The 144179-nt window shown below is 32.5% G+C and overlaps 1 protein-coding gene and 1 pseudogene across 1 annotated transcript; both read right to left on the bottom strand.

The window, feature by feature from the left end:
• Positions 1–79837: 79837 nt before the first annotated feature.
• LOC139844793 (DNA-3-methyladenine glycosylase-like) lies at positions 79838–84481 on the bottom strand. Its single transcript, XM_071835019.1, has 6 exons — positions 84092–84481; positions 81919–81990; positions 81452–81575; positions 81020–81090; positions 80217–80274; positions 79838–80132 (listed from the first exon to the last, which is right to left on the bottom strand). The coding sequence occupies exons 1-6, from the start codon at positions 84413–84415 to the stop codon at positions 79957–79959; spliced, it is 825 nt and encodes a 274-aa protein (XP_071691120.1). The 5' UTR covers positions 84416–84481; the 3' UTR covers positions 79838–79956.
• A 4723-nt stretch (positions 84482–89204) lies between these two features.
• On the bottom strand, positions 89205–133225 carry LOC139841009 (EH domain-containing protein 1-like; annotated as a pseudogene).
• Between the last annotated feature and the right edge of the window lie 10954 nt (positions 133226–144179).

Genomic DNA, 144179 nt, shown 5'->3' with positions numbered 1-144179 from the left:
ACTAAACAATACCTCGTTAATTTAATATATAGACTTATAATTTGACGTATTTATATATAACCACATACTCTTGACTGGGTAAGGTGGGCGGGATATCTATAAATACCAATAATTATTCATTTGACCGGACACGGGGATGGATTAATAATCAATAGACTTGTTGAAACAGGTGTGAATTACATACAAGGGTAATTGGTGTAATTGTTAACAAAGTAATAAAACCTTGGATTACACGCAGTTGATAACCTGGTGTATTCATTAAACAAAGTATTAAGACCTTGTTACAATTCGAATCCCCAATTAGTTGGAATACTTAACTTCGGGTATAAGGATAATTTGACGAAGACTCTCGCACTTTATATTTATGACTGATGGACTATTATGGACAAAACCGTATGGACATATCAAACATTCCAGGACAAAGAACAATTAACCCATGGTACTAAACTAAAAACAACACGTCAAACATCATGATTATGGAAGTTTAAATAAGCATAATTCCTTTATTTCATATTTCATCGCATTTTTATTTACTGTCATTATATTTAATTGCACTTTTAATTATCGTACTTTTTAATTGTCGCAATTTTATTTATTGTCATTTTATTTATCGCACTTTTATTTATCGCACTTTAATTATTGTCATTTACTTTACGCTTTAAATTAAGTTATATTTATTTTTAATATTTTACATTAGGTTTTAACTGCGACTAAAGTTTTAAAATCGACAAACCGGTCATTAAACGGTAAAATCCCCCTTTTATAATAATAATACTACTTATATATATATTTATATATTTACAAATATAGTTTTTTAAAAAAAAATATAGCGTTAAATTTGGCTAGCTCCCTGTGGAACGAACCGAACTTACTAAAAACTACACTACTGTACGATTATGTACACTACCTATAAGTGTTGTAGCAAGGTTTAGGTATATCCACTCTATAAATAAATAAATAACTTGTGTAAAATTGTATCGTATTTAATAGTATTTCGTAGTAAAATATAAGCTATTTCGTATACACCTCTATGCACATCAAGTATTTTTGGCGCCGCTGCCGGGGAACTGCTTAAACGCCGGAAGCGAAATGCTATATAAAAAAAGATTTTTATTAAGTTTAATTTCTTTTTGTAAAAATACGTTTTAAATATTAAAAATATAAAAAGAAAAACAAAAAATATATATTTTTAAGAGTTTGTTAAATATATATATAAAATTATAAAGTTTCTTTATTTTTATTTTTAGTTTGTAAAAATATAACTTTTTATTTAATAAATATTTTATAAAAATATTAAAACAGAAAAAAAAAATTAAATAAGTAATCGGGCTACACTGTAGCAGCCCAATTTGTGAGCTAAATATTTGGGCCATGCGATCGCATGAACCCGAAGGCTAAAACTTATATGACCGCATGAGAGGTTCTGACACGCTGCTCTGAACCTGGTACAGCAATAATTACGGAGTATTAATTATTATTATTATTAAAACCCTAATTAGGGTTAGTTATTAAATTAATTAATTTTAGTTTTAATTAATTTGTAATATTTAGTTTAAATTAGTTTTATTAATTATATAAACTAATACTTTTATAAAATAAATAATATAATAATAATATTTTTATAAAAATTATATTTTTTATAAATTTAAGTTTCTTTTTATATTTATTTCTTTTTAATCGTTAATTCGTAATATTTATATTTTTTCGCTCGTAACTAGTTTTAAGATATAGTTTTTGCCATAGTTATTTTTATTTATATATTTTTAGGCTTTGCCGTAAAATCACTTAAGTACTTTTTCTTTAGACTAAGATTTAGGTGATTTAGAATTTTGCGACGCTGTTTTAAGATTTAAGTACTTTTTAAGTTATTGCCGTTTTGGATATATAATTCCTTTAAGCTTTAATACTTTTAGACGTAACTTTTAATTTTTAGTTTTTAGACTTTTAAGTTTCGACGCGCTACGTTCTTTTTATTATTTTTCGACCTTTTATTTTTTGACGTTTTTCGACGCGCTCTTTTTCTTTCTTATTTCTCGACGCTCTAGTTTTTAGGACATAGAATTTTCTAATTCTTCTCAAAAATTTCTTTAAATTTCGACGAAAAATTATTTTAAGTGGTTAAATTAATAGACATCCAAAATTTTCTGGTTCGTAGTAATAGTTGGATTTGTTAGTAGCGAGTTGTGGGCTTCCGATTTAAAGGGTCCTGGCTACCTGCTGCATCTATTGGCTATTCGAAACGTGGGCAAAATCAGAAAAGTCTATTAATTTAATAGCTTATATAATTTTTATCTTTTATAACTAATAGGATATTCAGTGAATGCACCGAGCAAAACGTTCACCACCTTTTATACGTTCACCACCTGTAACTCGATCAAGACATCTAGCCAATATTGTTGCCGTTGATTTTTCTTTAGAATCGTCATCCAGTCGACCAAGTACTGCAATTCAAATTTCCGATAATCTATTTTTTGAACCCAACCTCACAATTGAGAATCCGGAGGATATTCAGGGACAATTCAGAGATCCTGAACCACTAATCATTTCTCCTGAACCACAAATCACTCATCCAGAGATTGTCGAGGAAGAAACCATTAAATCAGAATCCCTTAGTCATTCAGATTAAACAAATTCAATCATGGAAAATCTGGAACCTCTAAGTATGGAAGACCGAATGAGAGCTAAACGAACTGGCCAAGGTCATGCAATTACTCAACCAGACATTAATGAGCCAGATTATGAAATCAAAGGACAAATCCTACACATGGTAACTAATCAATGCCAATTTAGTGGTGCGCCGAAGGAAGATCCAAATGAACATCTTCGTACATTTAATAGAATATGTACTCTATTTAAAATCCGAGAAGTTGAGGATGAACAGATATATCTCATGTTATTTCCCTGGACTTTAAAGGGAGAAGCCAAAGATTGGTTAGAATCGTTACCTGAAGGGGCGATTGATACATGGGACGTTTTAGTTGAAAAATTTCTTAAACAATTCTTTCCGGCATCTAAAGCCGTAAGACTTCAAGGAGAAATTGTTACGTTCACACAAAAGCCAAATGAAACTCTATATGAGGTGTGGACAAGATTTGGAAAATTGTTAAGAGGATGTCCGCAACATGGTTTAGACACTTATCAAATAGTACAAATATTCTACCAAGGATGCGACATCACTACAAGAAAAGACATCGATATAGCAGCTGGTGGTTCCATTATGAAGAAAACTTCAACTGAAGTTTACAAAATTATTGATAACACTGCTTCCCACTCACATGAGTGGCATCAAGAAAAAGATATCGTTAGATCATCTAAAGCGGCTAGAGCCGATTCTAGCCATGACTTTGATTCCATTTCCGCAAAGATAGATGATGTCGAGAGACGAATAAAAAAGATGAATAAGGATATTCATTCAATATGAATTGGTTGTGAGCAGTGTGGAGGACCACATTTGACAAAAGATTGTCTCGGTATTGAACAAACAATGGAACAAAGAGAGAATGTTTCATACATGAACCAAAGGCCTGGATATAATTATCAGAATAATTATCAACCGCCAAGACCAATCTACAATCAAAACCAGAATTATAACCGAAATGTTCCATACAACAACCAACAAGGTCCTAGCAATCAACAAGTATCCAACAATCCTTACAATCATCAAAGACCTATTTTTCAAAATAAACCACCACAAACCGATGATAAAAAGCCAAATTTAGAAGATATGATGTCAAAGCTAGTTGAATCTCAAACTCAATTTTTCACATCTCAGTAACAAACCAATGAACAAAATACTCAAGCATTTAGAAATCAACAAGCTTCTATTCAAAATTTGGAACAAGAAGTAAGTAACCTAGCAAGGTTGTTAGGTGAAAGAAAACTGGGAAGTTTACCTAGTGATACAAATGCTAACCCCCGGAATGAAACAGCTAAAGCCATTACCACAAGAAGTGGTATTACACTTAAACCACCTGAAATACCTGTAATTTCTGAGGACTCTATTCCTACTTCACAAGAACCATAATCTGAGCAAGATAAGGAAACAGAACCGGTAGTTGAAAAGGTTAATGAAGATAACACAGTTAAGGCTAAACCTTATGTTAAACCATACCATCCACCACTTCCTTACCCTAGTAAAATGAGAAAAGAAAGACTTGAAGCCGAGCAATCCAAATTCTTGGATATGTTTAAATAAATAAATGTAAATCTTCCTTTCATTGATGTGATTTCAGGAATGCCTAGATATGCTAAATTCTTGAAAGATCTAATCACAAATAGAAAGAAAATGGAAGAACTCTCGGCTGTTACTATGAATGCTAATTGTTCTGCAGTGCTGTTGAATAAGATACTAGAAAAATTATCAGATCCAGGAAGTTTCACAATTCCATGTTTTCTAGGTAGTCTTAGTTCAATAGAAGCATTGGCAGACTTAGGTGCTAGTATAAATCTAATGCCATATTCACTATACGCTAAACTAGACCTTGGAGAATTGAAACCAACACGAATAAGTATACAACTAGCAGATCGATCAGTAAAATATCCTAGAGGGATAATGGAGAACATGCTAGTTAAAGTTGGTACTTTAGTATTTCCAGTAGATTTTGTTATTCTGGACATGGAAGAAGATTCTCGAGTTCCTCTCATATTAGGAAGACCATTCTTAAACACGGCTAAAGCAATAATAGACGTGTTTGGTAAGAAACTGACCCTAAGTATAGAGGACGAAAGTGTTACCTTTTCTGTTGATAGAGCTATGCAACAACCGCAATCTGCAGATGATACATGTTATTATATTCAAACTAAAGATTCACATGCAGAATTGTTAGAAGAATTTCCAGAATTACAAGGAATAGGAGAATGTTCTTTAGGAGAAGGAACTGAACCAATTAATGAAGCTGAAATGTTAGCCACACTCATGGCTAATGGATATGAACCAATAACAGAAGAAATTCAAATGTTAAAAGAGGAAGACAGATATCGATACAAATCATCGATAGAAGAACCACCGACATTAGAGTTAAAGCCACTTCCAAACCATTTGGAATATGCTTATTTACATGGTGAATCTGAATTACCTGTAATAATATCGTCTTCTCTTACTGAAAATGAAAAATCTCAACTCATTTCTGTGCTAAAAGCTCATAAACCAGTTATTGCATGGAAGATTCATGATATTAAAGGTATAAGTCCTTCGTATTGCACACATAAAATCCTGATGGAAGAAGGTCATAAAACGTATGTGCAACACCAACGAAGACTAAATCCTAATATGCAAGATGTTGTTAAGAAAGAAATTATTAAACTACTTGATGCAGGATTAATTTATCCAATCTATGATAGTCCATGGGTAAGCCCAGTTCAATGCGTACCTAAGAAGGGTGGCATGACTGTCATCACAAATGAGAAAAATGAGCTTATTCCTACTAGGACTGTAACAGGATGGCGTGTCTGTATTGATTATAGAAAATTAAATGACGCCACCAGAAAAGATCACTTTCCCTTACCTTTCATTGATCAAATGTTGGAAAGATTAGCCGAAAATAGTTACTATTGTTTTCTTGATGGTTTTTCCGGCTATTTTCAAATTTCAATAGCACCCGAGGACCAAGAGAAAACCACATTCACATGCCCTTATGGTACTTTTGCTTACAAATGCATGCCATTTGGACTTTACAATGCCCCTACAACCTTTCAAATGTGCATGATGGCGATTTTTCACGACATGATAGAAGAATGCATGGAAGTTTTCATGGATGACTTTTCAGTCTTCGGTGATACTTTTGAAACATGTCTAGTTAATCTTGAACGAATGCTTATTAGATGCGAACAATCAAATCTAGTTCTTAATTGGGAGAAATGTCATTTCATGGTTAAAGAAGGCATCGTTCTCGGTCATAAAATCTCAAAGGAAGGAATTGAAGTGGATAGAGCTAAAGTAAATGTAATTGCTAAACTTCCACATCCCACCAATATTAGAGGAGTTAGGAGTTTTCTAGGGCATGCCGGTTTTTACCGACGTTTCATAAAAGATTTTTCTAAAATTGCCACTTCTATGAATAAACTCTTAGAAAATGATGCTCCATTCATCTTTTCAGATGAATGCATCAAATCTTTTAATATTCTAAAAGAAAAACTCACTAATGCGCCGATCATGATAACTCCAAATTGGAATTTACCGTTTGAACTCATGTGCGATGCAAGTGATTTTGCAATGGGAGCCGTTTTAGGACAAAGGATTGAAAAACGATTTCAACCTATTTATTACGCTAGTAAGACATTACAAGGAGCATAAATAAATTACACAACTACTGAAAAAGAACTCCTTGCTATTTTCTTTGCTTTTGACAAATTTCGTTCATATCTTGTTCTAGCAAAAACGGTGGTCTATACTGACCATTCTGCTCTTAGATACCTATTTTCAAAACAAGATGCCAAACCACGATTAATCTGTTGGATCTTACTCTTACAAGAGTTTGATATTGAAATCCGAGATAAAAAGGGAGCAGAAAATCTCGCCGCTGATCATCTTTCTCGTCTTGAAAATCCTGAATTAGAAGTTCTAAATGAATCGGCCATACAAGATAACTTTCCCGATGAATATCTATTGAAGATAGATTATAATGAAATTCCATAGTTTGCAGACTATGCAAACTAGTTAGTATGTAGATTCCTTGAAAAAGGATTATCGTACCAAAAACAAAAGAAATTCTTCATTGATATAAAACACTATTTCTGGGAAGATCCACATTTGTTTAAAAGTTGTCCCGATGGAATAATACGCCGATGTGTATTCGGAGATGAAGCTAGTCAAATCTTAAACCATTGTCACACAGGACCAACAGGAGGGCATTATGGGCCTCAACTTACAGCAAGAAAAGTCTATGACGCTGGATTCTATTGGCCTACAATTTTCAAAGACGCACACCTTCTTTGCAAATCCTGTGATGCTTGTCAAAGGGCCGGAAAAATAAGTCAACGTGATGAAATGCCACAAAATGTCATTCAAGTATGTGAAGTATTTGACATTTGGGGTATTGATTTTATGGGTCCATTTCCAAAATCTCATAATAATCTCTACATTCTCGTTGCCATTGATTATGTATCTAAATGGGAGGAAGCACAAGCTCTCCCGACTAACGATGCACGAGTTGTAGTCAACTTCTTAAAACGTCTTTTTGCTAGGTTCGGAACACCGAAAGCTTTAATAAGTGATCGGGGTACTCATTTTTGTAATAATCAACTTGAGAAAGTTCTCAAAAGATATGGAGTAACTCATAAAATCTCCACTGCTTATCATCCACAAACAAGTGGACAAGCTGAAAATACCAACCGAGCTTTAAAACGTATTCTAGAGAAAACTGTAGGATCAAATTCGAAGGAATGGTCCATGAAATTGGAGGATGCACTCTGGGCTTTTAGAACAGCCTACAAAACTCCAATTGGAACCACACCTTTTAAACTCGTTTATGGAAAAGCATGTCACCTTCCAGTAGAAATTGAGCACAAAGCATTTTGGGCTTTGAAGACATGTAATCTTGATTTACATGAAGCTGGACGTCTACGATTAAGTCAATTAAATGAATTGGAAGAATTAAGACATGAAGCATATGAAAATTTGTTAATCTATAAAGAAAGAACAAATAAATGGCATGATAAAAGAATAAGAAGTTCAAAAGAATTTAAAGAAGGAGATAGAGTTCTTCTTTTTAATTCACGATTCAAGCTATTTCCTGGAAAATTGAAATCAAGATGGTCTGGACCATTCATAGTCAAAAGAGTTTTCCCATATGGAACAATAGAGTTAATAAATTCAAATGGGATTGAATTTAAAGTTAATGGCCACAGAGTTAAACATTACATACATGATCCAATGGAAGTTGACAACGAAGTTAATCACAATTTCGACACCACAGCTAACTAAGTGTGGGAAGATTTGAATCTTTTAAGGGTAATATTTATTTCTGTTAGAGTTAGATATTCTGTTTTCGTGTAGTTTCCGAGAATAGAATCCGAATGGTCTTTCCCTAGCAGACCCTAAAGAACTAGTCTTCTCCCCCCATTCTGAATTTTTATTTTTTTAGGTTTTACGAGATGAAGAATTCCTTTGATCTAAACCATGGTCTAATGCTACATGCTATGATTACTAAACGTAATAATGACACCCTTCCGAGTGAATTGGTATCATTCATAAGAGGCAAAATGGACGGAGTAAGAAAAGAACTCAGGAAAGATCATCATAAGATGCATTTTGGAAAAGGAAAATCAAAATCCGCAACAAAAAGAAGAGCACGACACCTTGAAAGATGTTATAAATGCGGAAAATGGTCACATGAAGATAAATGTTCAAATAATCAAACATATTCAAATACCGAATTTGTTAATCTATGCAGAGAAGGACCGTTTATATGTTTAGAAGAAAAGATATTAAAGAATCGAGGTTACGCTTATGTAGCTATGGAGAACCAAATCACACGACTCTCCTATGAGTCGGCTAAAACAGGTCTCTGAGAATTCTATCTCGCAGGTAAGTATGTACAGTTTTTATTTTTATTTTTAATGCTTTTAACCTTTTGATAATAAACGCTGAATCATTCGCTATAAAGTATTAAATTGGTATTCAATAAAATTAGGTATGCGTAACCGAAATTATTGATATCATACAAAAATTTATTACATCACTGCGAAATTTACCGTTTATTCTTAAGGTATAAATATCTTTAATCAATCAATCCAAAATATTTCAAAAATTCGTCAAGAGTAAAACTAGATTATGGAACCGAAATTACTTTACCGAAAAGAGGGGCGTATATTTTTGATAATATTTGATTGATTAAGGTGGGATAAAAGACCAAAAAGATTTTTAATTTTATTTTTACTATGTTTTTAAAATTAATATTGTAAATTTTTAAATCAATATATTTAAGTTTGTAAATATTTATATAAATTAATATTTTTATTATAAGTTTGTGTGTATAAAAATATTAATAATATGAATTTTTAATTTTATGCTTTTTAAATTTAAGTTTGGTGTGAATTTAAAAACAAAAATTTACTTTATTTCACTAAGCTAAAAATATGATTTTTAAAATTCGTCGTGAGTTGAAGACTAGGTCATTGAACCGAAATTGCTTTACCCGAGGGCGGGACGAGAAATTTTATTATCATTATTTTTAATCTTATTGATCTAAAGTATGCCAAAAATATTTATAAAAAAAACGCCAATATGTTTGGAAACTTTGGTAAAATTTAATCATTTTTCTACGCTAATCACCCTCAATAATTTAAATTGTTACTAATTTCTTGCAAATGAGGCATTGCAAGATCTTAAGTGTGGGAATGGGTTAAATTCTTTCGGATTTTTAAAATTTTTGACTTATACACTTGGTTACCATTAAAAATACTAGTAACGCAGTAGTTGTATTAGAATCTAGTACTCTCTGATAATAAAGAACGGCCCTAGTCTTATATACTGACTACCCAATTCTAGTAAAAATTTTCAAAATTTTCAATTAAATGAACTCAAAATCATGTTTATACATATTTATGAGCGATAAAACTAGGTGTTAACACAGAAATTATTGTTACCTCGGAAAGGACATAAATTGAGAAACAACCCAAGATGTTAGAATTCATTTAAAATGGAATAGAGGACAATAAAAAGGCAAAGAAAGGAAAATAAAAGCCAAGTGTGAGAAAAATTTATCAAGTTATTTAAAACATATATCACATATTTTTGTACAAATAATTGAAAATACTTTTGTTTTGGACAAAATTAACTGTTTTACCCGGTAAAATGTAATATATTTGAAAGAAAGATGGATCTACAAGATGAATCAATTCCATCATTAAAAGGAAGTAAAGTCTTCCGAAAAAGAAATGCGCTTCTTGATTTAGGTCAGAAAGTTGTCATCCAGACCAGTTGTAGAGTCTACTAAAAACCTTGAAAAGTTTTCTCAAAAATCAGCTGGAAATCCACGGATCTCAGCATCAAACAGGGTCGCCAAGTGGTCATACTTATCCTAACCATGAGAGGATTTGTCTTGTACAATGGGGGGCTACGTGCAAATTAGCTTATAAGACTAATGAATCAGATCCACAGAAAAGATAATCTCCTTAAAGATCAAAAATCAGCTTTTAAGACTGATATTACTCAATCCTTGAGATTGACCATAAAGATTGAGAATTCAAACTCATGGAATTCGATGATATCTAAACTCGAGCTTGAACGAGAAAATATTTTGATCAAAATTACAAACCGATTTATTTTCTGAAAACCCATTTTTAATGCATTCATTACCATTGAACGTAAAATCCTAGAAATTCACCTGGAATTCATTAGGTCACCTGAACCAAATTGGGTGTCAACCGTAAGAACGGTGGTTGCATAGCATGGTCGAAGACAGGACCTAGTGCCAGACCGAAAAACTATAGGGTGATCTTTACTATTGCTCCTACAAAGGATAGTAATTGCATCCGACACGTTATAGACCATAATTAAAAGCATGTCACGGGACATTGCCTTAACAGTTGCTTGTTCAACGCTTTCCTTTACAACTGGACGGTAGTTTACCGAAAGGTAATATACGGAGCAAGTATACTGAACGTGTTGCTTTCCCAATACAAGGTTAGTAAGTGGGTGACACAAAACCGCAAGTTTTGTGCTAAAATTTTCAAATCTGAAATCCACAAAACCCACAAAAAGATTTTGCAAACACCGGTGAAGGGTTATTCCGGAAAACTTATCTAGGGCAAATACAACAACGATTAAAAACGGCCATGAGTCGCCAAAAGAGTTATGCTGATGTAAGAAGAAAACCGCTAGAATTTCAAGTGGGCAACAAAGTCATGTTGAAAGTGTCACCCTGGAAAGGCGTTGTACGATTTGGTAAACGAGGAAAGCTAAGTCCTAGGTACGTAGGACCCTTTGAAATCACCGAAAGAATTGGAACAGTTGCTTATCGATTAGAGCTACCGCAAGAACTTAGTAGTGTTCACGACACATTTCACGTGTTGAATTTGAAGAAATGTTTAGCTGAAGAGGATGCCGTAATTCCTCTTGACGAAATATGAATAAATGATAAACTCCATTTTATCGAAGAACCTGTTGAAATCATGGACCGTGAGGTCAAACAATTAAAACAAAGCAAAATACCGATAGTTAGAGTTCGTTGGAACGCTAGACGAGAACCCGAGTTTACTTGGGAACGTGAAGATCAAATGAAGCAAAAGTATCCACATTTGTTCACTGATGTCGCTCATAAAACAGGTACTACTCAAAATTTCGGGACAAAATTTTCTTTAACGGGGAGGTACTGAAATGACCCGGAAAAATTTCGACTTACTTTGAATCAAATTCTTGATATGATTTAATATTTTCGACACGATAAGCAAGTTGATGTGTTTCATTAAAATGTTTTCATACATTTATTCACCCTTTTGAATATTTCGAAGATTCATGAACAATGAATGTTAAATCAATATAATACAAATATATTTTTAATATAATAATAAAATATTATATGTTAATGATTTTTGATATAATGAATTTTATTATTAAAAACATTTTCAAATACAATTAGTTTTAAAATATATTTAAGAATGTAATAAAATATATTATTAAAAACAAATTTATGTAAATATAAAGTAATTACATATGTAATTTATTAATACACACATAATAGTTTTATTCATTTTATTATATTAATAAATTAAGTTATAAATCGTGTTTTAGAAACATAAGAGATAAGTAAATAAATCTAAAAGTATTACGGGTATCTAGCGTTTATTCTATCTATTCTATTGAACTATAACAATAAAATAATAAAGTTAAGTAAATCCCAGACTATATCCCATTTTATTTACATTCAATAATTTCAATCATAATAATATCGATATTCACTCTCATCCTTATCTAGATATTTAACACCAAGTTATATTATAATATAATTATTAACATAACAATAATTAACATGGTTAGGTAGGATATAGAATTAGTAGTAAATTTATTTAAATTAAATTTAAATAACAAATATCAATTATAGCCACTTTATGTGACTTCAACTTTTGCACGTTTCATGAACTATCAAAAGCCTTTAATCATTTGGCTAATACTATTCTTGAATAGTATCTTTTGTCCATACACTGAATGTAGAAAACATTTTTTTATTATTATCAAGTACACGATATATATATATATATATATATATATATATATATATATATATATATATATATATATATATATATATATATATATATATATATATATATATATATATATATATATCCTCATCATTTCATCATCCGATTAATGGTTTGTCTTTTTATGCTTTAATTATTTTAAACTATCACTTTCTAGTGAATGTAAGTTGGTGGCAGCTAGTAGAATCACTAGTTTGATTACTGTTTTTACTTTTTCACGTTGTGCAAGAGACAAGAAATTGGGACCAATTTCTTTCACGTGAAAATGCGTATTATATATTTCAACATCTATCAATGTCTATATATATATTTATATTACTTTTACACATACATGCACATCATATTACTTTTGAATCACGGACTTAATAAACTAGACACATTTCTCTATATATATATATTTATATACGGTGCATATAAATAATCCAACACCCTCATCATCTAGTAATCAAGAACCCATATAACCACCTTGCTTTATGTTTCAAACAATTTTAAACTAAGAAGATATTGGGTATTGTTCGTGAATCCAAGACCAACCATACAATCATCCACTATCGTTACGTCTACACATTTTACCTACAATATTGAATCTCAATATTGAACTGTGAGTTATAGCTCCCTTTTTAAATACTTTAAATATTTTTGGGCTGAGATTACATGCAATACACTTTAAACGCATGGACACAAGTACATACTTAATTCTACACTGAGTTAAACCGAAAATCCCTTAGCTTTGGTAACTAGTAACTGCCAGTACATATGATGTGGACTGGTGGGCGCGAGTAATTGTATATGGATCCATAGGGCTTGACATCCCCGTCCGAGCTATAGCGCTAGCCTTTTAACGGACGTATGTTACTTGAGTTTACGACATGTTGGTTTGCGTGTATTAAAACAACAGGGGTAATTATTATTATAGCGTTAAGTTTAGTTACCAGGGTGCTCTGTTACATAGAATCTATTGATAAACTTTTGATGAAATCTTGTGGTCCATCTTTATATACTTATGACTCGAGCAATTAAACCTATAACTCACCAACATTAGTGTTGACCTTTTTAGCATGTTTTATTCTTAGGTTCTTAGACTGCTTTTGCTGTGATGTGCTGGTTTGCCTGCATGGAGTCTCTCATGCTTTGTATAAAGTTTATTGCATTCGAAAACAAAACTACGTTATGTAATAAATAATTTGACTGTGATGTCAACCTGTAAAATAAAGACTTATGTATTTTGGGGATTTGCTTATACTTAAGCACTCGCTCACATGTTTATAACTTTCTATGTTTAGAAAGTCACTTATTTTAATGAATGCAATATTTTATCAAAACGTATCATATAGAGGGTAAAACCTCACTGTGGAATCAATGATTAACGTACCGCGTCAATAGTGATTTTGACAGGTCGTTACACAGATGAAGGTATATTCTTAGGATATTCCAACATGTCAAAGGCATACAGGGTTTTCAATAAAAGAAGGGACTGTTTTGAAGAATCCATTAATGTTACATTTGATGAAACCGCCCCTACTTCATCTTCTGGTCAAGAAGATGAGGAGTTACTGTTTGAAGAGCCAACTCAGCAAGCTCTTGATGATGAAGAAAAACCAGCAGCAAATCCCTCACCAATCCATGTTGCTGGGTTCTCTGATGATGAGATGGAACACTCTGTTCCATCTGTGTCTAAACCATGTGGACCTACTGGCTCTACTGAAGTTTTACAACTGGAGCATAGGTCTACTGGTTCTGAAGAATCTCAAGCTGGTACTGGTTACACTCATAATGAACAGCTGTCTCCCACTGCTGCTCATTCCTCTGAGCCAGGTGATGATCAAGATGATGTGTGTTCCACAACAAGCTCACCTGTTCATAACACTAGATGGACAAAGGAGCATCCAATTGAACAAGTTATTGGTAATCTGGCAAGTGGTGTTAAAACAAGAAGACATGTAACCAGCAATTTTTGTATGCATGTAAACTTTGTGTCTAACATTGAACCTACATGTCCTGATGAAGTAATCAAAGACCCAAGCTGGGCAGGAGCTATGCAAGAAGAGATCTCCCAGTTTGATAGGAATAAGGTTTGGACATTGGTACCTAAACCTGGCGATGAAACTAAGAAGATCATTGGTACCAAGTGGGTCTTCAAGAATAAGATAGATGAAGATGGGATTGTGATCAAAAACAAAGCTAGATTAGTAGCTCAGGGTTTCAAACAGGAAGAAGGATTGGATTATGGAGAGACACATGCTCCAGTGGCTAGGATGGAAGCTATCAGATTGTTCTTGGCATATGCTGCTAAGATGAACTTTAGGGTATTCCAGATGGATGTTAAATCTGCATTTCTAAATTGGAAGCTGCAAGAAGAAGTTTATGTCAAACAGCCTCCTGGTTTCGTAAGCAGCAAATATCCAGACCATGTCTATAAGCTAGATAAAGCTCTTTATGGCCTCAAACAGGCACCAAGAGCAGGGTATGAGACACTTCATGTGTATCTTACTGGTATAGGTTTTAAAGTTGGAACAATTGATACCACTTTGTTCTCAAAAGAGATAGATGGTGATCTCTTGCTGGTACAGATATATGTGAATGATATTATTTATGGATCTAAAAATGAGAAACATTATCAAGATTTTTCAAAACTTATGTCAAAGACATATGAAATGAGCTTACAAAGAGATTTGCAATACTTTTTAGGATTACAAATTAAACAACTTGATGATGTAATTTTTATAAGTCAAGATAAATATATCAAAGATATGTTAAAGAAATTTGGTCTGGCCTATTTAAAAGATATAGGGACCCCAATGGCAGCATCTATTAAAATAGATGCTGATCTCAATGGTGAACCAGTCAATATCACTGAATATAGAGGTATGATTGGATCCCTACTTTATCTTACAGCCAGCAGACCAGATATTATGTTTGCCACATGTCTCTGTTCCAGATATCAAGCTGATCCTAAAGAGTCACACTTGCTAGAAGTAAAAAGGATATTTAGGTATCTGAAAGGTACTGCTAAACGTGGTCTTTGGTATCCCAAAGACCAGGATTTTGAGCTAATTGGGTATTCAGATGCTGACTTTGCAGGGTGTAAAATAGACAGGAAAAGTACTACTGGTGGTTTTCAGTTACTGGGCGGTAGGCTAGTCAGCTGGACGAGGAAAAAGCAAAATACCGTGTCCACATCTATTGCTGAGGCAGAATATGTTTATGCTGGTGGCTGTACTGCTCAAGTACTATGGATGCAAAGCCAGCTGAAGGACTATGGTGTTCATGTTACAAAAACTCCAATCTACTGTAACAACACAAGTGATATTGCTATTACCAACAATCCTGTGATGCATTCTAGAACAAAGCACATTGACGTTCGATATCATTTCATAAGGGATCATGTTCAGAAAGGAGATGTGGAGCTACATTTTATTTAAACAGACCAGCAGTTAGCAGATCTTTTCACAAAGCCCTTAGATGAGAAACGTTTTAACTATCTCATCTCTGAGCTGGGTATGCTTGAACTTTAAAATAAAAGGCAACTTTGTTGGTGTGCTGGCTCTACAACATGTAGGGCAAACCAGTAAGTCAAAATTTCTTTCACTTACTGCCTACATGTCAAACAGTCAGCACAACAAGGTCTTTTATATCATGGTTATTCAATGTTCAAAACAAAATAATAAATAGCTCACTATACTTAAATGATACCTTAAATCTGAAACTCATTTACTCCCAATGATTTAAATTTAAATTCATTACATATTAAATGTCACAAAGAATTCTTGTATTTAATACAAACTTTTTCTTATAGTTTTTAACTTCAATTTGAATTGAAAACTGCTGCATTTAATGCTTAATGGGAGGTATGAGTGTTCAAGCCGATTAAATGTCATGTCAACAGTCTGTGTCCCCTCGAAAACGTGCCAGTCTGTCACATCTGCCTACGCGCCTGCAGATGATAGTTGCCATTTTCTCTCTCCTGCACTTTTCCACCAATCCGAAAGGTTAAATAAGGCGATCAATTCCACATAATAACCTTCGGTTATTAACTCTTTGATTTACCTTTCAAATACACACTCTTCTCTCTAAAAATCCCAAATATTCAAATATTTCATACATTTATCTTCAACATTTCATTAATGGCAGAACAACAACACCAATCGCCACCTGCTGAGAATCAGCTAGAGGAACAACAACAGCAACAACAAGCGGTGGAACCACAACAACCAGAACAACACCCTCCACCGGTCATTGAGGAACAAGTTGCACAGGATCCACTGTTCAATCTTCACCCCAACCTGATCAGGGCTACTAATGCACTAGATCAAGCATTGATTCGCCTATCGAGAGGCAATGCATCACACGCTCTTTCAATTCCGAAGTCTAAAGCCAACATTGGCTATGAGGCTTTGATCGACTACATCAGGCGTTGCCCCTTGGCGAGATCCATCACTGGAGTTCCTTCCCGTCTCTATCCGGCCTGTTTAGCAAGATTCTGGTATACTGCCACCATGGCCACCACTCAACAGGATGCTCCATGTATTTGTAGCATGGTGACTGAAACCCTACACTGCTCGATCACTGTTGATGCCATCCGTCGTGCCCTTCAATTACCCGGTGGTCCATTTGTTAATTCACCAACGAGTGATGATTTCAGGAGGGAAGTGCTGGAAATGATTGGATATGTTGGTCCAATTGCTCATATACCACTAAGAAAGAACACGCCACCGCTATGGTATTACTTCTTTAGACTACTGACCCAGTGCATCAGCCAAAAGTCCGCTAGTTTTGATTAGTGCTCAGATTTTGAGCTCAAAATTGGTCATGGTTTGCTGTTCAACAGGAACATTGACTACGCAGCTGAGATCTACCTCAGGTTAAGGGAAATGGTGCTTGCACCCAAACGAACACATCTAATCCCCTTCCAAGGTTCTTGAGCCTTGTTTTTGAAAATGAGCTGGGTGAAACTTACCAACAGATTGCTGATCAATCATTCGACCTGCCTTCAAAACAAGGGGAATGCCAAAAGATGCTCCTGCTGCTCCATATACTGGTTTAACACCAGGCATGCTCGAGTATCTTGCTGCTCGGGGTGGAGTAAACCCAACGACCGCCTATGGTATTGTACCAGCTGAGGGGGAGGGACCTCAGTGAAAGCCAACTGTGAAAAGGAAGAAGCCAGCTACCTCAACTAGTACAGCTACCGTCTCACATACTGGTAAAGCAGTAGTTGTATTATGTAACAACCCTCACTTTTCAACTTCTAAATTTACTGAATTAACCCTAAGGTTATATGTCTGACTATATGTATTAAGGGTTGTTATATACAATTAAATATTGACCGAATAGTAATTTTTAGTCAACAATGTACGCTTAAATAAATAATATATTATTAATGTATATAATTTGACATAATTTAACTAAGTATATAAACTTTGTATCACTTTTATTATTTAGTTAATGTATTATATATTTAACTATATAATAAATCTAATTATATATAAATGTAATAATATTTACAAACTTACTAAAACTATAGTTTAATAATTAAAATCATAATTATTATTAAAAATACAAAATACCGAATTATTTATTATTTTTATGCAAAATTTGTATTTATTAATTAAATAAATAAAATAAAATAAAATATTATTGACAAATATTCTTGGAAAAGCATTAAATCAATTTGTTTATTTATATATAAAAAAAATCCTTAAAATAAATGAAAAAAATAAATAAATAAATAAATTACTTTTTAATTAAAAATTGTAATGGAAAAACTACTTTTATTATTTTATTTTGTGCATTATCCCATGACCTAACATTTAATACTTTTAAATTTTAAAATCCCATTAAGAATTAAAATATTTCTTTTTCTTTTAATTATTTTATTCTTTTTACCTAATTTTTTCAAGTATAAATACCCCTCATTTCTCATTCAAACTTACACTAAAATTTCTCTCATTCTCTCTTTGAAGAATTACTACTAGTAAGTATTCTTTTCTTACTTTTTATTTTTTTTACTTTTTACTTTTTACTTTTTACTTTTTACTTTTTACTTCGGTTATTATTTTTACCGAAACATGTAAATAATGTTATAAATTATATGCAATTAAAAATAAAATAAATAACATGTATACACTATTACTATTACTAGCACCTATAACCTACTACTTATATTGTAACATAAAAACATTTTGGGATATGTATTAGAGATGTATAGATCTTCGAACTTTCTTGACGAATGGTTTCTATGAGATTCTAGGCAGAGGGTTTGGATTTCCGATTTAAAGGGTCCTATGGCTCAAGCCCCTAGATCTAAATTAGCCATTCGAAGGGAAAGGGGTGATTGGAAGCTTATCTAATACGGCAAGTATCCTAAAATGGAAAACACTAATAAAAGTAGAAACTCTATAGTCATAGAAACTTAGTAAAATAAGAAACTTTCTAAAAATGGAAACTTTATAAAAATAGTAACTTACTAGGAATAGAAACTAAGTAAAAAAAACACATACTTAAACTTAAACATGGGCAAAACACTTAACTGCTCTTAAATGTCAATAGGTTGACTTTCCTGCTCACTCGTTCAACTCTTTATTCTGAGGAATAACTCTCTCTCTACTTACTAAGGTGAATTCATAGCCCATCTTTATTGCTAGCAAACTTACTTACTTTACTTGGGGTGAGACACATGCTGTTTTTACTTTTTACAATTTAGACACAAGTACCAAACTGTTAAACTATACTATACCCGGCTATGTCCGACTAAGTCCCTACAGTGATATTTTTAATTGCTTCTACATGCTTAATTATTGGGGGTAGGCCTATCGGGAGTAACGTCCCCGATACATTTGACTAAGTCTTTGTATTACTTGATAATGAAATTAAACCGACAAGGACAGACACAACTTGTCATGGGGCAAAACTTGAACGTTTAGTCTAAATATCACGCATTGGCATAACTTTTTGATCCTGTGGGAGATCAACTTTACAAACTAAATCTTGTGGTCTAAATCAATGACAAACTTTTTGTTAAACCTATGAACTTCACTCAACCTTTTTGGTTGACACTTTAGCATGTTTTGTCTCAGGTGCTGTTTGATTCAAGCTCTTATACTTACCGCTTATGTGATGCTACTTGGACATAGGATCAAGAGATATCGCATTTATTACTTCTGCATGTGAACATTTACGATATTGTTATTCCTGTCATTGTAACGACATTTCATTTTCCGCTGCGTACTCATTAAAGTTAAATTCATCATTTAGTATTGTTCTCGTTTATTATAATATGTTGGTATGTTTTGATATTAGTGACGTTCCTTCCAGACCCTATTGGGAGGATGTTACATATTAGAATCTAGTGCTCTCTGATCATAAAGAACAGCCCTAGTCTTATATACTGACTATCCACTTCTAGTATTGGAATCTGTTGCTTAACTATTTCTTGGTAACAGGCAAATCCAAATGAGCTAAAGCTAGCTCCAAGCAAACTACAGGAGGGATTGCCCCAGTCTCAACTGCTGCTTCTACAAAGAAAGCTGCTATGAAACCTGGTGCATCTCTAGACCAAACAGCAGAAATCTCTAACCTAATTAAAAATCTTTTAACTGCTGACTTGAAAAATGAAAGTGGAGTTAAAGGCACAACCTTTACTCCCAAGCTGACTGGTTTTAAAACTAGTGTTAAGAAGAGTAGCAACCCATACTCTTCTAACCAGGCACTTCCACATTTTTCTAAAATGAACATAATGCAATATCCTCTGCTGACAGTGAACCAGCAGAGAACATAACTGACCCCCAAAGCAGTCTTGAATTGGTTCCTCATCGTGTTGAATCAGCTCAGGCCACTGCATAGCCTAAATGTTACTTGGATCATGTTAAGAGTCTCACTTCTACATCATTACCAGCCACAACTATTACACTATCTGGGTCAACATGTGTTTCCAATGAGTCAGAAGAGTCACAGCTGTACTTACAGACACCTAACTCTGTCTCAATCGAAGGGCTGACTAAATCACCAATCTGTCCCCATAGACCAACAACAGATGCAATTGTTGAGTCAAATTTATTTGGTTCTACAGTTGTTAACACAAATGCTCTTTTGTTTCAGTTCTTAGCAGGGTAGATGAACAGGCAGAGGGGGAGTAAGAAAAGGATGTTATTATTTCTACTGATGAGCTCTCCGTTTCTACTACTGGTGTTGGTGCTACTGATTTGTATACTGGTGGTATTGATACTTGTACTGTTACTTCTACTGCTGCTGGTTGCTGGTTTCACTGTTCTTACTGGTAAGGAGGAGTTAGCTACTGCTGATATTTCTGCTACTCCTCCTACTGTCTCTGGTATTGCTGCTTCAACCACTGATTCTGTAGTGGTTGAGGAGATGATAATGGAACCTCCTTCTGCGCTTGAAAAGGTCATTGGTAATATTGTTAAGGAGGTTCTTGATGTTGATATTTCTGGCACTACCACTGTTACTTCTCTAACTGCCTCTATTGAAGAGATTATCACAGGTAGTGACCAAGATGACGTGGTGCTTACTGATGAGCTTCTCGCAGTATATACTGCCTATTCCGCACATGTCACTAGTTCTACGGAACCCACTATGGATGCTAGTACCTCTGCTACTGCCACCACTGATTCTTCTCAGGCTACTGCTTCTGCTGAGAAGAAACCATATGTGTGCCAGGTACCAGATCCTAATGAAGTTGTACCTAACTTCATCTATAGGGGAGCATCCATCACTCCCACAGTTGCCTTGCTAGTGGATCAGCTGACTATTGATCCCCAAAGTGCTATGGTCTCAGCCAGCAAATTACCAGAAGATGAGCTGATTGAGCTATTATCTCAGCTAGATCGACCAGCAAGAGAAGAAATATATGAGAGGTTGGCCACGCTACAACAAGTTAATGAGCAGCCATACTATCACTACTTTGGTATGGCTCCAGCTGCTTCTCCATGGCCTGGTACATGGAGGCCTCTCAAGTTCATCATAGATCCTGCTACTGGTAAATGTGTTATGCAAAATGTCCCTGATTCGCCAGTACTTTCTGATTCATCAGCTTCTTCGTCATCATCTTCTTCATCTGATGGTGATGCTGATAAAGGTACTGGTAAGGGCGGACCAGTCACTCATGATAATGTGACTGGTTCCAAAGGCAAACCAGTGGATCTAACTGATGATGCTGATAATGATGCTGACAAGAATACCAGTGGTTCTAAACCTTCGGGTGAAGGTAAAAATATGGTGATCATGGTGACGAGTCAGATTCTGACCTTCCATGTCACGACCTGGAAAATTTTGATTAATTTTGAACCAAACTCTTGATACGATTTAATATCCTTGACACGATAAGCAAAGTCTGTTAGGATGAGTCTCAAAAATTTTGAACTGTTTCATATATTCTATAGACCTTCAACCATTCCCGACGATTCACGAACAATTGTTTGTAAATAGATATGTATATAAATATATATATACATATAAATGTATGTAATTTTATATAATTAACTGATGACGATTTGTTACAAGATTATTATAAGTTAAATGAATCGTATATGATCTTTCATAAATAAATGTTTTATAACTGAGAGTAAACCACTTTTCACAAAGATAGATGGCATGATTTTTTTTAGAAGAATTACATGTTCATTTCAGTGGACTACATATTAGTTTACAATAATATGTATAACGACTAGATTAAATCAATGATACAAGATTGTGGATGCTTTATCCTTTTTCAACATGTTTTTGTTATATTATTATTATTATTATACATTAAAGAATCACAATCGATATCATACTTGGCATCCACTAACTGCAAATATAAATTATGTATATATATATATATATATATATATATATATATATATATATATATATATATATTAACTTGTACTATTTTTCTTTTGACAAACAATCCATATAATTGAGCTAGTTATTGTTTTGTATGATATAAAATATCTTGATGATGATTTATTTAACATACATGCATCCAGACCCATCACATAGTCACCTCCACTTGTTTCACTACAACTATTCGGGTTCTTATTTTCTTTGCTGTTAAACACGACACCAAACACAAGAATCATCATCATCCTCATCGAACATTACCTTCATTTATCTTTATGTTCAATTACAAGTACTCCAAACCCACAATCCACCTCCCATCGTCACCCTTCAACCACCTCATACTCCTTCCTGTGTTCGGCTATCACTCAACCAAGATCACCTCCCCACCGTCGGAACAACCATGCTATCACCACCTTGCACTACCATCTCTCTCCCTCTCCTCTCTTTCTTTCTTGATGAAAACACTTTAACCGCCATTACCATCTTATGAGCTATATAAAAGAGGCTGCTGCACTTCTGTTTATGTTCGGACCATGAGCAACCACCCGCAATTTCGTTTGATACCATTATAACTGAAACACTTTTATATTTCTTTTTGTATTTTTGTTCGAACCACATAACACCCATCTTTTACATCTACTTGTTTCTCTTTTTCTTTTCTTATGAACTCCAGCAACCCACCTTCGGTCATCAACTCAACTCTCCACCATCAAACCCACAACCACTATCACCACCACTTTCACAATCGTCACCACCATATTCACGTTTATATTTCTTGTTACAAGCAATCGAATCAACCATCGGACCCACTTAACTGCAGCTACTGTGACACCTATATTTCGGTCCAAACACCACCCAAACAACCACCATATAAAACCGCTACTGTTACTGTTCTCTTTCAGTTCAATACCGATCCACCACAACACCTTGAGACCACAACCTCCCACCTCGATAAATATTAGCACACCACCACTGCAATATTAAACATCCACCACCATCACTTACGGCTAACTGTAGCTACTGCTATGCCTGCTGTTTTCTGTTTCAATCGAGAACAAAAACCCACTAGGTCTGCTGCTGCATACTGCTTGTTGTTTCTAATTACAATCGAACACCTCATGCTGTTTATTATTTTTTTTCCTGTGTCAAGTTCAAGACCAAACCAACACCACCCTTGAATTTATGTTTGCTGACCGATCCCTTCTGTTTTACTGGTTCAACTCATGTAAACAACACCACAAACTATCATCTTCCTATTTAAACTATCGAAACTACTACTGCTAGTTGATTCCACTTAATAGATGCTACTGCACAACATCTTTGCTACTCAAAAACCCCATCAAAAAACTGCATCTATTATAGCTATAAGACTGTTACTCTGCTCCTATTCGATCACTGTTGCAAACACCACTCGAACACCATTTTCCCTGTTACTAGACTGCTTAAACGACTACTTCTGTTATTCGTTTCTGTTTCAATATAGCAACCAAACACCTACTGTCGCTACTTGGGTCCGATAATTGCTACTATTGTTCTACCAAATATGTATACAGAAATTATAAAAGGGATTAAAGAAATAGAAAATAGCATTGAATCGATTACCTACTTGTTTTAATTGATATATCGAATACTTGATCGATTGATGACAATTAACGATGATAATAAGGACTGATGATGATGATTGAACGAGATTGATGATGAATCGATGATCTACCCATTGAAAGATCGTTGCTTGATCGATTGAATCATGAATCGAAGGAACCTTGAGCTGTGATATACTTCTACGATTGGATTCTGCTTACCTCGATCTGTTTTGAAGCCTCCAACAAAACCCGTAATTTCTTTTATTAGGTATAATTAAAATCATAATTATAATTATCAATATATTATTCTAATTCTAATTATTATTATTACTATTATTACTATTTAATATTATTATTATTATTATTGTTATTGTTATAGAAAATGATTATTACAATTATAATTATTATTATTATTATCATTAATCTAATTAATAACCTTATCATTATTGTTATTATTAGTATTATCATTAAGTATTATAATTATTATTATCATTACTAAGATAAGTATTAGTTATCACTTATTATTATTAACAAAAGTATTTTATTAAGATTATCTTTTTTTTCATTATTACTATAAACAATATCATTCTTATTATCATTATTATTATTATTATTATTACCATTATTTTAGTATTATTATAATTTTTTTTTTACAAACAAATGATATTTATATAACAAAAAAAATTAATTTTTACATATATCATAACTATATTAAATTACATATTGTTTTGTTTTAAATAAAATGTTATTATTATAAAATATTAATTAAATTACATATGATGAATAAACATATTTTAATGTAATCATATATAAATACTAATTATTTATCCAAAGTATATAAAATAGTTATAACTAAATTATTTATTAATATCACATACAAATTATTAAGTATATTAATATTAATATATATACTTGCTTAATTGTTATTATAGGTTTTAATATATAACGGATATAGGTTCGCGAATCCGAGACCAACCCTACATTTGTTAAATGACGTCATATGTATTTTTACTACAAAATACAGTATGGTGAGTTTCATTTGCTCCCTTTTTAATTGTTTTTGCAATATATATTTTTGGGCTGAGAATACATGCGCTGCTTTTATAAATGTTTACGAAATAGACACAAGTACTTAAAATATATTCTACGTTGAGTTGTACCACTGGCATACTTCCCTGTAGCTTGGTAACTACCATTTACATGCGGTATTGTAAACGCGAATCCTGTTGATAGATCTATCGGGCCTGACAACCCCAACCGGACTGGACGTGAAAGGACCCGTCCTAATCCACCTGGACGAAGTCATCAACATTTGGTCCCATTGCGATGATCGGCTCCAAGTAATGCCCTTATATTGAGCAAATGCACAGCGGAAGACTTAATTCGTACCTGAGAATAAACATGCTTTAAAGTGTCAACCAAAAGGTTGGTGAGTTCATAGGTTTATCATGACAATCATTTCAATATGTTAATAGACCACAAGATTTCATAATCATAAACATAATACACTCGCAAGTGTATGTAAAGCATTCTAAGTGGTTGAGCACTTGGTAACCATACTTAACATTTAATCAACGTCGCATATTCCCTTTATTATGAAATCTCACTACACCGTACCAAGTGTAGTCACCAAAACGAAGTACTGTGCAACCGTTGAATACTGGTCGTCCAGTACGGTTGGGGTTGTCAGGCCCGATAGATCTATCAACAGGATTCGCGTTTACAATACCCATGTAAATAGTAGTTACCAAGCTACAGGGAAATATGCCAGTGGTACAACTCAATGTAGAATATATTTTTAAGTACTTGTGTCTATTTTGTAAACATTTATAAAAGCAGCGCATGTATTCTCAGCCCAAAAATATATATTGCAAAAGCAATTAAAAAGGGAGCAAATGAAACTCACTTTTTCCTTGAAGGTATTTAATTCGACTTGGTCTCCGATAGATATCACGAACCTAACCATATATATAATATATCAACATATTTTCTTTTTAAGTAATCGTTACATATATATATACTTTTAATATTTTCTTAGTCCGTAGTTAGCAGTCCGATGTTAGTGGTCCACAATTAGTTGCTTAAATAAAATAAATAAAGACCCCATCATATTCGTATTGATCAGAATTAATCTCGACCCATGGTACCATGTTGTCAAATGACGTGTTGCGTACATAAAGTACCGTGTTGTCAAATGACGTGTTGCGTACAATCATGAGGTCTTATGATTAATCTTCTCGTGTTGTTTACGTGTGGTCCTGAAATATATAAAATCAAATCATAAGTAATTATATATAAAATATCATATTAATTAGAAAAGATATGATTAATTTACTTTTTCTCCAAATATTTTCGTAGCTAAACTAGCTTCGGATACCCAATCTTGTTTTAGTCGTAGTTTCTTCATTACAACTCCGTTTTTGTTGGTTCAACTTGCCACTTCCTTGGATCGAGTCAAATTTTAAGAATATGAACTGAAAATACCTTAGTTTGTATTCGAAATCATAGGTTATAGGTCAAACTTTGGTGAAACTTATGAAAGCGATCATTTTCCATCATAAAAATAACATTTAATGATTATTTTTCTAAAAATACTTACACTTTGAGTTAAACCATGAAATTTTTATGTGTTAACATATTCATAAGAAATATCATTTTTCCAGAACATGAACTTCCAATTCAAAGTTCAAGATGGTTTTTAATTATCCAACCCAAAACAGCCCCCGGTTGCACTCCGACGACGTAGATTCAGTTTTTAAGATCTTCTTTGTAAAACCAAGTTATATCTTGTTAGGTTAGCATATCATTATGATATATTACAGGTCTTGAAGTGTTTTAAAAGTCAAGTTAGAAGGATCTATTTAGTTTGCGAACAAGTTTGAAATCATTCAAACTATGTTCGTGTTGTTAAAATTTTATACCACAAAATAAGATAGCTATATGAATATGAATTGAATAAGATTATGAACAAGGTTACTACCTCAAGTTACTTGGACAAAGTTACTGCAAAAGATAAGAAATAATCTTGGAATCAAAGAGTGGTGGAGTTAGATCAAAAGGTTGGAAGTAAACTTCTTCAAATGGGTGGTTATTTTGATATGTTCTTGAAAGAGTTTTCTTATGGTGTTTAAGGCTTGTAATTGAAGCTAAATGATGGGGAAAATGCTTGGAGATGATCAAGTATGAAGTTAGGAGTATTTTGAGAGAGAAATGAGGGTGTAGGTATGAGAAAATGGAGTGAAGAAATGGTGTTCATTTATAAAAATGTTTTTAGTTTATAAAGAAAGAAAAGGATTCCTAATTTTGTTTTCTTACTAATAATTCATACTACTTAACAAATCCTAGTTACCTCATATCTAGGGCAGTAATAATGTTGATTAGGATGTTGATTTGATGTGTATATACCAATAGTAAATACATATAGAAGCTGGGTATGATACGGGTACATATACCCTAGATATACGTATAGAAATCTTGAGGAAACGGAACGAGAATTCAAATATAGCTATATTTTGTGAATATACTTATATTGTTTTATGTATTTAAGTCCTTAAAAAGTGATTAGATACATTATATATACGATACATATATAAGCATTATAGATTATAAATATATATATCAAAGAATGTTACGTGTAGTTATCGTTTTGAAAACTTAAGTTAGTAGTTTCAAAATATACTTATAACTCATTGTCATTAGTACACAATGAGATGTTAAACCATCCTTAGATCATGTTAAATATATATAAATACATATATATACATAAACGTATAATTATCGTATGTTATATAGTTCGTGATATCATCGGTCATATTGGACGATCAAACGTTGTGTAAAACTCTTTTCAAAAACACAAGTCTCAACAATTTGGATTGCTTATCATGTTGGTATGGTTTAATTTATGTAAATATTAATCTCATAAGTATAATTTGGTCGGAAAATTCCGGGTCATTACAGTACCTACCCGTTAAATAAATTTCGTCCCCGAAATTTGATAGAGGTTGTTATGAATAACAATAAGAAGGTTTTCATGACAAATATAAGGTGATAATGGAGTTTTATCATCATTGAGTAATGTAGATAAAATGATTCGATTATGCGAAGAATATAAATGAGACTATCGTAAAAGAGTGAGATGAGTAAAATATATTCGTCTTAACAGATGACGTAGTTATGATTGATTTCCGGGATTTAAGGGATTTAAAGAGAATCTTACGTAATAAGATTTGGTTCTTTGGTGATTAAGGAAATCAGGATCTTCTTTGATTATATGCAATAATCTGTTTCGATTGCTCTGTTAGATATTTCACTATAAATTCACCCCTTCGTTTCCTTATTTTCCACGACTCACACCTTCTATTCTTTCTCCCTTGATTCTTACTTTAAAGCATTCATCAATATGCTCCATCCAGTCTTGATTCTTGATATACTCCTAACTTTTATATCTGTCATTCTTCTTTTTCATCTACCACCAGAAGAATCTATTTACTTCTACTATACTCTTGTGTTTATAGTGTTTCTAATTCTCCCGTGTCTCTATATTGCTATCTGCATCGATATATATGGTTTGTAATTTCGGGGTTATTATCGGAGTTTATATTCTTCATTATTTTTCGGAGCTTCATGCTTTCGTTTTCTCTTCCCGACTTCGAGTCAAGCGAGTAATGGTCCGGAATTCGTAGATATGAAATTCAGAATGAACATAGCTAATGCTCTAAGAAGAAAATGGTAATAGAACGATTTTGATTTGTTAAATTACCAGAATACCCTGGAGAAGACCGATGCAGAAAAATATTCTCTTGATATGTTTAGAGATTAGATAGAATGTAAGAGTCGTGTAAATGGCACATGATGACGGTACTGTGAATCATCATGCTTCATTAGAAACTCAGCAGGACTTACTGTAATATAATAACGTTGATCAAGTGTCATTATATTATACTAATCCATGCTTCAGTTCCCAACACTACTTCAAAACATTCATATTTTAAACTCGAAGGTTTCAAAATTTAGAAACTAACACAGTTTCTTTTATGTTGCAGATATTACGGAGAGATAAATGATCTCAGATAAGAATAGTTGTGGAAATATCGCCAGAAATATGGAGGATATTTAGAATATCTTAGAATTTCTAATATCAATGGATGATGAAGAAGATTTGTCTGTGAAGGTTTAGAATGAGAAATAAGATGTTTGCTAACGATTTCAGCAGGCACAGAATCATTTGGATTCTTTGAAGGCAAACTTATTCTTTGTGATTTGTCCACGGCTTTCTTCATAGTTTCGCATAATCCGCTTTTCGGTACTAAATTTTCTATCGAGCGTTCCTAACACTCCTTTCTTTATCATCAAACTTTTGGCCATTAAGATCATCTACAACATGCTGCTTCATCAGCATTTTCAAAGTTAACTGATCTGGGTCATCGGTTATCAAACCGAGGTAGTTTCAGGAGAATTGTGTTTTTAGAATGATTAATCGCTGATGGTAATATTGTGGAATATAAAAGGTTCCCCAGTAATAATAAAGAGTACGCATATATATTGCGGTTATAATAAAGTTGTTTCGGATGAAAAGTCGGAGTTGACTTGCTGGAGCTGTGACAAAATTAGCTACTTTGGAAAGGGATTGCAAAACGATCTTCGGTAATAACAATGTCAAAGGAACTAGAACAGATACGTGTCAAACGTTTACTCAGTTTCCGAGGGTTTTTCAGGTGCATAACTATATGCATCAATCTTTTCTTCCGTAGATGAAGTGCGGTTGGTTTATCCTCTCGATTGAGGTGTTTTTAAGAATCATGATAGATTTGAAAGCTGATTGTAATCGTCGAGATACAATGAGGTTTAAGATGAAATCAAGTGGCAATCTTAAAGAAATGTTTAGTTTCATATGTTATAATCAATATTTTAATTCATTTTAATTGTCCAATGTCATTAGTCCACAGTCGATAGTCCACAGTAACAGTCCAATAATTCATATATAGTTTAATATATAATATACAAATTAATTAATACGTGTCGTGACCCGTATACGTCTCAGACTCGATCACAACTCAAACTATATATATTATTGTAGAATCAACCTCAACCCTGTATAGAGAACTCGATCATTACTGCATATAGAGTGTCTATGGTGATTCCAAATAATATATATAGATGCGTCGATATGATATGTCAAAACATTGTATACGTGTCCCGATAGTTAAAGTGCGTAAAATAATTACAGAAATTAAATGACGATAAATAAAAGTGCGATAATTAAATTGCGATAAATAAACTGCGATAAATAAAATGTACTCAGTTAGCTAGGAACAGTTAGCTGGAACAGTTAGCGTGGATTCTTAACAAAATTTTTCATAGTTAATTTGTTTGTTTCTAACAGATTTTATTTTGTCATATGTTTTCTTCATATGCCACTTGTTGAATTCTGGGAAGTCAAAATCCAAATATGAAATTGAATGAAAATGGTTATTCTGCGGTGAACAGATACGTATATCGGTGGTTATAAGTAGGATAGTAAATGACTGTTGAATCAGCTTCGACGAATGTACAATGTAACTTATTAAGATGAAATCTAATTATTCCTCTGGTATTACCTACCCGTTAAAAAAAAAATTTCACCATTAATATTTTGTACAAAAGAACTTTTAATTACAATCTTTATGAAAACATATATACATATATATTTTCTTCAGATGAAATCATGAATTTAATGAGTTGATATGATATTAATCTCATTTGCTTTTCGGTTTGAGCTAGAATAAGAAATCTCTAAAACTTTTTGAAACCACATATTCTTCGCAGAATATCAATGAAGTTATGGATCAATACTTCATCGTTCATTATTGTTGGTACTCCTTGGTATCTATGGTGCGTATGATGTTGATGTTTGTGGGACAGATTATGATGTCGAGACGTGTGATGCGGATGTTGTTTGTTAGTGGTGATGATGGTATTGCTGATGTTATTGATGGTGGTGCTGATTATGCTACTGGTGCTGCTGCTGGTGTTTGCAACCTTCGCACCATGTTCTCCAAAGCCGTCACGCGAGCGCGAAGTTCGTTAACTTCTGCTAGTACACCGGGATGATTGGCGGTTGGAGCGAGCGAATGAACAAGATTTGTAATATGGGATAGTATATAATCGTGATGAGATACTCTAGAAATGAGAGAGAAAATGGTGTTTCTAATAGGTTCACCGGTAAGTGCTTCAGGTTCATCGCCAAGAGGGCAATTTGGTGGATGGAATGGATCACCTTCTTCTTGTCTCCAGTGATTTAGTATATTACGAACCCATCCCCAATTCATCCAGAATACATGATGGGAAATTGGTTGATCCATTCCGGTGACGCTGCTTTCGGAGCCCGAATGGAAATCCATATCGGCATAACTGTCGGAATCTGCAGAATTCGAAATAGATGCGGAATCCATCTTGTATAATGGGGAAAATGAATTTTTGGTATGGAATAGATTATAGGAGTTAGATTTGGTACTCTTCAATACATAATTTACATATGTATATATAATACCAAAATCCCATAAATTACGGAGAATCTTTGAAAAGATATCAGTCAAAGTTCGCAATAACAGATATTCTAAGATAAGAATTCGTCTATACACTATCAATGCAGTAAATGCAGTAAAACGTGTCTAGACTTATGAATGATAAGCAGGTAATTTTCTAAGGATGATAAGCAGATGATTTCCGACTAGAAATGATAAGCAAAACTTTTAACATGTAGACACGGTCGAAGTCCAGACTCATTAATGCATCCTAACAACTACTAGTTAGACATACTAATGCAAGACCTGGTTCGCTACGACCACCGCTCTGATACCAACTGAAAGGACCCGTCCTAATCCACCTGGACGAAGTCATCAACATTTGGTCCCATTGCGATGATCGGCTCCAAGTAATGCCCTTATATTGAGCAAATGCACAGCGGAAGACTTAATTCGTACCTGAGAATAAACATGCTTTAAAGTGTCAACCAAAAGGTTGGTGAGTTCATAGGTTTATCATGACAATCATTTCAATATGTTAATAGACCACAAGATTTCATAATCATAAACATAATACACTCACAAGTGTATGTAAAGCATTCTAAGTGGTTGAGCACTTGGTAACCATACTTAACATTTAATCAACGTCGCATATTCCCTTTATTATGAAATCTCACTAAACCGTACCAAGTGTAGTCACCAAAACGAAGTACTGTGCAACCGTTGAATACTGGTCGTCCAGTACTGTTGGGGTTGTCAGGCCCGATAGATCTATCAACAGGATTCGCGTTTACAATACCCATGTAAATAGTAGTTACCAAGCTACAGGGAAATATGCCAGTGGTACAACTCAACGTAGAATATATTTTTAAGTACTTGTGTCTATTCTGTAAACATTTATAAAAGCAGCGCATGTATTCTCAGCCCAAAAATATATATTGCAAAAGCAATTAAAAAGGGAGCAAATGAAACTCACTTTTTCCTTGAAGGTATTTAATTCGACTTGGTCTCCGATAGATATCACGAACCTAACCATATATATAATATATCAACATATTTTCTTTTTAAGTAATCGTTACATATATATATACTTTCAATATTTTCTTAGTCCGTAGTTAGCAGTCCGATGTTAGTGGTCCACAATTAGTTGCTTAAATAAAATAAATAAAGACCCCATCGTATTCGTATTGATCAGAATTAATCTCGACCCATGGTACCATGTTGTCAAATGACGTGTTGCGTACATAAAGTACCGTGTTGTCAAATGACGTGTTGCGTACAATCATGAGGTCTTATGATTAATCTTCTCGTGTTGTTTACGGGTGGTCCTGAAATATATAAAATCAAATCATAAGTAATTATATATAAAATATCATATTAATTAGAAAAGACATGATTAATTTACTTTTTCTCCAAATATTTTTGTAGCTAAACTAGCTTCGGATACCCAATCTTGTTTTAGTCGTAGTTTCTTCATTACAACTCCGTTTTTGTTGGTTCAACTTGCCACTTCCTTGGATCGAGTCAAATTTTAAGAATATGAACTGAAAATACCTTAGTTTGTATTCGAAATCATAGGTTATAGGTCAAACTTTGGTGAAACTTATGAAAGCGATCATTTTCCATCATAAAAATAACATTTAATGATTATTTTTCTAAAAATACTTACACTTTGAGTTAAACCATGAAATTTTTATGTGTTAACATATTCATAAGAAATATCATTTTTCTAGAACATGAACTTCCAATTCAAAGTTCAAGATCGTTTTTAATTATCCAACCCAAAACAACCCCCGGTTGCACTCCGACGACGTAGATTCAGTTTTTAAGATGTTCTTTGTAAAACCAAGTTATATCTTGTTAGGTTAGCATATCATTATGATATATTACAGGTCTTGAAGTGTTTTAAAAGTCAAGTTAGAAGGATCTATTTAGTTTGCGAACAAGTTTGAAATCATTCAAACTATGTTCGTGTTGTTAAAATTTTATACCACAAAATAAGATAGCTATATGAATATGAATTGAATAAGATTATGAACAAGGTTACTACCTCAAGTTACTTGGACAAAGTTACTGCAAAAGATAAGAAATAATCTTGGAATCAAAGAGTGGTGGAGTTAGATTAAAAGGTTGGAAGTAAACTTCTTCAAATGGGTGGTTATTTTGATATGTTCTTGAAAGAGTTTTCTTATGGTGTTTAAGGCTTGTAATTGAAGCTAAATGATGGGGAAAATGCTTGGAGATGATCAAGTATGAAGTTAGGAGTATTTTGAGAGAGAAATGAGGGTGTAGGTATGAGAAAATGGAGTGAAGAAATGGTGTTCATTTATAAAAACGTTTTTAGTTTATAAAGAAAGAAAAGGATTCCTAATTTTGTTTTCTTACTAATAATTCATACTACTTGACAAATCCTAGTTACCTCATATCTAGGGCAGTAATAATGTTGATTAGGATGTTGATTTGATGTGTATATACCAATAGTAAATACGTATAGAAGCTGGGTATGATACGGGTACATATACCCTAGATATACGTATAGAAATCTTGAGGAAACGGAACGAGAATTCAAATATAGCTATCTTTTGTGAATATACTTATATTGTTTTATGTATTTAAGTCCTTAAAAATTGATTAGATACATTATATATACGATACATATATAAGCATTATAGATTATAAATATATATATCAAAGAATGTTACGTGTAGTTATCGTTTTGAAAACTTAAGTTAGTAGTTTCAAAATATACTTATAACTCATTGTCATTAGTACACAATGAGATGTTAAACCATCCTTAGATCATGTTAAATATATATAAATACATATATATACATAAACGTATAATTATCGTATGTTATATAGTTCGTGATATCATCGGTCATATTGGACGGTCAAACGTTGTGTAAAACTCTTTTCAAAAACACAAGTCTCAACAATTTGGATTGCTTATCATGTTGGTATGGTTTAATTTATGTAAATATTAATCTCATAAGTATAATTTGGTCGGAAAATTCCGGGTCATTACAGGACGACCAGTATTCAACGGTTGCACAGTACTTCGTTTGTGACTACACTTGGTACGGTGTAGTGAGATTTCATAATAAAGGGAATATGCGACGTTGATTAAATGTTAAGTATGGTTACCAAGTGCTCAACCACTTAGAATGCTTTACATACACTTGCGAGTGTATTATGTTTATGATTATGAAATCTTGTGGTCTATTAACATATTGAAATGATTGTTATGATAAACCTATGAACTCACCAACCTTTTGGTTGACACTTTAAAGCATGTTTATTCTCAGGTACGAATTAAGTCTTCCGCTGTGCATTTGCTCAATTTAAGGACATTACTGGAGTCGATCATCGCAATGGGACCAAAAGTTGATGACTTCGTCCCGGGGGATAAGGACGGGTCATTATAGTTGGTATCAGAGAGGTGGTCTTAGCAAACCAGGTCTTGCATTAGTGTGTCTAACTGGTAGTTGTTAGGATGCATTAACGAGTCTGGACTTCGACCTTAGCTGTATATTATAAGTATTGTTTATTATTCCTAGTGGAAAATTACCTGCTTATCATCCCTAAGTCTAGACACGACTTCCTGCACTTATTTGACAGATAGTGTACAGATAAATTCATATCTTAGCGTATCTGTTACTATAAACTTTATCTGAAACATTTCCTTAAATCCCTTCGTAATCTACGGGATCTTCTGTACTATGTATAGGTATTCTATATAATTATAATATCATCCGATATCCGAAAATCATTTCATATCGAAAAATCCTTTATTCAATCGTGCGCAATGGAACTCACCATTAGATTAAGTCCCTCGGATTCCGATATGGAGTTTCACCTAAGCTCCGAAAGTAGTGTCACCATAATGAATCAACCAATCATCCAACCCCAATTCATCTGATGGATTCGTTGTCGACTTAATTAATGGAGACGCACAGAAAGCGATCCCTTCCACTAACCGAATTCACCTTTTGATGAAGAACCTGAAGCACTTACCGGCGAACTTGTTCGTAACACCATTTTCAGCCTCAGTTCTAGAGTAGTTCGACACGATTATATTCTATCCACAATTCTGAACCTTATTCATCCGCTCGTTCTGACCGATAATCATCCCGGAATAATAGAAGAAGTCAACAAACTCCGCGCTCGAGTACTGGCTTTGGAGAATAAGGTGCAAAACTTAACAGCTCCAGCAACATCGCCGGCACCAACAGTATCACCATCATCAACACCAGTACCATCAACACTCCATGCCTCAACATCTCATTCTGTACCTCAAATATAATCATCGTTCTACGTATCGTTCTACCTACTTTATCTTCGTTCTACATATCATTCTACATCGATTATCTTCGCTCGACATGGCGATTATGTAATTTCTAAGGTTTTAGAGATTATGTAATCTAGTATTAACGATAAATCAAATGAGATTAATATTATATTAATTCATTAAATTCATGATTACATCTGAAGAAAATATATATGTATATCTGTTTTCATAAAGATTGTAATTAAAAATTCTTTTGTACAACTGTTAATGGTGAAAATATTTTAACGGGTAGGTAATACCTGAGGAATATTTAGATTTCACATTAATCAGTTACACGATACATTCTGCGAATCTGATTCAACAGTCATTTACTATCCTACTCACATTCACAGAGATACGAATCCGTTCACCACAGAATAACCATTTTCATTCAATTTCATATTTAGATTTTGATCTATCAGAATCCAACAAGTGGCATAATGAAGAAAACACTGAACAAAATAAAACTATTAGAAACAAACAAATTAACTACGAGAAAAATGTTGTTAAGAATCCACGCTAACTGTTCCTAGCTAATTGTTCCTAGCTAACTGATTACATTTTATTTATCGCAATTTATTTATCGCAATTTACATTCTCGCAACTTTATTTATCGTCATTTAATTTCTGTTATTTATTTTACGCACTTTAAATGTCGGGACACGTATACAAGGTTTTGACATATCATATCGACGCATCTATATATATTATTTGGAATAACCATAGACACTCTATATGCAGTAATGCGGGAGTTAGCTATACAGAGTTGAGGTTGATTCTACAATAATATATATAGTTTGAGTTGTGATCGAGTCTGAGACGTATATGGGTCACGAAACGTATTAATTAATTCGAATATTATATATTAAACTATATATGAATTATTGGACTGTCAACTATGGACTATCGATTGTGGACTAAAAACATTGGACAATTAAAAAGAATTAAAATATTGATTATAACATATGAAACTAACCAATTCTTCAAGTTTGCCACTTGATTTCATCTTAAACCTCATTTGTATCTTGACGATTCAAATTTGCGTTCAAACCTTTCATAATTTTTGAAGACACCTCAACCGAGAGGATGAATTAACCACACTTCACCTACGGAAGGAAAGATTATGCATATAGTTATGCACCGGAAAACCACTCGGAACCTGAGTAAACGATTAACATATATCTGTGCTAGCTCCTTTGGCATTGTTATTACCGAAAATAACTTTGCAATTCCTTTTCAAATTAGCCAGTTTCGTCACAGCTCCAGCAAGTCAACTCCGACTTTTCATCCGAAACAACCTTATTATAACCTTGATATATATGCGTACTCTTTATTGTTACTGGGGAACCCTTTTATATTCCACCATATTACCATCAGCGTTTAAACATCTAAAAACACAAATCTCCTGAAACTACCTCGGATTGATAACTGATGATTCAGATTTCGTAGCATTGAATGCAGATGAAACAGAAAAAAAAATGATAGATGGTCTAAACGACCAAAGGTTTGATGATAAAGAAAGGAGTGTTGGAAACGCTCAATAGAAAATTTAGTACCAAAAAGCAGATTATGCGAAACTATGAAGAAAACCGTGGACAAATCACAAGGACTAAACTTGCCTTCAAAGAATCCAAATGATTCAATGTTTGATGAAATCTTTAAAAAATATCTTGCTCCGAAGTCATGTTAAAATCTTGCGGAAAATCTTTCTTCATTAACCTTCGAACTTAAAAATTCCAAAATATCATTATAAAATATCTTCGATATTTCTGAGGATATTTTCATAAATATTCTTGTCCGAAATTATTTACCTCTTCGTGTTTTCTGTATTCCATTATATTGAAAATTTTTATAAAATCTAAGTATGAATTATGAATGAATTGTGGAGAAGTGTGGAAATTAAAGCATGAGTTAATATAATATAATGACACTTGGCCAACGTGATTATATTACAGTAATTCATGATGGGTTTCTAATGGAACATGATGATTCACAGACCATAACGTTATCATGTGTCATGTCACACGGCTCTTTCATTCTACTTAATCTCTAAGCATATCACGGAAATATTTTATTTCTGTTCTTCCGTAATTCCAACAGTTTGCTAATAAATCGTGCTATTTCATTTTCTTTCTGATTAGAAAATTTCTGTAAATTCCTTGAATTCTGAAAATCAAGCGTAACTACATCAAAAGTTAAGACAAAACTTTTCACTCTTTTGTGATAGCTTCACTCGTACGCTTCACATGATCGAATCGTTTTATCTATATTAATCAATAATGATAAAACTCTAATTATCAACTCATATTCGTCACGAAAACATTTTTATTGTTAGCCATGACGACCTCGATCAAATTTCAGGACGAATTTCTTTAACGGGTAGGTACTGTCACGACCCGAAAAATTTCGATTAATTTTGAACCAAACTCTTGATACGATTTAATATCCTTGACACGATAAGCAAAGTCTGTTAGGATGAGTCTCAAAAATTTTGAACTGTTTCATATGTTCAATAGACCTTCAACCATTCCCGATGATTCACGAACAATTGTTTGTAAATAGATATGTATATAAATATATGTATACATATAAATGTATGTAATTTTATATAATTAACTGATGACGATTTGTTACAAGATTATTATAAGTTAAATGAATCGTATATGATCTTTCATAAATAAATGTTTTATAACTGAGAGTAAACCACTTTTCACAAAGATAGATGGCATGATTTTTTTTAGAAGACTTACATGTTCATTTCACTGGACTACATATTAGTTTACAATAATATGTATAACGACTAGATTAAATCAATGATGCAAAATTGTGGCTGCTTTATCCTTTTTCAACATGTTTTTGTTATATTATTATTATACATTAAAGAATCACAATCGATATCATACTTGGCATCCACTAACTGCAAATATAAATTATGTATATATATATATATATATATATATATATATATATATATATATATATATATATATATATATATATATATTAATTGGTACTGTTTTTCTTTTGACAAACAATCCATATTATTGAGCTAGTTATTGTTTTGTATGATATAAAATATCTTGATGATGATTTATTTAACATACATGCATCCAGACCCATCACATAGTCACCTCCACTTGTTTCACTACAACTATTCGGGTTCTTATTTACTTTTCTGTTAAACACGACACCAAACACAAGAATCATCATCATCCTCATCGAACATTACCTTCATTTATCTTTATGTTCAATTACAAGTACTCCAAACCCACAATCCACCTCCCATCGTCACCCTTCAACCACCTCATACTCCTTCCTGTGTTCGGCTATCACTCAACCAAGATCACCTCCCCACCGCCGGAACAACCATGCTATCACCACCTTGCACTACCATCTCTCTCCCTCTCCTCTCTTTCTTTCTTGATGAAAACACTCTAACTGTCATTACCATCTTATGAGCTATATAAAAGAGGCTGCTGTACTTCTGTTTATGTTCGGACCATGAGCAACCACCCGCAATTTCGTTTGATACCATTATAATCGAAACACTTTTATATTTCTTTTTGTGTTTTTGTTCGAACCACATAACACCCATCTTTTACATCTACTTGTTTCTCTTTTTCTTTTCTTATGAACTCCAGCAACCCACCTTCGGTCATCAACTCAACTCTCCACCATCAAACCCACAACCACTATCACCACCACTTTCACAATCGTCACCACCATATTCACGTTTATATTTCTTGTTACAAGCAATCGAATCAACCATCGGACCCACTTAACTGCAGCTGTTGTGACACCTATATTTCGGTCCAAACACCACCCAAACAACCACCATATAAAACCGCTACTGTTACTGTTCTCTTTCAGTTCAATACCGATCCACCACAACACCTTGAGACCACAACCTCCCACCTCGATAAATATTAGCACACCACCACTGCAATATTAAACATCCACCACCATCACTTACGGCTAACTGCAGCTACTGCTATGCCTGCTGTTTTCTGTTTCAATCGAGAACAAAAACCCACTAGGTCTGCTGCTGCATACTGCTTGTTGTTTCTAATTACAATCGAACACCTCATGCTGTTTATTATTTTTTTCCTGTGTCAAGTTCAAGACCAAACCAACACCACCCTTGAATTTATGTTTGCTGACCGATCCCTTCTGTTTTACTGGTTCAACTCATGTAAACAACACTACAAACTATCATCTTCCTATTTAAACTATCGAAACTACTACTGCTAGTTGATTCCACTTAATAGATGCTACTGCACAACATCTTTGCTACTCAAAAACCCCCATCGAAAAACTGCATCTATTATAGCTATAAGACTGTTACTCTGCTCCTATTCGATCACTGTTGCAAACACCACTCGAACACCATTTTCCCTGTTACTAGACTGCTTAAACGACTACTTCTGTTATTCGTTTCTGTTTCAATATAGCAACCAAACACCTACTGTCGCTACTTGGGTCCGATAATTGCTACTATTGTTCTACCAAATATGTATACAGAAATTATAAAAGGGATTAAAGAAATAGAAAATAGCATTGAATCGATTACCTACTTGATTTAATTGATATATCGAATACTTGATCGATTGATGACAATTAACGATGATAATAAGGACTGATGATGATGATTGAACGAGATTGATGATGAATCGATGATCTACACATTGAAAGATCGTTGCTTGATCGATTGAATCATGAATCGAAGGAACCTTGAGCTGTGATATACTTCTACGATTGGATTCTGCTTACCTCGATCTGTTTTGAAGCCTCCAACAAAACCCGTAATTTCTTTTATTAAGTATAATTAAAATCATAATTATAATTATCAATATATTATTCTAATTCTAATTATTATTATTACTATTATTACTATTTAATATTATTATTATTATTATTGTTATTGTTATAGAAAATGATTATTACAATTATAATTATTATTATTATTATCATTAATCTAATTAATAACCTTATCATTATTGTTATTATTAGTATTATCATTAAGTATTATAATTATTATTATCATTACTAAGATAAGTATTAGTTATCACTTATTATTATTAACAAAAGTATTTTATTAAGATTATCTTTTTTTTCATTATTACTATAAACAATATCATTCTTATTATCATTATTATTATTATTATTATTATCATTATTTTAGTATTATTATAAATTTTTTTTTTACAAACAAATGATATTTATATAACAAAAAAAATATAATTTTTACATATATCATAACTATATTAAATTACATATTGTTTTGTTTTAAATAAAATGTTATTATTATAAAATATTAATTAAATTACATATGATGAATAAACATATTTTAATATAATCATATATAAATACTAATTATTTATCCAAAGTATATAAAATAGTTATAACTAAATTATTTATTAATATCACATACAAATTATTAAGTATATTAATATTAATATATATACTTACTTAATTGTTATTATAGGTTTTAATATATAACTGATATAGGTTCGTGAATCCGAGACCAACCCTACATTTGTTAAATGACGTCATATGTATTTTTACTAAAAAAATACAGTATGGTGAGTTTCATTTGCTCCCTTTTTAATTGTTTTTGCAATATATATTTTTGGGCTGAGAATACATGCGCTGCTTTTATAAATGTTTACGAAATAGACACAAGTACTTAAAATATATTCTACGTTGAGTTATACCACTGGCATACTTCCCTGTAGCTTGGTAACAACCATTTACATGCGGTATTGTAAACGCGAATCCTGTTGATAGATCTATCGGGCCTGACAACCCCAACCGGACTGGACGACCAGTATTCAACGGTTGCACAGTACTTTGTTTGTGACTACACTTGGTACGGTGTAGTGAGATTTCATAATAAAGGGAATATGCGACGTTGATTAAATGTTAAGTATGGTTACCAAGTGCTCAACCACTTAGAATGCTTTACATACACTTGCGAGTGTATTATGTTTATGATTATGAAATCTTGTGGTCTATTAACATATTGAAATGATTGTTATGATAAACCTATGAACTCACCAACCTTTTGGTTGACACTTTAAAGCATGTTTATTCTCAGGTACAAATTAAGTCTTGCGCTGTGCATTTGCTCAATTTAAGGACATTACTGGAGTCGATCATCGCAATGGGACCAAAAGTTGACGGGTCATTACATTCCACCTCCACCACCCTACGGAGGTACTTCTATGTTAGCTGCTAGTGATCGCCCCTCAACCAGCAGTTTTAATGCTGATGAGGTGGCTGCCATCTCCACTCTGGCTGTCTATAAGACGTTAGCCGAGGTTACACCAGATCTACAAAGCACCATTCGCTCTGCTATTGTTGATAGAATGACTGAAGCCATACGCAGATCTGGGGAGGTTACTACTTCTACCATTGAAAACCAGCTCAAACAAAGTATGTGCTTTTGTTGATCTAGCGGTGGAAGCTATTGTCAAACAATTTGAAGAAGAAGGGGATCTCAAAAGGCGAATCCTCTCTCATAATGAATATGCTGATCATATTGCACGTCTTTAAACTGATCTTGATGCTGCTAATCGAAGGAATCTTTTTCTTAATGAAGAGAATCGGGTACTGACAGAGAGGTTGGATTCGCAGTAACAGCAAATGGCTAATATGGTTCCTGTCTCTGCTTATCTTTAATTGGTGGAGACTATGCAACAAATGGCTGCCCTACAACAGATGTTAAGGCCACTGTTAATCAAATGGCCATGGGTGTTGCAAGAAATGAAATTAGAACTTCAAATCTGTGTCTCCGACAATATGGTGTAGATCCTGGTGCCCATCTTTCCCCTGCTGATGCTGACTGGAACAACTTTGCATTTTCAGTTCCCGAGTCAGATAGTGACCTTGATGCATACGTTTCCCCTGATCACCCTTCTGCCCCTGCTGATGACAAAAAGGGGGAGAAGAAGTCTAAAAAGAAGTCCAAAAAGAGAAAACAATCTGAGGGGAAGCATGAGCATGAAAAGGATCCTAAACAGCAAAGGAGAGATGGTGATGATGATGGTACTGGTACTGATCAAGGTGCTGACACTAAGCCCAGCAACCCTCATACTGAAGCTAGTGTACAGGCAGCTGGTGAATCTTAACCCAGTGTGTTTGCCACATCAGTGGATGATATTGGTTCTGGAAGTAAGCCCAGTGATGTTTCTGAGCTGGCTGTTGCTGAATCTTTTGTTGTCTCTAAAACGATTGAAAGGAAAATGAAAAGAAAACTTGAGAGACATCAGAAGAGATAGAAATATTTAAATGATGCCTTTAATGCCAAATGGAAGGCTTATGTTGCTCGTAAATAACACGAAATTGAACATAGAGGAAGCCTGGACCCAGACAAGTTGGATATTAATGATGAACTAATCAGCATTAAAAAGTACAAAAGAGATGCTCGTAAAAGAAATGTTAAGTTCATGGTTAAGTATGACAAGAAAAGGGCAAAGCTGTATGCTGAGCGAGTAGACAGGATCAAAAGAATGACTCCTGAAGAAATGAAAGATTATCTGCAATCTACTGGGTCAGGAGGAGTAAGAGTTGACGTGTTCATGAAATGGCTAGATGCAATGTTAGAAACTAGCTCATCTTCTTGACCAGCATCTTCTGCTCAGCCAGCTACACAACAACATCCAACAGAAATAAGAGACCTTGATGTTGATGATGTTAAGGGGGAGCAACTTGCTATTGTTCCCTATCTACCTCCACAAGAACCAGTATCAACACAAGAACCATCAGCTAAACCCATTTCAATCGACAGACAAAGGGTGAAATCTGCTCCTAGGGACAACCAGCCCCTAAGTAAAGGACCCCTATTTGAGGCAGCTGATAAAGATACTGTGGGAGGTGTGCCAACTGATACTAATCAGTCAGCTGGTACTGAAGACACGGCAAGGAGTGCTGTGAGAGAAGACCCAGCCAGTAGTGTGCTGCTGGGTGAAACAAGTGTTGAAGACCCAGCCAAGGCGGCTGAGCTAGGTGCTAAACAAGATGATGATACTGTTGATCCTGCTAACTTCACAGTCTGGAGTAGAGGAGATCACTTATTTATTCAATCACCTATCTCTCCTCGGACTCTTGCTTATTTTAACAGAACACGGGATGAACGTATTAATCAGTTTTCTGTGAGTTCTTCAGGCATATCAGATTAAAATCATGTATCCTCCATCTTCCCCAAAACCACATGATAAACACACAACTTGAGAAGATGATTCAGTTACCCGTGGTGAGCCAGATCTATTAAGGATGAATCCAGATGAAAGAGAGGCTTACAGGCTAGAGATCACTGTACCTGAATTGCTTGAGAAAAGATAAGCAGCTATTTCTAAAAGGATATGCCAAGTTAGATTGCTGCATCATCCTCTTGATCAGCCATTTTACATCACTGCCTTAACTTATGGCATTGAAATTGGCATGTATCTAACTAACAGTGGTCAAAGGCTACATACTGATGAAGAGAAAGCTCAATTTCATGAGGCTCGGCAACTAGGTATGGATCTAAGGCAGTATTGTGATGCCCTTATGTGATGCCCCGTACAAAACCTTCGTGTACGAATCATCAACAACAGGATCATTACTAGGTCAAATACTATATGCGTTTTCAAAACAAGTTTGCATTCATGATAAAAGGTGACGTCATAACTACGTCGAATGTTTTACATCAAAAGTATGCTTCTATAAATAGAAGCAAAGATAACAGTGCGCGACCCTTAGGTCATTACAAATCGTAGTTTCAAAAGTAATAATGTTTAAGAATGCAAGATAAACGTTCATGCAGTGACATCTCTAAAGCAGCGGGTGTCTACAGCAAGACTAGTACACAGCGGAAGCAACCTTAAGCACCTGAGAAAAACATGCTTAAAAACGTCATCACAAAGGTTGGTGAGCTATAGTTTAAGTATAACAGTATGTAAGGTAGGCCACGAGATATCAGTGCTACAAAGAGCGTTTCAAAACAGTATGATAAAGTATATGTTTAACCGTGGGCACTTGGTAACTAACTTAACGTTTATAACCCCCTGAAAGTACACTTGGCGAGTGCGTATGTTTACGAAGTATTAAACACTCTTTGAATGCTAGCACGACTAGCCCGAGTGGGGATGTCAAACCCTATGGATCCATATCTAAGATTCGCGTTCACCGGTTCAAAAACCAATGACTAAACGTTACCGAGCTAAAGGGAATGTTTATGCCGTTGTATAACCCACACATATATAAGTTTAAGTACTCGTGCCTAGTATGTAAAACATAAAATGCGCATGTATTCTCAGTTCCCAAAATAGTTAAAGTAAAAAGGGATGCTATAACTCACAGTGGTAAAGTAGTAGTAAAGTCGAGTCGGGAAGTAAGCAAGTATGTAGGTCCGAAAAGTCCTCAACCTAAGTCAAATAGTACTAAGTCAGTAAATCGTCCCAATAGGTTTAAATGTATGTAAAATAGGTCTTAAGGGTCATCATCATTCATCATCAAACAAAAGGTGTAAAGTAAGTTTCGTTCATGAAAAGAGTTTAAAACAAAGGCTGATTTCGGTCAGTCACCACGGCCTCTATACCTGCTGAAATAAGGTGAGACCAGTGGCCATGGCTCCGTATATGAGTCCTATAGTTATGGTAAAAATTCCAGAAGCAAACTCGTCTTCGTTTGACCGTGGCGACGGTCTAAGTGCGAGTAGGTCAGAATTTTCAGCACAACGTTAAAAGGACATAGTGACGATCGGAGGGCCATAAATCCTAAACCGTAACTCGGAGTAAGACGAGTCCTAAACGAAAAATTATATAATCGAATAGAGATTACTTAAAATCAACTTTATAGTAGCCCAGGTATTCGGGTCTGTTCCAAAAACAGTAAACAGTAGGTTCTGGTGGGTTCTTGGTGCTCGATGCTTATCACGGTTCTCATCCTTGATGCATATAGCTTCAAGTGTACAACTCTTTGATGTGTTTGCATCATCTTAACCAAGGTTTGACCATCATAACACTTTTTTAAGTCTAAGACATGTAGCACAACTCATTTAAGTGTTGCAAGTAGCTTGATGAACCAAAGTTACATCAAAATCTTAGATCCGACACATACATGAACTATAAAAGTAATATTGAACTACAAACTTGAAAGTAAACTAACTAATCAAGATCTTAAGATGTAGAACATAGTTCTTAGTTAGATCTTGAAGATCCAAGACCCAAAGGTCTAGATCTAAAGTTATTAAGTTAAATCCTAAGTAATAATACTTGAACCTTTACTTTAATGAAACCATAAGTTACAAAACTTAGATTTTCATCTTGTAAAGTGTATGTAAGCTTACAAGCTTTTGATTATGACAAAATAAGTAGACCATAAGCTATAGAACTTAGATCCATCACAAGTATATGAAGTTATAACTAAAAAGTTATACTTCCATGTTCTTGAACTTTTAAAGTTAACTTTAGTTCAAGAAAAATGAGATCAAAGTTAACTAGTAACACTTGACCAACAACAACATGAATCATGAATTTAAAAAGTGCAAGAATGAAGTAATAAACTAAATAAACAAGTAACTAGTTCATTGTTGTTCATACTTTAAAGATTCAAGCCAAAGTCTTGATCTTTAAGAAAGTAAACTTTAAGTTTACGAACATGAATTCAAGTAATGACTTTACAACACATGAACTTACAATCTTTAAGACATTAAGTGTAGAACATAAACTAGAAAGTTTAGTTCTTGTGTGTTCTTGTAAATACAAGATAATATGAAGAATCTAACTAGAAAGTTTGATTCTTGTACTAGTAGTAAACAACTAACAAAGACATGTAACAAAACAACAATAATGAACAAGTAATTAAACAACAACATGAAACAAGTGATGATGATGATTATGGGTGTTTATGGCTTCGGTTTTGACAAAGAAAAGAAGAGAGAAAAGTCTTGCAAGGAACTCACAATTTGAGAGAAAACCTTGAGAGGAAATGTGAAGTATTTTTTTTTTTTTTTTTGTGTAAAAGTGAAGTGTAATGAGAGAGAGCTAGTAGATAAGTTACAAAAAAAAAAATTTGAACACCCTCACACTACTTGTGAGCCGACGGTTAGCAAAGAAAAAGGGGAGAGGAAAAAAGTCCACAAGGTTCTTGCATGTTATTAGCTTAAAAGTTGGTTATATGGGGTGTTTTCATGGGAAAGGTGTGTAAGTATGTTGTTACTAGATTCTTCATTCACCAACTAATTAGTTTAGGCCTTAATGGACTACTTACATGAAAGTATGGGCTAATTAGTCCATTAAAGAAGTAGGGTGGGCTTCTAAGTCCATTAATATTAAGCCCAAGTCCAATTAAGTAATAATCCAAACAAAAGTCCATTAACACTAATAAAGGCCCAAGTAATCAACTAGTAAACTTAGTTAATTAAAATGATTAATAAAACTTAATCATGAATGTAAATAATATTCAAAAATATTATTCGTGTAATGTACGTGTGTCACAAAGATGTTTCGGGCATTTAAAGTCAAGTATGGTAACATGTAAATGTATAACAATACATTCATTTAATCACAAGTATTAATAATAATTATTAATAAATAAACGTTGGAAAATCCAGGGTCGTTACACCTTAGAACTGATGAGGGAAGGAAAATGATTGAAACAGCAAAGTCCCTGAATATTATTACCGATGATTATCTTTTGGGCTTAGAAGTTGAAAGGCAAAGAAGGGAGGATGCTGATGCTGAATATGCTGAAAGGGTAAGGCTTCAGGAAGTAGAAGCTAAATTGGCTACTGATAGAAAGCAAGAGGCTGAGTCCCTCAAGCTAGCCAAAGCTATTGTTAAGGAACAAGATAAAGCTCTTGATGAACTGGAAGCTGCTGAGAAAGCACCTGCTACTGTTCCTGTAGAAACTGAACGAACAATTGAGCTATCTGATCACTATTATAGGAGCAAGTATGGTGATGTACTAACCAGGAGATCAAATCCCAGCAAAATCATCAAAGTGCACAGAGGCACAAAAAGAGCTTTCAGTATCAGCAGGGAAGATAACATTCAAGAGAGGGTAGACTACACTGATTTGAGAACATTCGGATTCAGTGAATGGATGGAGATATTGGAGTACTTCATTGGTAAAGCTGAAAGTGGTATTAAAAGGACATTGAAGCCAAAACTCTAAGAGCTCTTCAAAAGCCACAAAATTTGGGAATGCACCAGTAGTAAACGTAGAAGAAGTTCTTTCTCAAAAGCCTAAAAGAAAGAAATCTACTAATGAAGGCCCACACAGAAGAGATCCCATCATTCTACCTCCTCATGTTCTAGTTTATGACCCTGCTGAGCTGCCTTACTTGTTTCCTGAAGCCTGGGCTACCTTCAAAGTGAAAGAAGAAGAGCTATCTGGTGATGAACTAGAAAAGGATAAAGATAGAGATAGATAGCCTTCTAGTGCTCAAATTGTATCTTCTGTTACTTCATTTTTCATTATGATGCTTTGTAATTACTGTATATACTCTGTTGTAATGAAGATGAAATGAGTTAGTCTTCAAAATCATATCAAGTTATAAGATATAGATAACTCAGCAAAAGTTCCCAAAAACAAACTTAAAAGGGACAAATTTACTGCCTAATTTTTATTAGGTCCCTCAGTACTGGCTTTAGTGTTTTCTCTAAATGTCATAAGTTTTGTCATCATCAAATAGGGGGAGATTGTTGAGTCCCCAAAGTAATTAAGGATTTAATTATGACAAAACTGTAATTTATTTGCATTAAAATGTTATGTGCAGCCAGCACAAGTTTATTTATGTATAGACAGCAAATATTGCTATGTCATGTGTTTAGTATGCTACCTAGTCTACCAGCACAAGGTAGAGTGTATTCTTCAAATCAGCACAGGATGAGTACTCAGCAATTCAAAAATATCAAGTGACTCAGTATAAGAAGAACCAGTAACCCTGGTAAGCAGCATACAACACAAGATAGCCATGCTCCATTACAAGCATGGTGGTTTCCCTAGTGGTCTACATCAATTGTACTATTTAACAGAAGTTAAAAACAAAAGTTGAACAAGAAAGGACACGCGTCGGCGGCTGACAAGCGACCGTACAAGACCATGTGGGAATGCAGAAGTTTATCGCATGTGCAGACATGTGCTATACTTTGTCAATGCCTAGGGAACACAACATTCTATTTGTTTAAATGAATAGTGGTGTCAAACCAAATTGAGGTGTTCCTGCAAATAGCTACCAAAGAGGAAAGAGGAGAGCACACTCTCTGATGCAGTTGTCCCCACAAGTACAGACATCCTATGTACCAGTGGACAATAGAACCATTATACGGTTAATAGGACTACTATAAATTGTTGTATCCACTATTGTAACAACTAGTGGTGTGGGTTTATTTATTTAGAGTCCAAAACGTGTAATAGCTTTAAGTTTATCCTCATAGCTATACTTAGGTAAATCTGTATCAACCAACTATCATTCTGCCAAGGATAGTTGTAATTCTTTGTGATTTAATCAATAAAGAATAACAGTTGAAAAATTACCTTTGACTCTATTTAAATTACATGCTCGAATACTATGTGTTTAATTGGTTAGTTAATTAAATGAAATTGTATTCACCCCCCCTCTATAATACTCCTGTTGTTAATCAAGGGACCAACAGTAGTATATGTATTAAATTCGTGATTCATCGTAAAACTATCTAACGACAAAATTTAGCATACAAGCATTTATAAACATATATACTTGAACACTAGAAATGGATACACTATTAATATATAAAAGATAAGATATGAATGCTCACGTATCAATATTGTGATTCAATATTGTAGGAAAGTACGTAGACGCTACAGAGATGATAAACACTAGGTTTGACTCACGAGCTATACCCCCGAACTATACCCATAACCTCCATAGCTATAACCTATAATTTCCTTAGCTCTATCCCGCTCGCAAAACCCGTTTTGAAAACATGTGGGCAGAACCTCGTTCGTAGTATTTTATGTATAAATAATAATAATACTAATACTACTAATAATAATAATATTAATCTTAATAATATATATATATATATATATATATATATATATATATATATATATATATATATATATATATATATATATATATAGAGAGAGAGAGATCGATATAGATTGAGAGAAGTGAATTCAGTGAACCAGAAATTGATCAATTTATAGGACCTGAACTCACCAGCCCTACCATGCGATCGCATGGCTTGAAGGGGTAAATCCCATGCGATCGCATGGGTTCCTTTGACATCTCACAATCGTTTAACGTTTTGCTTGTCGACATGATTAAATATATATATATAATATATACAATTTATATTAATTAATTGTATATTATATTATATTCTCGTGCCTAGTTAACTTGTAATTTTGGTTCCGATGTCTTGTACGTTTACGTTCGACTTATGTCCCGGTTCCGATTTTTTGAAAGTCCTTTCGTACACTTAGAAAACCTGTACTTTACGTTTCGCTACGTGTACATTTATCAATAATTAGACTTAATCAATGATAAACTATATTACCCGAAGTATAACTTAATCATTTGAGTATTTTGGTCATTTGCTTCCTTAAATCAACATCTCGTTATCAATTAAAATATAGATAATAATATCAAAACGTTTTATATCTAAATCACTATTATATATTATCACATCGTAAAATATATATTATTTTGAAATATTTATTTAATTATGAAACAATAAACGAGTGCTATAAACCTTTTTAAAATATATATATATTTCAAACCCATATATATATATATATATATATATATATATATATATATATATATATATATATATATACACAATATAAACACGTTGCAAGTTATTTATATAATTAATTCAAATACAGTCAAAAAGGGAAAGATTTCCTAAATCAAGGTGGACCTCTCAACAAAGACTTATAATAATATCACAATACTTATGGGATTTATAAATGTTGAAATATTTACTAATTCAATCGTTGGTATTATCTTCTAATTCCGTAGATGAATATATTAAGCATATATTGAGAAAAATAAGTTTAATGTAAAGTATTATACATTTAATACTTTGTTAACGTTTTCAATTTATGATATATATATATATATATATATATATATATATATATATATATATATATATATATATATATATATATATATATATATATATATATATATATATATATATATATATATATATATATATTCATATCCATGTATATAATCGTTCGTGAATCGTCGGAATCTGGTCGAGGTTAAATGAATACATGAACATAGTTCAAAATATTTGAGATTTAACTTAACAGACTTTGCTTATCGTGTCGGAATCATATAAGATTAAGTTTAAATTTAGTCGAAAATTTCCGGGTTGTCACAAGATGGGACTATGATCTCACCTCGAGTGCAAGAGTATATAGGTACTTCACAAAGTAAACGTGCGCAAAAACGTATGCTAGTCTTGACCTAAACAATAGGTCGTATCAATATCGGTAAAGTATGAAGTCGGTCAAAGTTGTTCAATTAGTCCTATGGCTCATTATGACTCGATTATATCTAGCATGTGAGTCAAGTTGTCAAGTTTGATGCAAGATATAAGTATAAAAGCATGTTAGAACGATTAAACAAAGTATTGGTTAAGTTTGAATAAAAGTCAACTTTGGTCAATTCAAAGTCAACAAAAAAGTCAACACGTTCGGGTCAGGTCTCGGACAATTTTTCTGAGCTAATTAATCATATATGAGCATGTTAGAACAAGTTACATGTTAATCAGAGGTGCGTAGCATAGTTAGAATTTAACGTGAAAAAGGACATTTGAACAGCCCCCAAACGCGACAAATGCCGCACCGCGACGAATGAGGGTCGCGCCGCGCCAGAAGGCGTGAGCTGGTTCCTGGCTGTTTCAAATGTTCAAGTCTCGAACCAAACTTCATTTAAACATAACTAATGAACCGTAAACACTTAAAACGCATGCCTTACATCGTTGGAAAGGTAATTTAATGAGGAATACAACTAAACACATTTTATCAACCAAAACCAACATTTACGATAACCGAAAACTCGTCGAATGATCATTTAATGCTCACAATTTAATGTTTCAAGCTCATAAATGCAATTAATGATTCGAAAACTTAACACACACATATAATACACCGTTTCGTAGGTAATTATGCATACAATACTACTAAACACTTACAAACAACCTTGCAAAGCATTTAATGCATCAAAATTCACATTCAAGGCTACCAAACTCTAACCAAAAATCTTAAACTCAACAATCATGTTAATGGAGTCTTTCCAAGTTAACCTACATACCAAATTGAAGCTAGTGATGCTAGTAACACATTTAATACATGCTCTTTTAACATCTAACAACATTTAAACAACCAAATCTCAAGATCAAACTAGTCATTTTCAAGTTTAAGCTAGTTACACCAAAATGACAAGAACAAGCAAATAAATCACATATTCATATTAGACTTGAGCCATAGACACTAATTAACACACTTTTAAGTTAAAAACACTAAGAAAATGAAATCTAGAGTTTTTAAAAAGTTACCCAAAAGAGATGAAATTGGTATGGAATTGAAGAGGAAGATGCAAGGATTCCGAATATGTAATTTTTTTTAAGGATGCTTGCTAGATCGAATTTAGATGATGAATCTTTGATTTGGGTGTTTGAGAGCAAAAAAGTGAAAGTAAAGAAGAAGATGGGGAGGTGAATGAGTGGGTGGAGGAGAAGAGTTTGACTAGTTGACCTAGTCAAATCTTTGGTCCCTTGGCAAATTTAGTCCCTCGAGTTTAAAAGCGGGTGCGTGAATTAACCAAACGAATTACCTTAAATACATAGAGTAAACGAGAGATGTTATAATTAATAACGGACTTTAAAATAAATAAATGGAAGTAAACGGAAAAAAGCGTGTTGTTACATTAATCCACTCCCATGTTCACTAATCAGGATTTGGTGCTTCACTAAGCACTTTTCTCTAAATCCGGTAGAGATCCGATTTACAAGCCTTGTACTTCTCATTAGACAACAAACATAATCCCTCTATCCCTTTGAAGGATTACTGATGATGTAGCGTGAGGGTACGAAATAGTATTATTTTTAATACAAAATACTACAAAATATGACACAAGTTTTATTAATTTACGGATGGGATATACCTAAACCTTGCTACAACATTATACGCAGTGTACCTAATCGTAGAGTAGTGTAGTTTTTAGTAAGTCCGGTTCGTTCCACAGGGAGCTAGTGATTACGTACTATATTTTTATAAAACTATATTTATATATATATATATATATATATATATATATATATATATATATATATATATATATATATATATATATAAGTAGTAATATTATTATAAAAGGGGGTTTTTTACCGTTTAATGACCGGTTTGTCGATTTTATATTTTTAAGCGTAAAGATAAATGACAATAATTAAAGTGCGTAAAATATATAAATGACGATAAATAAAATTGCGATAGAATATGAAATAAAAGGATTATGCTTATTTAAACTTCCGTAATCATGATGTTTAACGTTTTGATTTTAATTAATTGTTACTCGGGTTAATTGTCCTTTGTCATGGTTTATTTGATACCTATCTGGTTTTTATCCATAATAGTCCATCGGTCATAAATATAAAGTGTGAGTGTCCTCGTCAAATTACCCTTATACCCGAAGTCAAATATTCCAACTAATTAAAGATTTAAACTATGACGCAGTTATCACTTCTGTCAACAATTACACCAGTTCTCACTGTATGTAATCTACCCCTGTTTTGATTAGATATAAATATTAATTTACCCACTTGATCAGTTTGAATAATCAATTACCCAACCCGAATAATTAATTAAATGATTATAATAGATTCCATATGAACGTCACTAAATAGGACAACCATAATCATTATTAATTATTAGGATAATTAATTTGAAGATAGGTTCGACAGACTCCAATGAGTTGTCACTCAATTAGACAATACCCCCCATCTATTAATAGTCAATAGTCCAATTTCCACAAGTGTCGGTCTTTTGCCCAAACCTTAATTATGGTTCAAAGTTCAATAACCCCATCTTAATATTTTAGCCTAACATCACGATTACTTCGGCTAAAATAAGCATAATAATAACTTAGTTACGAGACATTAAATTAAAAAGGAAGAACATAGCTTACAGTGGTGACTAATCGCGTAGCGTTGCACGGACAGAATTTCGACTTAAAACCCGTAAAACATTTCTTACAATAACCCAACTAAACCATAACTTTATTATTAAAATTAACTTATATTAAAATTATAATATAAATATATATTACATATTACAGAAGAGAGAAAGAAATATGAAGAAAGGTGTTCTTTTCATTACACCGTGAATTTCATTTTATAGACAATTGGTGATTTGAAATTTTCACTTATGACCCCTTAACTATGCTCAATTAACAACTTTTTATTATTTATTATTATTCTTATTATGAATTATTTAAATATTATATTATATTCTTGAGCATAGTTAACTTGTAATTTTAGCTCCGTTGCGTCGAGCGTTGAAAGTTGGTTCATGTCTCGGTTCCGAATTTTCGAACGTCCTTGCGTACAATTTAATATCTTGTATTTGCGTTTTGTAACTTGTACTCTTGTCATTTTTAGACGTTTCTCATCAATAATTTGAACCACTTGGATTGTATCTTGTACATTTGAGCTTTTTGGACGTTTGCGTCTTCAAATCTTCGTTTTCGCCTTTTGTCTTCGCACTTATTTATTTAAACAATTACAATGAAAATATAATGCAATTACATATGAAAACCTATTATTTAGGAGGGATATTGCTATGAAATATATGTTCCTTTTTAGCGTTATCAAATATTGTAGTGACCCGAACTTTTCCATGTTTATATATATTAATTGAGATTGATATTTACATGATTAAATGTTTCCAACATGTTAAGCAATCAAACTTATTAAGACTTGATTAATTGAAATATGTTTCATATAGACAATTGACCACCCAAGTTGACCGGCGATTCACGAACGTTAAAACTTGTAAAAACGACATGACGATATATATATGGATATACATATGGTTAACATGAGATTATGATAAGTAAGTATCTCCATAAGTATATTAACAATGAGTTATATACATATAAACGAGACTACTAACTTAAGGATTTCGAAACGAGACATATATGTAACGATTATCGTTGTAACGACATTTAAATGTATATATATCATATTAAGATTAAGATATATTAATATATCATAATATCATGATAATATAATAATTTAACATCTCATTAGATATAATAAACAATGGGTTAACAACATTAATTGAGATCGTTAACTTAAAGGTTTCAAAACAACACTTACATGTAACGACTAACGATGACTTAACGACTCAGTTAAAATGTATATACATGTAGTGTATTTAGATGTATTAAAATACTTTTGGAAGACTTCAAGACATATATCAAAACACTCATACTTAACGAAAATGGTTACAGTTACTTTTCCATTCTTTTCTTTCATCAAGAATTCTAGTCGTATTCTTACCCGTATTATACACAGCTTCAAAACGTACTTACTATGAGTATATACCAATACGAACTAGCATGGGATTCCACTCTTGATTATGTCATGTATGACTAATCAATTTTAAATTCTATCATGAGCTAGTCAACTAACTAGAACTCCTTTTAACCCCACTCACCACTCACCAATTACCACTCATCATTCACTCCATTTCACTTCCAATTCTCTTTCTAATTCTCTCTCAACACACACACACACTATTATGAACGTATTTTTCCAGTAGTTAATCATCATCTTCATCAAAAATCACTTCAAGAATCAAGCTATAATCATCATAGGAAGAACACTTCAAGAACACTTCAAAAATCCCTTCAAGTTTACTAATTTACTTCCAAGCTTTCTAATCCATTCCAAGTAATCATCTAAGATCAAGAAACCTTTGTTATATACAGTAGGTTATCTTTCTTATTCAAGGTAATATTCATATTCAAACTTTGATTCAATTTCTATAACTATAAACTATCTTAATTCGAGTAAAAATCTTACTTGAACTTGTTTTTGTGTCATGATCCTACTTCAAGAACTTTCAAGCCATCCAAGATCCTTTGAAGCTAGATCATTTCTTATCACTTCCAATATGTTTACCTACTAAACTTGAGGTAGTAATGATGTTCATAACATCATTCGATTCATATATATAAAACTATCTTATTCGAAGGTTTAAACTCGTAATCACTAGAACATAGTTTAGTTAATTCTAAACTTGTTCGCAAACAAAAGTTAATCCTTCTAACTTGACTTTTAAAATTAACTACACACATGTTCTATATCTATATGATATGCTAACTTAATGATTTAAACCCTGGAAACACGAAAAACACCGTAAAACCGGATTTACGCCGTCGTAGTAACACCGCGGGCTGTTTTGGGTTAGTTAATTAAAAACTATGATAAACTTTGATTTAAAAGTTGTTATTCTGATAAAATAATTTTTATTATGAACATGAAACTATATCCAAAAATTATGGTTAAACTCAAAGTGGAAGTATGTTTTCTAAAATGGTCATCTAGACGTCGTTCTTTCGACTGAAATGACTACCTTTACAAAAACGACTTGTAACTTATTTTTCCCACTATAAACCTATACTTTTCTGTTTAGATTCATAAAATAGAGTTCAATATGAAACCATAGCAATTTGATTCACTCAAAACGGATTTAAAATGAAGAAGTTATGGGTAAAACAAGATTGGATAATTTTTCTCATTTTAGCTACGTGAAAATTGGTAACAAATCTATTCCAACCATAACTTAATCAACTTGTATTGTATATTATGTAATCTTGAGATACCATAGACACGTATACAATGTTTCGACCTATCATGTCGACACATCTATATATATTTCGGAACAACCATAGACACTCTATATGTGAATGTTGGAGTTAGCTATACAGGGTTGAGGTTGATTCCAAAATATATATAGTTTGAGTTGTGATCAATACTGAGATACGTATACACTGGGTCGTGGATTGATTCAAGATAATATTTATCGATTTATTTCTGTACATCTAACTGTGGACAACTAGTTGTAGGTTACTAACGAGGACAGCTGACTAAATAAACTTAAAACATCAAAATATATTAAAAGTGTTGTAAATATATTTTAAACATACTTTGATATATATGTATATATTGTTATAGGTTCGTGAATCAATCAGTGGTCAAGTCTTACTTCCCGACGAAGTAAAAATCTGTGAAAGTGAGTTATAGTCCCATTTTTAAAATCTAATATTTTTGGGATGAGAATACATGCAGGTTTTATAAATGATTTACAAAATAGATACAAGTACGTGAAACTACATTCTATGGTTGATTTATCGAAATCGAATATGCCCCTTTTTATTAAGTCTGGTAATCTAAGAATTAGGGAACAGACACCCTAATTGACGCAAATCCAAAAGATAGATCTATTGGGCCTAACAAACCCCATCCAAAGTACCGGATGCTTTAGTACTTCGAAATTTATATCATATCCGAAGGGTGTCCCAGAATGATGGGGATATTCTTATATATATGCATCTTGTTAATGTCGGTTACCATGTGTTCACCATATGAATGATTTTTATCTCTATGTATGGGATGTATATTGAAATATGAAATCTTGTGGTCTATTGTTACGATTTGATATATATAGGTTAAACCTATAACTCACCAACATTTTTGTTGACGTTTAAAGCATGTTTATTCTCAGGTGAATACTAAGAGCTTCCGCTGTTGCATACTAAAATAAGGACAAGATTTGGAGTCCATGTTTGTATGATATTGTGTAAAAACTGCATTCAAGAAACTGATTTCGATGTAACATATTTGTATTGTAAACCATTATGTAATAGTCGTGTGTAAACAGGATATTTTAGATTATCATTATTTGATAATCTACGTAAAGCTTTTTAAACCTTTATTTATGAAATAAAGGTTATGGTTTGTTTTAAAAATGAATGCAGTCTTTGAAAAACGTCTCATATAGAGGTCAAAACCTCGCAACGAAATCAATTAATATGGAACGTTTTTAATCAATAAGAACGGGACATTTCAGTTGGTATCCGAGCGTTGGTCTTAGAGAACCAGAAAATTTGCATTAGTGTGTCTTATCGAGTTTGTTAGGATGCATTAGTGAGTCTGGACTTCGACCGTGTTTTCTTTAAAAATGATTGCTTAACATTTTTGTTGGAAACTATATATTTTTAACATATGAATATTATGTGATATATTAATTTCTTAACGTGTTTGATATTATGTGATAGATGTCTACCTCTAGAACAAGTCCCATTGACTCACCTAATAATAATGAAGAGTCAAATGTAAATTGGAATGATTCATGGACTGATTCACAAGTTCCCGAAGAGGAACAGGAAGAAGAGTCGGAACCGGAAAAAGAATCGGAACCGGAAGAAGAATCGGAACCGGAAGAAGAAATAGAACCGGTGGGGGAAATAATAAAACGGTTAAGTAAAAGAGAATCCTCAACCAACCGACCAAGGTTAATTATGGTCAATGGTGTTTCCGCCAAGGAAGCAAAATATTGGGAGGATTACCAATTCTCCGATGAATCGGATTCCGACGAGAATTCCGATGATGTTATAGAAATTACCCCAACTGAATTTAAAAAGGCAAAAGAAAATAATAAGGGAAAGGGCATAAAAATAGAGAAATCTAATTCCAACCCCGATGAACTTTATATGTATCGTCAACCCCCGAAGTCCTTAAGTTGTAACAATGACCCGGGAACCTCTAAACCACCAGGTTTTTCTAAACCAATGTGGACAACGACGGCTCGTATTAGGGGAACATCATATATCCCTAGAAACTTGGCAAAACGAACCAAAACCGAACAAGAAGAAACGAGCGAGTCGGAATAAGATAGTTGTATTCGTGTGGTGTAATATATGTAATATAGTGTGCTTATGCTTTATGATATATGTAAAAATTGCTTGTATTAATAAGTATTTTTTTTATGAATCTAACTCTTGTCTATTTTACAGTATAAAAACACAAAATGGATAGACAACCCAATATTTTAAGAGACCTACCCAGAGACATGATTGATGAAATCTTGTCTAGAGTCGGTCAGAATTCCTCGGCACAACTATTTAAGGCGAGATCAGTTTGTAAGACATTCGAAGAACGTTCCAAGAATGCCTTGGTTTATAAAAGGCTTTTGTTCGAAAGATGGGGGATATCACATTGGGAAATCCATAAGTTACGATGTGTTTACTTTGACGCATATATTGCGGGGAACCCAAATACTATTTTACGCAACGGGTTAAGAAATTATTTTGACTCAGTATATCCGAATATAGGACTTCGTGATTTAGAAAAAGCAGCTAACATGCAACATAAAGAAGCATGTTATGCTTACGGGTTAGTAATGTTCGCTTCTCACCAAAGTGAGAACAAGAACATCGGGCTACAACTATTAAACAAAACGTTCCCACAAGTGACGGAGTCGGTAATTGGGGTAAGAAATGAGGTTTTTAGGTTATTACGAGACTGTTGGTCATTACGTAACCCTCGTCCCTTTGACGACGTTACAACATGTTGTCTTATCAACGGCCATAACGGTTATGTTCCACAAGACCAAGGATGGGAAGTAGTCCTAGTAAAACCAGAATGCATGACTTGTTTCTGGACGTATGAATTACGTGTCTTTATTGCCTTTGCTGAACGACTTGTGTACTAGCTAGAATTATCTTCACAACTATCTTGTATCAAAGTTATTGTGTGATATATTTCATGCTTTATGTAAAATAAGCGGTATTGTAAGTTTGTAAAATATTGTATAAAAGTTTAAACGCGAAATATTATTACAATCAGTTTTTCATATAGAATTGTAGTAGTTGAATTGTATATTAGCTACTAAGTATGAACTTAACGGGTAGGTACTACCCGAATTTAAACTTATAAAACGCTAATATGAAGAAAAAGCTTTTATAAATGAGTTCATATTATGCTACGAAATACTATTAACTACTCTTAATATTCTGTATGATTAACTTGTTCCATTTGACTATTTTGAAGGAAATGGCACCGACTACTCGACACACCGTGAATATGAATGAAGAGGAATTCCGTACTTTTCTAGCTTCAAACATAGCCGCAGTACAGGCTGCGCTACATACCAACAATAACCTTGGATCTGGCAGTACAGGAAATCGTGTAGGATGCACCTACAAAGAATTCACTGCCTGCAAACCTTTGGAATTTGATGGAACCGAAGGACCGATCGGATTGAAACGGTGGACCGAGAAGGTCGAATCGGTGTTTGCCATAAGTAAGTGTACTGAAGAGGACAAAGTGAAGTACGCTACGCATACCTTCACAGGTTCTGCGTTAACATGGTGGAATACCTATCTAGAGCAAGTGGGACAAGATGATGCGTACGCACTACCGTGGTCAGCATTCAAGCACTTGATGAACGAGAAGTACTGTCCCAGAACTGAGGTCAATAAGCTCAAGACAGAACTTAGAGGGTTACGAACCCAAGGATTTGATATTACCACGTACGAAAGATGATTCACAGAATTGTGCCTATTGTGTCCGGGAGCATTCGAAGATGAGGAAGAGAAGATCGACGCGTTTGTGAAAGGATTACCGGAAAGAATCCAAGAAGATATAAGTTCACACGAGCCCGCTTCCATACAACAGGCATGTAGAATGGCTCACAAACTAGTGAACCAGATTGAAGAAAGAATTAAAGAACAGACTGCTGAAGAGGCCAATGTGAAGCAAGTCAAAAGAAAGTGGGAGGAAAACGGTGATAAGAATCACCAATACAACAACAACAGCAATTACAACAATAATCGCAACAATTATCCCAACAATCGCAACATCAATCGCAACTACAATAAACGGCCCAACAACAACAACAACAACAACAACAACAGCAACTACAACAATCATCCCAATAACAATAATAACCGCAACAACAACAACAATCAGAAGCAGCTATGCCAAAGGTGTGAAAAGTATCACTCGGGGTTCTGCACCAAATTTTGCAACAAGTGTAAAAGAAATGGTCATAGCGCGGCGAAGCGTGAGGTCTACGGACCAGGGGTTAATAGAACGAAAGGAACAAATGGTGTCGGAACGAGTAATGGCGGAGCAAGTAGTGTCAGAGCAAGTTATGCCAATGTAGTTTGTTATAAATGTGGAAAACCAGGCCACATTATTAGAAATTGCCCGAACCAGGAGAACACGAATGGACAAGGCCGCGGAAGAGTTTTCAATATTAATGCGGCAGAGGCACAGGAAGACTCGGAGCTTGTTACGGGTACGTTTCTTATTGACAATAAATCTGCTTACGTTTTATTTGATTCGGGTGCGGATAGAAGCTATATGAGTAGAGATTTTTGTGCTAAATTAAGTTGTCCATTGACGCCTTTGGATAGTAAATTTTTACTCGAATTAGCAAATGGTAAATTAATTTCAGCAGATAATATATGTCAGAATCGAGAAATTAAACTGGTTAGCGAAACATTTAAGATTGACTTGATACCAGTAGAGTTAGGGAGTTTTGATGTGATAATCGGTATGGACTGGTTAAAAGAAGTGAAAGTAGAGATCGTTTGTTACAAAAATGCAATTCGCATTATACGAGAAAAAGGAAAACCCTTAATGGTGTACGAAAGAAAAGGGCAACACGAAGCTACATATTATTAGTAATTTGAAGGCACAAAAACTAATAAGAAAAGGTTGCTATGCTATTCTAGCACACGTCGAGAAAGTACAAACTGAAGAAAAGAGCATCAATGATGTTCCCATTGCAAAAGAATTTCCCGATGTATTTCCGAAAGAATTACCGGGATTACCCCCACAGCGATCCGTTGAATTTCAAATAGATCTTGTACCAGGAGCTGCACCAATAGCTCGTGCTCCTTACAGACTCGCACCCAGCGAGATGAAAGAACTGTAAAGCCAATTACAAGAACTTTTAGAGCGTGGTTTCATTCGACCAAGCACATCACCATGGGGAGCTCCTGTTTTGTTTGTCAAGAAGAAAGATGGTACATTCAGGTTGTGTATCGACTACCGAGAGTTGAACAAACTTACCATCAAGAACCACTACCCACTACCGAGAATCGATGACTTATTTGATCAACTACAAGGCTCGTCTGTTTATTCAAAGATTGACTTACGTTCCGGGTATCATCAAATGCGGGTGAAAGAAGATGATATTCCAAAGACTGCTTTCAGAACTCGTTACGGTCATTACGAGTTTATGGTCATGCCGTTTGGTTTAACTAATGCACCAGCTGTGTTCATGGACCTTATGAACCGAGTGTGTGGACCATACCTTGACAAGTTTGTCATTGTTTTCATTGATGACATACTTATTTACTCAAAGAATGACCAAGAACACGGTGAACATTTGAGAAATGTGTTAGAAGTATTGAGGAAGGAAGAATTGTACGCTAAATTTTCAAAGTGTGCATTTTGGTTAGAAGAAGTTCAATTCCTCGGTCACATAGTGAACAAAGAAGGTATTAAGGTGGATCCGGCAAAGATAGAAACTGTTGAAAAGTGGGAAACCCCGAAAACTCCGAAACACATACGCCAGTTTTTAGGACTAGCTGGTTACTACAGAAGGTTCATCTAAGACTTTTCCAGAATAGCAAAACCCTTGACTGCATTAACGCATAAAGGGAAGAAATTTGAATGGAATGATGAACAAGAGAAAGCGTTTCAGTTATTGAAGAAAAAGCTAACTACGGCACCTATATTGTCATTGCCTGAAGGGAATTATGATTTTGTGATTTATTGTGACGCATCAAAGCAAGGTCTCGGTTGTGTATTAATGCAACGAACGAAGGTGATTGCTTATGCGTCTAGACAATTGAAGATTCACGAACAAAATTATACGACGCATGATTTGGAATTAGGCGCGGTTGTTTTTGCATTAAAGACTTGGAGGCACTACTTATATGGGGTCAAAAGTATTATATATACCGACCACAAAAGTCTTCAACACATATTTAATCAGAAACAACTGAATATGAGGCAGCGTAGGTGGATTGAATTATTGAATGATTACGACTTTGAGATTCGTTACCACCCGGGGAAGGCAAATGTGGTAGCCGATGCCTTGAGTAGGAAGGACAGAGAACCCATTCGAGTAAAATCTATGAATATAATGATTCATAATAACCTTACTACTCAAATAAAGGAGGCGCAACAAGGAGTTTTAAAAGAGGGAAATTTAAAGGATGAAATACCCAAAGGATCGGAGAAACATCTTAATATTCGGGAAGACGGAACCCGGCATAGGGCTGAAAGGATTTGGGTACCAAAATTTGGAGATATGAGAGAAATGGTACTTAGAGAAGCTCATAAAACCAGATACTCAATACATCCTGGAACGGGAAAGATGTACAAGGATCTCAGGAAATATTTTTGGTGGCCGGGTATGAAAGCCGATGTTGCTAAATACGTAGGAGAATGTCTGACGTGTTCTAAGGTCATAGCTGAGCATCAGAAACCATCAGGTCTACTTCAACAACCCGAAATCCCGGAATAGAAATGGGAAAACATTACCATGGATTTCATCACTAAATTGCCAAGGACTGCAAGTGGTTTTGATACTATTTGGGTAATAGTTGATCTTCTTACCAAATCAGCACATTTCCTGCCAATAAGAGAAGATGACAAGATGAAGAAGTTAGCACGACTGTATTTGAAGGAAGTCGTCTCCAGACATGGAATACCAATCTCTATTATCTCTGATAGGGATGGCAGATTTATTTCAAGATTCTGGCAGACATTACAGCAAGCATTAGGAACTCGTCTAGACATGAGTACTGCCTACCATCCACAAACTGATGGGCAGAGCGAGAGGACGATACAAATGCTTGAAGACATGCTACGAGCATGTGTTATTGATTTCGGAAATAGTTGGGATCGACATCTAACATTAGCAGAATTTTCCTACAACAACAGCTACCATTCAAGCATTGAGATGGCGCCGTTTGAAGTACTTTATGGTAGAAAGTGCAGGTCTCCGATTTGTTGGAGTGAAGTGGGGGATAGACAGATTACGGGTCCGGAGATTATACAAGAAACTACCGAGAAGATCATCCAAATTCAACAACGGTTGAAAACCGCCCAAAGTCGACAAAAGAGCTACGCTGACATTAAAAGAAAAGATATAGAATTTGAAATTGGAGAGATGGTCATGCTTAAAGTTGCACCTTGGAAAGGCGTTGTTCGATTTGGTAAACGAGGGAAATTAAATCCAAGGTATATTGGACCATTCAAGATTATTGATCGTGTCGGACCAGTAGCTTACCGACTTGAGTTACCTCAACAACTCGCGGCTGTACATAACACTTTCCACGTCTCGAATTTGAAGAAATGTTTTGCTAAAGAATATCTCACTATTCCGTTAGATGAAATCCAAATCAACGAAAAACTCCAATTCATCGAAGAACCCGTCGAAATAATGGATCGTGAGGTTAAAAGACTTAAGCAAAACAAGATACCAATTGTTAAGGTTCGATGGAATGCTCGTAGAGGACCCGAGTTCACCTGGGAGCGTGAAGATCAGATGAAGAAGAAATACCCGCATCTATTTCCAGAAGATTCGTCAACACCTTCAACAGCTTAAAATTTCGGGACGAAATTTATTTAACGGGTAGGTACTGTAGTGACCCGAACTTTTCCATGTTTATATATATTAATTGAGATTGATATTTACATGATTAAATGTTTCCAACATGTTAAGTAATCAAACTTGTTAAGACTTGATTAATCGAAATATGTTTCATATAGACAATTGACCACCCAAGTTGACCGGCGATTCACGAACGTTAAAACTTGTAAAAACGACATGACGATATATATATGGATATACATATGGTTAACATGAGATTATGATAAGTAAGTATCTCCATAAGTATATTAACAATGAGTTATATACATATAAACGAGACTACTAACTTAAGGATTTCGAAACGAGACATATATGTAACGATTATCGTTGTAACGACATTTAAATGTATATATATCATATTAAGATATATTAATATATCATAATATCATGATAATATAATAATTTAACATCTCATTAGATATAATAAACAATGGGTTAACAACATTAATTGAGATCGTTAACTTAAAGGTTTCAAAACAACACTTACATGTAACGACTAACGATGACTTAACGACTCAGTTAAAATGTATATACATGTAGTGTATTTAGATGTATTAAAATACTTTTGGAAGACTTCAAGACATATATCAAAACACTCATACTTAACAAAAATGGTTACAGTTACTTTTCCATTCTTTTCTTTCATCAAGAATTCTAGTCGTATTCTTACCCGTATTATACACAGCTTCAAAACGTACTTACTATGAGTATATACCAATACGAACTAGCATGGGATTCCACTCTTGATTATGTCATGTATGACTAATCAATTTTAACTTCTACCATGAGCTAGTCAACTAACTAGAACTCCTTTTAACCCCACTCACCAATTACCACTCATCATTCACTCCATTTCACTTCCAATTCTCTTTCTAATTCTCTCTCAACACACACACACTATTATGAACGTATTTTTACAGTAGTTAATCATCATCTTCATCAAAAATCACTTCAAGAATCAAGCTATAATCATCATAGGAAGAACACTTCAAGAACACTTCAAAAATCCCTTCAAGTTTACTAATTTACTTCCAAGCTTTCTAATCCATTCCAAGTAATCATCTAAGATCAAGAAACCTTTGTTATATACAGTAGGTTATCTTTATTATTCAAGGTAATATTCATATTCAAACTTTGATTCAATTTCTATAACTATAAACTATCTTAATTCGAGTAAAAATCTTACTTGAACTTGTTTTTGTGTCATGATCCTACTTCAAGAACTTTCAAGCCATCCAAGATCCTTTGAAGCTAGATCATTTCTTGTCACTTCCAATAGGTTTACCTACTAAACTTGAGGTATTAATGATGTTCATAACATCATTCGATTCATATATATAAAACTATCTTATTCGAAGGTTTAAACTCGTAATCACTAGAACATAGTTTAGTTAATTCTAAACTTGTTCGCAAACAAAAGTTAATCCTTCTAACTTGACTTTTAAAATTAACTACACACATGTTCTATATCTATATGATATGCTAACTTAATGATTTAAAACCTGGAAACACGAAAAACACCGTAAAACCGGATTTACGCCGTCGTAGTAATACCGCGGGCTGTTTTGGGTTAGTTAATTAAAAACTATGATAAACTTTGATTTAAAAGTTGTTATTCTGAGAAAATGATTTTTATTATGAACATGAAACTATATCCAAAAATTATGGTTAAACTCAAAGTGGAAGTATGTTTTCTAAAATAGTCATCTAGACGTCGTTTTTTCGACTGAAATGACTACCTTTAAAAAAACGACTTGTAACTTATTTTTCCGACTATAAACCTATACTTTTCTGTTTAGATTCATAAAATATAGTTCAATATGAAACCATAGCAATTTGATTCACTCAAAACGGATTTAAAATGAAGAAGTTATGGGTAAAACAAGATTGGATAATTTTTCTCATTTTAGCTACGTGAAAATTGGTAACAAATCTATTCCAACCATAACTTAATCAACTTGTATTGTATATTATGTAATCTTGAGATACCATAGTCACGTATACAATGTTTCGACCTATCATGTCGACACATCTATATATATTTCGGAACAACCATAGACACTCTATATGTGAATGTTGGAGTTAGCTATACAGGGTTGAGGTTGATTCCAAAATATATAGTTTGAGTTGTGATCAATACTGAGATACGTATACACTGGGTCGTGGATTGATTCAAGATAATATTTATCGATTTATTTATGTACATCTAACTGTGGACAACTAGTTGTAGGTTACTAACGAGGACAGCTGACTTAATAAACTTAAAACATCAAAATATATTAAAAGTGTTGTAAATATATTTTAAACATACTTTGATATATATGTATATATTGTTATAGGTTCGTGAATCAACCAGTGGCCAAGTCTTACTTCCCGACGAAGTAAAAATCTGTGAAAGTGAGTTATAGTCCCACTTTTAAAATCTAATATTTTTGGGATGAGAATACATGCAGGTTTTATAAATGATTTACAAAATAGACACAAGTACGTGAAACTACATTCTATGGTTGAATTATCGAAATCGAATATGCCCCTTTTTATTAAGTCTGGTAATCTAAGAATTAGGAAACAGACACCCTAATTGACGCGAATCCTAAAGATAGATCTATTGGGCCTAACAAACCCCATCCAAAGTACCGGATGCTTTAGTACTTTGAAATTTATATCATATCCGAAGGGTGTCCCGGAATGATGGGGATATTCTTATATATATGCATCTTGTTAATGTCGGTTACCAGGTGTTCACCATATGAATGATTTTTATCTCTATGTATGGGATGTGTATTGAAATATGAAATCTTGTGGTCTATTGTTACGATTTGATATATATAGGTTAAACCTATAACTCACCAACATTTTTGTTGACGTTTAAAGCATGTTTATTCTCAGGTGAATACTAAGAGCTTCCGCTGTTGCATACTAAAATAAGGACAAGATTTGGAGTCCATGTTTGTATGATATTGTGTAAAAACTGCATTCAAGAAACTGATTTCGATGTAACATATTTGTATTGTAAACCATTATGTAATGGTCGTGTGTAAACAGGATATTTTAGATTATCATTATTTGATAATCTACGTAAAGCTTTTTAAACCTTTATTTATGAAATAAAGGTTATGGTTTGTTTTAAAAATGAATGCAGTCTTTGAAAAACGTCTCATATAGAGGTCAAAACCTCGCAACGAAATCAATTAATATGGAACGTTTTTAATCAATAAGAACCGGACATTTCAAATATCCCCACACTTGAGCGTTGCTTGTCCTCAAGCAATACAGAACTTGAAATAAAAACATACATGAATCACTTTTTTATTCATCACACTTTGTACATCAGTGATTTTGATATGGTGGTATAAACAACGATAGTAACGATAGAACCATGGTTAAAGGTGGGTGTGTCATCCACAGTTGCCTCGGGTTTAGGTCAACGACACTTGCAATCAAATAGCCGATTTACTTTCGGTTTCCAAAGCAAAGTGCACATTTGAAATGTGGTTTACAGTCCCACATGACTATGAAAATGTAGATCCTTAAGGAAATTGGATCTTTATGAAAACATTTGATCTTTTTGAAAATTTAATCTAGCTTTTACCCTAGATAAGTTTTCCGGAATAACCCTTCACCGGTGTTTGCAAAATATTTTTGTGGGTTGTGTGGGTTTCAGATTTGAAAATTTTAGCTCAACACTTGTGGTTTTGTGTTACCCACTTGCTAACCTTGTATTGGGAAAGCAACACGTCCAGTTTACTTGTTCCGTATATTACCTTTCGGTAAACTACCGTCCGATTGTAAAGGAAAGCGATGAACAAGAAACTGTAAAGCAATGTCTAATGACATGCATATGATTATGGTCTTAAAACGTGTCGGATGCTAGTACTATCTTTTGTAGGAGCAATAGTAAAGATCATCCTATGATTTTTTGGTCTGGCACAAGGTCCTGTCTCCGACCATGCTATGCAACCACCGTTTCTTACGGTTGACACCCGATTTGGTTCAGGTGACCTAATGAATTCTGATGAATTCTCAGGATTTTGATTTCAATGGTAATGAACGCATTGAAAATAGGTTTTCAGAAAACAAATCGGTTTTATTTTTGATCAAAATATTTTCTCGTTCAAGCTCGAGTTTAGATATCATTGAATTCCATGAGTTTGTAATTCTCAATCTTTAAGGTCAATCTCTAGGATTGAGTAATATCAGTCTTAAAAGCTGATTTTTGATCTTTAAGTAGATTATCCTTTCTGGGGATTTGATTCATTAGTCTTATCAAGCTAATTTGCACGGTGCCCCCCATTGTACGAGATAAATCCTTCTCATGGTTAGGATAAATCTGACCACTTGGCGACCCTGTTTGATGCTGAGGTCCGTGGATTTCCTGCTGATTTTAGAGATGACTTTTCTAGATTTTTCATCAACCTACAGCTGGTCTGGACGACAACTTCTTGACCTAAATCAAGAAGCGCGTGTCTTTTTCGGAAGACTTTACTTCCTTTTAATGATGGAATTGATTCATCGTGTAGATCCATCTTTCTTTAAAATATATTACAGTAAACCGGGTAAAACTGATTAGTATCGTCCAAAGCAAAAGTACCTGCAATAATTCTTATACAAAAATGTGATAGATAGTTTTTAATTGAATAACTTGGTACATTCTCCCCACACTTAGCTTTTATTTATTCTTTTCTTTGCCTTTTTATTCTCTTCTATCCCATTTTAAATGAATTCAAGCTTTTTGGGTTGTTTCTCAATTTATGTCCTCGAGGTAACAATAATTTCGGCATTAACACCTAGTTTTATCGTTCATAAATATGTATAAACATGATTTTGAATTCATTTAGTTAAAATTTTTTCTAAATTTCACAAAATTTGGCAATTAAAATAAGTGTAAACCCGAAAGAATTTATAACCCTTCCCCACACTTGAGATCTTGCAATGCCCTCATTTGCAAGAAATCAGTAAAAATTTAAATTCATGAGGGTGATTAGTGTAGAAAAATGATTAAAAATACCGAGTTTGCAAACATATTGTTGTTATTTCACATTTGATATTTTGTTTCTTGTCGTCAAAATTAGTACCTTTTTCTGAACTTAATGACAGTCTTTGAAAGTGCGTTGTTTTACCCTGTTTTGTATATAACATAAAATACAAACATACATAATTTTGAAGTTGGGTATATTACCCCACGTTCAAAAATTTATAAAATCTAATATTTTTTTTTGGCATACTTTAAATCAATTAAATTAAAAATAATGATAACAAAATTTCTCGTCCCGCCCTCGGTTAAAGTAATTTCGGTTCAACTACCTAATCTTCAACTCACGACGAATTTTAGAAATCATTTTTTTACTTAATGAAATAAAGTAAATTTTGTTTTTAAATTCACACAAAACTTAAATTTAAAAAGCATATTAATTTCATATAAAACCTACAAAATAAAAAAAAAATCAGAATGGGGGGAGAAAACTAGTTCTTTAGTGTCTGCTAGCGGAAAAGACCAATCGGATTCCATTCTCGGAACTACACGAGAACAGAACAACTAACTCCAAACAGCATTTTCTTTTAAGAATATTTGAATCTCCTCACACTTAGGTAGATGTGGTGTCGAAATTGTGATTAACTTCATCGTCAATTTCTCTTGGACCATAATCAACTTGCAAATCTGTGACTTTTGCTTTAAGCCAATGACCAGTTTTTTCCGTAATATCCACAAATTCAACTAGCTTCGCCTTTTCTTTAGGCGACAGATTGGATACTAACCGGTTATATAACTTAAAGTTCCCCTTACTTTTAGCATCAATAACCCGTTTAAAAAGTTTCTTCATTGAACTGTTAATAACGGGGTCATTTAATTTCGTATCAACTATGGGGTTCTTTATTATCAAGTCATCATTAGGTGTTACTTCATTTTCTCCACACTTAGGCGTTCTATTATTGTTAAGCATTACCGTTGGAGTTGGTAAAACAACATGGTTCTTACCAATCGTTTTTGTCGGTTCAACGGTTTTAGTTTGTGGATATTTAGACTTTCGAATCATAAAGGTGATCGATTTCTCATCATTACTAAGTGTCATTCTACCCTTTCTTACATCAAATAACGCCCCAGTGGACGCTAAGAATGGTCGACCTAAAATTAGAGAAACGTTTGAGTCCTCTTCTATGTCAATGACAATGAATTCGACTAGAAAGGTTAAATTACCTACTTGAACGGGTAGGTTGTCAGCAATTCCAACTGGGTGCTTAATGGTTTGATCAAGGAGTCGAACACTCATATCCATTGGAGTTAACTCACCTACACCTAATCTCTTATATAATGAAAGAGGCATAACACTCACACTTGAACCTAAATCTGCTAGTGCATCATACATGACACAGTCACTAAGTAGACAAGGAACAATAAATTCACCCGGATCACCTACCCTAGGTGGAGGATTTGGTGGAACTGTCTTCACCGGGTTTACTTCTACTGTTTTTGTTTCTTGCACTTTTTTATTCTTCTTCTTCTTCTTTCCAGAGGTATCACAAACTTTATTACCTATTACTTGCTCATACTCAACTCCTTTTCTTGGAAACGGGATGGGTGGTCTGTATGGTGCCACCACTGGCTTTACATACTCGGGTGGTGGTGGTGGTGTAACTTCTTCATTGTTACTTACATCTAAAACCTTCCCATCTTCTTATGCTGGTTTTTCAGAATTTGTTGAAACCATATTAACATTTTCATTCCGAGAATTTACTTCAGTATTACTCGGTAGCTTTCCTTGTTTCCTTTCACTCATCAATCTAACAAGAGTACCTACTTGTTTTTCTAGATTCAAAATAGAAGCTTGTTGAGTTCTAAATGACTGATCAAACCTCTCATTCGTTTGAGTTTGAGTTTCAATAAATTGTGTTTGAGATTCAACTAGCTCAAATACCACTTCTTCCAGATTTGACTTCTTCTCGTCGGTTTGTTGTGGTGGTTTATATAAGCCAGGTCTTTGTTGATTGAAAGTGTTGTTTTGAGTTGGTTGGTTATTCGTACCTTGTTGGTTATACGAGTTATTGTCGGGTCCTTTTGGATTGTAAAGAATGTTTTGATTTCGATTGAAGTTTGGCCTTGGCGGTTGATAATTATTCTGATAACTATTTTTCAGCCTTTGGTTCATGTAGACAACATTCTCACGTTGTTCCATCGTTTGTTCAATGTGACGGTCTTTCATTAAGTGTGGTCCACCGCATTGCTCACAACTGATTCGTATTGCGTGAATATCTTTATTCATCTTTTCCATTCGTCTCTCGAAAGCATCTATTTTTGCGGAAACGGAATCAAAGTTATGGCTAGAATCGGCTCTAGCCGCTTTAGATGAACGATATATATCTTTCTCTTGGTGCCACTCATGAGAGTGGGAGGCTGTGTTATCAATAATTTTGTAAGCTTCAGTTGCGGTTTTCTTCATAATGGAACCACCAGCTGTTATGTCGATGTCTTTTCATGTAGCAACGTTGACACCTTGGTAGAATATTTGTACTATTTGATAAGTGTCTAAACCGTGTTGAGGACATCCTCTCAACAACTTTCCAAATCTTGTCCACGCCTCATATAGAGTTTCATTTGACTTTTGTGTGAACGTAACAATTTCTCCTTGAAGTCTCACGGCTTTAGATGACGGAAAGAATCTTTTAAGAAATTTCTCAACTAAAACATCCCATGTGTCAATCGCCCCTTCAGGTAATGATTCTAACCAATCTTTGGCTTCTCCCTTTAAAGTCCAGGGAAACAACATGAGATAGATCTGTTCATCCTCAACTTCTCGGATTTTGAATAGTGTACAGATCCTATTAAACGTACGAAGATGTTCGTTTGGATCTTCCTTCGGCGCACCACTATATTGGCACTGATTAGTTACCATGTGTAGGATTTGTCCTTTGATTTCATAATCTGGCGCATTAATGTATGGCTTAATAATGGCGTGACCTTGGCCTGTGCGTATGGCTCTCATTCGGTCTTCCATACTTAGAGGTTCCAGATTTTCCATAATTGAATTTGTTGAATACGAATCACTAGAAGATTCTGATTTAATGGTTTGTGGTTCATGAGGAATGATTAGTGGTTCTGGATCTTGGAATTGTCCCTGAATATTCTCCGGATTCTCAATTGTGAGGTCGGGTTCAAAAGATGGATTATCGGAAATTTGAGTTAGAGTTCTTGGTCGACTAGATGATGATTCTAAAGAAAAATCAACGGCGACAATATTGACTAGATGTCTTGATCGAGTTATAGGTGGTGAACGTATGAAAGGTGGTGAACGTTTTACTCGGTGCATTCACTGAATATCCTATTAGTTTTTAAAAGGAAAGAAAAATTATATAAGTTATCCAATTAATAGACTTTTCTGATTTTGCCCACGTTTCGAATAGCCAAAAGATGCAGCAGAGGGGCAGGATTCGTTTGGTCTCAATATAATTGAGTACTGTTTGGCTCCAATAACCCGGTCCACATACAAATCCAACTATTACTACGAACCAGAAAATTTTGATGTCTATCAATTTAACCACTTAAAATAAATTTTCATAATTTTAAGAAATTTATATAAGAAGTAGAATAAAAATCTTATCCTAAAACTAGAATAGCGAGAAATAAGAAAGAAAAAAAAACGCGTCGAAAAAGGTCGAAAAATAGGCGTCGAAAAATAAAAATAAGAAAATAGCGCGAAAAACGGCGTCGCAAAATTCTAAAGCACATAAATCTTAGTCTAAGGAATAAGCACTTAAGGGATTTTACGGCAAACCTAAAAATTCTAGAAATAAAAATAACTATGGCAAAACTAAACTTAATACTAAAAATTGTAACTAGAGTCTAAAAATCTAAAGGTAATAAAAAAAACTTTTTTTTTTAATTTTTTTAATTTTTTTTATATTTCGTTTTTTAAGGATTTTAAAATTTTTTTTTTTAAATTTTTTTTTTAAAAACTTTTTTTTTAAAAAATTTCTTTAAAAAAACGATTTTTTTTTACAATTTTTTTTAAAACGAATTTTTTTTTCTTTAAAAAAAACGATTTTTTTTACACAATTTTTTTTTTAAAGGAATTAATAATTTTTTTATTATTATTATTTTTTTCAAAACTCTTTTTTAGCTCATTTACTATTCATGAATAGTAAATATTTACTATTCATGAATAGTAAATGAAAAGAAATTAATTAATTTACTATTCACATGAAAGCGACATGATAGAAATTATTAATTGCAAGTTACATAATATACCCCTGAAATATTTAATAAATACGACTTTTTAAAACTTTTACGATTCAAAATAGTAAAGGAAAGAAATTAATTAATTTACTATTCACATGAAAGCGACATTATAGAAATTATTAATTATAAGTTACATAATATACCCCTGAAATATTTAATAAATACGACTTTTTAAAACTTTTAAAACTTTTACGTATCAAATTTGATTCTAAAATATTATTATATTATTATATTTTATTTCAATATTATTATATTATTATATTTATTAAATTATTATATTTAAATTAATATATCTTTAATCAATCAAAAACTAAAAAAAAAACTTAAATACCCCGTGAAAACACAAAAAGTGTCCCCGAAATTACTTTTTTTTATAACTATATTTTTACAGATATAAATTAAAAATATAGCATTTTAGCGCTCCCCGGCAGCGGCGCCAAAAACTTGATAATGTAGCGTGAGAGTACGAAATAGTATTATTTTTAATACAAAATACTACAAAATATGACACAAGTTTTATTAATTTACGGATGGGATATACCTAAACCTTGCTACAACATTATAGGCAGTGTACCTAATCGTAGAGTAGTGTAGTTTTTAGTAAGTCCGGTTCGTTCCACAGGGAGCTAGTGATTACGTACTATATTTTTATAAAACTATATTTATATAATATATATATATATATATATATATATATATATATATATATATATATATATATATATATATATATATATATATATATATATATAGTAGTAATATTATTATAAAAGGGGGTTTTTACCGTTTAATGACCGGTTTGTCGATTTTATATTTTTAAGCGTAAAGATAAATGACAATAATTAAAGTGCGTAAAATATATAAATGACGATAAATAAAATAACAATAAATAAAATTGCGATAGAATATGAAATAAAAGGATTATGCTTATTTAAACTTCCGTAATCATGATGTTTAACGTTTTGATTTTAATTAATTGTTATTCGGGTTAATTGTCCTTTGTCATGGTTTATTTGATACCTATCTGGTTTTTATCCATAATAGTCCATCGGTCATAAATATAAAGTGCGAGTGTCCTCGTCAAATTACCCTTATACCCGAAGTCAAATATTCCAACTAATTAAGGATTTAAACTGTGACGCAGTTATCACTTCTGTCAACAATTACACCAGTTATCACTGTATGTAATCTACCCTTGTTTTGATTAGATATGAATATTAATTTACCCACTTGATCAGTTTGAATAATCAATTACCCAACCCGAATAATTAATTAAATGATTATAATAGATTCCATATGAACGTCACTAAATAGGACAACCATAATCATTATTAATTATTAGGATAATTAATTTGAAGATAGGTTCGACAGACTCCAATGAGTTGTCACTCAATTAGACAATACCCCCCATCTATTAATAGTCAATAGTCCAATTTCCACAAGTGTCGGTCTTTTGCCCAAACCTTAATTATGGTCCAAAGTTCAATAACCCCATCTTAGTATTTTAGCCTAACATCACGATTACTTCGGCTCAAATAAGCATAATAATAACTTAGTTACGAGACATTAAATTAAAAAGGAAGAACATAGCTTACAGTGGTGATTAATCGCGTAGCGTTGCACGGACAGAATTTCGACTTAAAACCCGTAAAACATTTCTTAGAATAACCCAACTAAACCATAACTTTATTATTAAAATTAACTTATATTAAAATTATAATATAAATATATATTACATATTACAGAAGAGAGAAAGAAATATGAAGAAAGGTGTTCTTTTCATTACACCGTGAATTTCATTTTATAGACAATTGGTGATTTGAAATTTTCACTTATGACCCCTTAACTATGCTCAATTAACAACTTTTTATTATTTATTATTATTCTTATTATGAATTATTTAAATATTATATTATATTCTTGAGCATAGTTAACTTGTAATTTTAGCTCCGTTGCGTCGAGCGTTGAAAGTTGGTTCATGTCTCGGTTCCGAATTTTCGAACTTCCTTGCGTACAATTTAATATCTTGTACTTTGCGTTTTGTAACTTGTACTCTTGTCATTTTTAGACGTTTCTCATCAATAATTTGAACCACTTGGATTGTATCTTGTACATTTGAGCTTTTTGGACGTTTGCGTCTTCAAATCTTCGTTTTCGCCTTTTGTCTTCGCACTTATTTATTTAAACAATTACAATGAAAATATAATACAATTACATATGAAAACCTATTATTTAGGAGGGATATTGCTATGAAATATATGTTCCTTTTTAGCCTTATCAATTACCTCCAACTTAGATCAACTTGTCTTCAACTTGGACAAGTATTAATCTCCAATGAGATTAATCAACTCCCTAGTTCCCTTTAAGGAAGATGATAGCTAAGTTAGCATATGCCATTAATTACAAAGGTCAAAGACTCTTCCTTTTTCAGTGATGACAATCCTAAGACAATTCTAAGGATTAATACAACACTATGTAAACTCACAAAGATATGAATTTGAAAGTAAGTTTACAATGACCTCTTTTATAATCTATGAGATTATAAAACTTCTCTTGCTTTAATCACAAACATATGTAGAAGTATTATGTTCTTGTGATTCTCTGATGATTTTGAGTTGTAGCATGCAAGAGGCCTAAGTCTTCAAAGTTCTCCAAGTCTTGCTATTTATATGGAGAGATAAAAGGTCAGCCCTGTCTGCGGCTTGACTCACGGTCGATCGTGGGTCGACCGCACGTGTTCCACTCCAAAACATATATCCGTTGTATAGCCGTTTGAATCAGTTTTGGACATCACTCTTTGGACACTTTACTTCATTTAACACCTGCAAAAGATAACCAACATCCTATACAAGTACTATATGCATTAAATGTCCATTTACCTTGGATGGATTGCTTTGATAATGACTTATCATGTCAAAAGTGGAAAGTCTAACATTCTTGGATACAAGACATGATAATCATTTGAGGCAATCTCAGTTTTGTCATAATCCTTTATTTGTAATTAACACATTTGCTAAATCTCTATTGATTGGTCAACATGCCATTGATGACACAAACCCACTTTAATCACAAAGCATGCTAGTATTCAAATTTGAACTTGTTTGTAATTAATTAAGTGTGTTAATGATGTCTTGACAAATTAAGCATGTAGTAATAATTAAGCCTGTTGCAAGACATCAAGTTAATCAAGTTTAAACTTATTCATAAACATAATTTTAGACTTAAGCAAACCTATGTGTGTTAATGTTTCATTGTTTTTTAAGTTTATTAAATTATGACATTTTACAATTTATCCAAGTAACACATGCATATATTGAAGTAGTCCAAATATTAGTTCCATCTAGTAACAAATAGCAAGACAAGTTTGATACATATGCATATTAGTTATTATTTAGCACTTAGCACTTAGTCAAATAATACACATGTACTAATAACAAGTAGTCAAGTAATATTCATGTAATGACTAGCAAAAGATAATTAAGTAATCTTAAAATTAAGCATATAGTGATAACATAGTATTAAACTAAGACTAAGAAGTTTTAATTGCAAAGTGGCATTTGCAAGATTAATGTATAAGCATACATTAATATCCAACTCATGTACAAAGAAAGAGCAACTCTTGGTTTGGACTTGGTGACCATCCTAAGAATGTCTAGGTATATTTTAGATGTACATATTTTCCTAAACACTTATGTGTTTTCCTTAATCTAGGCTTAATCGTCATTAAGGTGTCATTAGGCGTGATTAACCAAGATTAGTGTTCTAGTAATCAAAACTCCTTTGCGAATGAAGGAGGCAACTATCCTAAGCATGTTTGAACATGTTTCATAAATTATAGATGCCCGGAAGTGGTCAAACATTTTTCGATCAAAATCCGGACAGAAGGTTTATGCGGTCGATCCACGGTCAGCCGTGGAGTCGACCGTGCATCCCTGATTTCGTAAATCTAGGTGCAGGTCTCCACGGTCTGACCTGCGGTCGACCGTGGTTCAGTCGTGTACCATGTTTCACATTTTAAGCTTTCTTTGGTTTTTGGTCTTTTGCTAGATCAAGTGTGGATTAGTGAACTTGATGATTTATATCAAGATGTCTACCATCACCTTTAGCTATGTGCATATGTCATCATCAAAACACTTATTGTTATGGGTTAAGGTTAGTATAGTCATTAAGCATAATTTCATGTTAACCCACATTCTCCCCCAACAACTTATAAACATCAAAATTCAAGAATTCACCATGAATCATGAACTTTGATCTTTACTAATATCAAGCCCTAGTTCATGCATGCCCTAGTTCATGCATTGAAGAATCCACATCAAGCATGAATCATAACACCTACAATAGCCCTAATACACCATATTACAGTTCACAATAGCTCTATCTCACTTACTAAATCACAATACAAGAGAATGTAAGCTTCAATTTCGTGTAAGAATCAGAGACTTGAACTTTTTCTCTTTTTCTCCTCTAACTCGCCACCACCAAACTAACTAGAACTTTTACTAAGATTTTTCGGAAATGAATTTATTCTACTCATCTTTTTCTTTTTAATACATTTTAATTAACTTTCCTCAATTTGAACATAAGTCCCTAAACTAACACCCACTTTACCCCTAACATAAGACTAGGGAAGTTTACTTAGTAGGTCCCTCCATCCATTTCTCAAGTTTTAATTTACTTTTCGTTTGACACCCGAGGTCCAAAATAACGAAAGGCTTACTTATTTACGCACCTGACACACAAAATGATATATTATTTATTAAAATAACATACCTCACACCATATCACCCATCCGGTATTATTATATTAATATTAAATTTAATAAAATAATTCCTTTAATTTTCGGGGTGTAACAATGTTCCAACAATTGGTATCAGAATCTAAATATTCTTGTGCCGAAATAGAAAGAGCAGGTCGATTATGTTATGCAATCAAGATAAGCAGTAGCAGTAAAAAGAAACGGCAAGTTGAAAGAAGCAGAAACGCAAGTGCAGCGGAATTGCGTAGCAGATTTGCAGAAAATGAGTCAGCCGGCATGGGCTGATTTTGAAACAAAAAATTGCAATTCTTTTTGCAATCAACGAAAGCAGAATAGCAGTAGCAGGGTGATAATCATATTTGATCGGAAAAATAGCAGATTAGTAGCAGTACGCAGCAAAGCAGGAAGCTTTGGAAAAGGTGCACTACATTACAAGTAGTAAGCGATCAAAGTAGTAGTTTACAACAGCATTTTAGAGCTGGTAAAAGCAGAGCAAAACAGCAGGAAAACGCAATAGTGTGTAGCAGGAAAATGCAACAGAAAAGTGCAGCAAAACATGGCAGATAACATCGGTATTCAGCAGGAAATTGTAAGGAGTTTAGAGAAGAAAATACATCATGAAGAAGCAATAGCAGCAAAAGGCAGTAAATATCGACAAGAAAAAAGGCAGCTAGATAGAGATTTTGCGTTATCTTGTTGACCAACATTTGCAAAACCATGGAAGATAAATGCGAACAACCAAAACATTCAAAAATCAAAACTTGTGATTCAGATGCATGGCTTAGTGAAGGCAAAAAAAGCCATAAAACGTGTTAACGAATTTCTACAAAGTACAGGACACGATATAGATACAGTTTCAAAGGAATACTCGTCTCTTTTTAAAGGGTTCATATCTAAATTAGTTAATTACATGTGCAACAACACATTGATTTGAAAGTTCCTCATGTTCCGGCTCGATTTTACCGAGTTTAACTTCAGAAAGAGCCGTTGAAAAAAGCTTTCACACAGAATCAATGTTGAAAAAAGCTTCCACATAGAATCAGTGTGCAGTGACCTTCAAACACCAGTTGATACAGCCTTTTGTATATCGTCTACTGTTCTTAGGTATGAAAGATCTTACTTTTTCATCGATTTCATTTAGTTTAGAAATATCAAACACGCTAAACGTTAATTTGACACTTATATTTTTTCTTTTCCTTTTTATTAGATTTAGCCAAACAAGATAGTCGCCGTGGTCTGCATAAGTAAACAAATGATGTTTTCCATGTTCAGACTACCATGGAAGGGTAGTATTTGTATAGTCTTGTCCATTTCTATTGTTTTTGATAGCTTGGTTAAAATCCCATCAAATTCATGCTTGTAGATGTGTACTATAGTTTTGTATTGGCTTGATTAAAGAGTGGATGGTGCTGTTTGTGAGCTTTGAGTTCTTTTTCACCTATTTTTGTCTTCAAAACTTGTCAATAGAATGTCAAAGGTTGATTTCTGACCCATGTCATATTCTTTAAGGTTGTCAAATAAAAACTTCTCAAATTGTTGAACATTTTTTATTGTGCAGATGGTGTTGAATAACAATATGTTTAAGAAGACAAAACATTATGATTCACTTTGTTCACCAGTTAAAATAGTGCACATCCGAAGTCAAAACCGCGATTCATTAGTTTACTTGAACTGGTTTCTGTTCTTTTTCAAGATCCACACAATAAACTACTATACACAAAACATATAATACAAATTTTGTCAACAACGAAAGAACACATCTATCATGAATGTTCTTAACCAGAAGATAAAGGCGGCCTGAGGGTGTTTTTAGGGGCACTAATCCAAGGACTACCTGCAATTGCAAACCTCCATAATGCACTAACATGTTCAGGCAATGCATAATCTATACCCACTCGTGGACCCACTACCATTCCTTTCACTTCTGGACCGTCCAAAATTTCCAGCCCACCTAAAAGACCAAATTTCAGTCAATTAATTCATCTCATTTTATCACAAACCCGGAAAAAAGCAAAAACGTTTGATCAATTATTACCAGGAGTAAAGAGAGCATGGTTAGACCACTCTGTTGTAAGCCCTAGTGCTTGACCCACCTAAATGATGAAATCCCATAATTATATTTTATCAAATTATAAAACAAACTGTGAATATGGGCATATTTGACCACGAGTCAATATGGGTTTTTGTTCAAACAGACCATTTTTATTACACACTTGAAGGAACCGCATGTGGTTTACCCGAAAACATTTTTAGCTAGTAATTTTATTTTTCAGAAACTGTGTATATTATAAGTACACTGACAAAAATATATTTATAATCTTATTCTTTATATAAAAATGAAGAAGTTATGTGCACTACACAATAGCAAAAATTTTTCAACTTCAACATCATTACCATTTAATCAGTTTGCCTTTTAGGAAGTGGCGATTCCAGGATCATAACTCAACGGGGTCCCGATTTTTTTTCCAGTACTAATTATATTTAAATGTTATTATAATGGTTGTTTACCTTTGAAAAATTACAAATTTGAACAATATATGGGATCCAAGTACTTAAATTTAGTGGTGTCCTATACAAAATAAAGAGAAAACTATAAATTCAATAAATATATGCGCCGTGTAGTTAAATTTAGTTGTGTCATATACAATGTAAAGGATATTTTCTAAGATAAAAAAAAATCAAACTAGTGCTAGCCCGTGACCCCGTGAACCATAACCTAGAATCGCCTCTGCTTTTAGGAAAATTTTATTTGATCAAAAGAGAGCCAAATCAACCCATTTATAAGCAAACGGGTCGAAACTGTGACCTGGGCTTCGAAAGGCTATGGAGACTACTAACCTTGCCAGGCCCAGTAAGAAGAACTGGCTTCTCGGTGTCCAAACCCCGACGCTGTTTGATAGTTTCCAACCCTGTTCCAAAGTCACAGATCAGTTTGTTTGACCTTGAAAGTCAAACATAGCTAGATTAAACGTACTCTTTCATCCAAGAAGAAACTAAACATTTTACTCTAATGTTATGCAGTAACTATTAGTCTATTACATAAACCAAACAATAGAAACTTAATGATTCAAGGAGAATGTAATTATAGTGGAGCATCTAGACCAAACAACATGAAACTTTTATGCCAGTATGTGTCAAAAGAAAATAATAATAATAATAACAATAATAATTAATAATAATATAATACTAATAATGATTAATAAATTATTAATAATAATAATTAACAATAATAATAATTAATAATAACAATAATAATAATAATACTATTACCGGAGATAGGAGCACAAGAACGGATCAAGACAGCCGACCCAATTCCTTCCTTGTCAGCTACAATATTCAGCATGTTGTGCATACCGTAGCAAAGATACACCAAAGCATGTCCTCCTGGTCCAAACTATCCAATATTCCAAACGAGACAACGAAAAACAAAACTTGTTAAAAAGAAAAGAAAAAAAATAGCATTCACAAAAACCTCATAATAAAACAGTATTTCAATCTCAATTTTTGGGATTTTTTTTATAAGTAAGATTAGAAGCTACTTTCTTTAAGATTTTAATGTCACAAAACTAATATGTTCATCAAATACTAATAGGTTCATCAAACAATATAAAGAAGCAATCTTTAGACACATCTTATATGCAAAATGATGTCATAAACAACTTCATATCATCAACCAAACGACAAATCATATGAAAAGACGGAAATTGAAATGGAATGAATGTATTAGAATGTCTTACAGAAGGAGCTGTTCTTGATGTAATGCCAACTCGACTATGACAAGCTGAATCGTTGGACCTATATGCTTCTACCTGCACTTTTACTAATCAAATTACTTTGATATAATACACACAAATACACAAAGTCACAAACTAAAAACTTTATAGCATACACTAATAATCAATATAAACCCCAATTTGATATCACGAATCACTACCGCCCCCTGTGGATTCAAAATTTTTAGTGCAAGAATTTTGAATTTTTTATTATTCCCCCAATGGATTCCATATTTTTTTTTTTTGAAAAGCAAATTGTATTAAACAGGAAACAGGAGGCATAGGAGCAGCCTATGCATCGAAACAGTACATCAGAAGAACACGACTAAGCTACAACACAAACTCGACCAAAACAGAACATGGAAAACATGAAAAAAAAAACTAAGCACTACAACAAGAGCATCCTTGGGTTGCAAAGGCTGCAGCTCAAAGGATTTACAGCTTAGGAAATCGAAAAATAGGAACTAGGATTAGAGAGCCACGTGTGCCAATCAATTTTCGATCTTGCCGATCTCGTTGCCACCCATTCGAAAGATTTGACTTGTATTTCGTTAAGCGCTAACGGTGCGTTCCAACATTTATTTTGAAATACCATATTATTCCGGTTCTTCCAAATGAGGTACGCACAACACCACAATGAAGCTTGCCAAATTTTCTTACCGAACCCCGAAAGTGTGTTGTTCAAAATTTCATTTCCTTCGAAGATTTCATGTAGACTTAGTAGCGAAAAATTACCCAAATTCCACCATTTGAAAACACGCTCCCAAACGTCGAAAGCGTGCTTACAAAAGATGAGTGAGTGATCTACGGATTCCAAATCGTCGTCGCAAAGCGGGCATCTCACACTATGAAGGTCGATACCCCTTTTGTCTAGCTCGAGCCTAACGGGAAGTCTTTTCTTGAGCGCTCTCCATACAAAAATTTCTATTTTTTTTGGCACAAGATTATTCCTCAGAGTGTTATATTGAGAGGTGCACGTTGGAAGAGAATGGATGTCGAGTTCAGTCGCTAGCGTCTTCACTCTAAAGATACCATCTGATGCAATCAACCACTTCCATTTATCCTCCTGCCTGCGATCAAAAATAAAAGAAGATAACAAAAGAATTAGGTCCTCGAATTCTCCAGCTGCTCGTCCAGTGGGTGTTCTTCTCCAGTTCCACACATATCCTCCCTCGGGTACACGGTCAGAAACAGTAACAAGGGCAGATTGCTCGAGTTTGTATAACCGAGGGAACATAGTGCATAGCTTGCCTTCGCCAATCCAGTGATCATGCCAAAAGAGAGTATTACTTCCATCTCCAATGACTTTGGTGAAAGAGATTTTGAATGGTACATGCGAGTCTTCCATTTCCGAACCTGCTAAGATAATATTTCTCCAAGTGCCTATTGTCGTAGAGTGTGAGATTACACTATCCGACAACAAGCCACCACACGAACCATGAATACTTCGAATTATTTTAACCCAAAGTGAGTCGGTTTCGGTTTTAAACCTCCACCACCACTTCTCCAAAAGAGCCAAGTTTTTGTTTTTTAAAGTCCCGATGTATAACCCCCCTTTTTCGTAAGAATTTAAGACAATGTCCCATTTGACCCATGATATTTTTGACCCCGAACCCGACCTGCCCCAAAAAAAGTTGCGCCTTACACTCTCAAGTAGTTTAATCACACAAGCCGGGGCACGATAGAGCGAGAAATAGTACAATGGTAGACTCGTGAGAACCGCTTTAATAAGAACTAGTCTTCCCCCAAATGACATCGACCTCATCCTCCAACTCGAAAGTCTACTATTAAATTTATCAATGACCGGACGCCAATCCTCCAACTTTTTCATTTTCGAACCAATGGGTAGACCTAGATACGTGAAGGGAAACTTACCAACTTGGCAACCCATATGATGTGCTAGTGAGTTAAGTTCCCTTTGATCGATCCCAATCCCATAAATACAACTCTTATGGATTCCATATTTTAACCAAAAGCTTTCATAATTTACCCAAAAGCATTGACCAAAAAAATTGATACTCTTTTAATTTTTTTTTTTTTTTTGCCCCCTGTGAAAAAAATTCCTGTTTCTATGGTTCCATTTGACTAATAATTAGCTTAAGCAAAAAACAAGTAAATAAAGTATTATTATTATTACCTCTGTAATTTGGAGAACAACATCATCTTTCTTAAGATACTTGCCAAGCAATTGAGGTGCAAGATGGAGAGCATCAATTTGATAAAAATCAAAACTCAATATTTTTGGGGGTTTCTCCAATATAATAAAGGCGGGATTCAAGTTTTCTTCTATATTAGCATCAGAATCAGATAGGGTTAGGGTTTTTTTCTTGATTGCTCTACTACGTTTTGGTTTTGATTTAGGGTTCAATCTTGGGTCATTTTTACTGATTTGACATTTGGGATTACTAGTGGAACAATTTAAGGGTGTGATGACGCGATTGAATCGTTTTGTGATTTTCATTTTGGGGATAAAGTTGAGGGCTTTTTGATTGATTTTGTAGTGAGAAACAATTGTTTTGGCGGGCTTTCGATTATTAACCAATATATGATGGTTAGATGTCTCCATCGTATAGAAATACCTTGTAAATTGTTTTTTTTTTTTTTTTTTTTTTTCAGAAAACTTTTATATATATATATATATATATATATATATATATATATATATATATATATATAAAAGAGAGATATCAATCTGTTTAATAAACTATTGTAGCGTCCAACATGAAAAGCAATTAAGACCATTACACAATACAATGGTACATTGAAAAGTCGGAGAAAAACACACCTTCTAACCAATAAACTGAAATATTGCATTGAAGTTAAATTGTTGTTGTAACCGCCACAAAGACCACCAAACCTCAAAAAAATGTCTTCACCTAAACAGAAGTCAGCAAGCGACCCTCCCTCTTAGCAAACCTTAGCCTCCCAAACAGTCAAGTACCTGAAACAAATCCGCACGCCGGGCAACCCAAGAACACCCGCCTCGAGACCGCAACCAGAAGCCTAGAAGGAACCCCCCGTTGACAAAGCAAATCCAAGAAGACCTGAACGATCCGCATAGACAACCTAGCCCGCTAAAACCAAACCCTCGGACAGTCAAGAATCAACCGAAAGAAACCCCACACACCTAATTTTTTGGCGCTTAGCAGCTCAAACAACAACCAAGCAGCAACAACACCAGATCGTTCCGACCCAAAACTGGTGACGAGGAAGATGCAACGACGAACTCAACCCAAATAAATAACAGCGGCAGGAGCACCAACCGAAAGTCGTTAACCCAACCCAATCAGAAACCGGCTAAGCAACAACAATCCAAGTAAACAAGGAGGGAAGAGGACAAGAACATACAAAATCCGACGGCCTGCACTACCACAAGGAAGATGCGGGAGCAAAGCCGACTGACAAAAAGTCGCCATTTTTGTAAGATATGAGGAAAACTGCCAGTAAAGCACCAGCACAAAACCCCGCACCCACCCCAACCGGAGAAACCGCCAACAACCAAGCGACATAAAGACAAGCAAACCCGAGATTAACCTTCCACAACCACAAAACCCCAAAAAGATGAAGTTCGCCGCCTATGAGTCGTAAAGGAAAGACGAACCTAAAGTTGTCACTGGCAAGAAATGATGCACACACCAGAAGCAAAACAAAGGCAAGAAACGAGTGATCCGTACGTATCGCTCAACATCTAACAAAACCCAGAAGACCAGAGGACTTTGCCGCCTGAATCAATGTGATGACCCAGAAATTTCGACTAAATTTAAACTTAATCTTTGTATGATTAACATTTCCGACACGATAAGCAAAGTCTGTAAAACTGAATCTCAAAATTTTTGAATTACTTTTATATATTTAAATACCCTTCGGTTGTTTTCGACGATTCGCGAACAATTATATGTAAATAGATACATATATACTATAACATGAAAAGGTAACAATGTATTAATTGTTTGATACCGTACATTAAAGTTATTGGTTTAAATATCTATTTGAATGTATATGATAAGTTGAAATATTTATTATTAAAATTTATTTATAAATAACTTCCAATGTGTATTTAAAAACTGATTTATGTATATTAAAAAGATATATACATATATATAATAAACGATAGTAACATTCGTTTATTGATTCAATTGATATTTAGATAAGTTAACTAAAGCGTTTAAGATGAACCAGTTAAACACTAATTTGTTACAGTGTTTTCAAATTGCCACATTACTCAAAATGCTACAGTGTTTTCGAAAATCACTATTTGCTACAGTGAAATTGACTTTGCTACAGTGAATTGCTACAGTAAAATTTGACTTTGCTACAGTAACTTTGCTACAGTAAACCGCTATTATAAAAATGTATTTTAACAAATAGCGAGACGATGATTTATAGAAGTAAATGACCAAAACACTCGAAAGTTTAAGATACACTTTGAGTGATATAATTAAGGGATAATTTAAGGCTATTGATAAGGCTAAAAAGGAACATATATTTCATAGCATTATCCTCCAAGAAAGACAGGATTTTAGTTGTAATTGTTCCATATTCAAGTAATATTCGTTTATATTTAATAAGTGCGAAGACAAAAGGCGAAAACGAAGAATTGAAGACGGAAAGGTCCAAAATGCTCAAATGTACAAGATACAATTAAAAAGGTTCAAATTATTGATGAAGAACGTCTAAAAATGACAAGAGTACAAGTTGCGGAACGCAAAGTACACGATATAAAATAGTACGCAAGGACGTCTGAAAATCCGGAACCGGGACCCGAGTCAAGAAGAAACGCCCGACGCAACGGACCAAAAATATCTAGTCTACTATGCACAAGAATAAAATATAATATATAAATAATTATATTAATTATTTATATATTTATATTTATTTTATATTATGTCGACAAGCTAGGAGCCAAAACAATGTGAGCTGTCCCTGGTCCTCATGCAAGTCGCATGGCCAGAAGGCCATTTCCATGCGAGTCGCATGACTCCAGATTTCAGGCCAGGTTCTATAAATTGCAACATTTTCTGCCGAGTAAAGAAAGAAAAAAAAACACACACATACATATTACTCCGTATTTATTTTATTTATTATTTATATTATTATTATTATTATTATTATTATTATTATTATTATTATTATTATTAATAAGATTATTATTAATCTTATTATTTTTTTTATTATTAGTGTTATTATTTTTGCGATACAAAAATAATAATGTACATCAAATATTACGACGGAGTGTTGTCCAAGTAATTTTCAAAATGAGTTTTCGAGCAAGCTAGAGCTAAGGAAATTATGGGTTATTGCCAAGGAGGTTATGGGTAATGCTCGGGGGTATTTTTTTTTTCTGAATCAAACCTCGTGTTTATCATCTCCGATGCGTCTACGTGCTTTCCTGCAATATTGTATATCAATATTAAACAGTGAGTTTCATATGATCCCTTTTACTCAATATATTTTTGGGCTGAGAATACATGCGACTGTTTATAAATACTGAAAATACTAGATTTATATGCGTGAGTTTCATAAGATCCCTTTTACTCTCTACATTTTTGGGCTGAGAATACATGCAAATGCTTTATTAACCGATATACAATATTTATATGTGTGAGTTTCATAAGATCCCTTTTACTCTCTACATTTTTGGGCTGAGAATACATGCAAATGCTTTATTAACCGATATACAATATTTATATGCGTGAGTTTCATTGCTCCCTTTTTAATTGCTTTTGCAATCTATATTTTTGGGCTGAGAATACATGCACTTTATTTTAAACGCAATGGATACAAGTACATACTAAATTCTACACCAAGTTTGAACCGAAAATCCCTTAGCTTTGGTAACTAGTAACTGCCGGTTATAAGAACTGGTGGGCGCGAGTAGTTATATATGGATCCATAGGACTTGACATCCCCGTCTGTTCCAGGTATAGAAAGAAACTCTAGCCTGAACTATAAAACAGACGTATGCTATTTGAAGTTAGTACACGTTGGATTGCGTGTATTGTACATGTTGGTTGCATGTTAAACGAGGGGTACTTATTATAAACGTTAAAGTTTAGTTACCAGGGTTCTCAACTTTGTAGAACCGATTGATAAACGTTTCGGATGAAACAACTGAAATCTTGTGATCCACCTTTTATTTAAAACATAATGATAAACGTTTTGAATAAAACAACTGAACTTTTGTAATATGTGTAATATTAAAACTATGAACTCACCAACCTTTGTGTTGACACTTGAAGCATGTTTATTCTCAGGTTTCTAGAAGTCTTCCGCTGTTTGCTCATACGTGATACAAGTTATGTGCTTGGAGTCATACATGCTATATACAAGAAACTTGCATTCATCAAACCATTACCATGTATCTTATTTTGACTGTATTGTCAACAGATGTATTATTGTAAACCATTTAAATGGTGATTGTCTATACGTAGGAATCATCAAATGTAAAAAAACCTGGAATTTATATATTCATTTATGAAATACCTTTTCAAACGAATGCAATGTTACAAAACGTATCACATAGAGGTCAAATACCTCGCAATGAAATCAATGAATGACGTGTTCGTCCATATGGATTTGGAGCGATCGTCACAATCAAGCAAGAAATTGAACAAAGCAGGCCGGAAAAAACATGAAACACGCCCCGGAAGTCTGATCGGGACGAAGTGGATGTCAGGGAAAAGGAAAATGGGAAAAAGCGAAGAAACGGGAAAAAAAAGAGCCTAACCGCACCTCTGGAGAGCTGCCGAAGGGGGTGGCGGCGCAAATACAATAAGGTTTAACCAGAGGAAAGGTTTTCGGTGAGAGGATATGAGAGTTTTGTTTCAAGCACAACTACTTTAACAGATACTTATAGAAAAAATCTAGAGCTCCAACTTTAAAAATAAGCTCCAACTACCAGTTCCAGCTAGTTTCGCCCAAACACACCCGAAAGGAATTATATTTGTGAAGCATTTACTCATACATGATTGATCATGCACAACATTTTATAACTTCCCTATTTTGTTAAGTTTTGTTTTAAACATTGATGATTTCATCATAACTTATTAATAAAAAAAGGGGTTAAAGGTGGCCAGTTCATCTTCAAAAAAGTTCATTTAGAAACAGCATATTCATACTCTGAATATATGCAAATAGTGTAGTTCTATAATGGCAGGCACACACACACAAACTTACACACTAGACCACATCCAAAGTCATTATATGGTTCAGAAACAGGTCCCTTATCCTCAAATTGCTAGCATCTAACATTAGCCATTCGGATTGCTGAATTTCTCTAAAAGATTAGGGATATCATATCCCAGTATATTATCGACTGTTTTGAGCATTTTCGGCTTCAACTTCTTAAATTCATCTATACTGTAACCGCTCAATTTCTCTCTGAAGATTTCTACAATCGGGAAGTCTCCCGCTGGTAAGTTATGTTCCCATTGAACCTGTTAACAGATCCCATAAGTACACACACAACCATATATCATGAACTTGTAAGTTGAAGGAGATTAATTATAAACCTTTGCAAATACGTCTTCTAGGTTATCAATGAGTTTCTTCTGAGTTTTAGCCTTGCCCATCCAGGCAGGCATCTCATTCCTAAGATGGCTAATAATGAAAACATGAATCCTCACAGCTTTAGCACGCTTCACAAACTCGTTGATCTGTAAACATGAATGAAGAAGACAATATTATTTTTTCTTTTAGCAACAAAAGCAGCAATAAAGAATGTATCAAACAGCTTTATCTAAATGTAAATGATAAACGGACTTAAAGTTCTAGAAACTCACTCTGCGATCACAAGCCTTCTTAGGTACTGCCTTCAAGTCACTAAGAAGATCATCTTGCTCCTTCTCAAAAACTCTGTTCCAATTGGCCCAGCAGTAACCGAATTTATAGGTTTGTCATTAAAGGAACTGACACCATGGATGAAAGATGTCATTAGTTTCAAGCTTTGCAACCAAATAAAAAAAAATGAGAAGATATAGTGACAGTATAAGCTGATGTGGGACCGTTAACATTCCGTTGAAATGCATATCATATAAAATAGAGGTGGTCATATATAATCCATTTACTTGTGGGTTAAATATGGTATCCTAAACAGATCAAATGAACACATCATGGTCAAACGAAATGGAAGTCATCCAAAGTAAATCAGCAGCATAATATCTCATTAATTGATTAGTTTTAAGATTATAGCATCGTCAAAATATCATTTAAGTGATCATATCTAACATAATATTCTTAGAAAATACAAATATAGTTAATCGGTCAACCAAACCTGTATTATAATAACATGAAAACTTGAAAGATTAGTTGTTCATACCCAACGTAAACACGCATAACTTCTGGAGTGTTTAGGACTTTACCTGGGGACCACATTAGGGCTCCATAGACCCTCATTAGCTGCAATACGAAAACACTGATAATAAGAAGGGGAAAAAAAAAAAAAAAAAAAAAAAAGAAGAAAAAATACTAATATTGATAAATAAATAAATATATCAAAAATATAAAATGACGGCAACCGAAAACTGTTAAGGAACTATAAATTTTGAAGGTATGCAAATCAGTTCGTACTTGTTGGGTATCAACTTGATCAGCCTTGTTCAAGACCACTCGTATTTTATCATCGTTTCATCGTAAGGATGATATAACACGTTCAAATTCATCGCTGATATCAAGCTTATGGGGATCAAAGAAAAGCAAGATCAGATCACATTTTGAAGCAAACCAGGATGTGACACCAGTAAAATCATAGCTTCTTTGTGTTCTTTGCTTTTCGCCTGATAAAACCTCAGGCGTATCCACAAATGTAATATGCTCCAGCAGCTTTAGATTATTAAAAAAAAAAAAAAAAAACTTAACCACACTGTGTCATTTGAGAAAAGAAAAAACCTAGTTTCTCATGATGGCTCACTGGATGGGGCATTTGAGAACACTCGAATTTCGACAAGAACGTTGTTCCAAAATTATTTAAACTGCTAAATGGCATGTCTGCTTGAACAGCAACAGTATTTCCTGGGATAGTTCTATCATCTGGTCCATGCTGCGAAAAGCAAGGTATTATTTGAGGTGTAAATGTTTGGGACTATATAAGGTTTTTATTATATATATTTTATTTTGACGAAAAAACTAAAACTTTTATAAAACCTAGGAACTTTCATCAAAAGATGAAAGAACCCTTCAAGAAACACATAACGGGACCGACTCGGAAAACGCCTCGCAACTAGAAAGCTTAAATCAATCACAAAACTAAATGCACCCAAATTAACTAACAACTATCGAGGAGCGAGCCAAAACAAAAAGGTCAAAAAGCACAACCACAAAAAAACCTACGAGAGCAAACCAAACAAACTGAGGACAACCAAAAGAGCCATAATATTGAATAACAAACATACCAAAACAAATGCGAATAACAAACATAACAAAACCAAACTATTTTAAGGTTTATTCAGTACTTAGAGCAATAATATTGAATTTTTCAATTTTGGTATTAACTAGATTTTGAAACAGTAAATGTTTAATTAGCCTATAACAAGTACCATACTTTACAGACTACAATTTTCACCTCACCTGATGGTTATAATGATATGCATACTAACACTCAAATCTAAATGAGTGTAAATCCACTTGTTTACACTTCAAACTCTTCATGTTACAAATCATACTTCAAGCAAAACTAGGCATACAAACTTTAGGCAAAAGTGCATCCAAGGCCGGCCTTCCTAATGAGACACATGGACAATGGCCCAGGGCACCATGAGGATAGAGAGCACCAATTTGTTGTTAGCCCAACTAGAATACTAGGATTAATTCAAGTCCAAAATTCAAATCAATATTAGCCCAACACAAATTCAAAAATCGGCCATTTACAAACTTTTTATTTGGGAATTTTTGGCCCACTTATAATTGAAAATGTTAGCCGGTAGACACCACGAATGCAAAATGTTTTGCCCAACAAAAAACCAGAAACTACACTAAAATTTCTTATTTGGAGGATGATGAGAATTTGAACCTGTGAACTTTACGCAACAACTGCATCTCTTCCACCGTCAAATTGTTGGAAAATCGTGTGTACTTTACCAATTTCAGATTAACGCAGCGGATAGTTAAAATAATAATATTTTATTATTTTATGAACAAAATTTTACAAGATTAAATATTCACTTATTTAATGAAACATGCACACGATTAATCTTTCCCAATGATCCAGTTACACCATAATAATTGTCATGAATATAAAACAAAAGAGGAGTTAACGATATACCTTTCTTGGAGAAATTGACGAGACGGAGAGAAACTTACGATCAAAAGTATGACCGTCTCTTTGGATAGTTCACACTACACTTCAAACGACCGTCAATGGATGCTAGTCCAAACCCAAGTAATATTAATCAACCTTTGGTTAATATTATGAAACCAAAATATGTAATATGTGTTTTTGTTCAGTTCACCGAAAGAATGAGAGATGTATTAATATTTCTTGCACCAAATATATATAGATATTTTTTTCAAAACACCCTTGAACCTTTATGAATTAACCCGTGAATCTAAATTAGACCAAATATATATCATAAAGTAGTATTTCTCAAATACTTGAGGGGTATATTATGTAACTTATAATTAATAATTTCTATCATGTCGCTTTCATTTGAATAGTAAATTAATTAATTTCGATTCATTTACTATTCATATAAATAGTAAATGAATTAATTTCGATTTACTATTTTATTACTTGAGTAATATATATACATCATATATATTTTTTATTTGACGTCTCGGTGTATATGTGTGTGATCCCGAAGGCTCAAATGAGGTTGACCATATAGTTATATGTTGTACCTTGCACATTAATCCTACAGACTCCCACTTGTGCATGACATAACACCAAGTAACTATACAAACAATGGTAAGCGTCTAGCAACACGTCATTGTCCCAAAGTTCATGTGAGGGTAGTTTCTCGAAACTGTTTATGGTAAGTTTTAAATGTCATTCGTCCTTTTGTTTCAGATACTTTAGTTAAACTTGAGATATGGATCATCGGTCATTCTCATTTGTTTAACAATTTTGTTTCTCGATCTTAGAACTGAATTAGATCACCAAATTAATTAAGTATCATCTTAATTACATCTGGGTGCGGCCACACAAATATCTTATTCATTCATCGAGGAGTTCAAAAAGTATCTAACTCCAAACATTTTAGAGGAACAAATCCTATATTGCATACACGTGTCTATCATGTGATGACCCAGAAATTTCAGAACAAATTTAAACTTTAATCTTTATATATATCCGACACGATAAGCAAAAATCTGTATTGTTGAGTCTCGAAAGCTTTGAAACTATATTCATGTAATCAATTACCCTTTGACCATGCCTAACGATTCACGAACAATTATGTGTAAATAAATATATATACATATACATGTGTGATTATTAAATTGTGATATATTAATAAAACATTGAACGGATTAGTTAATATGAATATAAGTTATGAGATATATTTTATGAACTTGGAAATGCTATCAAGGTATTGAATAAATAATACTTTACATGAACGTATTTGTTCGATGTAAGTTTATCGACGAGATTAAAAGATAATATCAAATGATTGAATTATCGGATACATTGAACTATGATTATGAGTCTCTGTTATGAGGTCCACTTTGAATTAGGAAACCCTTACTTTTTTAACGGTATTCGGAATAAATGGTAAAGTGATTTACAAGTAAGAACAAAGTATCACTTATTGGGAGTTAGACAAAAGTTAGTGGAGAATTGAATTTCATAATACTCAATTTATCATATAGAAGGAATAATTGGGATACGATTCGTTGACTAGATAAACCCATTTGATATGTTATAATAAGTTATATTATTTAGAAAGTTAAGGAAATTAAACTAAACATTTACGCATAAAAGAATGAAATCAAATTAAGTTTTAAAGCATAAACGTTATAGGATTTTCGATTATGTAAATGAACTTAAATTATATAATTAGTTTTGAAAGGATAACTAGTATGTTATTAGATAAATATTTCAAAAATATGTATAAGATTATAAATTTTAATTAGTCATAAAACGTTTTGATTTTAAACTAATATTAATAAATAGGCTTTGATAAATAACAAGATTATGAATTATAAAAGGAAATGATCAAAACACTCAAAAGATTAAGTTACACTTTGAGTGGGTTAGTTTTTAATTAATTTAAGTCTAGTTATTAATAAAGGTACGTGTCACAAAATGTTTAATTTAAAATAAAATATATTGACAAACAACGAGACTTTAATTTATAGAAGGAAATGACCACAACGCTCAATTTTATAAGTTATATTTTTATAAAGGTAATTTATTGTTGAGTAAGTCTAATTTTTGTAAAAGGTACACGTCACGTAACGTAAAAGGCTAGTTTTCTAAACGTACGAAAGTGCGCCCGAAAAACCGAAAGTGGTACATGAGTCGTGAGACCACGACCGTTTCATTTTTGTAAAAATTATATTTTTACCATGAGCGTAAATATAATATAATATTTAATTAATTCTAAAGATTAAATATATTATATATTAAATAATATATATATATATATATACACTTTACATAAAGTTGTAAAGTTACGTAAGATTTGAAATGGGAATCATAAAGTTGTCGCAAGTTGTGGTGGTAGGTGGCAAACTTTCTCTTTAAAAACCGAACTCGTTCAATCTGCCATTCATTTTCATTTTCATATTACGGAGTATTACTTAATTTATTATTATTATTATTAATATTAATCTTATTATTATTAGTATTATTGAGAGCGATATTATTAGTGTTATACATAAAATACTACGACGAGGTCATGAGCGGGTCATTTCAAGACAAGTTTTATGAGTAGGATAGGGCTAAGGAAATTATGGGTTATAGCTATGGAGGTGATGGGAATGGTTCATGGGTATGCTCGTGAGGTCAACCTAGTGTTTATCATCTCCGTTGCGTTTACGAACCTTTCCTACAATATTGAACCTCAATATTGATACGTGAGTACTCCTAAATTTATTTTTACATATTAATAGTGTATCCCTGACTAGTGCTCGAGAAAATAGGATCATGCATGCTTGTACATTTAATATTGCCCTTAGATAGGTTATGTTGAATCTTAAAGGTTGTTATACCATGGATGAAATAAGGTATAAGATATGCATGTCATTGGAAAGCTAGCGAAAAATTAAGAACTTTTCATTTAGATATCGAATGGATTCGATGAACGGTTAGAAAGTTTTGAATTAAACACTTAATTTCGTAATTAAGATTGCTAATGATAATTAGTGAACTAAATTTTTGGGTAATAAAAAGTGGTTATTTGAATTCTACTCGTCGAGTAGATGAATTTTCATATAAAGCACGTCTCGTTTCGTTGAACGGTTGTCAAGTTATAGTCCCACTTTTAAAATCTAATATTTTTGGGATGAGAATACATGCAGGTTTTATAAATGATTTACAAAATAGACACAAGTACGTGAAACTACATTCTATGGTTGAATTATCGAAATCGAATATGCCCCTTTTTATTAAGTCTGGTAATCTAAGAATTAGGGAACAGACACCCTAATTGACGCGAATCCTAAAGATAGATCTATTGGGCCTAACAAACCCCATCCAAAGTACCGGATGCTTTAGTACTTCGAAATTTATATCATGTCCGAAGGAGGATCCCGGAATGATAGGGGATATTCTTATATGTATCTAGTTAATGTCGGTTACCAGGTGTTCACCATATGAATGATTATTTTTGTCTCTATGCATGGGACGTATATTTAAGAGAACTGGAAATGAAATTCTTGTGGTCTATAAAAATGATGAAAATAAATGATTATGATAAACTAATGAACTCACCAACCTTTTGGTTGACACTTGAAAGCATGTTTATTCTCAGGTTTGAAAGAGATCTTCCGCTGTGCATTAGCTGATTTTAAAGATATTACTTGGAGTCATTCATGACATATTTCAAAAGACGTTGCATTCGAGTCGTTGAAGTTCATTAAAGATTATATTTAAGTAGATGACAGATTAGGTCATTTATAGTTTGGATATTATGAAATGGTATGCATGCCTGTCAACTTTCGATGTAAATGAAAGCTTTTCTTTTAAAACGAATGCAATGTTTGTAAAATGTATCATATAGAGGTCAAATACCTCGCGATGTAATCATATGTTATCGTATTCGTCCTTATGGATAGGGACGGGTCATCTCATGTGGTATCAGAGCGGTGGTCTTAGCGAACCAGGTCTTGCATTAGTGTGTCTAACTGATAGTTGTTTAGATGCATTAGTGAGTCTGGACTTCGACCGTGTCTGCATGTCAAAAGTTTTGCTTATCATTTAGTCGGAAATCATCTACCTACCATCCTTAGGAAATTACCTGATTATCATTCTTTAGTCTATACGCGTTTTCTTGCATTTATTGCATAATAGTGTATAGACGAAATCTTATCCTGGCATATCTGTTACTGTGAACTTTGACTGACATCTTTCAAAGTTTCTTCCGTAATTTATGGGATTTTGATAATATATATACATATGTAAATTATGTATTGAAGAATATCAAATCTAATTCCTATAATCTATTTCATAACAAAATTCTTTCCCTAATCATACAAGATGGATCCCTCAACCAGTTCGAACTCCTCAGATTTCGATAGCTATGTCGATATGGATTTCCATTCGAGCTCCGAAAACAGTGTGACCGGAGTAGATCAACCAATCAGTCATCATCTATTCTGGATGAAATGGGGATGGGTTCGTAGCCTCCTCAATTATTGGAGACAAGAAGAAGGTGATCCTTTCCATCCACCACATTACCCTCTTGGCGATGAAACTGAAGCACTTACCGGCGAACCTGTTCGTGAAACCATTTTCTCTCTCATTTCCAGAGTATCTCGTCACGATTATATACTACATCAAATTCTAGATTTTATTTATCCGCTCGTCCCAACCAACAATCATCCCGGTATACTAGCAGAAGTTAACGAACTTCGTGCTCGTGTGACGGCTTTGGAGCTTATGGTGCAAGGATTACAAACACCATCAGCAGCACCAGCAGCATAATCAGTACCGCCAGTAACATCAACATCGCAAGCCTCAATACCCTAAGCACCAGCAGCATCACCGGCATCAACAACACCACCATCAACAACAGGATCATTACCACCACCAACAATCACATATGCATCACACACCTCAATATCCCAATCTATATATATGATATCAACGTCACACGCACCAAAGATACCAAGGAGTACCAACAACAACAAATGATGAAGTATTGATTCATAACTTCATCGGAGAAACATTCTGTGGTAATTATGTAATCTCTAAAGTTTTAGAGATTATCTATCTCAGCCTAAACCAAAAACTAGATGAGTGGACAGAGATGATAGAGAGAAGAACCGAAACCCTAACAAGACTAGTGCGTAAGGTACAAGCTAGACTTGTTTTACCAACAACATCAGCAGTACCAATAGCCTCACCAACACAGTCAAATGCTGTCAACATAGTGAGAATCGTCAACACCTCCAACCTCACAAGCTTCGCCAGTTCAAGAATCACTGTGGAAATCATTACGAATTAATAACGAGTATATTATATCAACGAGATATGAAGTATTAACTCAGTTCCTCCAAAGAATTTATATGTATATCCTATATATATATATAAAAAAAAAAAAAAAAATTTTAACCATAATAAATCTTTCTGTACTAAGCTATTATGTATGGAACTTAACTATCCGGTTAATTCATATTACTAATATGCTATGATGTACATTATTCGTTAACAATTTCATCATTGTTAACCACAATCTCTGCTTCAATTCAATGAATTCCGTCTCATAATAAGTCAAGTGTATCATTCAATAACATGTTTGATTTTACACTTTCATCTTCGATGCACTCGAAACTTTCTAGAAAACATCAATCGTACTTTGCGAAGTTCGCAAGAATTCTTCAAGCGTCAACATCCTTCACTGAAGAATATCAATAAGAATAAATATTGAAGTATTGACTACATTAGTGAAATACTCCGCAAAGATTATGAAATCTCTAATGTTTTAAAAAAAAAAAAAAAAAAAATTCATTTCTAATTCAATCTGAAAATCAAATGAGCTTAGTATGATTTAAACTCATTGAATCTGTATTACATCTGAAGAAAATATATTCACATATATTTTCATAAGGACTGTAATGAAAATTCTTATTCAAAACATTATTTGTGAATTTTTTTTAACGGGTAGGTAATACCCGAGAGATGTCTAAATTCACAATTAATATGTTACATTCTTTGAATCTGATTCAGCAATCACCAACTGTATTCACTACTCTCTCAACAATATACATTCTTTCGTAAAAATCAAAATAACTATTCTCATCCAAATTTGATTACATATTCTAATTTTGACAAATCAAAAAAATCCAAGTCAAGATTTAACAGAAGACATCACTCTTAGAATTCCTACATCTATCAAAGTCATACTTTGAATTCAAAACTGTGACAGAACATCACTTTTATTCGTAACACTCAGAAATAGATGAAATTCATTAGGGAATCAGGACGATTTTATCATTTGGATATTGACTATGACAATCTGCATTTAAAACCCTTCGAAATCCTGGAAGACACTTCAAACATTGAACAATCGAGATGATGATCCAACCACACATTATCCGAAGTCTTGTACCTGAAAAGCTCTCGAAACCAAAGTCGTAGTTTAACACGTACCCTCGTCGAATTCTTTAGCATTTATTAGCAAAAACAACACTTCGATTTCTTTTCAAAGTAGCCAATTTTGTCACAGCTCCAGCAAGTCAATTTCGATTTCTCAGTCGGACTAGTCTTATTATAACCCCGATAGATACGTTGCTCTTTCGTCATTATTACTAGGGAACCTTTCATATTCCACCATATTACCACCAGTGTTTAATCATCTGAAACACGATTCTTCTGAACCCACCTCGGATTGATAACCAGAGATTCAGATATTATAGCATTAAATGCAGAGGAAACATAAAAATGGTAGAAGGTTTAAACGGTCAAAATTTTGATGATAAAAGATAGTGAGTTGGTAAAGCTCAGAAAAAGAAAGGATTTGGTACTGAAAAACGGATTGAGCAAAGTATGAGGGAAGCCGTGGACAAATCATAGAGACTGAATCTGCCTTCAAAGGATCTAAATGATTCAGTGCCTGCTGAACTCGTTAGCAAACACCTTACTTCTTATTCTAAACCTTCACAGACAGATATTCTTCATCATCATCATATCTTAAATATTATAAGATATCTTCGTATCTTCCATTATACATATTCTCCATATTTCTGGAAATATCATCACAACTATTCTTATCAAGTATCATTTATCTCTCCGTAATAACTGCAAAATAAAAGAGACTGTGTTAGTTTCTAAATTCTGAAAAATTCGAATATGAATGTTTTTGAAGTAGTGTTGGGAACTGATGCATGAGTTAGTATAATATAATGACACTTGATCAACGTCATTATATTACAGTAATTCATGCTGAGTTTCTAATGGACGTGATGATTCACAGGACATACCGTCATCATGTGTCATTTACACGACTCTTACATTCTATCTAACCTCTAAATATATCAAGAAAATATTTCTTGATGATTCGGCCTTTTTCAGGATATTCTGGTAATTTGACAAATCAAGATATTACCCTTTCAAATTCTAACTTAGAACAATTACTATATTCCTTCTGAAAGCCATACATACAAATTCCGGACCATTACAAGAGCTACTTAATCGCAAGAAGAAGAAACGAAAGGACAAAGCTCCGAAATCAAAAATTGGGGTATAAACCGCAGCAAATAGGAGAGAACATTAACTATGGATGACAATGATTATAGAAGACAGAAGCAGGGACATCGAAGTATAAAGGAAGATATAAAACCCAACGACCACCCAGAAACTACAAACCGTGTATATCAATACGTATAGCGATATAAAGACACGGGAGAATGAAAAACACTATAACCCCAAGGTAATGATAGAAGTAAGTAACTTCCTCCGGTGGTAGATGAAAGAGAAGGATGACAGATATGAAAGTTAGGAGTATATCAAGAATCAGTACTGGATGGAGCATGTTGACGAATGTTTTAAAATATGAATCAAGGGAGCAAGAATAGAAGGTGTGAGCTGTGGAAATAAGGAAATGAAGGGAGTGAATTTATAGTGAAATATCCGACAGACCAATCGAAACAGATTATTGCATTTAATCAAAGAAGATCCTGATTTCCTAAATCGCCGAAACCCCAAATCTTATTACGAAGATTTTCTTTAAATCCCATGAATTTCGGAAAATCAATCATAACCACGTCATTGGTTAAAACGAATATACATTTACTCATTTCACACTCTTGCGATAGCTTCACTTATACTCTTCGCATAATCAAATTGTTCTATCTATATTACTCAATGATGATAAAACTCTATTTATTAACTCATATTCGTCATGAAAACATTTTTATAGTTAGCCATGACGACTTCGATCAAATTTCGGGACGAAATTTCTTTTAACGGGTAGGTACTGTGATGACCCAGAAATTTCAGAACAAATTTAAACTTTAATCTTTATATATATCCGACACGATAAGCAAAAATCTGTATTGTTGAGTCTCGAAAGCTTTGAAACTATATTCATGTAATCAATTACCCTTTGACCATGCCTAACGATTCACGAACAATTATGTGTAAATAAATATATATACATATACATGTGTGATTATTAAATTGTGATATATTAATAAAACATTGAACGGATTAGTTAATATGAATATAAGTTATGAGATATATTTTATGAACTTGGAAATGCTATCAAGGTATTGAATAAATAATACTTTACATGAACGTATTTGTTCGATGTAAGTTTATCGACGAGATTAAAAGATAATATCAAATGATTGAATTATCGGATACATTGAACTATGATTATGAGTCTCTGTTATGAGGTCCACTTTGAATTAGGAAACCCTTACTTTTTTAACGGTATTCGGAATAAATGGTAAAGTGATTTACAAGTAAGAACAAAGTATCACTTATTGGGAGTTAGACAAAAGTTAGTGGAGAATTGAATTTCATAATACTCAATTTATCATATAGAAGGAATAATTGGGATACGATTCGTTGACTAGATAAACCCATTTGATATGTTATAATAAGTTATATTATTTAGAAAGTTAAGGAAATTAAACTAAACATTTACGCATAAAAGAATGAAATCAAATTAAGTTTTAAAGCATAAACGTTATAGGATTTTCGATTATGTAAATGAACTTAAATTATATAATTAGTTTTGAAAGGATAACTAGTATGTTATTAGATAAATATTTCAAAAATATGTATAAGATTATAAATTTTAATTAGTCATAAAACGTTTTGATTTTAAACTAATATTAATAAATAGGCTTTGATAAATAACAAGATTATGAATTATAAAAGGAAATGATCAAAACACTCAAAAGATTAAGTTACACTTTGAGTGGGTTAGTTTTTAATTAATTTAAGTCTAGTTATTAATAAAGGTACGTGTCACAAAATGTTTAATTTAAAATAAAATATATTGACAAACAACGAGACTTTAATTTATAGAAGGAAATGACCACAACGCTCAATTTTATAAGTTATATTTTTATAAAGGTAATTTATTGTTGAGTAAGTCTAATTTTTGTAAAAGGTACACGTCACGTAACGTAAAAGGCTAGTTTTCTAAACGTACGAAAGTGCGCCCGAAAAACCGAAAGTGGTACATGAGTCGTGAGACCACGACCGTTTCATTTTTGTAAAAATTATATTTTTACCATGAGCGTAAATATAATATAATATTTAATTAATTCTAAAGATTAAATATATTATATATTAAATAATATATATATATATATACACTTTACATAAAGTTGTAAAGTTACGTAAGATTTGAAATGGGAATCATAAAGTTGTCGCAAGTTGTGGTGGTAGGTGGCAAACTTTCTCTTTAAAAACCGAACTCGTTCAATCTGCCATTCATTTTCATTTTCATATTACGGAGTATTACTTAATTTATTATTATTATTATTAATATTAATCTTATTATTATTAGTATTATTGAGAGCGATATTATTAGTGTTATACATAAAATACTACGACGAGGTCATGAGCGGGTCATTTCAAGACAAGTTTTATGAGTAGGATAGGGCTAAGGAAATTATGGGTTATAGCTATGGAGGTGATGGGAATGGTTCATGGGTATGCTCGTGAGGTCAACCTAGTGTTTATCATCTCCGTTGCGTTTACGAACCTTTCCTACAATATTGAACCTCAATATTGATACGTGAGTACTCCTAAATTTATTTTTACATATTAATAGTGTATCCCTGACTAGTGCTCGAGAAAATAGGATCATGCATGCTTGTACATTTAATATTGCCCTTAGATAGGTTATGTTGAATCTTAAAGGTTGTTATACCATGGATGAAATAAGGTATAAGATATGCATGTCATTGGAAAGCTAGCGAAAAATTAAGAACTTTTCATTTAGATATCGAATGGATTCGATGAACGGTTAGAAAGTTTTGAATTAAACACTTAATTTCGTAATTAAGATTGCTAATGATAATTAGTGAACTAAATTTTTGGGTAATAAAAAGTGGTTATTTGAATTCTACTCGTCGAGTAGATGAATTTTCATATAAAGCACGTCTCGTTTCGTTGAACGGTTGTCAAGTTATAGTCCCACTTTTAAAATCTAATATTTTTGGGATGAGAATACATGCAGGTTTTATAAATGATTTACAAAATAGACACAAGTACGTGAAACTACATTCTATGGTTGAATTATCGAAATCGAATATGCCCCTTTTTATTAAGTCTGGTAATCTAAGAATTAGGGAACAGACACCCTAATTGACGCGAATCCTAAAGATAGATCTATTGGGCCTAACAAACCCCATCCAAAGTACCGGATGCTTTAGTACTTCGAAATTTATATCATGTCCGAAGGAGGATCCCGGAATGATAGGGGATATTCTTATATGTATCTAGTTAATGTCGGTTACCAGGTGTTCACCATATGAATGATTATTTTTGTCTCTATGCATGGGACGTATATTTAAGAGAACTGGAAATGAAATTCTTGTGGTCTATAAAAATGATGAAAATAAATGATTATGATAAACTAATGAACTCACCAACCTTTTGGTTGACATTTGAAAGCATGTTTATTCTCAGGTTTGAAAGAGATCTTCCGCTGTGCATTAGCTGATTTTAAAGATATTACTTGGAGTCATTCATGACATATTTCAAAAGACGTTGCATTCGAGTCGTTGAAGTTCATTAAAGATTATATTTAAGTAGATGACAGATTAGGTCATTTATAGTTTGGATATTATGAAATGGTATGCATGCCTGTCAACTTTCGATGTAAATGAAAGCTTTTCTTTTAAAACGAATGCAATGTTTGTAAAATGTATCATATAGAGGTCAAATACCTCGCGATGTAATCATATGTTATTGTATTCGTCCTTATGGATAGGGACGGGTCATCTCATATCACGAGCTTTACATTATACCCAATAATGGCCTTTATAACAGCCTTATTCAGGATAGCGTTTAACCATATCAAAGTACAATGTTCCATACATCAAAACTGGCGTGCATCTCAAGTCCAAGGACATAAAGACATAATCACTAAAAGATTCACTACTGACAATGATCCATGTAGTGACATCTCGGATGGGTCATTCCAACATTCATCATCAATGAATACATATGAATTTTGATCTCTACAAGTTAACTATTTATCATCAATAAATATAACCAAAACTTCATATTAATCTTAATTCATGTTATTCCCATAACATGATTGATTATGGAGATTTTGAATAATCAACAATTACTCATGGATTAAACATGCTAATATAGAACACATTGATATATATGAAAATGATCATACCATCAATATACCAATTCATTATGATAAAACTGTTTAATATTCTAAAAATATTCAAATACTAAATTACAAATTACAAATTAAAAATATCAGCACCATAACGAAGTCCAATACTACTAGCATGATCATCATGCTTGTTGTGTGTCATGGGCTTCGTGAACGGGTCAGCCACATTATCATCTGTATGAACATTAAGAATAATAATATCATTCCTCTCAACGACTTCTTGAATGTAGTCAAACTTTCAAAGAATGTGTCGCTTACCTTTACGTACACGTGATTCTTTCGCAAGTATAATAGCACTTGAATTATCACAGTACATTTCCATAGGGGATTCAATGCTGAAATGTCCCGTTCATATTGATTATAAACGTTCCATATTAATTGATTTCGTTGCGAGGTTTTGACCTCTATATGAGAAGTTTTTCAAAGACTGCATTCATTTTTAAAACAACCATAACCTTTATTTTATCAATAAAGGTTTTAAAAAAAATATTACGTAGATTATCAAATAATGATAATCTAAAATATACTGTTTACACACGACCATTACATAATGGTTTACAATAGAAATATATTACATCGACATATGTTTCTTGAATGCAGTTTTTAAACAATATCATACAAACATGGACTCCAATTCTTGTCCTTATTTTAGTATGCAACAGCGGAAGCTCTTAGTATTCACCTGAGAATAAACATGCTTTAAACGTCAACAAAAATGTTGGTGAGTTATAGGTTTAACCTATATATATCAAATCGTAACAATATACCACAAGATTTTATATTTCAATACACATCCCATACATAGAGATAAAAATCATTTATATGGTGAACACCTGGTAACCGACATTAACAAGATGCATATATAAGAATATCCCCATCATTTCGGGACACCCTTCGGATATGATATAAATTTCGAAGTACTAAAGCATCCAGTACTTTGGATGAGGTTTGTTAGGCCCAATAGATCTATCTTTAGGATTCGCGTCAATTAGGGTGTCTGTTCCCTAATTCTTAGATTACCAGACTTAATAAAAAGGGGCATATTCGATTTCTATAATTCAACCATAGAATGTAGTTTCACGTACTTGTGTCTATTTTGTAAATCATTTATAAAACCTGCATATATTCTCATCCCAAAAATATTAAATTTTAAAAGTGGGACTATAACTCACTTTCACAGATATTTCCTTCCTTGGAAATAAGACTTGGCCACGGATCGATTCACGAACCTATGCAAATATGTACATATATATCAAAGTATGATCAAAATATAATTACAACCATTTTTATTATGTTTTAAAGATTTGAGTGTATTAAGTCAGCTGTCCTCGTTAGTAAGCTACAACTAGTTGTCCACAGTTAGATGTACAGAAATAAATCGATATATATTATCTTGAATCAATCCACGACCCAGTGTATACACGTCTCAGGCTAGATCACAACTCAAAGTATATATATTTTTAGAATCAACCTCAACCCTGTATAGCTAACTCCAACATTACTGCATATAGAGTGTCTATGGTTGTTCCAAATAATATATATACATGGGTCGATATGATATGTCAAAACATTTGCATACGTGTCTATGGTATCCCAAGATTACATAATATATTAGAATACATGTATAATATAATATAAGTTAGCTAACATATGATTTGTATAGATTTGTTAAACATTTCCCGTAGCTAAAAAGATCAAAAATATCCAATCTTGTTTTACCAATAACTTCTTCATTTTAAATCCGTTTTGAGTGAATCCAATTGCTATGGTTTAATATTGAACTTAAGTTTATGAATCTATACGGAAAAAGTATAAGTTTATAGTCGGAATTATAGGTTACAAGTCATTTTTGTAAAGGTAGTCATTTCAGTCGAAAGAACGACGTCTAGATGACCATTTTGGAAAACATACTTCCACTTTGAGTTTAACCATGATTTTTGGATATAGTTTCATGTTCATAAGAAAAATCATTTTCCCAGAAGAACAACTTTTAATTCAAAGTTTATCATAGTTTTTAATTATCCAAACCAAAACAGCCCCCGATTTCACTACGACGGCGTATATCCGATTTTATGGTGTTCATCGTGTTTCCAGGTTTTAAATCATTAAGTTAGCATATCATATAGATATATAACATGTGTTTAGTTGATTTTAAAAGTCAAGTTAGAAGGATTAACTTTTGTTTGCGAACAAGTTTAGAATTAACTAAACTATGTTCTAGTGATTACAAGTTTAAACCTTCGAATAAGATAGATTTATATGTATGAATCGAATGATATTATGAACATCATTACTACCTCAAGTTTTCTAGATAAAACTACTGGAAATGAGAAAAATGGATCTAGCTTCAAAGGATCCTTGGATGGCTTGAAAGTTCTTGAAGCAGAATCATGACACGAAAACAGTTCAAGTAAGATTTTCACTCGAAATAAGATTGTTATAGTTGTAGAAATTGAATCAAAGTTTGAATATGAATATTACCTTGAATTAGAAAGATAACCTACTGTAAATAACAAAGGTTTCTTGATCTTAGATAATTACTTGGAATGGATTAGAAAGCTTGGAAGTAGACTTGCAAACTTGGAAGTATTCTTGATTTTTATGAAACTATACTTATGGAATTTATGAAGAACACTTAGAACTTGAAGATGGAACTTGAGAGAGATCAATTAGATGAAGAAAATTGAAGAATGAAAGTGTTTGTAGGTGTTTTTGGTCGTTGGTATATGGATTAGATATAAAGGATATGTAATTTTGTTTTCATGTAAATAAGTCATGAATGATTACTAATATTTTTGTAATTTTATGAGATATTTCATGCTAGTTGCCAAATGATGGTTCCTATATGTGTTAGGTGACTCACATGGGCTGCTAAGAGCTGATCATTGGAGTGTATATACCAATAGTACATACATCTAAAAGCTGTGTATTGTACGAGTACAAATACGGGTGCATACGAGTAGAATTGTTGATGAAACTGAACTAGGATGTAATTGTAAGCTTTTTTGTTAAGTAGAAGTACTTTGATATGTGTCTTGAAGTCTTTAAAAAGTGTAAGAATACATATCAAAACACAACATGTATATACATTCTAATGGAGTCGTTAAGTCTTCGTTAGTCGTTACACGTAAGTGTTGTTTTGAAACCTTTAAGTTAACGATCTCAATTAATGTTGTTAACCCAATGTTTATTATATCAAATGAGATGTTAAATTATTATGTTATCATGATATTATGATGTATGAATATCTCTTAATATGATATATACATTAAAATATCGTTACAACGATAATCGTTACATATAAGTCTCGTTTCGTAATTCTTGAGTTAGTAGTCTTGTTTTTACATATGTAGTTCATTATTAACACACTTAATGATATATTTAAATATCATTTTATCATGTTAAATATAGTGTATCAATATCTTAATATGATACAAATGTATTTAGTAGAAGTTATCATAACGATAATCGTTATATATATCATTTCGAGTTTCTTAACTTAGTAATCTCATTTCTTATGTATATCACACATTGTTAATATACTTAGTGAGATACTTACTCATCATAATCTTATGTCAACCATATATATATGTCTATATATATACATACCACAACATGTAGTTTTTACAATTTTGTAACGTTCGTGAATCGCCAGTCAACTTGGGTGATCAATTGTCTATATGAAACTTATTTCATTTAATCAAGTCTTAACAAGTTTGATTGCTTAACATGTTGGAAACATTTAATCATGTAAATAACAATTTCATTTAATATATATAAGCATGGAAAAGTTCGGGTCACTACAAATGCTGGGAACTACTCCGAGTTCAGCAATAAACTTCCTAATCCAGACAGCTTCTTGAGCAGCTTCTGAGGCAACAATGTATTCTGCTTCCATTGTAGACTGTGCAACTGTGCTCTGCTTTGAGCTTCTCTAATCAACTGCCCCGCCATTCATGACAAATACATACCCTGACTGGGATCGAGAATCATCTCGATCAGTTTGGAAACTAGCATCTGTATAACATCTAATACTCAACTCTTCTTCCAAACCACCGTAAACCAAGAACATATCTTTAGTTCTCCGCAAATATTTAAGAATGCTCTTAACAGCAATCCAATGTTCTTCACCTGGATTCTGTTAATAACCACTCGTCAAACTCAAAGCTAACGAGACATCAGGTCTAGTACATAACATGGCATACATAATGGATCCTATAGCCGAAGCATACAGAACACATTTCATTCGTCTTATCTCATCAGGTGTGATAGGACTTTGATACTTGCTCAAGGTTATGCCCTTTTGCATGGACAATGCTCCGCGCTTAGAGTTTTGCATGTTAAATCTTCGCAAGATTTTGTCAATGTATGTACTTTGACTCAAACCAATAAGCCTTTTGGATCTATTTCTATAGATCCTGATTCCAAGAATATACTTAGCTTCTCCAAGATCTTTCATGGCAAAATATTTTTCAAGCCAAGATTTGACATCTTGCAAAGTTGGAATGTCATTTTCAATAAGTAGTATGTCATCAACATACAAGATCAAGAAGACAACTTTGCTCCCACTAGCTCTAATGTAAACACAGGGCTCATCTTAGTTTTGAGAAAAACCAAACTCTTTAATTTTTTGATCAAACTTAAGATTCCAGCTCCTGGATGCTTGCTTTAATCCATAAATGGATTTTAGAAGCTTGCATACTTTAGTAGGATGCTTAGGATTCACAAACCCTTCCGGCTGAACCATATATACGTCCTCGCTTAGGTCGCCATTTAGGAAATTGGTTTTGACATCCATTTGCCATATTTCATAATCATGAAAAGCAGCTATGGCAATAAGTATCCTAATTGATTTAATGCTCGCGACTGGTGAAAAAGTTTCCTCATAATCAATTCCTTGAGTTTGAGTATAACCTTTTGCCACCAACTGAGCCTTAAAAGTATTTACATTACCGTCCATATCAGCCTTCTTCTTGAAGACCCATTTACTGCCCACTATCTTGCAATTGGGTGGAAGATCAATCAAGTCCCATACTTGATTATCTTTCATGGACTGCATCTCTGCCTTCATAGCATCTCACCATTTGTTAGATTCTGGATCTGACATGGCTTCACCGTAGCTAGAGGGTTCATCATAATCCCCTAGATGAGGTTCATCTGAATTAATCAGAAGATTTAACCTCTCAAGTTGATGAGGAGTTCTACTAGATCTACGAAGTATAGGTGCAACACGTTCTGGCTCACCAACAGTGTGTTCAGCTTCAACGTGTGGTTGGCTAATGCCTTCAGAAGGTGTGTTACTTTGTGATTCTTGAATTTCCTCAAGATTTACTTTACTCCCACTGACTTCTTGTAAGAGTAGATCTCTTTCAAAGAATTCAGCAAACCGAGTAGTAAACACTTTGTTTTCAGCTTGGTAATAAAAATAGTAACCCATTGTTTCCTTTGGGTATCCTACAAAGTGACATTTGATACCTCTGGGTTCTAACTTGTTTGAAGTGTCACGTTTTACATACGCTTCACAACCCCAGACTTTCAAATAAGACAACTTAGGACTCTTTCCATACCATAACTCATATGGTGTTTTTTCTACCTTCTTGGTTGGAATCATACTGAGTATGCATGCAGCAGACTCTAATGTATAACCCCAAAAAGACATTGGTAGAGTAGTTAGACTCATCATAGATCGAACCATATCAAGTAAAGTTCGATTCCTCCGTTTCGACACACCATTGTGCTGTGGTGTGTAAGGTGGAGTGAACTGTAAGACAATCCCACAATTCTTCAGGTGGTCCAAAACTCTTGACTCATATATTTCCCTCCCAGATCAGAGCGAAGGGCTTTAATGGTCTTTCCAAGTTGATTCTCTACTTCATTTTGGAAGATTTTGAATGTTTCAAAAACTTCATGTTTATGTTTCAGCAAGTAAACATAACCATATCTACTATAATCATCAGTAAATGTAATGAAGTATGATTCACCATTTCTAGACATAGTTCTAAAAGGGCCACATACATCAGTATGTATTAGTCCTAAAAGATCTTTAGCTCTTTCACCTAAACCGGAGAAATGAGTCTTTGTCATTGTGACGACCCGGGAATTTCTGACCAAATTTAAACTTAATCTTTATATATTTATGACACGATAAACAAAGTTTGTAAAAATTGAATTTCAAAGGTTTTGAACTGTTTTCTTATATGCATTTACCCTGTGACTATTTCCGACGATTCACGAACTTTTAACTGTAAACAGAAATGTATATATAAATAATTATATATAATATGTTAGCTATATTATTGAATTATTATGTGATTTAGTCTTTATGGAAGATAATTTAAAATAACTAAAAACTTGTTATTTTGAATATATAGAGTATATTGAATATAAATGATTTCTAACATAACTTGTCAACGTTATCAAAGTATTAAAGGTATAATGTTATACTTTGAGTTTAATTGATTAACATATATAATTAGTTATCTAATTAGAATTTAAAACATAAATTGTATATATAGTTGTATATGTATAAAGCTATATATGAATTCTATTCATAATTAATATTAAATTGTAATATATACATATTAAACATTCAATAAATAATATATGATAGGATAATATTACATAATTAATAAAATGTAATATATTAAATGTAATTACAAGTTAAACATATGATTGTTATACTAATATTATTATTACATCTATTATTATTATTATTATTATTAATATTATTATTATTTGTATTTAGTTTATCATTAATTTAATTATAATTATTAATAAAAATTATATAAAATCATATGTACACTTTTGGGAATCCAAATTCAGTGCACATCTCAATCCATACTATATTAAATTTTGTTTCTATCTCAAATTGGTTACACATCTACATCCAATTGTACAAATCAAGTTGAAAATTGTTATTTGTTTTATAGTCTGATCGAATATTTCCTGTGGAGTCAATCATGCTACGAAACAGCTGTTAATCGAGTCTTTTGGATTGTAATAACATTACTTGCTCTCTATAGCACTACCTACTAACACAAATTATCTATCACATATCTGATAAGTTCACTATAATAACTCAATCACACACATATATAAAAAGTCATAAAGATTGCTTGACGATTCACAAAAACAATATCCACGAGATGGTCATTCATGGGAAGCCATAACACATTTAATCATCACCTTCTATGCTTCTTATTCCTGTCGACCAAAGCCACCCTTCACCTTGATGATCTTCAAACAACCACCCTTTACCACTAACATCGATCACCATTATCATTAAACATCCACTTGTTGCTGATAGTGGAAGATAATCACAGCCTTACACCATAACATACCATCACCATCTCTATCACTTTAAACGGTAACAATCGAAACCCACTTCTTATACTATATTTTTTTTCATTACAACACCTTCTCCTACTCTTTAACCACAATCACCACCTCCTACAGCCACCTTGTCTTTCTCTTTTACTACTCTCATCCTGTATACAGACCCTGCAAACATTCATTTATAAACATCAAACCATCACTTTATTGTTATCACTATGCTACTGCTACATAGTTTTGTTTTAACTTGCAACCAATCACCTCATGTCATCATAAATTGTTACATATACCTTTATTCGACAACCTGCTGCAAAAATCTCTGCTATTCGTTGCTGCTCCTACTGATGTACCTGCAATAATCAAACCTGCAAACCATCAAGCTAATTTCTAATGTTAAGGCATGAAACAAACCATAAAACCATCGAAATATTATCACATTCATCACTATCGTCCTATATCTACCTATTCTAAACCTGTTCTAAACGAAGATCACACAAACAAGATATTGCTGCATACCACTGATTTAGTAGATTATTACCATGAATCATCTTCAATCATTACTCGGTATTCATTCGATCAAACACCACATCATCACTAGATAAACATTACCACACACACAAACAATTAAATTCATACATCTACTGCTACTACACATACAAGATTATTGATTCGAATCCTAAACAATTGATTGATAACAAGATGAGATAAAACAGAACTTACAAATATGGAGATGATTTACTAATCAATTAAGTTTGTAATAATACCGATACCCGATGGTGATGATACCAACAATCTATGATGCGGCGGCATAAATTGGTGTCAACAGAGGTAACTTTAACTGGGTACTACCGGAGTCGTCGAATAACAGAATGAGTACTTCTGCTATGAAATAACTTCAATGCACCCACCATACAATGGAATCCATTTAAAAACCCTAACTGCAACCAGATTCATACTAAATTATAGTTAGGGTTAGACAAAATCAAAGGGACTCAGGAGAAATTGAAAATTTAATTTCAAACCATTATAACTGTACCGATAATAAAATTGGGTGTTCGATTGATAATGGTAATGATAAGGAGGTGAAGATATGATGATGATGATGATGATTGTCGATCGATTGATCGGTGATGATACCTCCTCTGCTTCTTGCTTCTAGTATCTCGATCCCTTTTATTAGGTATAAATAAGTACAATTATTATTATCATTATTATTATTATTATTATTATTATTATTATTATTATTATTATTATTATTATTATTATTATTATTATTATTATTATTATTATTATTAACACAAGTATCATTATTAACAAATATCATTTTTATTAGTATTACTATTGTTAATAAAGAAGTTATTATTATTATTATTATTATTATTATTATTATTATTATTATTATTATTATTATTATTATTATTATTTATAAATCATTATTTTCAAAACTATTATTGATATTAAAAGTATCATTTTTACTATTATTATCATTATTAGAAAAATTATCATCTGTATCAAAAATTTTATCATTATCATCATTATTATTAATTTGACATTAATATTATTATTTTTATAACATCCATATTATTATCATAATAACTATTATTATTGTTGTAAAATAAAACAACTTTTTATTTATTTTTACTTTCAATATTATTCTATCAAATAACTATTAGCTAAATAAAACCATATTTATTAAATATAACATAAATATATTAATACTTTTATAACTAACTAGGTTAGTAATGAAACACTTAATTAAAATAATAATTAAATCACTAATAAGATACAAATTTGTTCGATTACTACGATTTTGTGTATTAATATATGTACACAAATGATATAGGTTCGTGAATCCGAAGCCAACCCTGCATTGTTCAGTTCCGTCGTATGCATATTTTTACTACAAAATATCGTATAGTGAGTTTCATTTGCCCTTTTTACTCTTTACGTTTTTGGGCTGAGAATACATGCAAATGCTTTATTAACTGTTTTACAATATTTATATGCGTGAGTTTTATTTGATCTCTTTTACTCTTTACATTTTTGGGACTGAGAATACATGCGCTATTTTTTACAACTGCTTTATTAAATGCTTTTGAAATATGTTCTGAACTGCAAATACATGAAATGCTTTTATAAATATTTGAAGAGATAGACACAAGCAAAACATTCCTCGAATGAATTATTATGCAGACAGAAGTTCTGCGTATTATTACTGAATTATGTGGACATGATAATTGCCACCATTGAATTATGTGGACGTGATAATTGCCACCATTGAATTATGTGGACATGATAATTGTCACCAATTGATATGAATGTTATGTATCGAGAGAATGATTTTATACACAGGTTATGTGTATGTTATTTTTTTGCACGATATATGTGTACGGTTACTATGATTTATGAAAGATGATTTCGTACACGAGAAAGGTGTACTGTATTTAAAAGATATCGCATGTACATTACAGGTGGGTATAGGATTCGGGCCCATTTGTACCATGCAGGATTTAAAACTTGTGGTCTATCAAAATGTTGAATTTTATTGATTTATGATAAACCTATGAACTCACCAACCTTTTGGTTGACACTTTAAAGCATGTTTATTGTCGGGTATGAAAGAAATCTTCCGCTGTGCATTTGCTCATATTACATGGAGTCGTTTATGGCATATAGAGGTCAGAACCTCGCAATGGGACCAACTGTTGAAGACTTCGTCCAGATGGATTAGGACGGGGCGTTTCAGATGGTATCAGAGCGGTGGTCTTAGCGAACCAGGTCATACATTAGTGTGTCTAACTGATAGTCATTAGGATGCATTAGTGAGTCTGGACTTCGACCGTGTCTGCATGTCAAAAGTTTTGCTTATCATTTCGTGTCGAAAATCATCCGCTTATCATCCTTAGGAAATTTTTTGCTTATCATTCTTTATCTAGACATATCTTACTGCCTGGATTGCATGATTAGTGTATAGACAAAAATTCATATCTTAGCGTATCTGCTAATTCATATCTTAGCGTATCTGTTACTGTAAACTTTGCCTTACATATTCCGTAGATTCCTCCATAACTTATGGGATTTTAGTATTATATATGCATATGTAAATTATGTATTGCAGGGTACTAATCTACATCCTATAATCTATTTCTTATCGAAAATCCTTCATCTGATCGTACGAGATGAATCCCTCAACTAGTTCGAGTCCCTCAGATTCCGATAGCTATTCCGATAGTTATTCCGACAGCTATTCCGACATGGATATTCACCTAAGCTCCGGAAGCAGTGTAAACGAAATAGATCAACCAACTAGTCATCTTCAATTCATTTGATGGGTTCGTAGTCTACTTAATCATTGGAAACAAGAAGAAGCGATCCCTTCCATCCGCCATATTGTCCGCTGGGCGAAGAACCCGAAGCATTCACCGGCGAACCAATCCGAAACACCATTTTCACTCTCATTTCCCGAATATCTCGCCACGATTATATTCTATTTAAAATTCTAAACCTTATTCATCCGCTCGTTTCAACCGACAATCATCCCGGAATAATAGAAGAAGTCAACGAATTTCGCGCTCGAGTAATCAATTTCGAGAATATGGTGCAAAATTTACCAGCTTCAACAACATCACCGGCACCAACAGTACCATCAGTAATAGCATCAGTACCATCAACAATCCATGCCTCAACATCTCATTTTGTACCTCGAGTATAATCATCGTTCTACGTATCGTTCTACATCGATTATCTTCGTTTTTCATGGCGATTAAGTAATCTCTAAATGTTTTAGAGATTATGTATTCTAGTTATAACAGTAAACCAAATGAGTTTAATATCATATTAACTCAATGAATCCATAATTACATCTCAAGAAAATATATATGTAAATATGTTTTCATAAAGAATGTAATTAAAAATTCTTTTGTACAAACTATTCATGGTGAAAATATTTTAACGTGTAGGTAATACCCGAGGAATATTCAGATTTCACATTAATAAGTTACACTGTACATTCTTCGAAACTGATTCAACAGTCGTTCACTATCCTATTTACATCCATCGCTATACGTATCCGTTCACCGCAGAATAACCATTTTCATTCAATTTCATATTTGGATTTTGACCTATCAAAATCCAACAAGTGGCATAATGAAGAAAACATTTGACGAAATAAAAATATGATAGAAACAAACAAATTAACTACGAAAAACTTTGTTAAGAATCCACGCTAACTGTTCCTTGCTAACTGATTACATTTTATTTATCGCAGTTTATTTTATCGCAATTTAATTCTCGCAATTTTATTTATCGTCATTTAATTTCTGTTATTTACTTTACGCATTTTATTTATCGTCATTTAATTTCTGTATTTATTTTACGCACTTTAAATATCAGGACACGTATACAAGGTTTTGACATATCATATCGATGCATCTATATATATATTATTTGGAATAACTATAGACACTCTATATGCATTAATGATGGAGTTAGCTATACAGAGTTGAGGTTGATTCTACAATAATATATATAGTTTGAGTTGTGATCGAGTCTGAGACATGTACACGGGTCACGATACGTATTAATTAATTCGAATATTATATATTAAACTATATATGAATTATTGGACTGTCAACTGTGAACTATCGACTGTGGACTAAAAACATTGGACATTTAAAATGAATTAAAATATTGATTATAACCTATGAAACTAAACAATTCTTCAAGTTTGCCACTTGATTTCATCTTAAACCTCATTGGTATTTTGACAATTACAATCTGCGTTCAAACCTTTCATAATCCTTGAAAACACCTTAATCGATAGAATGAATCAACCGCATTTCATCTACGGAAGGAAAGATTTATGCATATAGTTATGCACCTGAGAAACTCTCGGCAACTGAGTAAAAGTTTAACACGTAAACACGTAGCCGCGTCAGATCCTTTGGCATTTATTAGCAAAATAACTTTGCGATCCCTTTTCAAAGTAGCCAATTTTGTCACAGCTCCAGCAAGTCAACTTCGACTTTTCATTCGAAGTAGCCTTACTATAATCCTAATATATACGATTACCCTTTTGATACCGGAGAATTCTTTTATATTTCACCATATTACCAGCAGACGTATCAGCAACCTCGTTGCTTCTTGGCTTAAATCTCTCTGACAAATCATTATATTTATTCATTGAAACCCTATCATATACTCATCCGCATCTTGTAACGAGAACTGCCATACCAATTACCGGGAATCAGCAATCAGTACTTTGAAAACTCACAGCATATCTACATCAACAGTTATATGTATAACATTTATCTCTTAGAATTATGATCTTTCATTCTGAAATTCTGAAAAGCACTCAGTCTACAAATCAATACTCTGAATGTTGAAAAAGCTGGATGAAGCAGCAGAAACTGTAGACAACCGTAAACGACCTCAACAGCCAAAAGTTGATGATAAAGAATTGTATGTTGGCAAAGCTTAGAAAAAGTTTGAAACTGAAAAACTGATTGAGAAAACTACGAAGGAGTCTCTGAACAAATCAAAAGGACTAAACTTGTACATTAAGAATTCTGATGATTCTGTTTCTGATGAAATCTTTATCGAATACCTTGCTTCTGACTCCAAACTCTTGCGGACAAATTTTTTTCACCATCCTTCGATATTAGAAATTCCAAGATATCATCGTATCTTTCATTATAAATATCCTCCATATTTCTGAAGATATTGTCATAACTATTCTTATCTGAAATCATTAATCTCTTCGTGCTATCAGTGTTACATCATATAGAAACTGTTAGTTTCTATATTCTGTAAACTTTCGAGCTTAAAATATGAATGTTAATGAAGTAGTGTTGGGAACTGAAGCATGGGTTAGTATAATATAATGACACTTGATCAACGTGATTATATTACAGTAAGTCATGCTGAGTTTCTAAATGGAATGTGATGATTCACAGATCATAACGTCATCATGTGCTATGTTACACGACTCTTACGTTCTGTCTAATCTATAAATATATCAAGAACATATTTTTCTTGATAAGTCCTATCTTTCCTTGAATTCTGGTAATTTGACAAGTCAAATTATGCTATTATTGTTTCTTTCTTAGGACACTAACAATGTTCATTCTGAAACTTATATCTGCGAATTCTGGACCATTACAAGAGATGCCCAATCGCAAGAAGAAGAAGAAACGAAGAGACAAAACTCCAAAATATAAATTGGAGTATAAATCGCAGCAAATAAGGGGGAAGTATTAACTGGGGATGACAATGATTATAGAAAACAGAAGCAAGGACTTCGAGGTATAAGGGAAGATATAAAGCCGATAACAACACATACATTACAAACCGTGTATGTCAATGTTTATAGCAACATAAAGACACGGGAGGATTAAAAGCACTATCACCCCAAGGTAATAGTAGAAGTAAATAGATTCTTCTGGAGGAAGATTGAAAAGAAGTATGACAGAAATGATAATTAGGAAAATATCAAGGATTAGAACTGGATTAAGCATTTTCACAATCCTTTGGATGTACGAACTAAGACAGAAAGTATTGGAATGGTGAAAATAATGGAACGGAAGAAGTTCATTTATAATGGAAATACCTGACAGAGCAATTGAGAAAAATGATCGCATTTAATTAAAAAGATCTTAATTTCCCTAAATCCCGAAGAATCAGATCTTATAGATTTCATAGTTTTTCTTTTAAATCTCTTGAATTTCAGAATTCAACCAAGACAACGTCAAAGGTTAAGACGCAACTTATTTTCCTAAATTCAACCCTGACTCTGTCAAAAGTTAAGATGAATCTTTACTTTTCTATTTCACTCTTTGGTGATAGCTTCATTCGTACTCTTCGAATAATCGAATTATTTCTATCCATATTACTCAATGATGATAAAACTCAATTTATCAACTCATATTCGTCATGAAAACATTTTTATTGTTAACCATGGCCACCTCACTCAAATTTCGGGACGAAATTTCTTTAACGGGTAGGTACCGTGACTACCCGGGAATTTCCGACCAAATTTAAACTTAATCTTTATATATTTATGACACGATAAGCAAAGTTTGTAAAAATTGAATTTCAAAAGTTTTGAACTGTTTTCTTATATGCATTTACCCTGTGACTATTTTCGACGATTCACGAACTTTTAACTGTAAACAGAAATGTATACATAAATAATTATATATAATATGTTAGCTATATTATTGAATTATTATGTGATTTAGTCTTTATGGAAGATAATTTAAAATAACTAAAAACTTGTTATTTTGAATATATAGAGTATATTGAATATAAATGATTTCGAACATAACTTGTCAACGTTATCAAAGTATTAAAGGTATAATGTTATACTTTGAGTTTAATTGCTTAACATATATAATTAGTTATCTAATTAGAATTTAAAACATAAATTGTATATATAGTTGTATATGTATAAAGCTATATATGAATTCTATTCATAATTAATATTAAATTGTAATATATACATATTAAACATTCAATAAATAATATATGATAGGATAATATTACATAATTAATAAAATGTAATATATTAAATGTAATTACAAGTTAAACATATGATTGTTATACTAATATTATTATTACATCTATTATTATTATTATTATTATTAATATTATTATTATTTGTATTTAGTTTATCATTAATTTAATTATAATTATTAATAAAAATTATATAAAATCATATGTACACTTTTGGGAATCCAAATTCAGTGCACATCTCAATCCATACTATATTAAATTTTGTTTCTATCTCAAATTGGTTACACATCTACATCCAATTGTACAAATCAAGTTGAAAATTATTATTTGTTTTATAGTCTGATCGAATATTTCCTGTGGAGTCAATCATGCTATGAAACAGCTGTTAATCGAGTCTTTTGGATTGTAATAACATTACTTGCTCTCTATAGCACTACCTACTAACACAAATTATCTATCACATATCTGATAAGTTCACTATAATAACTCAATCACACACATATATAAAAAGTCAGAAAGATTGCTTGACGATTCACAAAAACAATATCCACGAGATGGTCATTCATGGGAAGCCATAACACATTTAATCATCACCTTCTATGCTTCTTATTCCTGTCGACCAAAGCCACCCTTCACCTTGATGATCTTCAAACAACCACCCTTTACCACTAACATTGATCACCATTATCATTAAACATCCACTTGTTGCTGCTAGTCGAAGATAATCACAGCCTTACACCACAACATACCATCACCATCTCTATCACTTTAAACGGTAACAATCGAAACCCACTTCTTATACTATATTTTTTTTCATTACAACACCTTCTCCTACTCTTTAACCACAATCACCACCTCCTACAGCCACCTTGTCTTTCTCTTTTACTACTCTCATCCTGTATACAGACCCTGCAAACATTCATTTATAAACATCAAACCATCACTTTATTGTTATCACTATGCTACTGCTACATAGTTTTGTTTTAACTTGCAACCAATCACCTCATGTCATCATAAATTGTTACATATACCTTTATTCAACAACCTGCTGCAAAAATCTCTGCTATTCGTTGCTGCTCCTCTTGATGTACCTGCAATAATCAAACCTGCAAACCATCAAGCTAATTTCTAATGTTAAGGCATGAAACAAACCATAAAACCATCGAAATATTATCACATTCATCACTATCGTCCTATATCTACCTATTCTAAACCTGTTCTAAACGAAGATCACACAAACAAGATATTGCTGCATACCACTGATTTAGTAGATTATTACCATGAATCATCTTCAATCATTACTCGGTATTCATTCGATCAAACACCACATCATCACTAGATAAACATTACCACACACACAAACAATTAAATCCATACATCTACTGCTACTACACATACAAGATTATTGATTCGAATCCTAAACAATTGATTGATAACAAGATGAGATAAAACAGAACTTACAAATATGGAGATGATTTACTAATCAATTAAGTTTGTAATAATACCGATACCCGATGGTGATGATACCAATAATCTATGATGCGGCGGCATAAATTGGTGTCAACAGAGGTAACTTTAACTGGGTACTACCGGAGTCGTCGAATAACAGAACGAGTACTTCTGCTATGAAATAACTTCAATGCACCCACCATACAATGGAATCCATTTAAAAACCCTAACTGCAACCAGATCCATACTAAATTATAGTTAGGGTTAGACAAAATCAAAGGGACTCAGGAGAAATTGAAAATTTAATTTCAAACCATTATAACTGTACCGATAATAAAATTAGGTGTTCGATTGATAATGGTAATGATAAGGAGGTGAAGATATGATGATGATGATGATGATTGTCGATCGATTGATCGGTGATGATACCTCCTCTGCTTCTTGCTTCTAGTATCTCGATCCCTTTTATTAGGTATAAATAAGTACAATTATTATTATCATTATCATTATCATTATTATTATTATTATTATTATTATTATTATTATTATTATTATTATTATTATTATTATTATTATTATTAACACAAGTATCATTATTAACAAATATCATTTTTATTAGTATTACTATTGTTAATAAAGTTATTATTATTATTATTATTATTATTATTTATAAATCATTATTTTCAAAACTATTATTGATATTAAAAGTATCATTTTTACTATTATTATCATTATTAGAAAAATTATCATCTGTATCAAAAATTTTATCATTATCATCATTATTATTATTTTGACATTAATATTATTATTTTTATAACATCCATATTATTATCATAATAACTATTATTATTGTTGTAAAATAAAACAACTTTTTATTTATTTTTACTTTCAATATTATTCTATCAAATAACTATTAGCTAAATAAAACCATATTTATTAAATATAACATAAATATATTAATACTTTTATAACTAACTAGCTTATTAATAAAACACTTAATTAAAATAATAATTAAATCACTAATAAGATACAAATTTGTTCGATTACTATGATTATGTGTATTAATATATGTACACAAATGATATAGGTTCGTGAATCCGAAGCCAACCCTGCATTGTTCAGTTCTGTCGTATGCATATTTTTACTACAAAATATCGTATAGTGAGTTTCATTTGCCCTTTTTACTCTTTACGTTTTTGGGCTGAGAATACATGCAAATGCTTTATTAATTGTTTTACAATATTTATATGCGTGAGTTTTATTTGATCCCTTTTACTCTTTACATTTTTGGGACTGAGAATACATGCGCTATTTTTTTACAACTGCTTTATTAAATGCTTTTGAAATATGTTCTGAACTGCAAATACATGAAATACTTTTATAAATGTTTGACGAGATAGACACAAGCAAAATATTCCTCGAATGAATTATTATGCAGACAGAAGTTCTGCGGATTATTACTGAATTATGTGGACATGATAATTGCCACCATTGAATTATGTGGACGTGATAATTGCCACCATTGAATTATGTGGACATGATAATTGCCACCAATTGATATGAATGTTATGTATCGAGAGAATGATTTTATACACAAGTTATGTGTATGTTATTTTTTTTTAACGATATATGTGTACGGTTACTATGATTTATGAAAGATGATTTCATACACGAGAAAGGTGTACTGTATTTAAAAGATATCGCATGTACATTACAGGTGGGTATAGGATTCGGTCCCATTTGTACCATGCATGATTTAAAACTTGTGGTCTATCAAAATGTTGAATTTTATTGATTTATGATAAACCTATGAACTCACCAACCTTTTGGTTGACAATTTAAAGCATGTTTATTCTCAGGTATGAAAGAAATCTTTCGCTGTGCATTTGCTCATATTACATGGAGTCGTTTATAGCATATAGAGGTCAGAACCTCGCAATGGGACCAACTGTTGAAGACTTCGTCCAGATGGATTAGGACGGGGCGTTTCAGTCATCTTTCCACATAAACATGACTCGTATACATCAAATGACTTAGAGCCAGTTGATTCCAAAAGCCCATCAGATTGGAGTTTTGAAATGCGTTGTTTGTTTATATGACCAAGACGACAATGCCATAGATAGGTATTATTCAAGTCTTGCTTGACTAGTTTGGTAGTACAGGTATATACAGAATTATTATTTGAAATCACACCATGCATATCAATTTCAAAAATACCATCACGTGGAATAGCATTAAAATAAAATACATTATTCTTAGAGACTGAAATACCAAAGTGCGTAAATGTAAGTTCAAAACCAACATTTTTCAAAAGAGAAACTGAAATTACATTGCTCATAATACTAGGAGCATAATGACATTGTTCCAACAAAACAATAAGACCACTAGGTAGAGTAAGCTCATAGATGCCAATAGCTTCGACAGCAGATCGGGCCCCATTGCCCACTCTTAATTCCAGTGTGTTGTTCTTCAGTCTCTTACTTCTTCTCATTCTCTGCATATTGTTACAGATGTGAGTACCACAACCAGTATCAAAAATCCAGGAATCACTAGAAAAAGTATATAACTGTATATGACATATACCTGATTTGCTGGTCTGTCCAGCTTTGCCTTTTCTCAACTCAGATAGGTAGGAAGGACAGTTCCTCCTCCAGTGGCCAACTTTTCCACTGTGGAAACATTCGGCGTCTTTCGATGGGTTTTCTTTCTTGGGAGGTGGTGGAATCATTTTCTTAGCAATTGACTTGCCCTTTTCTTTTCCCCAAGTTTTCGGCTTATTCTTTTTCACCTTACCATCCCTAATCATCAGGACACCTGGATTGGAAACCTTATATGGAATATCCTGTTTAGCAGTTTTGAGCATCGAATGCACCTCTGCCAGAGATTTCTCCCAACCTTGCATATTGTAATTCATCACAAATTGGTGATACGATTTTGGTAGTGAAACCAAAACTGTGTTCACAGCCAAGTTAGGCGGCAAGGTAGTTCTAAGTTTTTCCAATCGGTCAATGTAGCCTTTTATTTTTAAGACATAAGAGCTCACTGATTGACCCTCCTCCATTTTGCATGTTTGAAGAAGCTTATAAGTTTCATATAACTCTTGACTAGCCTGTTTATGAAACATATTTTTCAGCTCAGTCATCATATCATATGCTGTACGATCTTCCATTTCCTTTTGGAGGTCAGAAGTCATACTAGCAAGCATGATTAAAGCTATATTCTCTTGCTCATCAAACAACTTCTGATAAGCATTCTTTTGAGCAGCAGTAGCTGTCTCAGGAGGAGCTTCGGGTAAGGGTTCTTCAATTTTGTTTAACTTTCCTTCATATTTGAGAACAATTCTCAGGTTACGGTACCAATCGAGGAAGTTTGAACCATTGAGTTTCTCCTTCTCCAACAAAGAACGAAGGGTGTTTTGGTTTACGTTTTGATTGTTTGACATCTACAAAAGAACAAGGTTCAATTTTAGTATTTTCGATATAATACTTTAATAAATTAATTACCCAAGTTTTAATATATTTAAAAAAAGGTAATTTACGAAAGCCTAAGATCCACATAGAGGTTCCATTACTACATCTGTTGATCAGCTAGCAGTTATAGAGTCTACTGATAGGTAGCGAGTACCAATTGCATCACAGGTGCAACTCTTAGATCTTTATGGGACCTTGAGATATGCATAGTCTAACAAACCACTATTATCTATTGGCATGTTTGTCCCATCCTTGCCTCGAACTCAGGTCTCACCGTGAATACGATTAAGTCCTCTAATTTGAAAACAGTGGAAATTCAGCCTAGTCTCACTCGTAACTGAAATCCACCTCGTGGCTATAATTCGATTAGGTCTCACCGTAATCAAAAAATAACGAGGAGTGTTTGCAAGCTCATTGGATGGCATGACTTAAATTTGACGGGTATTTTTTTAAAAAGTTTGTGTTAACGAATAATGCATACACACAAGATTCGCTACACTATTTGTTAAAAATCATTTTAACCAATTTTATATATGTCGATCGTGTTTATGCATCTAGTTTGTTATTTTATTTTATATATAAAAGTAACAAATACACAAACGTGTATCGTTTTAAAACAATTTTAAAAGATTTCGGTCATATATAATTTGTGTTTCAAAAATCATTTAACTTTAAACTCGTTAGAGTTTAACTTTTAAATCATCAATTTTAATCTTTGAAATTGTTTATGATTTTATTTGATGTTTTCATCAAAAATATTTAGCATATATTCTAATCAACAATTATATATAAATGCAAAAATAAAACACAACCATATCATGCATCACACACACATAGCCTAGCCCAAAAATCCTATGCTTGATCCAATGAGCCGACATGAGATCAAGAGGTCAAACTAAGGGTAATATCGTAGCTCCCACTTAATTCAAGAATCAAGTGAAACCTGACAAATGTCATCGTTGTCAACTTGACATGTTCGCCATCTTCTAAGTCAAAATCCACGTTGCATCTTTATCTTTAATCTTCATCTTATTGCATTTATTTAAAATTGAAAAGTACAACTAATCTAATACTTTTACAATTAAGAATAAACTTAAATACAATACTATGAAAATGTAAAATAAATATAATACAACTTTGGCTTCAAAATGGCCTTTCTAATAAAATAAATAATCAACATGACATAATATTGCCGTAATCAACAATCACAACAATCACATATAATCAAACACATAGGTCGGGGCATTACGGGCTATGTATGAAATCACAACTTTAATAACTACATTATTAAAACCTTCATATGACTTGTCCATGGTTACAATGCATGTGTACAACCATGGAATGAAATAAACGACAATTATTCAAGCCATAAAAAAATAAATTCAAAATTTATAACAGTGATTTTTTTTAGATCTTATTCGTGCGTCATGAGGTAATCAACAAAGTTGACTTTCAAAACCATAAAGGTTTTGACTTTTACCAATTCACCACAAAGCTAAATTTAAAGAAAATCACGTGACAATTAAGATAGTGTAAAAGCGGCTCGGATACCACTGTTGGAAAATCGTGTGTACTTTACCAATTTTAGATTAACGCAGCGGATAGTTAAAATAATAATCTTTTATTATTTTATGAACAAAATTTTACAAGATTAAATATTCACTTATTTAATGAAACATGTACACGATTAATCTTTCCCAATGATCCAGTTACACCATAATAATTGTCATGAATATAAAACAAAAGAGGAGTTAACGATATACCTTTCTTGGAGAAATTGTGAGACGGAGAGAAACTTACGATCAAAAGTGAAATGTCCCGTTCTTATTGATTAAAACGTTACATATTAATTGATTTCGTTGCGAGGTTTTGACCTCTATATGAGACGTTTTTCAAAGACTGCATTCATTTTTAAAACAAACCATAACCTTTATTTCATAAATAAAGGTTTAAAAAGCTTTACGTAGATTATCAAATAATGATAATCTAAAATATTCTGTTTACACACGACCATTACATAATGGTTTACAATACAAATATGTTACATCGAAATCAGTTTCTTGAATGCAGTTTTTACACAATATCATACAAACATGGACTCCAAATCTCGTCCTTATTTAAGTATGCGACAGCGGAAGCTCTTAATAATCACCTGAGAATAAACATGCTTAAAACGTCAACAAAAATGTTGGTGAGTTATAGGTTTAACCTATATATTATCAAATCGTAATAATAGACCACAAGATTTCATATTTCAATACACATCCCATACATAGAGATAAAAATCATTCATATGGTGAACACCTGGTAACCGACATTAACAAGATGCATATTTAAGAATATCCCCATCATTCCGGGACACCCTTCGGATATGATATAAATTTCGAAGTACTAAAGCATCCGGTACTTTGGATGGGATTTGTTAGGCCCAATAGATCTATCTTTAGGATTCACGTCAATTAGGGTGTCTGTTCCCTAATTCTTTGATTACCAGACTTAATAAAAAGGGGCATATTCGATTTCGATAATTCATCCATAGAATGTAGTTTCACGTACTTGTGTCTATTTTGTAAATCATTTATAAAACCTGCATGTATTCTCATCCCAAAAATATTAGATTTTAAAAGTGGGACTATAACTCACTTTCACAGATTTTTTACTTCGTCGGGAAGTAAGACTAGGCCACTGGTCGATTGACGAACCTATAACAAATATGTACATATATATCAAAGTATGTTCAAAATATATTTACAACACTTTTAATACATTTTGATGTTTTAAGTTTATTAAGTCAGCTGTCCTCGTTAGTAACCTACAACTAGTTGTCCACAGTTAGATGTACATAAATAAATCTATATATATTATCTTGAATCAATCCATGACCCAGTGTATACATATCTCAGTATTAATCACAACTCAAACTATATATATTTTGGAATCAACCTCAACCCTGTATAGCTAACTCCAACATTCACATATAGAGTGTCTATGGTTGTTCCGAAATATATATAGATGTGTCGACATGATAGGTCGAAACATTGTATACGTGTCTATGGTATCTCAAGATTACATAATATACAATACAAGTTGATTAAGTTATGGTTGGAATAGATTTGTTACCAATTTTCACGTAGCTAAAATGAGTAGTTTTTACCAATTTTGTTTTGCTCGCCATTTCTTCGTTTCTAATCCGTTTTGAGTGATTTAAGCGGCCACGGTTTCGTATTTTATGAAACTAAACAGAAAAGGTATAGGTTTATAGTCGGAAATACAAGTTACAAGTCATTTTTGAAAGAGGTAGTCATTTCCGTCGAAAGAACGACATCTTGATGACTGTTTTGAAAAACATACTTTCACTTTGAGTTTAACCATGATTTTTGGATATGGTTTCATGTTCATAAGAAAAATCATTTTCCCAGAAGTATAGCTTTTAAATCAAAGTTTTTCATAGTTTTTAATTATCCAAACCAAAACAGCCCCCGGTTGTAACTACGACGGCGTAAATCCGATTTTATGGTGTTTATCGTGTTTCCGGGTTTTAAATCATTAAGTTAGCATATCATATAGATATAGATCATGTGTACAGTTGATTTTAAAAGTGTAGTTAGAAGGATTAACTTTATTTGCGAACAAGTTTAGAATTAACTAAACTATGTTCTAGTGATTACTAGTTTACCACTTCGAATATGATAGCTTTTTATGTATGAATCGAATGATGTTATGAACATAATTACTACCTTAAGTTCCTTGGATAAACCTACTGGAAAAGAGAAAAATGGATCTAGCTTCAACGGATCCTTGGATGGCTCGAAGTTCTTGAAGCAGAATCATGACACGAAAACAAGTTCAATTAAGATCATCACTTGAAATAAGATTGTTATAGTTATAGAAATTGAACCAAAGTTTGAATATGATTATTACCTTGTATTATAATGATAACCTACTATAATAAACAAAGATTTCTTGAGGTTGGATGATCACCTTACAAGATTGGAAGTGAGCTAGCCAACTTGAAAGTATTCTTGATTTTATGTAACTAGAACTTGTAGAATTTATGAAGAACACTTAGAAATTGAAGATAGAACTTGAGAGAGATCAATTAGATGAAGAAAATTGAAGAATGAAAGTGTTTTTAGGTGTTTTTGGTCGTTGGTGTATGGATTAGATATAAAGGATATGTAATTTTGTTTTCATGTAAATAAGTCATGAATGATTACTCATATTTTTGTAATTTTATGAGATATTTCATGCTAGTTACCAAATGATGGTTCCCACATGTGTTAGGTGACTCACATGGGCTGCTAAGAGCTGATCATTGGAGTGTATATACCAATAGTACATACATCTAAAAGCTGTGTATTGTACGAGTACTAATACGGGTGCATACGAGTAGAATTGTTGATGAAACTGAACGAGGATGTAATTGTAAGCATTTTTGTTAAGTAGAAGTATTTTGATAAGTGTCTTGAAGTCTTTCAAAAGTGTATAAATACATATTAAAACACTACATGTATATACATTTTAACTGAGTCGTTAAGTCATCGTTAGTCGTTACATGTAAGTGTTGTTTTGAAACCTTTAGGTTAACGATCTTGTTAAATGTTGTTAACCCAATGTTTATAATATCAAATGAGATTTTAAATTATTATATTATCATGATATTATGATGTATGAATATCTCTTAATATGATATATATACATTAAATGTCGTTACAACGATAATCGTTACATATATGTCTCGTTTTAAAATCATTAAGTTAGTAGTCTTGCTTTTACATATGTAGTTCATTGTTAATATACTTAATGATATGTTTACTTATCATAATATCATGTTAACTATATATATAACCATATATATGTCATCATATAGTTTTACAAGTTTTAACGTTCGTGAATCACCGGTCAACTTGGGTGGTCAATTGTCTATATGAAACCTATTTCAATTAATCAAGTCTTAACAAGTTTGATTGCTTAACATGTTGGAAACACTTAATCATGTAAATAACAATTTCATTTAATATATATATAAACATGGAAAAGTTCGGGTCACTACAAAAAGTATGACCGTCTCTTTGGATAGTTCACACTACACTTCAAACGACCGTCAATGGATTCTAGTCCAAACCCAAGTAATATTAATCAACCTTTGGTTAATATTATGAAACCAAAATATGTAATATGTGTTTTTGTTCAGTTCACCGAAAGAATGAGAGATGTATTAACATTTCTTGCACCAAATATATATAGATATTTTTTTTTTCAAAACACCCGTGAACCTTTATGAATTAACCCGTGAATCCAAATTAGACCAAATATATATATATCATAAAGTCGTATTTCTCAAATACTTTAGGGGTATATTATGTAACTTATAATTAATAATTTCTATCATGTCGCTTTCATTTGAATAGTAAATTAATTAAATTCGATTCATTTACTTTTCATATGAATAGTAAATGAATTAATTTCGATTTACTATTTTGTTACTTGAGTAATATGTATACATCATATATATATTTTATTTGACGTCTCGGTGTATATGTGTGTGACCTCAAAGGCTCAAATGAGGTTGACCATATAGTTATATGTTGTACCTTGCACATTAATCCTACACAAATTGATCCACAAACTTACATATCTTATAGTTTATAGCCTCTTTCTAGCATCTTTTTACAATTATTAAGCTAAATTAAAGGTTTGATGAATATGTTTTTTACATGAATAACTAACACCGGATATTAAGTTATAATAAAGTACACAAAAATGACATGTTTCAACACATACCCTTTTAACCCAGACAATGACGGAGCTTAAACATGTTCATTGGGGTGGCCAGGACCACTATATTATATAATTAAAGGTTAAACTTGTTCATCGGGGGTCAATGATAGTGCTCCAAATGAACATATATTTAGGCTCAATATCCTTCCAATATGTAAAGCTTTTAGTTGCAATTGTTCTATTTTCAAGTAATAATCGTTTAAATAAATAAGTGCGAAGACAAAAGAAGAAAACGACGATTTGAAGACGCAGATGACCAAAAAGCTCAAATGTACAAGATATAATTCAAGTGGTTCAATTTATTGATGAGAAACGTCCAAAAATGACAAGAGTACAAGTCGCGAAACGCAGAGTACAAGATATTAAATCGTAGGAAAGGACGTTCGAAAATCCGAAACCGGGACATAAACCGAGCATCAACGCGCAAGTCAACGGAGCTAAAATTACAAGTCAACTATGCACAAGAATATAATATAATATATATATAATTATATAAAATTATATATATTACATATATATATATATATATATATATATATATATATATATATATATATATATATATATATATATATATATATATATATATAAGTGTCGGCAAACTAGAAAACAAAGCATTGTTAGCTGGATCTGGTAGCCATGCGATCGCATGGCATATAGGCACAAAGCCTATGCGATCGCATGAGCATCAGAAGTTGGCCAAGTCTATAAAAGCCACAAGTTTCTGCCGAATTCAGTGCACCTCTTCACACTCTTCTTTCTTTCTTTCTGTAAATTATATTTATATTTATTATTTATAATATTAAGTTTAAGTTAAGATTAATAATAATTGGGTTATTGTAAGAAATGTTTTACGGGTTTTAAAGTCGGAACTCTGTTCGTGTAACGCTACGCGATAAATAATCACTGTAAGCTATGTTCTTCCTTTTTAAATTAATGTCTCGTAACTAAGTTATTATTATGCTTTTTAAGCCGAAGTAATCGTGATGTTAGACTAAATATTAAAGACGGGGTTATTGGATTTTGTACCATAATTCGGGTTTGGACAAAAGACCGAAACTTGTGGACATTGGACTATGAACTATTAATAGATGAGGGGTATTGTCTAATCGAATGACAACTCATTGGAATCTGTCGAACCTATCTTCAAATTAGTTAATCTGATAATTATTAAATGGTTATGCATGTCCTATTTAGTAACGTTTATACGACATCTTTTACGATCATTTAATTAATTATTCGGGTTGGGTAATTGATTATTCAAACTGATCAAGTGGGTAAATTAATGTTCATATCTTATTAAAACAAGGGTGGATTACATACAAGGGTAATTGGTGTAATTGTTAACAAAGTATTAAAACCTTAAATTATACGCCGTCGATAACGTGGTGTAATCATTAAACAAAGTATTAAAACCTTGTTACAGTTCGAATCCCAAATTAGTTGGAATATTTGACTTCGGGAATAAGGTTAATTTGACGAGCATTTTATAATTATGACCGATGGACTATTATGGACAAAAACCAGATAGGTATCAAATAAATCCAGGACAAAGGACAATTAACCCAGATAAATAAATTAAAATCAAAACGTCAAACATCATGATTACGGAAGTTTAAATAATCATAATACTTTTATTTCATATTTCATGGTACCTTTATTTACTGTCATTTTAATTACTGCAATTTACTTTATCGCAATTTAAATTCTGTCATTTATATTATCGTCATTTATCTTTACGCTTAAAATATAAAATTGACAAACCGGTCATTAAACGGTAAACCCCCCTTTTATAAAAATATTACTACTTATATATATATATATATATATATATATATATATATATATATATATATATATATATATATATATATATATATATATATACAAATATAGTTGTTAAAAATATAGTACGTAATCGCTAGCTCCCTGTGGAACGAACCGGGCTTACTAAAAACTACACTACTCTACGATTAGGTACACTGCCTATAAGTGTTGTAGCAAGGTTTAGGTATATCCATTCAATAAATAAATAAATAAAACTTGTGTAATTTCGTCGTATTTCGTAATAAACAATAATAGTATTTCGTACGCCTTCGCTCGCACATCAGTCAAGATCACTATTATACGTAATTAATTCTTTTAAATAATATAAGAATATGATCATAAAAGCTTTTTGAGTTACAAACGTTTTGACTTATGAATCAACTAAATCGGAGTCCAAATATCAAATATATGACCAAAATGGTGAAGGCTCGCTAAAACTGCGAGTTGTCACCGTTTTCATCATATCTTCTTCATATGGACTCTCATTTAATTGATTCAAGAACTCAGACGCTCGCAACTCAAAGGGCTGGAATTTTTTTCCGGTTGGGTGGCCAAAGCCCCTCCCTGCCCTCACTGAGCTTCGTCCTTGAACCCAGACCATGCATCTAGACACAGCTAATACCAAGGGCGATTTAAAACATACCATAATGACAACAAATTTATCTGTAGTAGGCTCAGGTCCGATATGAGCTCCTGTTTTAAAAAATATAATAAGACACATGTTTAAGAAAAGGATAAAGAGCGATATATAGGCCTGAGTAAAAACTTGCCTGGATAACTACTTTTAAGCATATGCTTAATAAATGTTGTCTTCCCTGTTGAGTATTGACCCAAAAGCATCACCATAGGTTTGGCATCAAAATCGCTGTTGGTCTGCAAACAGAACATCCAAACACATTAAGCCAGAAAATTAATAAAAAGGAATATGAAATTGAATCTGTGGTTCATATCATTTAGGACTTAAAACACGCGGGGGTCATGTAAGGTTGTGAAAGTCACAAGTCGGACATTAGTCAGACACTAGTCGGTCGGGACCTTGTTTGATCGATTTTGACCAAATAAATCCTACTTTGAACTACTCAGAACTAATAAATCTGACTTTGATCGATGTGATCAAGTCAGAAACTAGACGCGGACTAGTCTAACATGCATGGGGTTAGGATTATTTACCAATAAGGGAGAAACAAAGTCACTGAACTCATATGTGGTTTCTAAGGGTTTCAGCTTCTGAAAATACAGCTTTTTCAAGCCATCGATGATTGATGCATCAGCCTGAGAACTCTGAAATGCAAACAGTAGTAGCATTTTATGAGTATCTTATTATCTTAAGCTAAAAAATTAATGAAAAAATGGGTAAAAGTATTCATGAGTTTGTAATTTAACTTAACCTTTGTAGCCTCAGCAGCAACACCTACAACAAAAGATGCTATACCATACCAATCACCATTATAAGAACACACACAATCATAGTTTTGCTTTCCATTTGTTCTACCCTTGAAAAGAATAGACTACGAATCTATGACGGTTGGTATGGTTTGAAAATGTGTTCTGTGTACAAATGGATAGAAACAACTAATCAACTAATGGTTCCAATTTATTCGGAACTACTTGAATTATACGGAGTACGTACCTTATCTTACTACTAGACCATGAGATATTTCATAAAATTTATTTCAAAGAAGGGAGACAACTTGATGCCATCATCATCATTGACAAAATGTATATGACATCGACATCATTGACAAATTGTACAAAGTAAGATACGATAAGATAAGATGTACAAGCATTTATGCAACCAGATTTTGCTAATTCGATACAAAATTCCCACCCAATTCCAGAAGATGTGCCGGTAACCATCATGATTATATCTTTTACGTTTCGCCATGGTTCAAGTTCGGAGCTTGATTGAGTTGAAACGTAACTCATTGATGGTCGTTTGCTTATTTTTGGACTGTAGAAAGTAAAAGTTAAATCTTGAACCTGTGATTTTTGTTTACTATGAAAGAATTAAATGTATCATCATTATGAAATATCAAAATGACAGTTGTAGTCCTTTAAATAATACATACTCGTATATTGTATATTGTATGTTAACCGAAAAATATAATACTCGTATGAGTTACTCCGTATGACACTATAAAGAACTAATATATACATACATACATACATACATACATACATACATACATACATACATACATATACATACATACATATATATATATATATATATATATATATATATATACACTAAATATCGATACTAAAAAAATAGTAAAAGTATAAGATTTATTTAGGAGCCTGTAGTGTTGACAAGTTTTAAAAATTCTTGAGTTTAAGAGCCTATGGTGATGACAAATTTTAAAAATTTCTTTTGAGTTTCAGAGCCCGTAGTGTTGAATTTTAAAAGTTATTTTGAATTTAAGAGCCCGTGATGTTGACAAATTTTAAAAGTGATTTCTGGTAGTGTTAGTAACAATATTAATATGCAAAATTGTCACACCCCCAAATAGGGCCTAGGGTATTTGTGACTAATTATATCAAATCACAGTTGTATAAACGAGAACGACTCTATATGAGACATTTTGAATAAAACATTTATTAATAAAACAGCGGAAGCATTAAAAGTTTTACATCAAATTCAAACTGAAATAATAATAGTAGTCTTAATGTAAAGTAAATGTAATGAAATGAAGACTCCATGTAGCAGCATTCAATTCATCAAGTAGGAGTCATGGCAATCATCTTATTCGTCATCTGAGACAAAACATGCTTAAAGTGTCAACCAAAAAGGTTGAGTGAAGTTCATAGGTTTAACAAAAAGTTTGACCGTTGTTTTAGACCACAAGATTTAGTTTGTAAAGTTGATCTCGAAAGATAGAAAGAAATAGTTATGCCAATTCGTGATATTTAAACTAAACGATAGTATGCCCCATGACAAGTTAGTTCTACTTGTTGGTTTAATTTCATTATCAAGTAATACAAAGACATAGTCAAATGTATCGGGGACGTTACTCCCGATAGGCCTACCCCCAATAACCTAGCATGCCGAGCACTTAAAAATATCACTGTAGGGACTTTAGCCGAACAAAGCCGGGTATAGCATAGTTTAAGCAGTTTGGTACTTGTGTCTAAAGTGTAAAAAGTAAAAAAAAAAACAGCATGTGTCTCACCCCAAAAGTAAGTAAGTTTTGCTAGCAATAAAGAGGGGCTATGAATTCACCTTAAATAGCAGTTGAAGTATTCCACGCAAGAAAGGAAAGTAAAGCAAGTAAGTGACCGGGATATCAACTAGAAGTAGTTCTTCAAGAGAGAAATGAGAGATTAGGGTGCAAGTTTGAATTGAGAAGTGTATGTGGTATTTATAGTTGAAAATGTTAGGTAAAAAATAAAATAATAAAAGTAGTTTGTATTTTTATTAAAAGTAAATCTTAAAAGTTAAAATAAGAAAAAGTAGTTTGTATTTTTATTAAAAGTAAATCTTAAAAGTTAAAATAAGAAAAAGTAGTTTGTATTTTTATTAAAAGTAAATCTTAAAAGTTAAAATAAAAAGTAGTTTGTATTTTTATTAAAAGTAAATCTTAAAAGTTAAAATAAGAAAAAGTAGTTTGTATTTTTATTAAAAATAAATCTTAAAAATTAAAATAAGAAAAAGTAGTTTGTAATTTTATTAAAAGTAAATCTTAAAAATTAAAATAAGAAAAAGTAGTTTGTAATTTTATTAAAAGTAAATCTTAAAAATTAAAATAAGAAAAAGTAGTTTGTATTTTTATTAAAAATAAATCCTAAAAGTTAAAATAAAAAGTAGTTTGTATTTTTATTAAAAGTAAATCTTAAAAGTTAAAATAAGAAAAAGTAGTTTGTATTTTTATTAGAAGTAAATCTTAAAAGTTAAAATAAGAAAAAGTAGTTTTTATTTTTATTAGAAGTAAATTTTTAAAGTTAAAATAAGAAAAAGTAGTTTGTATTTTTATTAAAAGTAAATCTTAAAATTTAAAATAAGAAAAGTAGTTTGTATTTTTATTAAAAGTAAATCTTAAAAGTTACAATAAGAAAAAGTAGTTTGTATTTTTATTAAAAGTGAATCTTAAAAGTTAAAATAAGAAAAAGTAGTTTGTATTTTTTATTAAAAGTAAATCTTAAAAGTTAAAATTAAAAAAAGTAGTTTGTATTTTTATTAAAAGTAAATCTTAAAAGTTAAAATAAGAAAAAGTAGTTTATATTTTTATTAAAAGTAAATGTTAAAAGTTAAAATAAAAAGTAGTTTGTATTTTTATTAAAAGTAAATCTTAAAAGTTAAAATAAGAAAAAGTAGTTTGTATTTTTATTAAAAGTAAATCTTAAAAGTTAAAATAAGAAAAAGTAGTTTGTATTTTTATTAAAAGTAAATCTTAAAAGTTAAAATAAGAAAAAGTAGTTTGTATTTTTGTATTTATTTATTAAAAATAGATATAGTTTTGATTTTTTTTTATAAAATTCAAAAAAAAATTGTTTAATACATTTCTAAGAAAATTTAACATTTTATTTCTATATTTGTTTAATTATTAAATACGAATTTTATATAAAAATTATTATTATATTTAGTTTTTATAATTAAAATTAAAATTTATGATTATTACTTTATAGTTTTTATTAGTTTTATAAATGTTATAATATTATTTATTATTTAGTTAATTATATATTCTATTAACTAAATAACAAAAGTAATATAAATATTATATATATATTCATTGATGTAATTATGTTATATTATATAACATAACCTTATTTATAATATTTATAATTATATTATTTATTTTAAGCGTACGTTTATTCGGTCAACGTTAAATTTATTCGTATATAACAACTCTAGGTATTTTAGTAAAATCAGAAGTCGAAAAGTGAGGGTTGTTATAGTACCTACCTATTAAAAGAAATTTCGTCCCGAAATTTAATTTTTGCCATCAATCGGCGTTGTTCGTACATAGACGAGGATATTTACATTTTATTTGGTCTTCACGTTCCCAGGTATGTTCGGGGCCTTTCGTGAATTCCAACGGATAGAATGTTGTTCTGTTTCATGCATTTAAATCATACGAACCCTAATTTCTTACAGGTTCTTCTATAATGTGCATTTTATCATTAATGCGGAGGTTATCTAAAGGATTAATAAGAGTGTCATTTGACTAGGTTATCCTCAAAAGGGATGATGGTGCTATACGAGTATTTTAGTAAACTGAACACATGAAATGTGTTATGAATAGTATTGAGCTTATTTAAAACTTTGAGTGTTTATGCCACAATATTAGGTTAGACAAAACAGAGAGTAGTTCATGAAAATTATAGTCATGAAGTTTGATAGAGATCATCATTGTTTACAACAAGAATATTGTAATGATGAATATAAGTTGAAAAAATAAAGTTTTATCACTACTGAATAATATGGATAAAACGATTTGATTATAGGAAGCGTTTAAACGAAGCTATTGTAAAAGAGTGAATGAGAAAATTAAATGTTCGCCTTAACTTTTGTCGTAGTCACGATTGATTTTCGGAATTCAAGGGATTAAAGGAAATCTTCGTAATCCATAAGATTTGATTCTCCGGTAATTAAGGAATTTGAAAATTTCTTTGATTAAATGCGGTGAATTGCTTCAATTGCTGTGTTTGGAATTTTGCTATAAATTAGCTTCTTCCGTTTCATTATCTTCACCACTTCTATACTTTCTTCCTAAATTCATACTTCCAAAAGATTTGCTAATATGCTCAATCCCGTATTGATACTTGTTATTATATTGACCATATATGCAGTCATTCTTCTTTTTCTTTTACCACCAGAGGAATCTGTTTACTTCTACTATGCCCTTGGGGTTATAGTGTTTTTAATTCTCCCGTGTCTTTATGTTGCTATACGCATTGATATCCACGGTTTGTAATCTCGGTATCGTTATCGGGCTTTATATTTTCCCTTATATGTCGGAGCTCTTTGCCTTTTTATTCTCTTCTCGACCTCAAGTCAAGCGAATAATGGTCCAGAATTTGTAGGTATGAAGTTTCGAATGAACCTAATGTTCTAAGCGTAATATCACGATATGATTCGGTAAGTTACCAGAATTACTGAGGATAGAACTATCAAGAATATATTTTCTTGATATGTTCAGAGATTAAGTAGAATGCAAGAGTCGTGTAACATGACAAATGATGATTATAAAGTCTATAAATCATCATCTTCCATTAAAATTTAGCATGACTTACTGTAATATAATCACGTTGACCTGATGTCATTACATTATACTAACTCATGCTTCAATTCCCAACACTTCTTCAAAACATTTATAAGTTAAACTTGGATTTTACAGAATATAGAAACTAAAACAGTTTTCCTTTATAAATATATCGCAAAGAGATACTTAATTGCGGACAAGAATCGTTATGAAGATATCTTCAGAAATATAGAGGATATTTATGATGATATTTTGGAATTTCTAAGTTCGAAAGTTGATGAAGAAAAATTTTTCGCAAGCTTTTAACATGACTTCGGAGCAAGATATTCTCTAAAGATTTCATCGAATCCAGAATTACCTAGATTCTTTGAATATAAGGTTTGGTCCTTGTATTTGTCCTTGGTCTCCTCCATGGTTAGGTCAATCCGTTTTTCAGTTCCAAATTTTTTTTTTTTGAGCTTTTTCAACGTACCATTCTTTATTATCAAACTTTTGGCCATTAAGACCTTCTACAATTTTGCTGTTTCCTCTGCATTTAATGCAGCCATATTTGAATCATCGGTTATCAATCCGAGATGGTTTTAAGAAATTTCGTTTTTAGATGATTAAACGCTGATTGTGATCGTCAACGGATCTAATGGTTGATGAATAGGCGTTGTTGATTTCAAAAGTAATGAATGATAATTTCGGTGGGTTGATGTGATAATTCATCATAGAATACGAATGAATATAATTCATGAATGTAGTGATCTTTAGGAAGATAACATCTGCTAAAGCTTTTCTTGGATTCTGATATGTCAGAATATGTAATTGAATTTGTATGCAAAAGGTGAACGGATACATATGTGGATGTAAGTAGTATAGTTACTGATTATTGAATCAGAATTGGAGAATGTACAATGTAACATATTAAAGTGAGATATAAATATTTCTCGGGTTTTACCTACCCGTTAAAATATTTTTACAATTAACATCTTGTACAAAAGAATTACAATCTTTATGAAGATATACGTTCATATATATATTCTTCAGATGTAATCATGGGTTTAATGAGTTAATATAAGATTAAACTCGTTTGATTTACGGTTGAAACGAGAATAAATAATCTCCAAAACCTTAAAGATTTCATATTTGTCGCGGAATATTTCACTAATGAAGTTATGAATCAATACTTCATCGTTCATTATTGTTGATATACTTCGGTATATGAAGTTGGTGCTCGTGGAATTCTTGTGAAATTCACATGACACGAATAATGTTTTCTAGAAGGTTTCGAGTATATCGAAAATAAAAGTGTAAAATCAAACATGTATTTGAATAATACACTTGGTTTATTATGAAATGGAGTTTATTATGCTGAAGCAGTGATTAACGATTGCTAAGTTATTAACGAAGGATGTACATCATAGCATATTAGTGATATGAATTAACCAAGTAGTACATACTAGTTAAGATTCACACGTAATAGCTTTGTACAAAAAGATTTATTATTGTTCCAAACCATATATATATAAAGTATACATATATAATTCTTCAGGAAGAATGAGTCAGTACATCTTAACTCATTATTACTAATATTAATTGGTATCTATGGGGCGTATGATGTTGATATCCGAGGTACCGGGTGTGATGGTGAGACGTGGGTTGTGGATGTTGTGGGTGGTACTGGTGGTGCTGATTATGCTGCTGGTGCTGCTAGGGATGGCATCGGGTCGAGTTTGGGTCGGGTTTAGGTAATCCCGGACCCGAACCCGATTAAGAAACCTCGCCCAAAACCCGGCCCAAAACCCATCGGGTCTCCATTTACTTACATACTATCGGGTTTCGGGTTTCTCCACGGGTAACGGGTATACCCGATTAGTCATTCTGTATTTATTTTTCAATAAGTTACCAAATTAAAATATCGAAAAATAACTTAACTACTTTATGTTTAAAGTATTATAAAATATCACATACAAAAAGTTGATTGAAAAGATTATAAAATACTCAAATACACAAAATATATAATAATATCACGTCTCGAAAACTTGTTGTATATGATCATATTAAATGAAATTATACTGGTTTTCAAAACAAATAAGAGAAATCTTTCATACATTAACAATATAATACTCATACTAAAATTTTACACAAAATTATTATTAAAATTCCTCGGGCCAGATATACGGGTATGCAGGTCGTGTATACGGGTCGGGTAAACGGGTTTGTATCCAAAACCATACCCGAACCCGAAAAATTTCTTGTAACCATCTCCATACCCAGTCCATGACCCGACGGAGTCGGGTCAGACCGGCCCAATTATAACGGGTTTCGGGTTTTCCTATCGGGTATGGGTCATTTTGCCATCCCTAGGTGCTGCTGATGCTTGTAGATTTCGCACCATATTTTCTAGAGCCGCTACTCGAGCGCGAAGTTCGTTGATTTCTTCTATTACTCCGGGATGATTGGCGGTTCGGACAAGGGGATGAATAAGATCTGAAATTCTAGATATTATATATTCGTGACGGGATATCCTGGAAATGAGGGTGAAAATAGTGTTTCGAATGGGTTCGCCGGTAAGCGCTTCAGGTTCTTCGCCAATAGGGCAATGTGGTGGGTGAAAAGGATCACCTTCTTCACTTCTCCATTGATTAAGTAGACTATGAACCCACCCCAAATTCATCCAGAAAAGGTGATGACTAATTGGTTGGTTCATTCCGGTTATGCTGCCGTTGGAGCTCGAGGAGTTCGAGGAATCAAGTGAGATATCCATATTATATGTTTTAAATAGGGTTTGATATGAAATGGGTGTTGGATATTGAATGATATATTCGTCTCCTTGAATATGTATATATAGCAACAACAAAAAATTCCATAATTTACGGAGGAAATTTAGAAAAAGTGTTAGACAAAGTCTATTGGGATAGATATGATAAGATATGATTTGTCTTAATAATAATGGAAGTATGACTTGTCGAGATCATAAAATGATAAGTATGTAATCTAATAATCTTTCGATTAAAGACTTTCAATTCGTATACTGTGATAACCCAATGACATTTTCCGATTTGCAAACGAATGCATAAAGGCATAAGGCATATAGGTACGTGATATAACAGAGAGTTACATACGTTTGAGTGTGAGTAGTAACAAATATAGGAGTTTCAAAAATCATGGATAATATTTCATGTAATACATATGTAATACACAAAACCATGATAGATGACATAGGAATGTCAAGAATTTCAGAAATCATGGTGTCGCATTTAAATGCGGTGGCGTAATTGGATAGTACTTAGGAAAATTCTTAGATTGGCTTGGCATTCTAAGATAAGTAAAGTTTCTAAAGTATAGTGTAGCATTTAACAGTTAAAGGCAACAATTAAAGGCATTATGGTCAAGGAAAGTTGTAGTCCTACATTGCTAGGGTACCTAATTGTATAAGGCACACATAAAATGCAATCCTGGTTCTCTACAACAACTCTGCTCTGATACCAATCTGTCACACCCCCAAATAGGGCCTAGGGTATTTGTGACTAATTATATCAAATCACAGTTGTATAAACGAGAACGACTCTATATGAGACATTTTGAATAAAACATTTATTAATAAAACAGCGGAAGCATTAAAAGTTTTACATCAAATTCAAACTGAAATAATAATAGTAGTCTTAATGTAAAGTAAATGTAATGAAATGAAGACTCCATGTAGCAGCATTCAATTCATCAAGTAGCAGTCATGGCAATTATCTTATTCGTTATCTGAGACAAAACATGCTTAAAGTGTCAACCAAAAAGGTTGAGTGAAGTTCATAGGTTTAACAAAAAGTTTGAGCGTTGTTTTAGACCACAAGATTTAGTTTGTAAAGTTGATCTCGAAAGATCGAAAGAAATAGTTATGCCAATTCGTGATATTTAAACTAAACGATAGTATGCCCCATGACAAGTTAGTTCTACTTGTCGGTTTAATTTCATTATCAAGTAATACAAAGACATAGTCAAATGTATCGGGGACGTTACTCCCGATAGGCCTACCCCCAATAACCTAGCATGCCGAGCACTTAAAAATATCACTGTAGGGACTTTAGCCGAACAAAGCCGGGTATAGCATAGTTTAAGCAGTTTGGTACTTGTGTCTAAAGTGTAAAAAGTAAAAAAAAAACAGCATGTGTCTCACCCCAAAAGTAAGTAAGTTTTGCTAGCAATAAAGAGGGGCTATGAATTCACCTTAAATAGCAGTTGAAGTATTCCACGCAAGAAAGGAAAGTAAAGCAAGTAAGTGACCGGGATATCAACTAGAAGTAGTTCTTCAAGAGAGAAATGAGAGATTAGGGTGCAAGTTTGAAATGAGAAGTGTATGTGGTATTTATAGTTGAAAATGTTAGGTAAAAAATAAAATAATAAAAGTAGTTTGTATTTTTATTAAAAGTAAATCTTAAAAGTTAAAATAAGAAAAAGTAGTTTGTATTTTTATTAAAAGTAAATCTTAAAAGTTAAAATAAGAAAAAGTAGTTTGTATTTTTATTAAAAGTAAATCTTAAAAGTTAAAATAAGAAAAAGTAGTTTGTATTTTTATTAAAAGTAAATCTTAAAAGTTAAAATAAGAAAAAGTAGTTTGCATTTTTATTAAAAGTAAATCTTAAAAATTAAAATAAGAAAAAGTAGTTTGTAATTTTATTAAAAGTAAATCTTAAAAGTTAAAATAAGAAAAAGTAGTTTGTAATTTTATTAAAAGTAAATCTTAAAAATTAAAATAAGAAAAAGTAGTTTGTATTTTTATTAAAAATAAATCTTAAAAGTTAAAATAAAAAGTAGTTTGTATTTTTATTAAAAGTAAATCTTAAAAGTTAAAATAAGAAAAAGTAGTTTGTATTTTTATTAGAAGTAAATCTTAAAAGTTAAAATAAGAAAAAGTAGTTTGTATTTTTATTAAAAGTAAAATTTTAAAGTTAAAATAAGAAAAAGTAGTTTGTATTTTTATTAAAAGTAAATCTTAAAAGTTAAAATAAGAAAAAGTAGTTTGTATTTTTATTAAAAGTAAATCTTAAAAGTTACAATAAGAAAAAGTAGTTTGTATTTTTATTAAAAGTGAATCTTAAAAGTTAAAATAAGAAAAAGTAGTTTGTATTTTTTATTAAAAGTAAATCTTAAAAGTTAAAATAAGAAAAAGTAGTTTGTATTTTTATTAAAAGTAAATCTTAAAAGTTAAAATAAAAAGTAGTTTGTATTTTTATTAAAAGTAAATCTTAAAAGTTAAAATAAGAAAAAGTAGTTTGTATTTTTATTAAAAGTAAATCTTAAAAGTTAAAATAAGAAAAAGTAGTTTGTATTTTTATTAAAAGTAAATCTTAAAAGTTAAAATAAGAAAAAGTAGTTTGTATTTTTGTATTTATTTATTAAAAATAGATATAGTTTTGATTTTTTTTATAAAATTCAAAAAAAAATTGTTTAATACATTTCTAAGAACATTTAACATTTTATTTCTATATTTGTTTAATTATTAAATACGAATTTTATATAAAAATTATTATTATATTTAGTTTTTATAATTAAAATTAAAATTTATGATTATTACTTTATAGTTTTTATTAGTTTTATAAATGTTATAATATTATTTATTATTTAGTTAATTATATATTCTATTAACTAAATAACAAAAGTAATATAAATATTATATATATATTCATTGATGTAATTATGTTATATTATATAACATAACCTTATTTATAATATTTATAATTATATTATTTATTTTAAGCGTACGTTTATTCGGTCAACGTTAAATTTATTCGTATATAACAACTTTAGGTATTTTAGTAAAATCGGAAGTCGCAAAGTGAGGGTTGTTATAAAAATGATTTATTAACATATGTGTTTAATAATTGGAGAAATGAATATATTATTTCGTATGTGATAATTTAAGTAATGATTTTTGTGATGAATATTTTGTTTTTATTACCTGTACTTTAAGTAATTATTTTGTTTAATAATTATTCAAATTTCACCATTTTTGTTCGAATTTCACATTTTTGTTCGCCCGCCTTTTTTTTGTTTGTTCGAATTTCAACTTTTTTGTTCGAATTCCTTATTTTTTGCTCGTCCGCCACTTTTTTTGCTCGAATTTCAGTGTATTTTGGTGTATTTTGGAGTTCTCAGGGTTCTCACACAAAAAAGTTCTCATTTGATCCCTTTATTTTATATATATATATATATATATATATATATATATATATATATATATATACACACACACACACACATGTAAATCTATATGTATATATTAAATTATAATTGTAACACCCGCGTTTTGGGCCTAGATTAAATGACCATTATACCCTTGGGTATGGTGTAATTAGTGATTTTAATAATTATATGTTTATAATTATTTGGTTGTTTAGTTTAGACCAGTTTGTGATAAGGGTCACAGAACATGTTCGTTTGTTGAATTTGGACTCCGTTAGGGCCTCCTAACGAAGTACGAAAGAATTCAGATAACTGATAAATACCCGTGTGTGATGGGGTATTGTGTATTAACTTAAATATGTAAGCTTGAGATCAACCTTTTCTCTCATTTTCTTGAACCTTCCAAATAAACAACCCGTACCTAATTTCTCACTACTTGAAACCCTAATTTAATCTAAGCTAGAATTGGATCAAGAGACTTTAAGGAGTGATTATTATCTTACTTGTGATCATCT

This window comes from Rutidosis leptorrhynchoides, chromosome 4, assembly GCF_046630445.1.
Source record: "Rutidosis leptorrhynchoides isolate AG116_Rl617_1_P2 chromosome 4, CSIRO_AGI_Rlap_v1, whole genome shotgun sequence".
Classification (NCBI taxonomy): domain Eukaryota; kingdom Viridiplantae; phylum Streptophyta; class Magnoliopsida; order Asterales; family Asteraceae; genus Rutidosis; species Rutidosis leptorrhynchoides.
Note: the sequence above shows the minus strand (reverse complement) of the source record. Positions and strands in the feature narration are given on the sequence as shown.

What these genes read in the sequence shown, in the direction of transcription:
- LOC139844793 (XM_071835019.1), bottom strand. Translation starts at nt 84,415, where the DNA reads ATGAAAATCACAAAACGATTCAATCGCGTCATCACACCCTTAAATTGT. An exon ending in TTGTTCTCCAAATTACAGAG is followed by an intron (nt 81,991 to 84,091) that starts GTAATAATAATA and finishes GTAAAAGTGCAG; the next exon opens with GTAGAAGCATATAGGTCCAA. An exon ending in CATCAAGAACAGCTCCTTCT is followed by an intron (nt 81,576 to 81,918) that starts GTAAGACATTCT and finishes AATATTGGATAG; the next exon opens with TTTGGACCAGGAGGACATGC.